The sequence below is a fragment of the Cibotium barometz genome, chromosome 20, assembly GCF_041138505.1.
Source record: "Cibotium barometz isolate CiBa-2024 chromosome 20, ASM4113850v1, whole genome shotgun sequence".
Taxonomy (NCBI): Eukaryota; Viridiplantae; Streptophyta; class Polypodiopsida; order Cyatheales; family Cibotiaceae; genus Cibotium; species Cibotium barometz.
Genome location: NC_141065.1, coordinates 3,488,393 through 3,612,703, shown reverse-complemented (window position 1 = coordinate 3,612,703; position 124,311 = coordinate 3,488,393). Strand labels below are relative to the sequence as shown.

General features: G+C 45.6%; 1 protein-coding gene across 5 annotated transcripts; it reads right to left on the bottom strand.

Annotated features, from left to right (window-relative positions):
• Window positions 1-10,825: 10,825 nt before the first annotated feature.
• LOC147627453 (malonyl-CoA decarboxylase family protein) lies at window positions 10,826-121,533 on the bottom strand. Of its 5 annotated transcripts, none has more exons than XR_015268238.1 (16): window positions 121,323-121,532; window positions 106,576-106,613; window positions 106,234-106,324; window positions 106,019-106,139; window positions 105,658-105,850; window positions 105,420-105,564; window positions 105,083-105,173; window positions 52,699-52,757; window positions 52,318-52,395; window positions 29,529-29,612; window positions 29,207-29,388; window positions 28,853-28,984; window positions 11,925-11,997; window positions 11,645-11,730; window positions 11,352-11,546; window positions 10,826-11,235 (listed from the first exon to the last, which is right to left on the bottom strand). XR_015268238.1 is itself a non-coding variant. In XM_086814348.1 (16 exons), exons 1-15 carry the CDS (start codon window positions 121,401-121,403, stop codon window positions 11,438-11,440), a joined length of 1,563 nt encoding a protein of 520 aa, XP_086670474.1. In that variant the 5' UTR covers window positions 121,404-121,533; the 3' UTR covers window positions 10,826-11,311; window positions 11,421-11,437. The 5 variants fall into 5 exon arrangements, 4 of the variants coding, with proteins under 4 accessions (XP_086670474.1, XP_086670473.1, XP_086670476.1 ...); XM_086814348.1 differs by having other exon boundaries at window positions 10,826-11,311; window positions 11,421-11,546; window positions 121,323-121,533; XM_086814347.1 differs by having other exon boundaries at window positions 10,826-11,546; window positions 121,323-121,531.
• Window positions 121,534-124,311: the final 2,778 nt, after the last annotated feature.

Sequence of the window (124,311 nt, the reverse complement as noted above, 5' to 3'; positions counted from 1 at the left end):
TAATGTTTTGTTTATTGGCTCCTCTTGCAAGACTATTTCTTGTAGGGGTGAGGTTAGGTTGTCCCAATGACACCCAAGTGTCTATTGTCACACGATGTTATGACTAGCTCGAGGGCTAATCAATGCGCGTTTGCGCTTAACATCATTGCCTATAAGGAAATCCAACCATACCATGATAGAATCTTCCAAAGGAACCATGGGTGTTTCGGTTATTGTTTCATCTTCAAATCCTATTTTTGTTTCATACTCCCATTTGCTTTCATCCTCATCTTGGCTTTCAGCTTTTTTAAGATACCCAATGCGTACACTGGCACACTTGGCCCTCTGTAATTCTTAATGACAGAGTATTTATGGCGATTGTCGCTTCTTCAAGAGCGTGTGGTAGCAAGATAGGATGAAGTCCTAAGTGATGCACTAAATGGATATATTATGAGAGTAGTCATTGTAATAGCATTAGGCCTCTTATGAGCCTAAAGTGCCCGGTCGGCCCCACAGTTTGTGAGTGCGAACACTTATGGCCATGTGCATAAGTGAATTTCTCTCATAATATAACAAACTCTCCCATTGTGCAATTGAGTCTTGCTCTTGCTAATCTCTCTCCCTAATGCATGCTAGTGAGTGTGTGTAAGTGAAGTGAGGTGAGAAGAGGTACGGGGACCTGTAGTGCAACGCGACGGTGTGATAACGCTCTGCGGCGGGAGACGCGGCAAAATTGCTTCTCAAGGAGTTGCAGAGCTTGGAGACCTCAAGGGTTACAAGCTCGGCCATTGGAAAGATCCTCACGATAGTTGCGGTCCACCAGGTAATCTCTTTTTGGATGTGTTTCAAGGAGGGTTAGGGTGAGCCATAACATTCATTTCCGTGTATTTCTAAGCAAAACAATCCTTGAACTCTTTGAGGAGAGCAATGAGTTCTTCTTCTTCAGTTGCAATTAAGTCTTTAGCAATGTAGACAGGTTTGGTATCCTCCCCTGGCTCTGCAATTTCTACCTCCTTAACTTTTGCTAGATCATGTAGGATGTGGATTAAAAATTTTCCTTCACTCTTTTGGTCATCAATTGGACCACTTTTTGTTCATCAATGGCGTAGGTTTTGAAATGGTCGGGTGTACTGTGAGAGTAGGCTTGGCTTGTCGTCCTCATCATCTTCTATCCTAGCCATCGCCTTCTTTGCCTCTCACTCGGCTTTAGCCAAAGTCTTATTTTGTTTTCTTCTTCCTGCCTTAGAGAGTTTTGGCTGCCTTAAAGAGTTTTGGCATATCCGGCTTTTGAGGTGTGACTTTCTCCTCTTGTTTACCTGTGAAGGTTATCTTACTCAATTCCTCACCTCAATTCTAAAAAAACTCCTCGTGCACCTTAATGACTTCGAGATATCTCAGCCCCCACTGGGCATCCCGTGGGTTTATTATGTAACAGGGCATTTCCTCAAACGATATACCTCTTTTGTTTTCGTCACTTCCTGAGGCATGGGTGCCGTTGTTTGCGACCTTGCGGTCCTAACCCTTCTATGTGCTGGAGGCTTCATCCTCTGTTTCCTCTTCTCTTGATTGCACATCTACCATGCGAACTGAGGTGGTAGGAACGATTCTTGATTCAACGTATTTGGCTCCTCTAGGGGGCAACACATCTATGGTGGGAGGTACATGCATCCAGCTTTCACTAAAGTTTGGAGGTGGAAATGATGCGTACATTTCGGCCTCTTCCTCTTCCTGTGAATTCTCCCTAACTGGTTCGCAGACTTTTAAGGATGTGGTTCGTTCTGTGGTGACCGAATCATCTCCAAATAATTTTCCTTCCATGGGGTGTGCCTTTTCATGTATGGAGATCCATTTTCAAAATTTATGAATCCTTTCAAATATACACTTGGTCTAACCTCCAATCATGCACCACCTTGGCTTCCCTCATGTAGGGTCTACCCAAGAAAATGTCATATGAATCTGGCTGGTGCAGAAAGTCCATTACAACAAATGTATGATGGTAACGGAATGAAAAGACCTTAAGCCAAATGTTTTTCAATAGCCATAGGTCTTGAGGATGTTCCATGCGCCATTTTGACGATTAGATCCACCCTTTCTAATTTCGATTTTCCCCAGTTTTCCTAAAATTTCTTTGTGATGATGCTCACAACCGGCACCTCCATTCATAGCAAGTGCTTGGTACCCGTTGTGGTGGATTGGGATTGTGGCATTTGTGTCATCACTCTCATAATACCAGCCTAATTGGTTGATAGGCATTTTGATGAATTTGGGTGCTCCCCCTTCCTCAGGTGCTAGGTTTTTCTCTGCTAGAGGTGACTGGCTCTCCTCTGTATATTGGACATTAGGCTCATTCGTCCTTCTACCCAGTCCTTGAAATCTGCCCACAATGTTGACGCGTTGCTTATTAATGGTCCCAGTGGCATTTTAACAGTTGTGGACATTATTGTTGAGAGACTACCTATGTCTCTAGGTTCTCTGGCAAGTGAGGGCTCCTTCCACGTGTTTGTCGCATATTCAACCCTAGGGAACGAATGGATTGACAAATCTTGATCTGCCTCCTCAAACATTCTTGCCATGAGGTCACTATGAGTCCCTTCTGAAATTGGATTAGGCATATCCAACTTTCTTTCTTTTAATAGCTCATTTTGTGGATACATTGTATCCTTAGCCTTGTTAGCCCTCAATTTGGCTTCATGGCTGTTTTGACATTCCTCACAACAAGGGCCTTAGCTTCCTCAAGCTTCCTTATTTCTTCTTCAGCATTAAGATATTATCCAACACCTTTGGGGGTTTTTGGTCTCTCTTTTGGTCGCTCATCTCATTTCATCATTTGGTCATCTCCTTCCTTTGATTGTGTGGATCCGGTGTGTCAATGGTATCTTCCTTTGATCCATCCTGAATTATGACCATTGTATCATCCTTGCCTATCTTTTTCACTCTTCTCCTTCTTCCAGTCTTAGAGGTTGTAACACCTCCTAGATGTTTCCCTTTATCCACTTGCTTCTCTTGTGCATGTGTCAGGACATTCAATGGCGTGATGTTTCCAGGCTGCACACTTATAGTCCTGATGGTGGCATGGTTAGAAGTAGAAGCAGAGCCATTAACGCGATATGGCAATCGTTGATCAAATGATCAACACCACACTTAACACATAAAAGTGTTGGCATGACGTTGGTTTTTTGCACTATGATTGGTTGGGTTTTGGCCAGCATTAGCCACATTCTTTAGAGGACACTCCGCTACTCGATGAGGTCCATTACAATGGAAACACTGTATGGGTCCCCTTCTCATATAGTTGAGTTTACATCTTTTCCTTTCCACTGTACCGTGGTTTGAAACACTGGTATTGGCGTGCTGTTTTGTAAGACATAGTACTTGGGTGTGATCTCCATAGGTTTCTTATAGAAGTCATTATTGACTTCTACCTCGCGCATGTCTTCTCCTTCTTCGAAGGGCTCCTCAATCTCAACACCTAGTTGATCTTGGCCTATGGAGGATGTGGTGGTAGGACAGGTGGCGACAATGGTGACACATCCTGCATTCTGAACATCCCCCTTGGCAAGTAGGAGGTATTCGGCTATCCTGTAGCCGCATTGGTCTGCATTGGAGGGGCTGGTAAGGCTAGTGGCACTCTAGATACTTGCAATTGTGCTAGAGGTTGGATACTCGGATATATGCACATGGCAGTATCATGGTTCCCTAGTCTCTGACAGTGAGCACAATAGAGTAATTAGGTGAGGGCATTTAATGCTCGTATGATTTTGTCTACAGGATAAAGAACCAAATCAACTCTCTCTGGGGGTAGAGATGGGCATTCCCTAATGCTTCTCTCCCATCTTTGACCTATAACTTCTCCAAGATGGCATTACTAAGTTCCTCGACTGTCATGTTGCCAACTTGTTCTTGGATCCTACGTCCTGATGACTGGATACTCGTGATGCTACCACTACTGAAGTTGCCTTGGCATCTTCTGCTTGCAGCAAGTCGAGCATGTTATCCTCATTTTCAATCGCCAACTTACAATACATATCTAGAGTGGTCGGTCGGGCTAATACCAGATAATCATGCATCTTATGATCTCGGACTCCTCTCCGGAAGAAGCAGGGCAATAATTGATCTCATCAGTTAGCCTTTCCCTCACTTTGCATCTTGAGTTCAAGTGTTTGAGCCGAGAAACATTATCTTGTATAGACTCATTGTCTTTTTGTTTGATGTTGTGGAGCTGTGCCACATGACTCCATCTGTCACCACTTTGAGCAAAGCTCGGTATGAATACATTCTTAAGCCAAGTGAAATTGACTTTATCCTCAAGATTTAGTGTTCGATACCATTGGTAGGCTTTCCCTTCTAGGGTGAGAGAAAAAACATGTATCATGGTTACATCACTTACTCGCCCACATTTTTCACAAGTTGACTCAAAAATCTCTATGTTGGATTGGGTCCCCTGAGAATTTTTGCACCAGCTTCAAAATGATGCGTGGCTTCATCTGAGATGGTCTGGATTCTAGGGTAGTGCCTAGTTCCCTAACCATACCTCTGCCCATTTCTGCAGCCATATTCAACAGATCCACCCTTGTGACTGCATTTAGATTTGTGTTAGGATCCACAATTGGCCTTCGGTGTTTCACATCGTGAAGTAGAATGTGTTTCATGTCATGAACTATTTTGCTGCACTTTCATGAGATAAGATTTTTGGTGTTTCTTTGTGTCATACGTGTCAGGATTAGACGCCCTAATTTTAGTAATGCAATCTTGAAATTTTCTGGTGCTGATTACGGGATGTGTTTCACGTCGTGAAGTAGCAGGCTACGTTTTATGTCGTGAACTGTTTCCTACTCGTTCATGTATTAACAGCAGCTGAGTCAACAAAAATGATGTTTAGAGTGCAATTTCCCTATCCAAACGATCCAGAAAGGTTATGCCAATTGGAATGCAATGCAAGTTATCAACACAACCAATGTCTCTTTCTTTTTGTAAATCTTTGTGATTTTTTTTTAAAAAATAGAACAAGGCGTGTCACCAATTGCTAGCTCACGCTTTAGAAATTGGTGATAGAATAATAAAATTGAAAGTAAAACTAAGTGTAGATTTCCTCTAGGTACTACCAAGTACTCACCCACACTTCCAAACACATGATTTTCCACAACTACTCTAATTTCTTCTTCTCTCCACACAAACCTTATCTACACAGTTTTTTCACATTGCACCTTCAAATGCAAAGGCAATAGTGAATCTTGCATAGTGGGAGATAAAGCTTTAAGAGGATGGAAGAAACAATGGTGTTTCCTCGGCAGCCGACGCCAAAAATGTTATGGCCTACCGTACCTCCTAAGATAGAACTCTACCCATTCACAATCGAAAGAAGCAATAGACTACAACTATCGTTGGGTACTTACCAATGCTTCAAGCTCATGTCCCTTGAGGCTTTTGAAGATCTCTTTTGGAAGCTCCAGTCCTCCAATCTCCACCTCCACGTTGTCACCACGGAGTCGCTCACACCACAATGCAAGGCAATCTTCCTCTCTCTCCAATACACATGCATAGAAGAGGAACATGCGCTAGAGAACACACACTCTCTCTCTCTCACACACAAGACAAAGAAAGAGCTCTCATAGCACAAAAGGGGATTGTGTTCTTTCATTATAAGAAATTCCCTTTTATACATCTGGCCCTTATTCACACTAGAGCGCCTAAAATTTACTAACTAAGGCCTTGGGTGGCCAGTATCTCAAAATGTATAACTTTTATAGTGTCTTTACATAACACTTATTAATGTCCTCAATTGGAGGAGCATCTTTGTTAATCCAAAATGGGATTAACAAAATGTGATCCTGATGGTGCAGATAAAATGGTAATCCTCATCAAGGGCATGCAGATAAAATTGTGATCTGCCCCTCCTACTCTTCTCTTCGCGACCTATGTGTGTGTGGGTGTGTGTGTGTACAGTTGTGTGTGTGTCTGTGTTGGCTGGTCAGGCCTTTCTTCATGGAGCCAGTGAAAACTTTTCAAAGAGGCGACCTTAAGCGTCGCCAGGTTTGGGTTGATGATGTGCCTACTCGCTATGTGTATTTGAAATTACAGCCTTTTGCTGACACCTTGCGAGTTTTCTAAAATTCAGCAAGCTTGGGATGAGCCAAAGCCGACGTTTCGTGTTTCTATCTTGGAACAGGTCTTGTATGCTCTAGTAATGAGTTTGGCACAGAAAGCGGTTGTGCTGTTCTTTCCAAGTCGCATGCCTGAGCGGGGGATGTTGCACAATGGATTAATTCTTTGCTTAAAGGATGCTTTGTTGCAGGCTGTTACAAAGCTGCCCATGGTTTTTATGAGGTTATTTTTATTGAACCATAGTATAAGCAAATGCTTTTGGAGAAATCTCGCTTGTTTTATGGTTGCCAGTTTGGTGCATGTTTTTCCTTGGATGCCAACCAAGGACTATCAAAATCTTATCAGGTACAAATGCTTGGTTTGGGTGGAGGTGTTGGACTTGCCTTTGTACTGTAGACCTACATTACCGTTCTTAGCCAAGGCACTGGGGAAAGTTGTATGTCCTCCTCGTTCGAATGGCAATGTCAATCGTTTTTACGTGCTGTGGTGGGACACAGATAAACCCACTCCTCCCCATGTGGCATGATATGCCTGGTATGCTCTCTTAGGAGGTCTTTTTTAAACTCAAATGGGGAAATTTTCCAGCTCCCGCTTTGAGTGTGGGAAGTTTGGTCACATGCAATCTGGCTGTCCCCAAGTTTTATTAAAGCCTCCACCCGATGTCGTCCAACCGGCAGACCCTACTCTCTCCGGGCCCTCTCTTGCACCTAAGTCTCGTCCCTCGGGTGCCTCGCCACCCACAACAACTGAGAAAGGGAAAGCTAAAGTGTCTACCCCGCCAGTCATCAAGACTTGGGACAAGGGGAATGGTGCGGTTAAGGCTACCGCCTCGTCGGATTGGCAACTACCAAAGAAACCACTTAAAGCCAATCTAGTGGTTGGTCAATAGGAATTGGATCGAAACTTATCCTAGGGGTGGGGCGACTTTGGTCAGCAGTAGTTTGAGGAGGTGATTCATTACATCCATTATCAGGGACTCCTATTCCTGCTGATGCCCCTACTTCTGACCTTCTGGAGCTTGCTAATGTTGATGAGCCGTTAGTCATGGCCTAGCCTAGTGCAACCATGCAGATTGTTGAGAGTTGAGTGGTGGGACTTTATTGCAGTTTGTACATATGTATATACTGCTCAAATGCATTACGTACAATGGTCAGGGACTCTGCCATGTAAATAAATGGAGGCTAGTGTGGCACTACATTAATAGCAAAATAAGCCGCATATAGTGTGTTTGTAGAAGCACAATCAACACTCCTCAGTGGGCCGTGAAGGATATTATGCTGGGTTTCGGATTTTCTATGTTGGTTCTTCTGCTTTCTCAGGTGTTGCTCTGCTTATCATGAGTTGTAGCCACATGTTGTGTACAATGATCCGTAGGGCCGTTTCCTTGTCGTTCAACATATGCTTAATGGGGAGGTTTATGATTTTGCCTCGGTTTATGCCTCGCAAAACATCTTCTACGCGAGCTGAAATGTGGCACTGTTTGACAGCCTACCCTTGGATGGGACATGCTTTTCTTTGCGGGGGTTTTAATAATGCACCTAATCCGAGGGACAATAGTATGCATCGGTCTCATATGCTCTCAAGAGAACGACACGCTTGGGGTCATATGCTTGATTCCTTGCACGCTTGTGATTTATGGCTATATCTTATGCTAGGTCGCATTGGCTATACTTTCCATCACAATGCTCTCACTAGCTATTGGGCTTGATTGGACCGATGGTACATGTGAATGGAGTGAAGTTTGATGCTTTTACCTACGTAATGAGCTTGGATTTCTCGATGTGCTTGTCGAATCATTTCTCGGTCTGTATGACGTTACATTTTGGTCTCCCACCACAGGATGTGTCACTATCTTGCAAGAGACTCTTGCTGGTTTATAATAGTTATCTCAAGCATCAATGCTTCTAGTTCATGGTACATGGACTCATTGATCGCCTTGTTTTGCATGGTTCTGAGACGATGCCGACTGGGCATGGGATCGTTTTTCCATGGACATGCAAGATGTTATTCGAGACTATGGCAAATGCTACATGGGAGGCTTACGAACTTGGGTGGCCAATGCTAAGTCTCAACTACAGCAGCTTACAAATCTTAGTCCAGCAACGTGTCCTTTTTGCTGCTAAGCAATCTTGCCTTCAATCTGCACATCATTGCTTGGCTGACAATGATAAACGTAAACTCCACAAATGGCAAGTCCGTTCTCGTCATAAAGCATTGCAAGATAAGGGCTGCTCCTCTAAGGCTTTTTTCAAAAGCCCCCACACTTTCCTGACGTATGCATTTCCTTTATAGGGTGCAACGGCATGATGGAACTTGGACTGACAATAAGCAATAGCTTGATGGTGTTGTCCAACAGTATTTTGCTGATTTGTTTGCTACTCCTGGACCCTCCACCTCAGATGAATTTGCAACACGTGGTGTGTTCTTATGCCAAGTGCATCCTATTCTCTCCGCGAATGAGGCAAATTTGTTAGAGATGCCATTTACTGATGGAGGAGTTGACAGCTGCCTTGGCCCGATTGGGTCGCTCGAAATCCCTAGGATGTGATGGGCTTACAGTCGAGTTCTTTGCTGAGTTTTGGGATGATTTGAACCCTATTTTATTGCGCATGATTAATGATGCTTGAATTTCTGTTGTGATGCCTCTCATGGAAAAAGGGTTTGCTGCGTTTGCTCCCTAAAAAACCGTTGTGTGAACGTCTGTCGGATTGGGGTTCGATTGCTCTAATGCCAATGGTTTCTAAGTTGGTTTCTAAGATGTTGGTTCTCCCGGTTGTCCCACATTTTGTATGCTAGTTTGCACCTTGCCTAGTATGGTTTTGTGCCCCGCCGACAGATTCTTGATAATATTGCTAATACTTACATTGGGATAGAGTATGCTAAATACACTAGTCACAATGTTCTCATCATGTAGGTAGACATTGAGAAAGCTTTTGATACCATCATTCGATGGGATTTCATTGCAGCTATTCTCGCCCTCTTGGGCTTCCATCATCGCATGAAACATGTGGTGAATTGGCTCTATGCGGATGGCTCTGCTCGTTGCTTGTTGGCTCGTGCGCTCTCTTCCTCCTGGACATTGGGCCGCTCCGTCCGACAAGGCTGTCCTCTCAGTGCCTTGCTATATGCTATTGCCACTCATCCGTTACTGCTATACATGGATGCTTTGGTTTCGGAGCAACGGTTGCATGGCATTGCTATTCCTTGGGGGGACGCCTTTTGTTAGCCAAGCTTATGCTCATGACTCCTTTTTCTTCTTGCGCAATTCTCATTCAGATCTTCAGCAACTTATGAAAGCCCTTGATCTGTATGGTATGGCGGCGGGGTTAAAGTTAGCTTTGCAAAATCCAAACTCCTGCCTTTGCATAAGTGTGACTGGCACCGGGCCTCTTGCTCCCTCCTGATCACGTGGTGCAACATTTTAGGTACCCCATTGGTTGGCACATTTCCTTGGCAAAGGAGATAGTGGGTGCTTCAAAAGCTTTACCATAAGCTAGACTACTAGAAACTTTCCACTTGGCCACTTCATGTTCATTGTCCAGTCCTTCATTATGGCTTATGTGCAATTTCATCTGCCACTCATTCCTTGGACCTCTTCAGACATTCAACAGTTTATGTCCAGAGCGATAGAATGTCTTTGGCGTACCAAAACTGACCGTAAGGTGGTGCGTCTTCTCAAATGCAATGATGTTTGCATGTCAAAGATGCGTGGAGGCTTGAACATCCTCAACTTACATGTTCATGTGCTTTCTCGCAAGGCCATGCTCTTGCCTACTTTCTTGGAACAACATCAACCCTGGACACTCATGCTTTCTCACTTGTTTGCCTCTCACAGGACAACAACATTTAGGCACTGGACACCAACTATCCCAGATGTTATTTTCGGGCATTTTCAAGGCCGCATTCTTGGCTGTCCTTTTTCTACCCGTTTGCTTTTCAATTGGCAACAACTTTTGGCACATTAATCTTGGTCTGGCTACCCTCCGAATCCGGGCAACTCATTTTGCCACAGCAGAGGCTACACTAGAGTCGGGTCTTTGATTCCCCTTTGGCACTTTCTTAGCCTCGTAAGGCTTATTTTTTGCATCGCTTGGGCATTTCTTTGGTGGATGACAATAACTGCACACTGTTTTCCACAGGCCCGGACATGATTTCATCCGTGAATATGCATCACTGGCCCATATGGCATGCTATCACTGAGTTGCTACAACCTTTCCACCCGATGCCTCGCCTGTTTTCTCCTCTTCAACTGCTTGATTGGACATTTAATTGGCGACTGCCATTTTATTCCGCTTTCTCTTTTGTCGATATGTCTGGCAAAAAAGCCTACCATCTTCTTCTTCCGCAACCATGGATTCAAGAGCATGGCAATTGTTTTTGGCATTTGGATAGGCCGCTTGGGTGGTGGAAAATATGTCTTCATCGTATATGGAAAAGTAAGCTTCCCCGCAAGCAGCAGGGGTGCATCTATCAATCGGTCTTTGAAAGCTTACATATTCGCAATAATATCAAAGGCATACGATTAGTGCAATGGCATCACAAAAGATCCTCAGAAACTTCTCTGTTTGTGTGTAGCCATGCTTGCATGAGAAGCTTGTTAATGTAACTACTCTCTTGGAATCTCTGAGGTGTGGCTTGCTTGCATGTATCTAAATAAATTAAAACAACGCCATGGTACCAATCGAATTTTTTTAATAAAACAACAGTGCAAGACACAATGGCACGTGGGATGAAAACACAAAAGGAAAGTGCTAAACCATGGCATTCAACTTTGCAAACTTTTTGTTGCACAAGTTTCTCAAACCAGAAAACCTTATCATCACAACTACCGTTTGTATGCACTGTTTGTTCTCCTGCATGCATCTATTTTCCGACTGTTGCAAGCTTGAATTGGTCACATTGCAGTGGATGACTTTTTTACACTGATTGGTGAGCATCTTTGCTAGTGCAAGTATGCAAATTTCAGTCATAAGATGGGTGTAAATCATATAGAAGCCCCATGTGGAATGAGAAACAGCGATTGTGTAGTGAAACTACTATACAGGGATGTATGTCTTGGATTTGAAAGGGATAACTTATATGTGCCCATGCAACTGTATGCATGATTTTACATGATTGAGGACTTAGTGATGTGCGAAGGCATCCCTGCAGGTTTTTCTGGCGAAAGGTTTCAAATGGGACACATTTCAAGTGTGGACGCTTGAGATTATGGAAAGGCATCACTGCATCCCTGCAGAGTTTTCCAGCAAGAAACACAGTTCAAGTTTGTGGATAGATTAGAGTTTCACTAAAGATATTGGATTCTCTTTTGTCCACCACCTTATTTTGATGCCACAAACCTTGCAAATCAATTGATTCAACAAGGGACTCCACTCTGGGGTAATAAGATCTCTTCTACAACTGAGGAAGCTGACACGACACCTTTTTCAAGATATTGCTCAATATTTTTGTCTATTTTGTCCAACCTGGAATCAACCAAGGCCCGTGAGCTATAGCTTTTTATCTTTTGAAACAAACTAACTAGAAGAGAAATGAAAGTAACAGTCAGCATACTGCTACATGCCTGTAGACATAGTTAACCATAATGCCTGCACTTTGGTTGAGCCCATGCTCAGAACAATCCCCCATCCAATTCAATCTTTCGATACTCTGTAAAAACAAAGAAAGCTCATCAATCTTTAGACAAGAACATCTTACGAGTTTGCCAGCTCAATCTTGTCTCTATACTTGCTGGCCATAAGGTGAGTGAAATTGAATAGCTCTGCTTATGCAGGGACCAAATGATGGACATCTTATAGCTAGCCATTTCCCACAAAAACAAAACAATGGCATTCCCAACATACAGCTCCATTCTGTGCGTGAAAGTTGGTGACAGCGTCCAGTGCTTTTCCACGCTTCTTTTCTTTAATCAGGTATCTGGTTCCAGGGAAGAAATGTTAAAGACTTCTTGAATCATACACCATTAAAACACACTCTTCACTCTCTTACCTTGCATGAAATATAGATTTTATAAGCCTATAACAAGCATTCAAAGCAAGAGCTCAAGTACAGATACAAGCCAAGCAAACCACCACTGCTTTATATTACTACTGCCATTGGATGAACAGCCATGGTGGTGTGGGTACTTTGTGTTTTAAGAATGGGAATGACTGTGTTGACTATCTAGCCATGAAGGAGAGAATGAAAAACTTGCTCTAGTAGACGGCTTTGCAATGATGGATACAAGGGTCATGCAGCCATGCTTCAAGCTCATGTAATCTGGTGATCTTTGAGTCTCCCTGCCAAAGAGTATGTTGAATCCAGTGTCAGCCATGCCATCATAGTTGCAGAGAAATGCCGTCCCATCCACAGTGATGGAGACGGTCTACCAATGGTCCCTCGCTGTTGGTATGGGGGACACGAGGGCTTATTCGGTATGGTCTATATGGGTCCCAGGCTCGCAAGTGGCTTGCCGCAAATCAGTCTGAGCTCGGGCCATGGGTCCTCATCTCTATGAAGATCCATCTTGGGCTCGGGGACCAAGGGACTGCCAAGAACTGGAGTGCGGGCGAAGATGCGGGCCATGAGAAAGTCCTTCCAGGGCTCCCCACTCGCGAGGAGTCCTCTGATGATCAGCTTGCCCAGAAGGGCTCTGTTCTGCATAGAAAGATCGATAATGCCCAGGCCGCCTCTGGTGAGGCTGAACGATGACTCTCCACACCACCTTAGCCTTTGCTGGTCTGCCATCGCTGCCTGCCCAAAGGAAGTTGCAGATCAACCGTTGTCCCTGACCAGTACACACCCTGGAGAAGGCCCAGAAGGAGGTGATGTACCACATGGTACTGGAGAAGGACCTGGTTTTCTACCACTACTCGACCAACGAGTGAGAGCCTGGTCGTGCTCCAGTAAAGAGGTTTCTTCCGAATGCTCAGGAGGAGGGGGGCAGGCTGCTGTTCTGAGGTCATGTCAATCCCGACCTGGCAGCAGCCAAGATAACGCACTGGCATACTCCTCCGAAGGAGGGGGGCAAGCTGCTGCTCTGAGGTGATGTCAATCCCGACCTGGCAGCAGCCAAGATAACACACTGGCATACTCTTCGGAATCCACTGGAAGGACTCAACAAGTTGCCAAGCCGGGGTAGGCGATGAGTTAACCCAAAATCCACATGACTTGTGCCAGTTGATCTGTACGTCTGAGGATGGCAAAAGATCTCAACTGCATCCGCAAACCTTTGGTGATTCTCCACATCTCCGGCGGGGGGGTGTCGGCTGCATAAAACCGGTCTAATCTGGAAAGGTTGGGGCCTATACTCCTGTCAGATCTCAAGAAGCAAGTCATGTGGACTCTAGATTGGCCGCCCCAATTGGAGGCTAGTTGAGGCTTTTCAGTGGATCCCTAGTGGCACTCCAGTTTGTTATTTTAGGGACAAGTACACAGTGCAAGAAAGAGTACTATCTCCTAAAGGAACCCATCTTGGAAGCTTATTCACCACCGAACCACCTCTCATTATATGAGATAGCCTTTCCTCCTAGAGCGGCTAGCCAAAGGAGAAGAGCATCCTCCCCTTTTTTTTTGTTTCTTGATTCTCAATTCCCTATTTGTACTTAGCCAAGTAACTAATAGAAGGATCTCTTTCCCGAAAAAAAAAAACACTCAAGTTACATAATTATAGAACAATGATGTATTACTAATGCGAGACACATTTAAGGTAGGGTCTTTTGTTGAGATTTGTGGTGCCATTGAGGGCAAGGTATGAGTAGAGGACCAGGATCATATGAGTAGAGGACCAAGATCAAGGATCACGAGCATGCAGCCACATCACACTTGGACATTATCTCACATGAGCACATTTGTAAGAGGTGTACCCTCCTAAAATAAAAAGGGTCATTTTCAAGCAATGAAAATAAGCTGCTCTCAAGTCTTTCTATGAGTAAAAAGGGTCATTTTCAAGCAATGAAAATAAGCTGCTCTCAAGTCTTTTTATGAGTACAAGTTTCCATCTTGTAACCTAACTGAACTTGAGTCAAGCTTGATTGGCTTAACTAGTTCATCATTATGTTTGTAATTGGATTGCACCCACCATAGGATTAGGGTCTCTTAATCACCATAGGTAAGGACTTCGTTAGGCAACTTCCATAGCCATCATCTAGGGCACCATGATTCTCAACATGGTATCGGAGCCTTCTCTCTCCTCCTTGAGCTTCTCCAAATCATTTACTTTAGCTCATAATCTTATCCTCATTCTCTCTTTGTGGCCAAAACTTCATTTGCTTGGTTCTCCTTGTACTCACAAACATTGGAGAAACCCTTTTAGCCACACATTATCCATCTCTAAGTGAACTTACACGTCGACGTCAACTGGACATATGTGGTCATAATGGTAAGCACTCTACACTTTGCACCCATGCTAAAGGTTTTACAAATCCATTTGATACTTTCATGATCAATCAAGACTTCAAATTTGCCACCATACAAATAATGACGCCACTTCTTTAATGAATGAATTACAAGATAAAGTTCCATGTCGAGTACTCCATGCTTGAAACTGTGATTGTGCCTCCTCTGAGTCTGTCCTCTGTTGTCTCTAATATGTTGAAATCACCACCCATGCACCAAAAATTGGCTTGTGGGAGAGAGTGATGGACCGTGCTCCAAAATATGGCTCTGCCTGTTGCAGTGTTCAGTGCATAGAGTTCAGGAAGTGGACTCTGTCCTCTCGAAATGATCACCCACTAAGCTCTCCTAGTGACAATGGTGCTTGAATCGATCATTGTAGAACTACTCGCTGACGGAAATGCATACCCCACCTTGGACCTAGGAGGGGCCAAAAGCATGGGACCAAAAGATGTGACTTTTGCCCTGAAGAATCTTCCCGCAACGACGGGTGTGACCCTCGGATGGATGATGCTCTTGGCGGAAGAGAATGTCAATGGGTCTGCCAACTATGTCTCTGTGAAGCTCCTCTTTGAGGATCCCGCGCCTCTGCAAACACTGTGGTCCTCCCAAACCCTGAATGTTCCATGAGACAATCCAAATAACTAAGAGTGGTGGGAGGCAGAACTGTTGAAATTGCCCTCCACTCGAAGAGTCCTGGGCATGGGTTTGGATGGAGAGTAATCACTATTTGTCCTAGAGTGAAGCCTCGCCAGGTGGGCATGAATCATGCCCTCCATGTGGAGCCACTATGTCCGGCCCTTGGAATATTCATACTTTGGGCTCCATCTGTCACAATGAAGATATCTATAGGAGGGAGAGAGTGGTAATACCACCGAATCATGAAGAAATACAAAGAGAAGCACCTTGAGACCGGACGACACTAGCTCCCCTGCCGGGTTCTTGTGGCCCAAACCACCCATCACCATCTGTGCCAACAACCAAAAGTGATTGAGCATGTCAATGATACGCAAGTCCTGCAGATGATGTGATAACTCTATTGCCTGCCCGTGAATGGCGGCAGAGACAGACTCTGTGCTCCATTCCGTTCTCGGCACTGCACTTAGAGGGAAGGAGAAGATCATTGCACACCTCTCAGGGGTGGAAGGCCAGAGTGATGCAAAACCACGCAGATACAAATGGGAGCCACTGTCTCCTTGAAGGTGCTCGCTCCCTCGTTGGGGAGGCATCGAAAGAGGCTATACGTCCAATAATTCGGTAAGAAAGCAGTAAAAAAGCAAATGAAGGTTATTGTATAATAATCCATGCTTAAGAATGGGAAACGATGTAGTCTACTAGCTGCCGGAGTGAGAGGGGGGGGGGGGGGGGGAGGGGGGAGAGAGAGAGAGAGAGAGAGAGAGCGCCTAGCGACTTGAGAGAGAGAGAGAGAGAGAGCATGCACTGGAGAGGCAGCAATGGTCATCGCTATAGGCTTTGAGAAACGGTGGATCAAGTGGCGAACAGAACTAGTCTGCTGCCTCCTCTTTGGTTTAGGCCCGGGCATGCTCAGGTGAGGCGGATGGGGAGGAACCGGGGGGGGGGGGGGGGGGGATTCCGATGGAGCCAAGGAGCCGAAGAGGGGGAAGCCGGGGCAGAGTTGGGGGAGGGGGGGGGGGTGCTGAGGCTTAGAGGTTGGCCCCACCAGGGACTCTGATGGGTCAGAGGGCCTCATAGGAACCTGGAGAGGGATCACGACGAGGTAACGGTCTCCAGAAAGAGAGCAGGCGTCGGGTCCTATGATGTGACTTGGGAGGAGGGAGGTTTGTTGTGTAAGTGCTCATAACCGTTCTCTGACATGACCCTCCTAAAGCCCGCCACGCTGTTGCACCTAACGGCTCCACTCTGCCTTGGAAATATGACGACCGTTCCGCCTCTCTCCTACACTGGGATCCTCATGGGCTGGAGCCTGGTGCTCTAAATCCCGCGGGTCGGGATTAGTGTTCGAAAAAAACCCGAGTTTAGTGTAGTTTGCACCTGCATATTTTGAAAAATACCTTCAAATTTAAAACTTAAAGGTACACATACTTGTAGATTTTGGGAAGTTATAGAACAAAAACCTTCAGATTTCAAGATTTTCCTTTATAAATAATTTCACAATTTTTTTATAAAGGTTTTCCACTTTTTTGGGAAAATACTTTACATTGGTTGGGATCCCTCCCCCCCCCCCTTTGAGGAGGAGCTCGGGGGGGGGGGGGGGATCACCGGGGGCACTCTACTAGACTCACGGCGGCGGGGACAAGCTCTAGCAAGGCATCACACCAGACAGCAAATCAACCATTGTCCAAGGAGGCCAGAGTACTCAACTCTCTACAAAATAGGGGCTCCACGGAGGCAAGGAAGCAATAAGACATGAGGAACTGTCTCCAGAGAGGCTATGCAGCTGCGAAGAGATTGAATCCTTGCCGTCCGAGCTAGAACCGAAACGGCGCTTTGGAGGGGGGCGGATTCCATCACTCTCCCGATAACTCCACCTATCACGAGGAGAAGGGGAAGATATTCCTTCATAAGGCTAGGAAAGAAAATTGTAATAACAGGAAAGGCTGAGATGCCAGCCAGGGCATTGGATGCTTAGGTCGAAGCCATGCTGCCGCCTCGCAAAGAAGGCCCGGGCCATACGCAATGCGATGGGGCTCAGCTACATGACTCTGTCCAATCCCACCTGCACCCTCCGTGGAACTATGGTGCCAGAGTCCACCACTGCCGGAAGAAGCTGCTTACTAATTGAGATACATACTCTGCTTGGATCCCAGACGGGGCAAAGGTGGGTGACCAAAAGGTGTGGCTCTTGCCCTACAAAATCTTCCCGCATTTGCGGGTATGACCAACTGACAAGTGATGCTCATGAAGAAAGAGAATGTTGATATAGCCTTGTGAGGGCAAAAGGACGAAGGACCAAATGTACGAGAGATCAGAGCAAAACAACACAGCATGAAATATGTGAGTGAGTCTATATATAATGGTGAGTGAACATATGTACAAGAGCCCTCTGATGTGAGGTGACTCTGAGTAGAAAGACCAGTGCAAAAGCAGAGATGATGTCGGAGCTGAAGCACGGTCAATGACGAAGGCTCGCGTCGATGTGAGGCAAAGCACTCCCAGAGGTGGTTGGTGTCGAAGGCTCGCGTAGGTGGATGTAGAGGCACTCCGAGGTGGTAGTGGCAATGGAAGATGAGGTGATGCAGGCTCTAGTGACAAGGGTGCTGCTGTACCTGAGGTGGTAGATGAAGAGCAGAGAGGGCTGCTGTCCCGAGTGTTGGTGGTGGTGGTGCAAGCTCTGATTAAAAGGGTGCTGGAAGACCGAAAGAGTGCAGGCTCTGATGACAAGGGTGTTGCATACCTCAGGGTGCAAGCTTTGGTGACAAGGGTGCTGCATACCCGAGGGGTGATGAGCAAAGAGGGCTACCGTCCCCAGTGGTGCAAGCTCTGGTGACATGGGTGCTGCATACCTGAAGTGGTAAGGAGCAGAGAGGGTTGCCGTCCTGAGTAGTGCAAGCTCTGGTGACACGGGTGTTGTGTACCTGATGTGGTAAGGAGCAGAGAGGGCTGCCGTCCCAAGTGGTGCAAACTTTGCTGACACGGGTGCTGCGTACCTAAGGTGATATTGATGGTGAAGATGAGCAGAGAGTGGGCTGCCGTCCCGATGGTATGATGTCACAGAGAGTGGGCTGCTGTCCCGATGGTGAGAGCTGAGGCAAAAAACGCTGAAGTGCTGTATGTATAGCAGAGGGGGCTGCTGTCCCATGAGCTGTGATAAAACGTTGATATGCTGATGTAAGCGCTGATGATGTGCTGATGTAAAACGCTGATGAATGCTGAAGTAAAACGCTGGTGTATGCTTATGTAAGCTGATGTAAAACGCTGATATGTAAGCAGAGAGGTCTGCTGTCCCACTGTGTGGCCTGTAGCAGAGCGTGGGCTGTTGTCCCATGAAGTGGCCAGATGAGAAACGCTGATGTGCTGAATGTCAGGCAAGGATGATGAAGTTGTGTTGTGTAGAGCCTGGCAGAAGCAGCAGCAACAGCAACATATGGTACCAGATATGTGCAATGAAGTGGTACACTGGGTGAAGTGATGAGGCAAGGCTATATATACCAAGGGGGTCGGTCAGCCTAAAGGCTGTAGGCCAGCAGTCAAGACAAAAATCCCCAAATAAGACCAAAAATACCCAGAAAATCCCCTTTTTAGGGCTGGGAAAAATACTGTTTTCACACAAGCTCCCCACTGCAAGTCCTCTCACGCAGGACTCCCTGCTGAGAGCGGCACTACGGCCGCCCAATCCCTATGAATGTTCCAAGAGACAGAGGGGTCTAGTGGAGTGAGACTTGGGGGAGGGTTTAGATGGTGAGTAGTCACAGTCTGTCCTTGTGCGTAGACATTTGAGGTGTTCCCCAATCCTATGCTCCATGTGGGCCAACTCTGCTTTGGATCGGCTGTATGCATAAACTAGGCTCTAGCTATCATAGTAGAGGTATCTGTACGAGGGGGGGAGGGGGACCGCCAACGATACATGAAGGTAGACGAAGAGGATCACCTCCAAACACGAGCTCTCCAGCTCGCAACTTCCCGTGGCCTGATCCTCCAAGCTCCATGGGGGACAAGGGCCAAAAGTAAGACAATGTCTGTGAGGCGCGAGTGCCCCGGGTGGTGTGGAGACAAACTCCGGACTCCACTCATGCTCTGCCGCTACACTCAGTGGGAAGGAGAAGATCACTGCTCCACTCTCCGGAGTGGCTGGTTTGGATTGGTGAAAGATGATGCAGACTCAAAGAGGGGCTGAAGTCTCTGCAAAAGCACCAGCATCAACTGGTAGGCATCTGAAGAAGATGTAGTCCACTGGGTGTCCCACGACTAGTGAGGGGGAGGGGGGGGGGGGGGGGCGCGCACCTCGAGACTCTGGGGGAAGGGAGCATGCCGGAAAGCTCCAACCGTCATCGCTACAGGCTTCGAGAAGTGATGGATCAGTCTCCGGACGGAACCAGCATCGCAGCTCCACCCAGGGTCAAGGGCTGTTGGCAGGAGTGCTCAGGAGAGGCCAGGGGGGGGGGGCTTTGGGGGGGAGCGGAGGAGGCTCTGGAGGGCAGGATGGGGGAGAGGCTAAGGGTGAGGGTGGAGGGGGGATCAAAGGAGGGAAGCACCGGGGGAGGAGAGAGAAGGGGAGGGCGGGGGGTGGGGGGGGGGGTGGGGGGTGTTGTTCAAAAATGTGGAAGACTCATACTGAACCACTTCGTGGGACCGGTCTCCAGGCTGGACCTGACACCATGACCCTCTGGCGGGCGGGTGGGACCTCCATTCCATACGGACGAACTGAGATAAATACTCAAAAACGGTTCTTTGACACAACCGTGTCCATCAAGGTACCTTTGGACTGTCTTGCCTGGCGGCCGCATGCTGCTCTGGCTGGAGCGTCGGCCATGCCTCGAGCCAATCGTCTACCACCTACCCCCATCCTCGTCGTCCTCAGGGATAGGGTGCTGGGGCTCTGTCTCGTTGGAGGGGGAGGGGGAGGGGGAGGTGGCATTGTGGCACTCAGTCTGCTCTCTCCACTCTAGGGAGGGGAGGGGATGGACCAGCGTGCGGAGCTCGCCTAGACTGGCAATGAGGGCAAGCTATGGTGAGGTGATCCATCTGACGGCAAATGAAACACTGGCCAAGAAGGCTCGAGTAATCCACCCACTAAAGGATGGGGTTGCCCGGTAGGCATTGAAGAGAGAAGGGGGGGTGGGGGGGGGGAAGGGGGGGGGGGGGTGTTGTTCAAAAATGTGGAAGACTCATACTGAACCACTTCATGGGACCGGTCTCCAGGCTGGACCTGACACCATGACCCTCTGGCGGGCGGGTGGGACCTCCATTCCATACGGACGATCCTGAGATAAATACTAAAAAACGGTTCTTTGACACAACCGTGTCCATCAAGGTACGTTTGGACTGTCTTGCCTGGCGGCCGCATGCTGCTCTGGCTGGAGCGTCGGCCATGCCTCGAGCCAGTCGTCTACCACCTACCCCCATCCTCGTCCTCAGGGATAGGGTGCTGGGGCTCTGTCTCGTTGGAGGGGGAGGGGGAGGTGGCATTGTGGCACTCAGTCTGCTCTCTCCACTCTAGGGAGGGGAGGGGATGGACCAGCGTGCGGAGCTCGCCTAGACTGGCAACGAGGGCAAGCTATGGTGAGGTGATCCATCTGACGGCAAATGAAACACTGGCCAAGAAGGCTCGAGTAATCCACCCACTAAAGGATGGGGTTGCCCGGTAGGCATCGAGAAGAGAGATGGCGTGCAGTATGAGGAAAAGATTTGGAGTGAAGGAATCCCAGCCACACATGCCAGCATCGAGGCAGCTATCACTGGGGATTCCATCACTTTCCTTATCATTCTCCCAATGATGGGGAGAAGTGGAAGGTACTCGTTCCTAAGGCTTGGTATTTTCTTGAAGAGCCTACCCCAGGAGGAGTTTAGTGACATCATTACTGCACTCACAAAGCTGGCTGCACCCTGGACGGCTACCTACAATCCTGCAAACCAATGTTGAGGCTTCGAGGGAGGCTACTGTTGATGCTAGGAACTGGAGGTCCACTTCGGAGAAGAGGTAGGGGGCCGCGGCCTCAGTTGGGGATGAAAAAAGCCATCATTTTCTGCATGCTAGAGGGAGGCCAAGATAGCCATTTTATACCTCTTCATTGCAAGAAACGTTTCTGAGAGGTAAGAAACATACAAAATGTTTTTGAAACACTTTTTATACAAGCAGTTTCAGAAAAGCCATGCCATGTACTTAACGTTGTAAACCAACTCTTTAATTATGTTGTGGTGCAGTTACGTGTCAAAGTGCTACCCTGTCCTTGTCGTTGAAGATATAGATGGCCATTTGTGACTTACACTTGAGGAAATAGACCTATATTGTCCTAATCAGTATCATGGACTATAAAGTACTGTCAAGAGTTTAAAATTTCTTCTTACATGCTGAACTGAGTGTACAAGATGTAGTGGACTATTGGGCCTTGACTTAATTTTTTTTTTTTCCGAGAAAAGATCCTTTCATTAGTTATGTAAAAAACGCCCGTAGGGCTACAAAAGAGATCTCTCCTGCTCCTAACAGAGAGAAGAGCAGTGAATACATCATGGCAGCCCGGGAGACTCTCCCTAGGTGCTGCAAAATACAAGCATCAGTCTAAAGGACTGAGCGGCTAAATCATACAATGGGGGGGGGAAAGAGCCAAACAGGTGGCCTGTAGTGCCAACGGGGGGATCCCGTGTGTAGGGTGTAGAACGGGCCTGGCGCCAAGTGGTATGAAAGGCCTGGCGCCGTAAGATCGCCTCATCCAAGTCTCCCCGGATGCGGTCGTACTGTCCTCGCAGGGTGTGGATCAACTCCTGCCAAATCCCCCGAACAGTCTCTGCTGGTGGCTCTAATCTCCCCTCAAAGGCCGTAAAGCACCGGGCCCTCCAGGTGAACCAGATGGTGAGGCTGCTGAGGAGCTCCCATCGTAAATCCCTCTCCTGTGTCCAGCTGGCGGACGAGAAATCCGGTGCCGGAACCAGGCGAGGCTGGCCCCTAATAAATCTGATGGCCTGACTGCCCTGCTCCATCTCATAGCCCATAGCAGGCCCTGACGAAGTCGACCAAGCAGCGGCACCCCACGTAAACATACCCTCTGGAGAGAGGGGGGCTAGAATACGCAGCATCCGCAGCCAAATCTGCTGTGCCTGAGGGCAGTCCCAAAGGCAATGTCTCTGTGTCTCCATAGGGTGGCCGCATCTAACGCAGGCCGCCGGAAGACCGCTGTAAACAAGCCAAGTGCCAACTGCTGAGCCCCTGTGGGCGACCAGCCACTGAAAAGCCGAGATCCTGCGGGCCTGTCGACTAGCCCAGAGCCGAGCCCAGAAATCCTCCAGGAACTCCTGTGATAGTCCCTGCAATCGCCAATGCCCCGCTGCCGCTGGAGAAACCGTCCTCCTCGCCGTCAAAATATGCCATCCCAGCCGAACAGTATACTGGAAAAATGTGATCTCTGTGGCCTCAAGGGATGCATAAGGATCATGCCACTCGTACTCTCCGGGGTCCCACTGTAGCCGGGCCAAGGGGCGCGCTGCATATGCCCATATGCGCCAATCCGGGAGCACGTCAGCAGGGTCGGGGTCAATATGCCACTTCCGAGAAGCGGCAGCCACTACCCGAATCCTCTGAAAGGTGCACTCTGCAACCAAAGGCGACTCCACCTCCACTCTCTGGAGTCTGCCCTCATCCTGAATCTCATAATAGAGGCATCTGCCATCCTCAGTGCTAGCTCTGACAGCAATCAGGATCTCCAACTGTGTAAAGGCTCCCATCCACCGTGGGGCCACTGGCTCGAGAGGTGTGAACCACTCCTCTGTAAGTGCCTCCTGAATATCATCCCTCATAATCAACCCCCCTCTGAAGTGACTCAGCCTCTCCACCTGGGTCTCCTCTGGTAGACTGCAGAAAGCCTGCCAGTCTCCAAAACTACGAGCTGGGCCTGCCGCTAAAGGTCCCCAGGCTAGACGAGGCCGAGAACCCAGCATATGACCCTGCTCTGTACGAACCGCTGGGCTCCAGATGAGCGGCTGCCTGGCCCGCTCCTCAACACAAGAAGGAGGCCGCTGAGAGAGCCCCGGTCTCAGCAGCTCCCAAGCTCTCAGGATACTCAAAGCAAATCTGTCCTCCCATCCTCTACTGAGGCCTGTCCTCCTCATCTCTATGAAGATCCAGCGAATCTCTGGTGCCCAAGTACCCCCTGCAGGAGGCGCCCGGGCCTGCAGTCGCTGCAAGAGGAGCTCTTTCCAAGGCTCAGCGCCTGGAAGCAACCCCCGAACAATAAGCTTCCCCAATAAGGCTCTACTCTGATCGACTGGATCTATAATGTCCAAACCGCCCTGAGCCAGCGGAAGTGTAATAACTGCCCATGCAACCTTTGCCCGAGCTGGCTGACCGTCCCGCCCAGACCACAGAAAGTTCCTGATCAGCCTCTGTACCTGGCTGATGCAAGAGCTCGAGAAAATCCAGCAAGACGTAATGTACCACATAGTCGCTAACAGCACTTGATTTGCCACCACCACCCTCCCAGCCAAGGATAGTCGAGCTGTACTCCAATACAATAGCTTCTTCCGAATGCTCAGAAGAAGCGGGGCAATCTGCTGCTCAGGTGACAAATCGAGGCCAATCTGGCATCCCAAATACCGCACTGCTGTGCCGGGAGGAATCCATCTAAAACCGGGGTCCGGACTCCATGCCGGAGTGGGAGCACTACTGATCCAAAAGGCCACTGTCTTGCGCCAATTGATCAATGCTCCCGAAGCTGCACTAAAAACCTGGAGCGACTGCTCTGCCCGAATAAGATTGGCCTCTTGGCCATGCAAAAATAAGCCCGTGTCGTCTGCAAACTCAGCATCAAGCAAATCCTCCCCCCGGACTGGGAGCTGAAGTCCTCTCAAACCAACCTCCTCTGCCGTCAAATACATACTCATAGCCTCCGCAAAGAAGAGAAAAAGGAAAGGGGCGAGAGGACACCCCTGACGGACTGATCTGGTCAGCTCAAAACTCGGCCCCCGACCTCCTGCAATCAGCACCTGGCTGCGAGCTGTGGAATACAAAGCTGCCACCCCTCTGATCCATCCTGGCTCAAAGCCCAGGCGTAGCATAGTGCCCTCTAAGAATCCCCAATCAACTCTATCGTATGCCTTCTCAAAATCGAGAAGCATCACGACCAAGTCCTCGCCAAGAAACCTAGCTCGGGCCGTCGCCTCCCAGAAAGTAAAGATGTTGTCAAGGATACTGCGCTCCTTGACAAATCCTGTCTGAGTAGCATGAATCAACTCCCCCAGGAAGGGCTGGATCCTCAAACTCAAGGCCTTTGCCAAGACCTTGTAGACAGTATTGAGGATTGTAATAGGCCTCCAATGCCGAATATCATCTGATACTCCCTCTCCCTTGGGGATAAGATAGATCAAGCCCTCTGAAAAGCTCTGCGGCATCACCCCAGTGTCCAAAACATGCTGAAAGCCCCTGCGGAGGCCTGGCCCCAAAAGGTCCCAATAGCGCATAAAAAAGGCCGGCGTCAGTCCGTCCTCCCCTGGGCAACTATGTCGCGGCAGGACCCTCAACGCCTCGGCAAGCTCAATCTCTGACAGAGGCGCACCTAGAACTGTGCGCATATGGTCTGTGACCCTCCTCTGCACATGGGCCCACACAGTCTGTCTGCATACATCTCGATCCTCAGTGGCTGGCTCCGCTGAAAGCAAGTCACTATAAAAAGCAGTGGCAATGGCTCTGATCTCCCCGAGCTCAGTAGCTATCGATCCATCCGGTCTACCAAGCTGGCGAACCCCTGCTCGCGCATGACGGGGTCCAGTGATCTCAAAAAAACTCCCCAGTCACTCTATCACCAAGCTGCGTCCACTGAGAGGCCTGATGACGATAGTAAAACTCATGTCTCTGCTCCTCTGCCTCTCTAACCTCCTGGCGTGCCTGGCTCAGCTGGGACGCCACCCACTCACATGCAGGCTGCTGCTCCTGAAGGCGCTGTAGCGAAGCAAGGCTGCGTCTCAGCCGTTGCTCCCGCTCGCGAATCTCTCCCAGTCGTGTCAAAGCTGCAGCGTGTAGAAAAGAGCTAAGATCAATGAGTCCCTGGGCACACTGGCCCGCTGCATCCTGGTCAGAGCACTGACTATCATGCCAGATCCTCTCAATGTCCTCAGCGAGACTGGGGTCTGCAAGTACCCTCTCTGGGATCCTCAACTGCAAGCTGGGCTCCCGTGTCCCCTCCTCCAAAGTCAATATGACTGGCGCATGATCTGAAAATGAGGTGCCAGCAAGAATGCCGACGGAGCCCCCTCGCTCCCCCAACCAATCGCCCACATAAAAGCGATCAATCCGAGATAGATTAGTCCCTCCCTGCCGGCGATCCGACCGAGAGAAACTAAGACTGTCCTGAGACCGGAAGAAAGCCCCATGCTGGCATGCATCAGTGATCCTCAGTGACATACAAAACCGGTCCCAAGCTGCAAGCTCCGTGCCGTGCACTGTAACATGACTGCCTCCCACCCTATCTGCCGGGTCCTCAAGCATGTTGAAGTCTCCCCCAACACACCAATGTGCGGCCTCTGGCAATGCATCTGTAACCTGAGTCCAGAACTCTGCTCTGGCACTAGCATGATTGGGCGCATAGATGTTGAGCACACCCAATAGCTCATCATGCATCCTCAGAATGACATACTGTGCTCTACCAGGCACAATGATCCCTCGATCCACAATGGCCTGCCGCCATGCATCTGCAATAACCATGCATACTCCTCCCTGTCCACCCAAAGGACCAAACCCTGCAGACCAGAAAGTGTCCCATCTACCAGGCATCACCGAACCATATCTCCGGATCCTGCTCTCACCCAAGTGGTGCTCCTGCATCATCAGAATGTCAATGCTGCCACCAACCAGGCATCTCTGTAGCTCCTGCCTCAAGCAGCCTCGATAGCGTATAAAGTGTGCTCCGCCAAGGCCCTGTACATTCCATGAGATGATCCTCATGGATGTCCTACTGAGGTGGATGCTGTCTCAGCCGTGCGGCGGGCCTTCGCAAGCGGCTTGGATGGAGAGTAGTCCCCATCCGAACGGCTGCAAGTCTGCCCACCCGGTGTACTGCAAGAATCCCGGATCAGGCGCCAGTGGCTGTGACCCATGGCGACTGCCTCCTGCTCTGACATAGTAACCTCGTGTATACTCACATATCCTGGGTCGCGTGCCAAATCTGCAACTATGCGCACGACCAAATGCCGAATCCCGGATGTATCCACACTCCCGGGATCCAAGAAAAAATGAGCCAACTCCCAAAGTCGGCCTATCACATCTGTAACCTCCAAATCGCTCATGTGATGAGAAAACTCAACTGCCTGAGTCTTCAACGTGCTGAGAGCGAGCTCTAGAGTCCACTCCCGGTCACAAGGTCCACATAGAGGGAACGAGAAGGCCACCGCTGAGTCTAGTGCCTCCTCCCCGCGGGCCGGAGGTATCACTACATGCACTCGGATGGGTGCTGGCTCGTGGGGGCCCTCTGCTCCAAAAAGCCGTGTGAAGGTATAATCAAACGCCTCCGAGCGCTGTCGAATGCCGAGGCGACTCAGCCGACTGCGGATAGATGAAATCCGTGAGGCCCTAATCGGCGTAGGTCTCCTCTGTGATGCTCGAGCGAGGTCAGTGCTCAGCGCCCTCCGGACTGCAGGTGAGCGCCAGGGAACTGCCAGGACCTCCCGGGAAGGCGAGGCGGGCGGAGGGGGAGGAGGGGGAGGCGAGGGAGGAGGAGAGGGAGCCGCTGCCGAGACCGGAGCGGGGGCGGGAGGAGGCGATGGTGGAAGCGAGGCGGTGGGAGGGGATGGGTGTGGGGGAGGTGAAGGAGGGGGAGCTGGCATCTCCTGGTCCTCGGTCGCTGCAGGGGTCTCCTCCTGAAGGGGAGCAAATCTGTTCCTCACGGGAACCCAGTGAGGCTGAGACTGTGGCTGCTGCTGCAGCGGTATCTGGGCGTGCTGCTGTGGCTGTCTCCCTCGACGGCGCCCCTGTCCAGGCTGCCACTCCGAGGTCTCTGTGGCCTGAGCAGGTGTCCCTGAGGCAGCCTGCCGAGCCGAATCTGTGGGCGGGCCATCCGTGGCCTGCTGCTGTGGTGAGGGCCGAGGTCTCCTGCGAGGGCAGGCCTTGGCCAAATGACCGACCTGCCTGCAAATGAAGCACTGGTTCGGGAGCCCCGAGAACTCCACTCTCTGATCTATCCACCCCCCCCCCTATCCTAGGTAGCTGAATGACCTTAGGAAGGGAGGAGATGTCAGATACCAACACTCTGACCGAAGGTAGCCCAGCTGCTCTGGCCACCACTGAAGCTGCTGAGGGGCCCGTCTCAAGAACCGAGCCCACCAATGCTCCGAGCCTGGAGAGGAGCGGAAGATACTCCCGGCGGAGACCAGGGAAACAAACTGTAATATGGAAGAGGCGCTCTCCCTGCTCCGCCGCAGCTGGGTCAAATCCATGCTGCCAAGGCCTGAAGAAAGCCCGAGCACCCCTGATATCCAGAGGACTCATGGCAAGGACCTTGGCAACGCTCTGGGCGGCCTCGAACTCGATCTGATAATGTCCCCGGCCCAGAGCTGTACATCCAGGATCTTGCCCACATCTGCAAGAAGGCGAGCCTGAAGTAGATCCCTGATCTCCCCTCTGCTGGGGCGAGTGCCGACTATACGGCAGATGGTGGAGTGAGCCTGAAGGCGTTCCACCTCTGCGGTGAGGCTCGCTTCCTCTTCCGGCGAAAGAGAAAGCCTGATGGGGATGACCTCAGGGGCGGGCGAGGGGGCTGCGGAAGAGTCCCTCTGAGGCGAGGCGGGAGGAGTCTCCATCAGAGTCTGAAGCTCAAGCGAAGGCGAGGCGAAAGCGGAAAACCTGCAAGAAGCGGGCTGCACACCAAGAGGCGGAAGGACGGATGACAATGAGGAAAAAAAACAAAAACCCCCAAGGGGTGAAAAGCAGCACGACAGAGGAGGGAGGGGGGGGGCGAAAAACGGAGGAGAGGCCCAGAGGGGGGGGCGGCGACAACGCGAGAAGGAGGGGGGCGGGGCGCTGCTGAAGGGAGGCGGGCGTGAAGAGGCAAGGAGGCGGGGGGGCGAACTGGCGGCAGCGGGGAGGGAGGGCGAACAGGCGGCAGCGGGGAGGGAGGGCGAACTGGCGAAGAGGGAAGAGGGGAGGGGGGCGAACTGGCGAAGAGGGGGGGGAGGCGCAGCAGCGAGGAAGGAGGGGGGGGCGGCGCAGCAGCGAGGAAGGAGGGGGGGGGGGCGCAGCGGCGAGCAGAGGGGAGCAAGCGGGGGGCGGAGGAAAGAAAAGGCCGCGAGGAGGGGGGGGGAGCGATGGCGCGCAGAGCAGGGTGGAGGCGGGAGCTTCAGCGAGCGAGGGATCTGAAACACCGGCCTTGACTTAAATTACAAGGGAGCTCAATCACTAAGTCTTTTCATTGCATCTCACAAAGAGGTATGATCCTTAGATGCCCCAAGATTCTCATGGCAGAGTCTGAATTCATATGGATTATCCAGTGTGACTGATAAGCACAAGTTTCTCATGGCAAAACCAGCTTGTTGCAGAACCTCAGTTCATATGGATTATCCAGTGTGGCTTGGGATTTTCAGTGCCAGCATGGGTGTGAATGGCCAGCTTGGCTTGAAGCCACCATCCAGTTTAGGCATGAAGGCACAATCTTGCTAAACATCAAAGGTAGACTTGAATCCTTTCTCTATTTAGATATGTCCATCCATGAGAAACTGCTCTAGAATTACATTACTGATTTTAAACAAACATCATGGGAACTGAAAGACCATTGATGCATACCTTACACATAAACGTAGTAAAATAGACTTAATGGCATTCTGTAGCGGCTCTGATCTAGTCCACTCCTGCCTTGGAGACATGAGAATATTCCACAGCAACACCACGGCATTATTGCCATCTTGAGCCATATCTCTGAATTTGCAAAAACTTTTACGGTCATTGTAAATGGTCTTCGAGTGTGCCCCACACCCCCCCCACCCCGCCACCCCCCTTTTCACACACACACAGACACACAAACACCAAAACGGCTTTTCCCTTCTACTCCAGAGAATTTTTATTTATTTTTGCATAAATTAAGAAAAAAGCAAGCAAATAACGTCAAGGACATTAATGTGTGGAGTATTTAACCCTTACCCAGATGCTGCCAACAGCGACTTCTCTTCCCATGGATAGAGCATGTCTTCTTTGAACGTGCTTGCATACCCACCATCTCCCTCATCTAGTACAGTGCAAGACGAATCAAAATGAGCTTGTGCTGCTAGTTTAGGCAAAAGCCATGCCATGAAGCCAGGGATTGGACTGAGGGTTGCAAAAGTCTGTAATAAACACATGCAATTTTCAATTAGAGGTCATCCTAGTCCATGAAAAGAAAATACAAGTTCCTCCTAACTAGAGTGACACACACTAATAGCCTATAACACAGCATTCATAAGAGACAAAACAAAAAAATCTTCACCTGTATTCCTGGCATCTCTTGTTGTAGTAGTCTGACTACACGCTTGATGAGAAACTTTCCCAAATTGATCCCTGCAAGACCTGGCTGAGCGTCTGAAGGTTTTTACGATGGGGTACAGTGTCTTCAAATATACATTAATTTGAACCAAAGAGGGAAAAAACTTTACATGTAATTAATAAACCAACTATTTAATTTTTTGCACCATAAGGATTAGACAATTATAGCACTTAATACCTCTAGTGACTTGTAATCTCAAGCACGCCACAGGTGTGCCACATCTATTTCTAGCACCTGGCTCAGGACATCTGTTATGTTTTTTTTTTCTTTTCGGAGAAGAGACTTCTAGTAAGTATGAAAAAATATACAAAAGGGAGATTTCAAACCAAACTAGGTGGAGATCTCAACCAATCGGGTGTCGTGTGTTGCCAACAAGGTCCCATATGAGTGGAAATGAAGAATATACCATGATCCCACTCTCTCATAAACTGGCCGCGCATTCTCTCTGCAGCCCTTGAAGATCCCTAGATTCTGGCCCAAGTTTCCATAAGGGTATGGATAATATCACTCCAAATCCTGCAAAGGCACTGTGTGTCCAAGACAATAGTGCCCTCTACAATATTTTGGCCTTAGTGCATCTAGCCTTATAGATGTGCCAGGCTGTAATACTAGCAATAATCTCCCATGCACTGTCCAATCTCTGTGCCATCGGGGCTGAATCTGGCAAATCCTGGATTTGCCGGCGGGGCGTATCCTGAAGGCAACCCCGCTGAGCAACTCCTTGCCTTATCAAAATGATGTGACTCCTATTGTCCCCCTCTCGTACCCAACTTGGGGGCCCGACTAAGTCAACCAAATGATAGCACCAAAAGATATGTAGGGATCCTGTAACATGCGGAAGCTTCGGGGGAGATCGGTAACTTCAATGCTCAGAAATCAGCACACTTGTCGGCGACGAAAATTAACGCACAAAACTGAATGTAGATGTGCAGAAAAATAGAGAGAGATAGAGGGAGAAGCGGACACAGTATTGGGTCCCGAATACCCTCTGTAGGGCCCCCACCACGAATGGTGTAATTGCTTTATTAGAATGATGCAAATCTGAAAAGAAAATACAGAAAACTTGACCTTTCTTGGTTGAGATAACTCTGCCCTTGACCTGCAATCCTTCACCCCTTCTGCGTTAGCTTATCCTTGGCTGTCCTGGCCCTTTGATCAGCAGCTTTAGCTCTTGGTGAAATATGAGATGAAAAAATGGATTGTGGGCCTTGGTATTTATAGTACTCCAGGATGACCAGTCGGCTGCCTTTAATGCAGTCGGCTGCCCCAGAATGGCTCCACGACTGAATATTACAGCATTAAATTATATTAAATGTTGCGCATGACTTAATCCATGGCTGGGCATTTATGCGCATGGGAGATAGGGGCTGGGCACTTAGGCGCCTGCTGTTCTGGAGGCTGGGCAGCCTGTATGGGACTTGCCCTACAGCCATCACAAGGCTGGTTGACCTGTCGGCTGCTCCTGGCATGCCCCTAGGGCTGTCCTACAGCCCTCCATGGCCTACCCATGGCTGGTGGGTACGCCAGGACCTTCCTGGCCCTCATGGGGGTGGTTTTACATTGTCCCCATGCCCACACAAGTACTTGGGGTAGCCCTATGGGCTGGCCCTTTTCCTTTATGCAAACCCTAACTATCTACACAATGATCTGGCATCCAGTACCATACCAGATACACAGAATCATTGACATCATTCCAGAGGGAGACTCACAGCGCAGACTAGCACTATTTCATGTGCAGGACAATGCACACCTGACCTTGGACTCATGTGTAGAACAATGCACACCTGACCTCGGAAAACTAGAACGGAACCCTGGTTGACTCGTCCCGGACTGGGCTCACATGGCACTAGTTTACCATCCTAGGTCCTGCACCTTCTATACAGATATGTCTACGTGGCATCCAAGTGTGGGATGCACGTGACATCCCCTTCTGCTTAACTTGACGCAAGTTGCATAGCCTCCAAATAATCCGTCAATAACGCTGGATAGTCCTCGAAAAACTCTTTGTCAAGCCATACCGCTTCGTGGGTCCCTTGGTCCCGAAACTTCGTGAGGAACCGTCTGTGTCTTCGGCCTGAGCCATGCTTGAAACAGTGCAAAAGGATCTGTTCTCGAACCATAACTTCAGCTTCATCAACAATATCTGGTTCCGCCTCGTCTTTAACTTCTGAAGGGATCGGACCCGTATATGGCTTTAACCAACTGACGTGAAACACATCGTGCATGGTCCAACTCGGAGGTAGCTTCAACTGCATGGAAACCTCATTAATCTTTTTCTGGATGGGAAAAGATCCGAAGCTCCTGAAAGACAACTTTGAGCATCGCTTGCCCACGTGCTTCAACCTTTGCTTCATAATCCGAAGATAAACCCAATCCCCTTCCAAAAACTTCATATCCCTTCGGTCTTTATTGGCCTGTCGAGTGTAGGCCTCTTGCGCTTTAGCCAACTTGTCTTTTACTGACTCTAAAATCTCCTGGTAAGACTCCGTCACTCTGTTCGCTTCGGGTACTGAAGACGAGGTCCTGGTCAGAAACAACTGGAAAGGTCTTCCAAACGCTGCCTTATATGGAGTCCTACCAATAGCTGAATAAAAAGAATCATTCAAAACAGCTTGAACTAAAGGCAAATATGATTCCCACTTAACTTGCTAATCGTGGACATAACACTCCAGCACATCAAAGGCCAACTAGTTGTATATCTCTGTCTGGCCATCCGTCTGTGGGTGGAATGCACTGGAAAAATTCAATTTAATACCAAAGTTATCAAACAATGCCCTCCAAAAATGACTAGTAAACTTGGCATCTCGGTCTGACACTATGGTCCTAGGAATCCCGTCAATCAGGTACCAATGCCGAATGAACAACTAAGCAACATCCTCGGCAGTCACATTGGCCTTGCAAGGAATAAGCATAACAAATTTTGCTAAATCTATCAACAATAGTGAAGCACTGAGTATTACGCTTACTCGGACTGGGAGGCAGATTCGTGACAGTCCATTGAAATATCTTGAAAAGGACCCTCAGGAATTGGCAAGGGCTATAATAACCCTATCTTCTTTTCACGAGGAGCTTTCACCTTTTGACAAATATCACAGCATTTTACATATGTAAACACATCTCGCCTCATCTTTGGCCGATAATATTGTCGTTCCAATTTCTCCATAGTCGAATTCATGCCCCTATGACCACCAGTAATGGCGTCATGGGCATCATGGAGAAGAGTTGCCTTGAACGACTTCATGACACACAGTCAGCCTTTGTAGAAAAGCCAACCATCGCGTATCAGAAAGTAGCATGGTCCTGTGGCATCCAATGCCTGTTCCCACTATGTACCGAATTACTCGGAATCCGCGCACGTGTGTTTCATGTCATCTAGTCCTGTACCAACAAGGTCGAGTCTAGTAGTCTGAATCGAAGTCACTTGTCCCTTCCTGCTCAAAGCATTGGCCACTGGATTGGCCTTTCCTGGAAGGTACTCAATCATACCACCGAATTGCTGGAATATCTGGCTCCAGCGGTGTTGTCGATCACTCCACTGTGCACTTGGCATTGTCTGAATCCAGTGTAATGCCTGATGGTCAGTGCGAACCTCAAAGTCACGGCCATAAAGAAAATGTTTTCAATGTTTCAAGGCTTGTATAACTGCAAGGAGTTCACGATCGTAGATTGAGTAATTTTTCTCTGCGGGCAGTAACTTACAAGACATGTAAGCTACTGGATGACCATTCTGTTGTAACACACCGCCAATTGCGATGTTACTCGCATCGGTGATCACCTGAAATGGCTCGTCCCACGAGGCAAGTGCTAAACAAGGCGCTTCTGATAAAGCCACCTGGAAATTCTTGAATGCCTCCAACGCTCGTGGAGTCATACGAATCCGTTGCCTTCGTGTCTTCACACCCTTTAGCAGATCGGTGAGATCCGCCGAGAGGTCAGAAAACTTGTCTATGTGGGTGGCGTATGCCTGGCATATACCCACAAAGGATCTGATGTCATATGCTGTCTAAGGTACTTCCCAATTGACCATCAATGTCATGCTGCTCAACCGTAGCTGAAAATACCAGTATGTCGTCCAAAAATATGAACACACTTTCCAATTAAATCCCAGAAAACACGCATCATCATGCGGTTCAATGTAGCTGGGGCGTTCGTCAAGCCAAATGGCATGACCACAAATTCATAGTGGGCCCGCTCCTTACGGAAGGCTATCCCCCTCCACAATCCTCACCTGGTGGTACCCACTCTTTAAATCGAGTTTCGAGAACATCTTCGCTCCATTCAATCTCTCGAGAATATAATCTATTCAAGACATCGGGAATCTACTCTTGATAGTCTGAATGTAGATGTGCAGAAAAATAGAGAGAGAGAGGGGGAGAAACGGACACAGTATTGGGTCCCAAATACCCTCTGTAGGGCCCCCACCACGAATAGTGTATTTGCTTTATTAGAATGATGCAAATCTGAAAAGAAAATACAGAAAACTTGACCTTTCTTGGCTGAGATAACTCTGCCCTTGACTTGCAATCCTTCACCCCACCCCTTCTACGTTAGCTTATCCTTGGCTGTCCTGGCCCTTTGATCAGCAGCTTTAGCTCTTGGTGAAATATGAGATGAAAGAATGGATTGTGGGCCTTGGTATAGTACTCCACGGTGACCAGTCGGCTGTCCCAGAATGGCTCCACGACTGAATATTACAGCATTAAATTATATTAAATGCTGCGCATGACTTAATCCATGGCTGGGCATTTATGTGCATGGGAGATAGGGGCTGGGCACTTAGGCGCCTGCTGTTCTGGAGGCTGGGCAGCCTGTATAGGCTGCCCCATACTTGCCCTACAGCCATCACAAGGCTGGTTGACCTATTGGCTGCCCCTGGCATGCCCCTAGGGCTGTCCTACAGCCCTCCATGGCCTACCCCTAGCTGGTGGGTACAGCCAGGACCTTCCTGGCCTTCATGGGGGTGGTTTTACACTGTCCCCATGCCCACACAAGTACTTGGGGTAGCCCTATGGGCTGGCCCCTTTCCTTTATGCAAACCCTAACTATCTACACAATGATCTGGCATCCAGTACCATACCAGATACACAAAATCATTGACATCATTCCAGAGGGAGACTCACAATGCGGACTCGCACTGTTTCATGTGCAGGACAATTATACCTGACCTCGGATGACTGGGATGGAACCCTGGCTGACTCATCCCGGACTGGGCTCACATGGGACCACCTTACCATCCTAGGTCCTGCACCTTTTGTACAGATATGTCTACGTGGCATCCAAGTGCGGGATGCACGTGACACATCCTTACTAAACCTGCCAAATAGGTGTGCTATCACGGTCCAAATCCTCTGTGCTTCCCTACATTCCCATAGGTAGTGATAAACTCTCTCTGAAGCTCCTGCGCATCTCGGGCAAGTTGGGCTAACACCAACAACTGATCTCCACTGGTAGTCCACCATGTAGTGAAATCCAAAAGAATGAAGAGATTTGTGCCTTCCTGTAAGAGTGCCACAGCCTCCGCCAAAAACCATAGTTGTCTGCAGGACGCGTACTGCAGAGCACAGGCACGAAAAGTACGGGACGGTGCGAAACTTTTCCGAAACGGATTTGACGCCGGCGGACGTTTCGGTCCAGCAAAACGGCCGTACCGCCGTACCGTACGTCAGCGAAACGGTCCTGAAAAAAACCGCCCATTTTTTACCAATTTGTTTTGCCCGTTTTTTATTGTTTTTTTTTTGCCCGTTTCTGATCGTTTTTTTTTGCCCGTTTTTCCGCACGTGTCTCCCGTTTGTTGTAGCCGTTTTTTCGTGTGCCATGGATGATGGGCCACATGGCCTTGGCCCTTGGATCCCTTTAGGGCCTAGGCTTTCACCTCCATGCTAGTCTCTAGAGTCTTGAGGCTTGGCCCTTGTATAAGAGCTCTCAAGCTCTCTCTCTCTCTCTCTCTCATCAAGGCTCTATCTACCCGAGATATCAGTTTACATGTGAGACAGTTGGGGTTTATCGAGATGCAGTATCTGATGGCTTGTTCGCTTTAGACCCGCATAGCCCTCTGGACGAGATCACGAGAGGATTGGCAGGTGTACTACATGCATCCGCCTCATATGCGTTTCCCTGCGGTATTATCCCTTCCACCCACCCCCGCAGCACTGTCCCACAGAACAGTTGGTATGATGATGAGTGTCGTGAGACACGAGCACAGCTACATCGTGAGATTGCCATTGGGTCTCACACGCATAGATAGGCTAGGATGATCTTTCGGCGCCTTGGGTGGAGGAAGAAACGAGCCTATCTGGCTAAGCTAGAGGAGGAGATCTACCAACTCTTCCTGGCGAAGGACACCAAGAGGGTATGGAAGATGTTTCAGGAGAGACAGCCTGGTACTCCGATTACTGCACCTGAGGCATGGCATACTTATGCTAGAGAGCTATATGATGCACCAGGACAGCCCCCCACCCCCCCTCCACTGGGAGCTAGACCGGCTAGCAGCACCTTTTTTACTATGCGGATGGTGCTAGATGCGATAGACAAGAATGGAAAGGCACAAGATCATGATGGTCTAGTTGGAGAGCACTTCTCATATGCACGAGACACTTTGGCTCCGCTCATCGTACATGTGTTTAATCGTGCCATTTGTGAGGGTTTCCCGACAAGCTGGACAGAGCATATCATTGTACCACTCTTTAAGAGTGGGGACCCCATGGTACCAGGCAACTACAGGACGATCATGATTGGTCATTACTTGGCCAAATTATATGGCTCTATATTGGAGTCGGAGCTGAGCCGATGGGCAAAGAGGCATGGTCATCGAGCACATGGATAGGCTAGCTTCAGGCAAGGATTTACTACCTTGGATCACATATTGACACTTCGCGCACTTATTGAAGAGGGCAAGGCACAGAAGAGAAGGATATACTGCTGCTTTGTGGACTTCTGCAAAGCCTTCGATACCGTACAACGTGTCAGGCTTATGCACAGATTGCATGACATTGAGGTACCCGAGGATATGCAGTGGGGGATATATGCTTTGTATGAGTCTCATGCACAGATTGCATGACCTTGAGGTACCCGAGGATATGCAGTGGGGGATATATGCTTTGTATGAGTCTATGACAGGCAGAGTCCGAGCTCCAGGCGGACTATCTGATAGGGTGACCAGCACGATAGGGGTGAAGCAGGGATGCCCACTATCGCCCACCCTCTTTGGACTATACATTGATGCGGTCTCTGATTATGTAGACAGATTGGGAGGCCCAGAGGCATGCCTGGCAGGGGTGTTGATACCCATCTTGTTATATGCTGATGATATTGTTCTAATCTCAGACTCTCCGGAGGGATTACAGAAACACCTGCATGCATTACACGCTTTCTGTGCGGATAGAGATCTGACAGTGTACCTTGGGAAAACCAAGGTTATGGTGTTTAACACCACACAGGCATGGGTAACGAGATCAGAGCCTCATTCACTTTCCGAGGGGAGCCGGTAGAGTACGTCAAGTCATATGTCTACTTGGGAGTTACTTTCACAGGACCGCGTTTCTCCCTGAAGGAGGCAGCAGCAGCAGCTAGATTAGCTCGAGGGCATGCAGCCTTAGGGGCACTTGAGAGGCAGTGTGCACACATACAGTTTCAGGAGCCACGCACCAAATTGTGGCTATTTGAAATGCTTGTCACACCGACCCTCCTGTACACGGAGCTCCAATTTGGGGACCCAGTATACATCACAGATCTCAGAGAGGGACAGACGAGGGATGGAGGCAAATGGAGAGACCACTGATTATGATGATTGCCCGCATGATTCAGAGCAAATCATCAGTACCACATGAGATTGTTCGAGCTGAGCTGGGTGCCCCACCAGTAGTAATCAAGGCCCTATTCCAGGTAGTTACCTTTTTACAGCGGCTATGGGAGCTCCCTCAACAGAGGTACTCCTGATTGGCATTGACCTCATCCATACAGTTGGCAGAGGATGGAGATACTCATTGTTGGTACGCTCAGATGAGATCATGGTTTGACCTACATGGTTTGCGGATAGAGGCACTACCACCCTTTCAGTACAGTCTCGATTGTCCATTTTTGGATCTCACCCGCTCAGAGCAAAACCGCGTGATCAGGATGGATATCATCAGAGTGGACACAGAGAGGACATGGACTAGCCCCCTTGAGCCCTTGGGCACGAAAATGGCTCATTACAAGAGCCATTTTCAACACCTCTCACCGAATGATTTTATCACCCGCCCGGCATACATGGATGTACACCTATCACATGGGATACGTTGTGCCATTGGACAGATCCGACCTCATCACACCAACTGCGGATTGAGACAGGGCGATATGTGCATCAGATCGTGGATGACTGCATTTGTCAGCTATGCTACCAGGAGGCAGAGACAGAGGAACACTACATTTGCCGATGTACAGGCTATTATGAGATCCAAGGGAGATATCATTGCCTCTTCCGAGAGGGTTTTGGGCCGTTACGCAGGGTCATGGAGTTTGAGGATCCGAGATGCCTGGGATTGTTTCTACTTGAGCTCAGGCGACACAAAGAGACCATCTTGGCACACAGGAGGCTGAGCCATGATGTACCTAGACAGAGGACCCTGACAGATTTCTTCGGCACCAGCACCAGCAACCCAGCCCACACACCTCCTAATACCTCCTCCATTGTGCCATCGGGGCACCGACCACGCTCCCAAGGAGTCACCACTGATAGAGCAGTTATCTTATGTCGTGCTTGTCGGCCACGCCCACCAGGATCCCGACCACGGCATCCTTACCATCGCCAAATCAAAGCTATTATTGCTCGGCATCGGAGGCGCCTACCTCGCTTCTACGACCTCTCCATTCTAGACAGCCCCATGGCGGAGATACTTGATCTAAGGAGAGGGCAACACTTCAACTGATCAGTATACATGGATCTACCTGATATACATTTTTCAGTATTTTCCAATATTTTCTACTCAGTATCATCTCGGAGTCTTATAGTTCTGTTCTTATAACTGTAGGACAATCAGTTTATTGTACTTTTTAGTCTCATTTAGTTGTTCTCTTTGATGAGACGCCAACTTCAGATGTACTCTCAGTTTTGGTCTCATAGGCCACTATGGCCTCTTAGAGACGTTAATATATCATTTCATTTCTCTCTCTCAAGGCTCTATCTATCTCCCAAGCTCTCAAGCTCTCTCAAGCTCTCTCTCTCTCTCTCTCAAGGCTCTATCTATCTCCCAAGCTCTCTCTCTCTCTCTGAAGCTCTCTCAAGCTCTCTCTCTCTCTCTCTCTCTCTCTCTCTCTCTCTCTCTCTCTCTCTCAAGGCCTACTACCTAGTACCTAGAGCTGAGGCTCTAGCCTCTCCCTCTAGGCTCTATCTGTGGGCAAAAAAAGCGGAGGCAACGGGGAAACATCAAAGGAAAGAGCTCTCATACTTCGCTTCCCTTCTATTGAGGCGAAGAAGGAGTTCTTGAAGAGACGACCCACTTTAAAGAATACAGGCATTTTTCTTGGTGATGATCTTACTCTTTCACAGCTTGCACATATGAAGGAAGTCATGCCAGAGATTAGAGCAGCAAGAGAAAAGGGTAAGATAGCATTTTATAGAGAAGGGAGGGTGGTCATCGTGGAGCGACGCTCTACATGACGGTGCGAGACCTATGGGACCAAATTAAAGCTGGCAGCCTGGAACTGCAATGGATCCCTCAGACTTGATGTAGGTGCCTTTGAGGACAGCTTTAGAGATAGAGATATAGTCTTCTACTCGGAGACTCACCAGGCCCCTGGTCAGATGATGCCACAGGTGACAGGATACAGATGGGAGACAGCTTGCAGAGTAGGGACGAGATCGGTACACAGTAGTAGAGGATCAGGAGGGGTGGCAGTTCTTTTCAGGGAGGAGCTGCAACCGCTTATACACATAGTTCGGAGAGATGATCAGGCCAGATATATGTGGGTGAGACTGAGGGCCGACACAGGCAGATTCCTGTATATTGCCATATGCTATTTTGCTCCTAGTACATCGACATATGCAGCACCTAGAGGGCAGTCTCCTTTCTCTGTGCTAGATGATGACATATGGGAGTTCTCTAGGGATGGAGACATCATCCTGTTAGGGGACTTTAATGCCCGGACGGGCAACCGCCAGACAGCCTTTTATGATACCTCGGAGGAGATGCTGAGAGAGTTGGACACTCTGGATATGGGATTAGACAGAAGCTCACAGGATGTGGAGTGCACAGAGTATGGGAGATATTTGGTAGATATGGGGACTGCGCATGGGTTGGCCATACTTAATGGCTTGCAGAGGTTTCCGTCAGCAGCTGGATTTACTTGCTTTCCACATAGACATGGTGCTAGCACAGTGGATTATGTTATGGCTATGCCCAGCTTTGTTTCATGCATTGAGGACTTCACAGTTGGATCTCGGCCCATTGGGGTAGTAGTGGATCATGCATTGTTGACATTGACTATCTCTTTTCACTTTACCACAGCTCAGAGGACACGAGGGGCAGATCACACTCGATATACTTTTACCTCAGAGACTGATGCTGTCTACACAGATGGGATTTATAGACGTCTGTACACAGAGGAGCCAGGGAGACCTTTGGAGGAGTTGACCCATATACTGACAGAGACTTTACATGATGCAGCGAGAGAGGCATATCCACATACTCAGCCTGGACAGAGACAGCATTCTAGATGTATGCCCCAGAACAGCTGGTATGATGAGGAGTGCAGAGAGACCAGAGCCCGACTGCAGCGGGAGGTTGCTTTGGGAGTCACTACTTACCGACAGTCACGTATTGCCTTCCGACGCCTTGTGCGAAGGAAGAAGCGGGCCTTCCTTGCTCAGCTAGAGCAGGAATTATACCAGCTGTTCTTGAGCCAGGATTCGAGGGAGGCTTGGCGTCTGTTTCATGAGTCCTCCCCTGCTTTGGCCATCACTTCTACAGAGGTCTGGGGTAGTTATGCAGCATCTCTATATACAGTTCCTGGACAGACACCTTTTCCTGACCCGCCAGCACCATGCCCACAGACATGTACTTTCTTTACCGCAGAGATGGTAAGGAAGGCCATTGATAGGATGAAGACTGGGAGAGCATATGATCACGATGGATTGGTTGCTGAGCACTTTATTCATGCGAGAGACATGCTGGCAGAGCTTCTAGCAGTGATGTTCAATCGTGCTATGTGCGAAGGCTTACCCGAGACTTGGAGTAGGTCCACCATCGTGCCTATCTTCAAGTCAGGGGACCCTATGCAGCCAGGGAATTATCGCACTATTATGATTGGTCACACACTAGCACGATTGTATGCATCCATTCTTGAGCAGCAGTTGAGTAGATGGGCAGAGAGAGTTGGCATTCGAGCAGAGGGACAGGCAGGGTTTAGGAGAGGTTTCTCTACTCTTGACCACATCTTGACTCTCCGGGCCATTATTGAGGAGGGCAGGTCGCATGGGCGACGGATTTATTGTAGCTTTGTAGACTTCCGCAAAGCATTTGATACAGTGCCCAGAGCCAGATTGATGAGGCGATTACAGGAGATGGGGGTACCCACAGAGCTCATATGGGGAATTATGGCTTTATACAGATCAGTTGCAGGACAGGTACGCACCCCAGAGGGGGTCTCTACTTTGGTTCACTCCACTATAGGAGTGAAGCAAGGTTGCCCGTTATCTCCTTCACTGTTTGGTATGTATGTGGATGAGGCTTCTGACTACATTGAGAGATTGGGGGACAGAGGAGCCCAGCTAGCAGGTACATGGATCCCACTATTGTTATATGCTGATGATATTGTGTTGATCTCTGACTCTCCTGAGGGTATGCAGCGTCATCTGGATGCTTTACATGAGTTTGCACATGATAGTGGATTGTCTGTCAACCTTGGCAAAACCAAGGTTATGGTGTTTAACACCACGCCACAGTGGGTTCGGCGATCAGCTTCCACATTTACATATGGGCAGGAGGTTGTGGAGTATACAGATGCATATACATATCTTGGGGTAGTATTCAGTGGGCCAGTGTTTTCGATGAGGAGAGCAGCAGAGACTAGATTGACTAGAGCACATGCAGCCCTGGGTGGTTTGGAGAGGATGTGTTCGCAGGTTCAGTTTCAGGAACCTCGAACAAAACTCTGGCTTTTTGACACTCTAGTGACATCAGCTATGCTTTATGGAGTGCAGATATGGGGACCTTCAGTGGGCCATCACAGCGCATGCGGGTGGAGAGGTATGGAGAGGCCTTTGGTATCTATGATTGCTAGGCTTATTAGAGCCAAGGCTGTGGTACCTCATGAGATTATTCGAGCAGAGCTGGCGGCTGCCCCTCTGGTGATTGAGGCTCTTACGAGATCAGTCTCCTACATACATGGCTTGTGGGATCTCCCCCGAGACAGATATGCACGCCTCGCCCTGGAGTCCTCCCGACAGTTAGCTTTACAGGGAGACACGGCTTGTTGGTATGGGCAGATGACATCTTGGTTCCAGGCACATGGTTTTAGCATGGACAGATTGCCTCCCTTCCAGTATTCTCTGGAGGCACCCTCTCTCACTCTTACACGGACAGAGATTACCAGACTCATCCGTCAGGATTTAGTTCAGCTGGACATTAGGAGGACATGGATACAGCCGACTGAGGAGCTGGGCACGAAGATGGCTTTCTACAGAGAACATTTTCTTCAGCTCACAGCAGATGGTTTTGTGATCAGACCCAGTTACATGGATGTACACTTGTCTCATGCAGTACGATGTGCTATTGGTCAGATTCGCACATCCTCACACCAGCTTGAGATTGAGATTGGCCGATATAGAGGTATACCAGCTGAGGCCAGGATATGCCGAGTATGCCATGGGGAGCCAGAGACAGAGCTGCATTATATATGCCATTGTACTGCATACTATGAGATACGTGGTCGTTTCCACTGTTTATTCAGAGAGGGTTTTGGACCACTTTCCAGAGTCATGGGGTACCAGGACCAGAGGTGTTTGGGATTGTTCTTGCTTGAGCTGCGGAGACATAGAGATAGCCTGCTTAGGCGCACAGAGAGCCAGACTCAGAGGCACATTACAGACTTCTTTAGTCCGGTCATCACTGCGCCAGATGGACCACAGCAGCAGCAGGACATGGATACCGCCCACACCAGAGGTACACTGATTGATCGTGCGATTGAGCTTGGGTGGTCCAGACGCCCACGACCACGGAGGAGGGCATCCCAGCATAGACGGATGTTGCAGCGGCAGATTCGGATTATTCTTGCGAGGCATGCGAGACACCCAGTCAGGGTGCTGACCACACAGGATATTGAGGAGATCCGCCAGTGTCCGATGCGGCACATATTATGAGATGGAGGTACCTCCATAGTGTACCTTCCAGTTCCAGTTTCATTTTTTAGGTGCCAGTAGTATCATCTTTATTTTTTCATTTTCTGGGTTTTTTTATCCAGACATTGTATCAGATCCACCATGATGTAACTTTTGGTCTCATAGGTCATTATGGCCTTTTGAAGACGTTAATATAACATTTCATTTCATTTCATTTCTCAAGCTCTCTTTCCCTCTCTCAAGCTCTCTCTCTCTTTAGACTTTGCTACTTTGGCAATGAGGTCCGGAGGAAAGGAAAAGCATGAGGCATGGTGGAGAAGATGCATGACATGGAGATCTCCAAACAGGTAGAGATATCCAGAGTTCAAAGGTCAACTCATTAATAATGATTTATAAATGCATGTGCCATGACTACAATCTAATAATTTATAAATGTTTGAACTTTGCTTTCAGGTGAATGTCGACGAGTTCAAGTTGACAGTGGACACTCTTAAGAGTGTCCACAAGGAGCGAGATCTAGATGAGGAGGCCATATATGCTGATCTCTATAGGAGCTAGAGGAGATTGACCGTCGAGTTTCCCGTACTCATAGAGGTCGCGTAGCTAGAGGTGGCACACAGGTAGGAGCTCACGGATGCACTGTTCGGCGCCCTACTTCGACCCCGGTGGCTACATATGTGAGGTGTGGCTCCGGCTGTGGCTCCGGCTCGACTTCGAGGAGCACTTTAGCACTTGTTGCTGAAGAAGAGGATGCTCCTATTGCAGGCATCAGAGAGCTCGAGTACGATGATGAGGGCAATGTCCTTAGCGAGGGCAGTTTTGGGTTGGCCTCTGATGATGGAAACACCTCTAGCGAGGGCATTCCTTCCCTTAGTGATTTCTCTGAGGAGGAGGACTAGAGTCTAGACTCTAGTCTCTAGAGTCTAGACTTTAGACATTTTTGTACTTAGTGTTGTGACTAGTCAGTGTCACAACACACTTTTTTATATTTCCTATTGTAGGCCGTGGGCCACGACTCTTATTTATGGCATGTTCAGTGTTCATTGTTCATGACTCTTGAGTTTTTGTACTAGTTTATGTCATATGACAAATTACAACTTCTCTAGACTTTGCATCTCTAAATGTGTACAAATATCTTTTTTTCAAGTGTTTTTTAAAGTGGATCGTACCTCAATCGAGCTTATTTTTCAAAATTTAAAAGTTTCGTACCGGTACCGTTTTTTCATACCTTCGTTTCGTACCGACAACTATGCCAGAAACTCCTCTGAATGTCAAGAGGTAATACCATAGGACTCCCAATGAGGTCTAAGGGTAGGGACTTGCTGAATCTGTCCCAAGACAAGCTGTCTGGCATTCCTCGCAGGGTAGCTATAGAAAGGCAAACTTTTCAACGAATTTGTGGCATCCTTAATCGCAAAATCGAAGCTCATTGGTACACAGATTTTTGGGGCTTTTGTCAATTATGTGCAATTGACACATAAATTAGCCCATTGGTGCTCAAAAATTTGGGGATTTTCAGCATTGCAACCTGAAATTTGGGACAAAACATTTGCATAGAGGACATTGTGGTTGCCTGGCATTGCACTCCGGTGCATTTTGGATTTTGCCTGCAGGTGCTCTTTACAGCATATTTGGTTGCACGTGTTTGCATATCTCTTGGTGAAGAGATTTGAGCAAATGGCTGGAAATATATTGGGGTTTTGTCCCAAGAGGACAAATTGGATGGGAGTAATTACTCCCTATGGAGTTTCATGGTCCGAAATCTACTTATGGCCAAAGGATTATGGGGTTATGTGTCAGGTGAAGATGTACGCCTTGTTGACATAGCACCTAGCACGCCTCGCCGTGGTGCTCAACAAGCAGCAATACCCATTGCTACGTCACAGGAGCAGAAAAGATGGGATACTCAAGATGCCCAAGCGATGGCTTTGATTGCTTTGTCAGTAAAGCGATCAATCATACCGCATATTCGGTCTTGCAGGACCTCACGCGGCGAGCTTGGGATGTACTTGAAAGCATGTATCAGGCAAAGAATGAGGCCAAGGTTACATTTCTTAAGAAAGAGCTTGAGAACTTGGACATGAATGAAGGTGATAGTATGGCTGATCATCTTACGAAGATCTAGGATCTTTGGGAGCAGCTGCTCAACATTGATGAGGTCATTTCCGAAAAGGAGTTGGTTTCCAGGACACTATCATCTTTGCCAAAAACCTACTTGAATTTCCACACATCGCCCCTGAACCAATCTTGTTTGAAGAGTTAGTTGGTTTGTTGCTACAAGAGGAGCAGAATCGAAAGAACAAATCTTCCAGCATGTGTGGTGATGGGGCTTTTGCTATCCAAGACAAGGGCAAGGGAAAAGCCAAACACAGTTTTCAGCCAAAGGCTGATTCGGGACAGCCTTCACAAAAGGCTAAAAATAATGCAGGCAAGTTTAAAAAGAAGGGCAAATGTCACTACTGCAAGAAGCCAAGTCATTACTTGAAAGAGTGCAGAAAGAGGCTTGCAAAGGAGAAGAAAAAGGAAAGCGACATGGCTGTAGATTCTTCTTCATCACCTGTAGGGAAAGATGATGCATCAGTAAATCTTGTGTAGGATAAGTGGACTTTCATCACTTGCAGTTATGATGCATCTTTGGGGCATATGTCTGTCAGTGTCAATGAAACACACGACACATGGTATTTTGAGAGTGGTGCTTCTAAGCACATCACCTCACGGAGGGATTTGTTTAAGAAGCTTATGGCTGCCCCAGAAGGCAAGCGCGTAACATGTGCAAACAATTCTTCTTATCCAGTTCAGAGTGTTGGTGAGGTGATCATCACAACAGCAAATGGTGCAGACTTATGTCTTCAGATGTATTGTATGTGCCAGGAATTAAGAACTTGTTGTCCATCTCCTCTTTTGCTAAAAGAGGATATGCAGTGAACTTTGAGGATGACAGATGCACAGTGAAAGACCGTGAAGGTGGCTATGCATTGGTCACTTCCGGCACATTGTACCATGGGTTATATCAGCTTAACAGGTTTGACAGGAGAGCATGATGCTCATGTGGCTACCACTCTTACACCAGCCATGCATAAGGCAGAATTGTGGCATGCCAGGTTTGGGCATGTGAATTATGGCAGTTTGATGCTATTGCAAAGGCATAATATGGTACAAGATATGCCTCATGTAGAGTTGCCACCAAAACATGTATGTGAAGGGTGCATATTGGGTAAGATGCATAGAAATGCATTCCAAGAAGATGGATCAACAAGGGCTGTCCGGAAATTACAGCTTAGATCGAGGGGGGGAATACATGTGCATTGCTTTCAAAGAATTTATGGGAAAAAAAGGCATAAAGCATCAATGCACGATGCCACATTCTCCTCAGCAAAATGGTGTTGCTGAGAGAAAGAACAGATCTTTGATGGAAATGGCTAGATGCATGGTTAAAGGCAAAGGATTGCCTCACAAATTCTGGATGGAGGCAATAATGTGTGCTACACGTGTTGAATAGATGCCCTACCAAAGCATTGAAAACCATCACGCCATATGAGGCCTGGCACACGAAAGGAAACCTAAAGTTGATCACTTTAGAGTTTTTGGATGTATAGCATATGCACATGTACCTCAGTAGTTGAGAGGTAAGCTTGATGACAAAGCTACTAGGTGCATATTTGTGGGTTATACCAGTGGCAGTAAAGGCTACCGTCTCTTTAATCCTTCCACACAAAGGATTTTGGATAGCAAAGATGTTGTATTTGTTGAAAATTCAGACCAGCCATTGGCTGAATTTTTTGGACAGCCACCTTCGGGCCTACATAACATGTTTGAAGGACTTCTCCCGTTGGGAATTGATGGCTCTATAGATAAGTCATCAACTTTACCCAATGGACAGCATTTGGGTGCTCGAATCAGCCCATGAATGAGCTCATTACACCTCAAAATGTGGAGGAAGCAGTGGAGCAAGGGCAGACAGCAATGGAGGAGGCTAGAGTTGTGCCTCGTTGGCTACTCCGCACTTTACAGGAGAGCAAACTTTCAGCTCCATTTAGTAGCAGGACACGGGCTGGTTCACGTAATGCAAGAGAACACGCAGACGTTGCTTGCATGAGTACACTTTGTGCTGCAGATGAGCCAGATTCATTTGAAGAGGCTCATGAGGATGAGCATTGGATGCAAGCCATGTAAAATGAGATGGATTCTATCCATAAAAACAATACTTGGGACTTGGTAGACTTGCCTGCTGGCAAGAAGCCCATTGGTACAAAGTGGGTTTACAAGTAAAAAAGAAAGTCTGATGGTACCAATGACCATTGACAGGTACAAGGCAAGGCTAGTGGCCAAAAGATATGCCCAGCAAAAAGGCATTGATTATGATGAGACTTTCGCACCCACTTCTCGTATGGCCACAGTTAGATGTGTTGTTGCATTGGCTGCCCATCATGGATGGAAAGTGCATCAATTGGACATAAAATCAGCTTTTCTCAATGGGGATTTGCAGGAAGAAGTGTATGTAAATCAGTCCATTGGTTTTGTGATGCATGGTCACGAAAACAAAGTATGCAAGCTTCAAAAAGCACTTTATGTATATACCTTCATAAGCTCCTCGAGCTTGTTATGAGAAGATACATACTTATTTGACCATGCAAGGGTTTTGCAATAGTCCAACAAAGAGCACTCTCTATGTGAAAAAGGATCATGGCACTTTGATTATGCTCATTCTTTATATGGATAACATGTTGCTAACTGGGAATGATATGGATAAAATTTCAACAACTGGAAATGATATGGATAAAATTTCAACATTCAAAGCTGAATTGCAATCGTCATTTGAGATGACAGATTTGGGATTGTTGCATTATTAACTTGTGCAGACAGATGTTGGGATTTTTGTGCACCAATCAAAGTACATTCAAAAGCTGTTGCACAAATTCGGGTTTCAAGATTGTAAGCCCATCTCTACTCCGATGGAGCCAAGGCTAAAATTGAGCATGTATGATGTTGGAGAGTCTTTTGATATGAGTGTTTACAGCCAAGCAGTGGACTGCCTCAGTTTGGGGTTTCCCAGTGTAGCAAATTTATGCAAAGCCCAGGAACAAAGCATTGGCAAGTAGTGAAACGGATCTTCCGCTATCTTCAGGGCTCCCTGGATCTTGCGTTGGTATATCCCAGGGGGGACAGCTTGTAGTTACATGCATACAGTGATTCAGATTGGGTTGGTGACTATGATACACGGTAGTCCACCAGTGAGAATTGTTTCTTTTTGGGGCATTCATGCATATCATGGCTGAGTAAAAAGCAGCCCACTGTTGCCACATCTACTTGTGAGGCTGAGTACAGGGCAGCCTTTACAGCCATAGTAGATTGTGTATGTGTCATGTGCATAGTGTGTATCTACCGTGTGCTACATGCACACAAGACTAGCTTTGAGGTTTGGGGAAGCTTGGAGCTAGGCAGGCTGATTGGCGAGCTGAGTTAGGGATAGACTAACGGGCGGGCATTGTTGCCCGCCTGTTAGTCATAGTGCCCAACAGTGCCCGCCCATTACTCTATCCCTAACTCAGCTCGCCAATCAGCCTGCCTAGCTCCAAGCTTCCCCAAACCTTGAAGCTAATCTTGTGTGCGTGTAGCACACGGTAGCTACACACTGTGCACATGACAATATGGCTGAGGAGATTGATGTCTGATCTTCTTGAGTGTCAGCAAACACCCACCACCATACTCACTGTCAACAATCCACACCAGTGGGAATTGTTTCTTTTTGGGGCATTCATGCATATCATGGATGAGTAAAAAGCAGCCCACTGTTGCCACATCTACTTGTGAGGCTGAGTACAGGGCAACCTTTACAGCCACAGTAGATTGTGTATGGCTAAGGAGATTGATGTCTGATCTCTTTAGTGTCAGCAGACACCCACCACCATACTCACTGACAGTCAAAGTGCTATAGCCGTGGCACAAAACCCAGTGTTTCATGCACGCACTAAGCACATAGAGATTCATTATCACTATGTCAGAGAGAGGATTCATGCAGGGGAGATCATATTATCTTACTCCTCTACACAGGACGATGTTCAATGTTGCAAATCTATTCACGAAGGCGTTGCCTCGAGAGAAGTTTGAAGCTTTCTGCAAAGCTTTAGGCTCCTATAAAGAGTGATCTGCTACCGACCTTGTACAGGTTCACATTGCCACTAAAGGGGGTTTATTGGCATATATGCTATGAGTTATGCCACATATGCTACAAGTAGTGCCACATGTGAACATGGGCTAACCAAGGGCACTTTTCTCCCTTTGGGTTTTTCCCCTTGGATATAAGATGTGAAAGGACACCACACTTATTGTATTATGATATTGTGGAGTCAACTCCCTAGCTCCACACATCTTTGTATTCTAGCTACTTGGTGTAGCAATCACTCTCTCTCTCACACTCTTGAGAGCTTGCTGTTGTGTACCATCTTTGTGTGTGTGTTCTCTATTTCTCTGAAACCCTAACATCCAACAGGAAGGAGGGCTGAATATTATGAATCCCGATATTTAGTGCAGGGCCTTGCTTTGCAAGTTAGTGGTCAGAGGCTTTCTTCCAAGATTGAGCCATGGAAGAACTTTTCTCTGTGATATCTCCACATGTATGCCTCGTGGAGGTGAAGACTGGATGCCTAGAGTACAATGCCCTAAATACGTTACAGAGGTAGATTGTAGAGCACCAAGATTGGAGCAAGATGAGACACTTCTTGAGACAAAGGATCCCAATATCAAAGGATGAGGCAAACAGACTTCCCATTATGTGGAATGATTATGGCCGTCCTTTGTGTGCCTCTAGTAATATGCAGTGGCCAGGCTGGGAGTGATGCGCACCAACATTAGGCATTGGAAGACTCTTCGAAGTCTTCAAGATGCATCCACCCCAGCACTAGATGGATCGAGTAGATTGATACAGCTATCCCCCATAAGTGGCTCACTGTCACATTCCATGATGAGTATCACACCTGATGGCTAGGTGCTTTTTCTAGGACAAGTGTACCCCTGCAGCAATTAGCCATGCCACACCAAGACTAGGAGGGAAACTATACTATCCTGGCTGGAAGGAGATTGATGAGATGTGACACTGAGGACTTCATCCCCGGAACTGTATCCTCCACCCTGTGTGAGAGTTGTGGGTCGCTCAGGGAGGCAATTGTCTATTGACCCTCCCCATGGGTCGCTCAAGGAGGCACTTGTCTTCCCTCTGAGTCTCTAACTCAAGGTTCTTGGTGCCTATGGCTTTATGCTGGATTTCCCATTAAACATCTCCCATGGGATCCCGGTGAGTGGTGGGGATGGATTAATGCAACCAGTCCCTTCAAGAGTTTGCCTTTCTTCAGTTACACTATGAGGAATGCTAAACTATTACTACTTGGACAGATTCAGAAGCTCTATTGTGTGGCTCACTCATTAGTCTGGACCACAGGCTGTCTTTGAGGGCAAGGATCGTGACTCCGCCATCATGATCCATAGAGGGATGGCCCAGAGCTGCACACATCAGGATATTCTTGATCACATGTCACACCATCTCTTGGGAGACCTGATACCACCTAGGAGATTATTGCCAGCATCCCTGCTTGGCAGATATGGAGGGCTAGATGTAACAAGGCCATGAAGGGCACCAAGATTTATGACACTCATTGCATTTGTACCATTTGGGGAGATATTATTCATACCCTCTGGCCACTTGGGCCCATATACAGGGACCTTCTAGATCAGCGCAACCAAAGCACATTTTCTTCATGAGGGAGTGGGATCATGGGATCCATAGACACATGGAATGGGAACGGACAGATGCAACGGGGGTCTGTTCTGGAACGGGAACGGGAACGGGAACGGGAACCTGAAAAGAAAATGGGAACGACACGTCATCACCATATGGCTACCATTTGCAAGCTAAGGAGATGCAAGGGCATATATTGCCAAGCCTTTTAGATGCAAGGTCATACACCACTCTCATATGATATGATGTGATCATAGAAAAATACAAAATTCTCATTTACTAAAAAATTAGACCCAAAATGCCTTAAGCCAAGGATACACATTTGTGGAACAGGAACGGGAACGACACAAGTTATGGAACGCGTTCCCTCGTTCCCAAGGCTCTGGAACAGCGTTCCATGTTACTATGATGGGATCTTCTTCTTTTTGACTCCCACTAGAATCTCTTGGCATTTTCTCCCTGACTAGCTGCGATTACCTTACACTTTGTGATGAAGATTTCCAGCTTCTAGCCATGGTTTTGTATTGATTCTTTCCTACTTCATAGAAGTGTCTTTCTCACAAAAAAAAAAACTGTAATGTACTCTATCAACTTCATACTTAGCAAATACACCGAAAGGTGGGGGCCCTTTAATGGGTTTTGGGACCAATCAGTGTCTAGTGTATCTCCCTCTCTTCTCTTCTCTTAAGACTTTGCACCACAGTAATTGCAGAGTTAACTAATTTTGTGTCGATTGAGGCAGAGCAAAGGTCACCTAAGAGCCATAGTTGCTTTAAGTAGTTCTGAACTAAGGCTTGTTTAAAGTCAGGAGCTTCACAGGACAGATGAGAGCACATGAAGACCAACATCCATGCACTCCACATGTGACATTGGTATCAGAATGAAGGTTCTTTCCAAGGTAGAACACAGCTAAGGATATTCATCAGCAGGCCCACAAATTGGTTGTGTGAAAATGGTATCTCTTGGGAGCGAAGGTATAGGGATAGTCGAAAACAAATGATATCATGGAGCTGTGTGCAAGCAGGTATAGAGAAGAAGGAAGCTCCCCAGCACCAACGAGGAGCAAGACAACACGTCCACGTTGGACACCAGATGTTGCAGATGGAGGAAGGTACAGAAGACACAACTTTGCCTACAACATATATGCAGAAACAGTGGCAATGAATATTTTCGGAGTACTCAGTGGTGTTGGCAGGTTACTCAGAAGCAGCTCCACTCCCATCAACAGCTCTGCAGGAGGGGATGTAACGTGCAACCCGCACTTGATGCCTTGTGGACGTATGGGCATGATTAAGTGCAAATATTGGGTTGGTGATGTGCATAGTGCTCGGCTGTAAGCCCTAGTCCATGGACATGTCAGGCATCTGCCATCAAGGTGGGCTTGGGCAAGTCCAAGCAATCACACGTGCATGAAGGACCTCGTCCAGTTTTTTAACCCACATGAAGTTGACATTTGTACGGATGTCCTGTCAGCTTAGTAGACCTAGTGCCAAGCACTAGACATGAATGTAGATCAGCCCATAAACAATGTCTAGTGCCAAGCACTGGACATGAATGTAGATCAGCCTATAAGCAATGTGCCCATGTCAGGTAGTTAAGCAGCCCATCTAGAAAGGTTTGGACATGAATCATGATCTCATCACAACAACTTCAAAGCAGAAACATTGAAGACAGGATACATGTACCTGGGTGGAAGATATAGAATAGAATAGAGCAGTTGTAGCCTCGTGTTCAGGTACTGGTGGCTCATTCCATAGCACGTCCTATAATAGAATTACCAAAAGAATATTCCACATCAAAATGAACATCTTACCAACAATTAGTGGTGTTTACATCATACTTTTGTCCACAGGCATTCTAACCTGGTGAAGGGTTTCACCTCCCCAAGGAAAGAACCTGGGTTCGATACCCATCAGCCTACACTTGCTGGATGTGCTATAACTAAATAATATATATCTTACACAAAAGAAAAACATCAAAGTTTAACGGTCTACACTTGCTGGATGTGCTATAACTAAATAATATATATCTTACACAAAAGAAAAACATCAAAGTTTAACGGTTACCTGTATTGACTCAAGCATAGCTTTAGTTAGAGCCACTTCGATGAAATTGAGAGGCTCTCCTGTATAAAGAACAAGCCTAATAAGGACAAAAGTGGATTGCAATATTCATAAACCTTTGTTTTTTACTTATATTGATTTTTCTGTCTACTTGCTCTTGTGAGAGAAACATATGAACATAGTCCCCTTTCTAGGTCCCAAACAAAACAACATATGATGTGAACACAAACAAGCAAACTGGCTCAACTGATGCAGACAAATGACAAAAAAAAGGCTAAACAACTAGCTGTAAGATGTGCAACCCCATGAACTCATCCATATCAAAGTCTTGCATCAACTCAATCCACTGTGCCTTCCTCCCCCTCAACTCACATCTATCACATTTGTACTTAATCGGCTCGTGGTCGGTCAACACAGCAAACTTGGTTCCATAAAGATAATGTCGCCAAGTTTTCAAAGCATGTATAACCGCATGAGTGTGACATATTTAATGTGTGTATCGTCAAGCTTCTTGCTTTCAAATGCCACGAGTCAACCATCCTGGAACAATGCTACGTCTGTTGCGAAATCACTAGCATCTGTCTCGACCACAAATGGTCTGCTAGGATTTGGCAGCAAGGCCAATACAGGTGCTTCCTTGACCTTAAGCTTGAGAGCCTTAAAAGCCTCATATAGAACTTCTCATTCCAAGAAATCGGGCTGTTGGACTTATGCCCTCTTCCTCGAAGAGTGTTAATTGTGAATAATCCCTCACCAACTTCTTGAGAAAGACATTGAATCCTAAAAACGACTGAAGTTGCCTTACGGTATGAGGAATTGGTCAATCTAAAGCCTTTTGTATCCACTCAAGATCTATGCTCATCCCATTTCGAGAAGTCCGATGTCCTAGATACATGAGTTCCCGTTTGAAGAAGTCACACTTTGCATACAACTTCACCCGCCTCAAAATCTTCAAGACGATCAGGAGATGTTCGATGTGCTCCTCCAGAGTATGACTGTATATCAAGATATCATCTAGAAACACCACCATGAATATCCCTACATAATCTCTTAAGAGATCATTCACCATCCGCTGATGAAAAGTAGCAAGAGCATTTGTGAGCCCAAAAGGTAATACAAGAAACCATAGTTTTTAACATACTTCAAGCATACGCATATGCATACGAGTATGAAAGTATGTTTCAAGTATGTTTGGCTCACTCCAGCTGAAACATACGTGGCCCTAATTACATTATATTTTATAGGCAATAAATTATAATTCCACCACATTATTGGCAATGAGAAATGAGAAATGAGACGAGAACTTTATAATCCATTTCATATGTCATAATATGTCTATAAAAAACAAAGGAAAGTAAACTTGCACACAATTTACATTTGCAAAACTAGAAGTCCAGTACAACTTAGAGAAGACTCGAGAGTCAAGAAGACCAAGAGGGCCACTGTGTATGTGTGTGTGTGTGTGTGTGTGTGTGTGTGTGTGTGTGTGTGTCTGTACATCGGCAAATGTAGTGTTCCTCTGTCTCTACCTCCTGGTAGCATAGCTGACAAATGCAGTCATCCAAGATCTAATGCACATATCGCCCTGTCTCAATCCGTAGCTGGTGTGATGAGGTCGGATCTGTCCAATGGCACAACGTATCCCATGTGATAGGTGTACATCCATGTATGCCGGGCGGGTGATAAAATCATCCGGTGAGAGGTGTAGAAAATGGCTCTTGTAATGAGCCATTTTCGTGCCCAAGGGCTCAAGGGGGCTAGTCCATGTTGTCTCTCTGTCCACTCTGATGATATCCATCCTGATCACACAGTTTTGCTTTGAGCGGGTGAGATTCAAAAATGGACAATCTAGACTGTACTGAAAGGGTGGTAGTGCTCTATCCGCAGACCATGTAGGTCAAACCATGATCTCATCTGAGCGTACCAACAATGAGTATCTCCATCCTCTGCCAACTGTATGGATGAGGTCAATGCCAATCGGGAGTACCTCTGTTGAGGGAGCTCCCATAGCCACTGTAAAAAGGTAACTGCCTGGAATAGGGCCTCGGTTACTACTGGTGGGGCACCTAGCTCAGTCCGAACAATCTCATGTGGTACTGATGATTTGCTCCGAATCATGCGGGCAATCATCATAATCAGTGGTCTCTCCATTTGCCTCCATCCCTCATCTGTCCCTCTCTGAGATCTGTGATGTATACTGGGCCCCCAAATTGGAGCTCCGTACAGGAGGGTCGGTGTGACAAGAGAGAAAGAGAAATGAAATGAGTGGTCTCTCCATTTGCCTCCATCCCTCATCTGTCCCTCTCTGAGATCTGTGATGTATACTGGGCCCCCAAATTGGAGCTCCGTACAGGAGGGTCGGTGTTGAAACAGGCTGTTGAAGGCTGAAGCGACAGGCTAAGTCGAAACATGTGTCCCCGACTGCACACATGTCAAGTCACGACTTCAGGCTCACGACTTCCCACAAAAAAACAGGCTTTTTTTTAGGCCCGTAAATTTTTTTCCCCCAAAAAAAGGGTCACATATGTTTCATGTATAGCATACTTATATTTAACATACGTTTGCAAACGTTTGCTTGGGCAACCATACACGTATGTTAAAAACTATGCAAGAAACTCATCAATGACCATACCATCCCGTCTTAATGATGTCTTCCTCAGCTATCTGTATCTGGTGAGGGGTGGCTGTCCCCTTCAAGCCACACTTCCGAAATATACTATCAATGGTTAGAAAGGATGAGGAATCCATGTAAATGTGGCTGAGGCTGAGGAGAGGTCATGGTCATATAGTACACATAGCTGTATGCTACTTCACTCCCAACAAATCCAGGTTCTCCCCCACCGATGGGCAGTCCCCTTACTTGGCCTTATACGAAGACATTGTGGAATTTTCTACACAAGGGGAGATCCTCCTGTTAGGTGATTTAAATGCCCAGACCGGAGCTAACATGGCTATTGATTAACATAGGGCTAGGTTATTTGCAGTCGGGGATACTAGAACATTGCAACTGATCATTCGACTTTCCATGGTCTCTCTCAGGTGATTTAAATGCGCAGACCGGAGCTAACATGGCTATTGATTAACATAGGGCTAGGTTATTTGCAGTCGGGGATACTAGAACATTGCAACTGATCATTCGACTTTCCATGGTCTCTCTCAGGTGACTATATGGACCTTACATGGAGACGATGGAAAGGAACCACTAAGTGATATTTGTTGGCTAATTAAGGGGCAAACTAGGTGAGATTAGGCATTTAGGGTGCAAACTTTCTGGTTTTGTTTCTTGTGAAAGCCAAAAGTGAGAACCCTTAACTTGCAACCACCCATAAGTAGTATAGAATGAGATAATCTTGTGTGGTAATAAATGGTGACATGATGGGAGATCATGAAAAATAAATGAGCATTAAAAGTGTGTATTTACACGACACCATTATCATAAATGGGAAACATTGAATCAATAAACATTGTACTTACAACTCACATGGGAAAAGGCATTCCATTATTGCAAAAGGCATGCACTTCATACAAATAGAAATGGTGTATGGCCTCATTCATTAGGTATTGGGTACATTGCATGCTAGTAAAATAGTAATGCACAAAAAAAATTGAATTTTCTCTCTTGGCACATACTTTTTGAATACTAGCACAAGCTAGCTATGGATACTTTGAAAATAATAAAATGTCACTAAGGCCATCCATAAGCTTCAGCCTGGGAAATCCAGGGACCATGAGGACTTTTCATCTGAGCACATCACCCACTCTTGTGACACCATTGCCCCTCTTCTAGCTAAGCTATTTAATATGGCCCTCTGTCATGGTTTCCCACCCTCTCGGGCCACCAACACCATAGTGCCGATCCGTAAAGCCAGCGACCACATGAACCCCAACAACTACCACACTATCATGACACTTGCAATGCTATATGGTTCAGTTTTGGAGGTTGAAGCTAGCTCACATGGGGAACATCATGGCATGAGAGCAAAGGGGCAAGCAGGTTTCAAGACGCTCCTACTCAACATTGGATCACATCTTCACATTGAGGGCCATCATCGAGGAGGGGCGGTGGAGAGGCAAGAAGATCTTTTGTTGCTTTGTGGATTTCCACAAGGCATTTGACACTGTCCCACATGCTCGACTCTTCCATCAACTGCTGCAGGAGTTGGGTTTCATTGAGGAGATGATTTGGGGAGTGATGGCATTATATAAGTCGGCTGATGATGCACTCACGAATGATTGAAGCTTTGCCGACACAAAGATAGCTTGATGCATGCATCACAGAGACATGGAAACGATGCCCCCAGACCTCTACCTGCCATACCTCTATCATGAGCTTCTTTGCCCCTTGTAAAGAAAAGAAGTCTTAGACGACATAGGGAGACCACAGAGGGGGCCTCATCCACTGGACACTTCAAGCAGTGCCTTCCAATAGCAGCCCAGCTGCCCACACTAAGGTTCCCAAGAGTATCCATTGAGAGCGCATTCCAGATGCAGAGGGTCAGACGACCCAAACCGACGAGAGAGAGAGCACACTCCCCTTGTCAGTCTCAGATCCGAGAGATACTCCAGAGACACCACAATGTTTTCCCACGAGAGATGGATATTGAGGAGCTTTATAGGAGTCTAGGGTTTTTTCTTTTTCCAGAAAGGAGAAATTAAGTATGAAAAATTTTACAAAATGGAGATTTCACACCAAGCAAGGTGGAGATCTCAACCAATCAAGAACCCTATGCTACCAATAGGGTCCCGAATGAGAGGATGTGAAAAAGATACCAATGTCCCACTCTCTCATAAATTGGTCGCGCTTCCTCTCTGCAGCCCTCGAAGATCCCTGGATTTTGGCCCAGGTAGCCATAATGGTGTGAATAATATCACTCCAAATCCTACAAAGCCACTAAGAAACAAGAACGGGAGTACCCTCAATGGCCTCAATGCATCTAGCCTTCCAGATATTCCAGGCTGAGATGCTAGCAATAATCTCCCAAGAACTGTCTAACCTCTGTGCTGGAGGGACAAAGTGTGAAAGTGGCAAATCCTGAAGACAACACTGCCGAGAAACTCCTTACCTAACCATAATGGCCAAGCTCCTATCAGTCCCCTCGAACCTCAGTTGAGGCCCAGACTGTGTCAACCAAATGATAGAACCAAAAGAAATGATAGCATCCCTCTTAATCCTACCAAAGAGAGGTGTCATCACAGACCAAGCCCTCTGTGCTTCCCTGCATTCCCATAAACAATGGTAAATTGACTCCGAAACTCCTGCACATCTAGGGCATGCTCGGCAAGCACCATGAACAGACCTCCATTGATTGGTGGCCAGACCACCATGAAGGGAAACCCAGATAAAGGAGGAAATCTGTGGCTTCCTATAAGAATGCCACAATCTCCGCCAAAATACCCTCTGAATGTCAATCGAAATGCCGTAAGACTCCCAATGGGGTCTAAGAGTAGGGACACTCTGAATGTGTCCCAAGATAAGATGTTTGGCATTCCGCACCGTATAACTAAAAAAAGGCATGCTTTTCAAAGGGTTACAAGCATCCTTCCACTCCCACTCACCGGGGTCCCAATGCAAATGTCTGATAGGGCAGCCACCATACAACCAAAGAACTCTGACTGAACGAATCTGGGGGCCCTCAATAAGGTCCTGCACATCACATCTCTCCAGCTGCCATCCATCCTGTACAGAAAAAAAGACCGGTACATCATCCTCCCTAGGCAAGGAGAGACCCATAACCTGAAGAGGAACACCTGTCCCAGAAAAAACCCCAAACCAAGAATGATGACGACCTTCCAAAAAAGATCTAGTAATGTAGTGGTTGGAAATGGCTGCATCAATCTGTGCAATCCTCCGGCTAGAGCCTCTCAAGTGCTGCATGAAATCCAATCTCTACACCTCCGTGAGGCTCTGAAGCCTCTTCCAAGCTAGCATTGTGGGGCAAAGGGTCTCCTAGCCAGCCCAAAGAATATGCATAGCTGCCCCAAGAGGCCTACCATGCACATCTAATATCAAATCATTCCATAGAATGGACTACCGGTTAGCTTCCTCCGTTGAACGCGGGGGGATGTGTACCAAAAAACTCCTCAAGCGATCCCAAGTCCGTAGGAGGGACCTAACCACGGGGGACGAAGGGGAGCGGTGAACTGCATCCGAAAAAATAAAGCGTGAGCTAAGAGTCCAGTCACCTCTATGAACAGGGACGCACTTCGTGATCTGCTGCATGGGAAAGTCCTTCCACGGCTCAGTGCCTGGAAGAAAGCCCCTAACAACAAGCTTGCAAAGCAAAGCCTTACATTGCACCTCAGGGTCAATGATATTCAATCCCCCTTCCTGCTTAGGCCTGATAATGGTTTCCCAAGCAACTCTGGCCCTGGTGTGTGCATTTCCATCAAGCCCTGACCAAAGAAAGTTTCGAATAAGGCGACGAAGCTGGCCAATGCAGCCCTTATGAAAAATCCAACACAAAGCAATTAACCAAGCCGTGGCTAGCAAAACTTGGTTAACCACCAAAGCTCTAGAGGCCAAGTCGAGCTTCCTCCTACTCCAGTGATGAAGTTTGCTTTTAATGCTTAAGAGCACTGGAGCAAACTGTTGTGCAGGGGAGATGTCAACGCCCACCTAACAACCAAGGTATCTCGCAGAGCATCCTCTCTCAATCCAAGTAAAACCAACATCTGTACCCCAATCTGCAAGAGGAGAATCACTGATCCAAAAACCAACTGATTTATGCCAATTGATAGTAGCTCTTGCTGCCAAACAGAAGGCCTCCAAGGCTGTCCGGAAAGCACATAAACAACATGTGAAGCCTTGAGGAACAACGCTGTATCATCTGCTAACTCAAAGTCCAAAAACTCTTCCTCCGAGAATAAAGGCAACTTGAGACCCACAACACCAGGGGCAGCCCGAAGAAACCTGCTCATAGCCTCAGCTACAATGAGGTGCAGTAAAGGGGCAAGGGGACAGCCCTGCCTCACCGAACGGGAAATCTGAAAACGCTCGCCACGCTCCCCACAAGCTAAAACAGTGCTATGAGCCTCCCTGTATAGGCAGGACACCCCTCTGATCCAATTTTGGGAAAACCCCATGTGTGCCATAGTGCCCTCCGAAAAATCCCAATCCACTCTGTCATAAGCTTTTTCAAAATCAAGCAAAAGAATGGCAAGAGGCTGCTGACTAGACTTTGCCCACTCGACAACTTCCCAGAAAGAAAAGATGTTATCAAATATACTCCTTCCTTGGAGGAACCCATTATGTGTATCATGGATAGTCCTTTGGAGAATCGGCTGCAACCTTATACTCAAGGCTTTAGCTAAGATCTTATATGCAGATCCAAGGAGAGTGATGGGCCTCCATTGCTTGATGTCCGTCTTGTCCCCACTCTTGGGGATAAGGTGAATCAGCCCCTCCGTGAGGTATGGCAGCATCATACCCGACAGCCACATTTCCTAAAGAAAACAGTGATAGCATCTCCAATATGATCCCAAAAAAGAATAAAGAAGGCGGGAGAAAGACCATCATCCCCTGGGCATGAACCACTGGAAAGAGTTTGCAGTGAGTGAAGGAATTCATCCTTCGGCATCCAGGGAAGAACACATAGCATCTATAATGAGCCTAAGCATGCACTCCCAAACTTTCTGCCGTGCCACATCTCTCGGAGGAGAGGGCACCTCTGCAGTCAACAAAGACCGATAAAAATCTAAAACAATACCCCTTACCTTATCAGGCTCAATCTAAACCTCACCCTATGAATCCTACAAGTACCTCACAGAATCCCTACTATGGGAAGGCCTGTGTGCTGAAAAAAACTCTTCGTTGCATCTGCCACCCATCTGAGTCCAAAAAGCCTCGTTCGCATGAAACGCGAACTCAGCCCTCCTGTCCATGGCCAACTGCAGCTCTGCTCTAACTGTGGTCAAGAGGTCTGTAATCCAAGACGCATGTGGATGCTTTTCATGTTCCCTCTGAAGAGCAGCAATCCTCTCTTGAAGCCGCTACAAGGAGGCTAGGCTCTGACGGATGCTCCTCACCTACTCTTGGAAGCCAGCCAATTTGCTCTCTACTGCCTCCTGTAATAAACTGCTGATCTCTCCAAGTCATGCATCCAAAGCTCCTACGGGGCTGAACCAGGTGAAAATCTAGCCTCTGCAAGATCTCCTCTATCCGACTGCGTATCCTGAATGTGGCTATCTGGGATCTCAGTGCTCAAAAGTCTATCCAAGGATTATCCAAGGATAGAATGAAACGTGCATGATTGGAGAAAGTAGTGCTTGCCGGAATACCAATTATGCCGCCATGTCCACAAGCCCACTCATCTACATAAAACCGATCTAATCTCGATAGGTTAGGGCCTGTACTCCTACCGGATCTCGAGAAACATGAACTCCCGAGGCTGCATTTGAACTCTGGCAAATGCTAAGGCAACTGTCCCCTCAAATCGAGAATCAACTCCTCCCATGCCGAGTACTCTATGCTGGAAACTATAGCCATGCCACCTTTGAGTCTGTCCTCTGCCGACTTTAACATGTTGAAATCCCCATCAATGCACTGGAAATCCTCCTGTGGAAGGGCCTGGAAAACTATACTCCACAAAGTGGCTCTACCTGCTCCGACATTCGGCACATATGTATTCAAAAACCTCTCCAATCCTAATGGTCACCCATTGAGCTCTCTTGGTGACAATAGTGCCTCGGTCCACCAGTGCAGGTAATATGCTGAAGGAAATGCATACCCCACCCTAGGGTCCCGGAGTGGCCAAAAGCATGGGACCAAAAGGTGTGTCTCCACCCTGAAGGATCTTCCTACTACAACGGGGGTATGCCCCTCGGAAAGATGATCATCCTGGAGGAGGAGAATGTCAATGGGCACACCAACTACAGCTCTATGAAGCTCCTCTCCAAGGACCCTGCACCTCTGAAAGCACTGCGGTCCTCCCAAACCCTAATTGTTCCATGGGACAATCTGCATAACTACGGTGGGAGGTAGAACTCGTGGAACTGCCCTCCACTCAAAGAGTCTTGGGTGTGGGTTTGGGCGGAGAGTAATCACTATCTGTCATGGGGTGAAGTCACGTAGATGGGCACAAATCATGCCCTCCATGTGGAGCCACTCTGTCCAAGCCCTAGAATATGCATACTCTGGGCTCCACCTGTCACAATGAAGGTATCTGTAGGAGGGAGGAAGAGGTACTGCAATTGAAACATGAAACACAAAGAGGAGCACCTCCAAGCTAGAGGACACCATCTCCCCTCCTGGGTCTCTGTGGCTAGAGCCACCCACCTCCATCCGTGCCAATGGCCAGAAGTGAGTGAGCACATCGGTGATACACAAATCATGCAAATGATGTGAGAGCTCTATGGCCTGCCCGTGGATAGCGGCAAACACCAACTCCATCCTCGGCGCTGCACTCAAGGGGAAGGAGAAGATCATTGCGCCACTCTATGGGGTGGAAGGCCTGTGATGCAGAACCACACATATACGAATGAGAGCCACGATCTCCTCGAAAATACTGACTCCCTCAATGAGGAGGCATCGGAAGAAACTGTAGTCAACAAGCTGCCCCAACACTCCGGGGGAGAAGAGCACGCATTGGAGAGGCAGAGATGGTCATCGCGACCTCTAACCGGGCGCCAAGAGACTCTAGGTAGCGATGGTCATCGCTATTGGCTCCAAGAAACGGTGGATGAAGCAGCAAATTGAACTAGCATGTTGCCTCCTCTCCGGGTCAAGCGTGGCCAGCGGATGGCGGGCGACAGGAGTGCTCCAGTGAGACGGAAAAAAAGGGGGAGGGGGAGGGTGTTGAGGAGGGAGGCCGGAGGAAGAAGGGTTTGCTTGCAAGGGAGTGGGGGGTAGAGGCTGCAAGGTTGGGCCCGCCAAAGGCTTTGAAAAGTCAAAAGCCTCGTGGGAATCTGGATGCCTGGAGCAGGATCAGGACGAGGCAACGATCTCCAAAAAGGGGGGCCGGTGTAGGGTTCCTTGAAGGTACTTGGAGAGGAGAGAGAGGGAAGGGGGGGGGGGGGGGGCGCTGGGACAAGTGCTCATAACAATTCTTTGATAAAACCGTACCCACTTATGGCGTGCCAGACTGGCACGCCTGACGGCATTACTCTGCTCTAACGGTGGTTCTACCTCAAACTAGCGGTCTACCACTCTCTTGCAGTGGGATCCTCCAAGGCTGAGCCCTGGTGCTCTAATGCCTGGGGGCCGCTATCCCCCCCACCCCCGTCATGTGGAATTGAACTGGGAACACGAGTGGGTGGAGGCGCCCTCCTAAACTGAGGGCGAGGACAAGCTCTAGCAAGGTGTCCCATCTCTGCTGGCAAATGAAGCATTGTCTTGGGAGGTTAGAGTACTCAACTCTTTGGAGAATAGGAGCTCCCTAGAGGCAAGGAAGCGATATGACATGAGGAGCTAACTCTGGAGAGGCTATGCAGATATACGGAGAGATGGAATCCTCGCCATCCGAGCTAGAACTGAAGCGGCGGTTGGGGGAGGGGGGGGGGGGATTCCATCACTCTCTCGATAACACCACTATCACCGGGGGAGAAGTGGAAGGTATTCCTTCCTAAGACCAAGAAAGAAAATTGTCACAGGAAAGCCTGGGACGCTAGCCAAAGGGTCGGATGTTGGGTCAAAGCTGCACTGCCACCTCGCAAAGAAGGCTTGGGCTATACACAGTGGGACGGGGCTTAGTTGCGTGACTTTCTCCGATGCCGCAGGCGAATCAAACTCAACCTAGTAGTATCCATGCCCCAAAGGATGAATATCAATGATCTTTCCAAGCTCGCCGTGATAAGGTGTTACAGTACCGAGTATTTTACCTCTTTTCTTAAGCACTGTGATTATGTTTTAAGCATGTTTAACATTCACTGATCATGTTTTACTCTGTATGTGCATGTGTAAGTTTGTACACGTGTGTGGGTGCAGATACATGTTTAGTGTGTGTGAGTACATGTGTGTGCATGCTCATATGTTTGTACAAGTGTGTTTTTGGGTCTTTCTCTTACCTTGTTGCAGGTGCAGCAGCTGAGATCTTCTTCTTTTGTTAGGCACTCAAGGCAGCCTGTGGGGAAGCATAGGGGTGACCAAGGGGGCAGCCGGGTAGAAGCCCTATAGCCCATAGTTGTGTGAAGGGGTTGCAGCCAGTGCAGCAAAGGGCAGCCGGGTCGTAGTGTTGAGGTGGCCAAGCGCAGCCCGGTTAGCAGCCAGCGCAGCTACGCCAGCACACGTCCAGGTGATGAGGCGCTGCCACGTGGCAGAGGTGGCTGGACTGCGGGCGAGTTGGCGCACAGAACAGCTGCAAACCCTCAAACGCAAGAAAGAGAGTTGGCGAGCAGAAAAAACGCAAGGAGAAAGCCGTCGAGTAGCGAAACGCGAAGAGATTTTTTTTTTATTTTTATTTTTTTTAAAAAAAAGAGAAGAGAGAGAAGCATTCGAAGAGTTTTTTTTTAAGGGGGAAAAGCATAGGCTTTTCACCCCAAACCTCTATAAAAAGGGGGGCCAAGGCTCTTGTATGACACAACAGAAATCTGGGTGAAAGTTTCAAGAAGACTCCTCTCCGTGAAGCAAGGAGATTTCTTCTCAGAAGTTGTACAAGGGCTACGCTGACTTCAAGTGATAAATAAATACCTGCGGCGGGGCAGCCACGCTTTGGGGCCTATTGGTCTCTTGTGTAGGAGCGCTCTAGCTCCACCTCTTTTTCTTCTTCTTTCTCCAAGTTTAAGTTTTAAGTGTGATTAAGTTGTGCTCACCGCCCGTCAAGTTTCCGAAGGCCGGTTTCAAGGTTCCATTGCCGGGATTCCATCGTCAACTTTTTCAAGAAGGCGAGCCTATGGTCGACACATTTATGGCTGGAACTAGTGCGGAGATGAAGGATTTATCTTCAGAAGAGGATGACTACTTTGAAGAAGACGAGGAAAGTGAGCAAGAAATACCTCCCGATATACCAGAATTTGAAGATGATGATGCCACCTATGAAGCAAAGATGCAGAGCTTGATGGAGGGATTAATGAAACTCACGAAAGACTCACGTTTTCCACAAAACTTCAAAGCTGATTCTAAACCACGGAAGTAGGGGTCTGAGAAGAAAGCTAAGCCTCAACATTCGGCTCCCATCTACCCAAATTTTCAGCCATACCCTGATTCTTCTTCTTTTCTCCCACCTATGGAAACCCTGCTAATACTTCGCATCCTGGTTACTTTGGCGGAGGCTCTGTCTTTCATTCCATTATGGGTGTACCCAACATTGGCATGACTGGGAGCTATGGTATGCAGCCAGGTATGTATGGAGGTATGTATGGAGGTATGCCAGGAGGTATGTATGGAACTTATGGTGGTGGTGACGGAAGTGCTTTTGGTATGCCTGGTATGGGAGGTGGTATGATGGGCATGGGGTCTAATGCTGTGGGCAATTCTTTTCTCAAACCACATCGCTATGATAATCTTGTTCCAGGCAAGAAACGAAAAGATTATAAAGAGGGTGGTGCTGCAATAAAGTTTGATACTTTTAGTGGAGCAAAGGATCGTTTGAAGGCTCTTACCTTCATTCAAGAGTTTGATGCGGCATTTCTGGTGGTAACTTCAGAGGCATCTAAGGTACGGAAGGCAGCTTCTTTCCTAAAGGGAAATGCTCTTCAATGGTGATCGACACTTCTTCATCAGGGTATAGCACCAAGCACATGGGTGGAGTTCAAGCAAATCTTCTCTTCCTTATGGTTGACACCGACTTTTGAGGTGGATGTTATGACGGCTTGGCATCGATTAGATTCCAAAGACTATAGCAATCAGGAAGAATATAACAAGAAATTTTGGGATGCTTTGCTACCGGTGCTGATGCTTTTGTTCCTGATTGCATCATTTGTCAGAAGGTGAAGTATGACCGTCAAAAGACACCTGGGTTACTTCATCCTTTGCCTATTCCACATAGACCGTGGGAGAGTATTGCTATGGATTTTATCTTTGATCTTCCTAGGACAAAGAGTGGGAATGATGGCATCTGGACTATCATGGATCGTTTCAGCAAGCAGGCCCATTTCATTCCAGTCAAGAAGAAGATTAATGCAGAGCTAATGGTGAGGATATTTTTGACAACTATCTTCAAGTACCATGGGATGCCCACATCTATTGTTAGTGACCGAGATCCTCGAATGACGAGTTTATTTTGGAGAGCATTGTTCGAGAGCATGAAGACTTCGTTGAAGTTCTCATCGTCTTTTCATCCACAAACAGATGGGCAATCAGAAATTGCCAACTCAGTTGTATTGGATCTTCTAAAGTGTTATGTTTCAGATCATAAGGAGCAGTGGGAAAAGTATCTTCCTTTGGTAGAGTTTGCTTACAACAAGAGCATTCACACTTCGACAGGTAAGGCACCTTTCGAGATTGTGGAAAGCGGAAAGAAAGTACCTCCGATCCTGCATACAAAAGATAAGATCTTCGAGGCAGATCGTTTTGTGGAGAATATGGATGAGGCTTACAAGAAGGTCAAGTTGGCTCTTCAAAGGACTCAAGAGAAACAAAGGAAAGCAGCGAACCTTCACCGTCGATCATTGGTTTTTGATTTGGGCGATTGGGTGCTTTTGAGATTTGAGAAGGCTAGACTCAGGAAAATGAAGGGTAAACAGCACTTATATCCTAAACTGAGTATGCGGTACTATGGGCCTTTTCAGGTGATTGAGAAGATGAGTGATGTTTCTTATCGTCTTCAGTTACCGGATCATTGGAGGATTCATAATGCATTCCATGTGAGTCTTCTGTAACCTTTCAGAGGTGAGGTGCCTACAGATCAGGTTGATAAGACACAACCAAAAGTCATAGAACTAGATGAGATTCTTCAACCGGAACAGATTTTGGCACATAAGGAAAGAAAAATCAGAGGGAAAGTTTCACGTCGATATCTGGTGAAGTTTGTGAACTATTCACCTATGGATTCGAAGTGGATGGAGGAGGGTGACTTGGCAAATTCACCGAGGATACTAAAACTTTACCTCGAGGGTTTTGGTTTGGAGCCTACCTTAAAAAATGCTTCAACAGGTTCAGTTATGGATTCTGGAGTACTATCTGTTACTCAAGAGGGGGGTGACTCCGCTCCCTTGTCACAGAGTTCACTTGGATGAGATCTAGGAGTCGTTTGGTGTTCTTCTCAGCACACCCGAGATACTAAACTGACAGTATATCTGCCTATGGGACTTCTCTGATATATGTGTACTAGTCAAATGGTTTGATTCATGGATATACGGATCTTTTTGAGAGAATGGGGACGCCTATTCTAGACTTTCATTTGATATGCATGTATATAGATACTTGCCTTGATGCATCAGTGTTTATTCATGTTCATGATGTACTGCTGATTGTGGGTCCTATGGGATGGCCATGAGCGGAGCAGGTAAAGCATCCAGGGGGACATGACTATTCACGAGGTGGATGCTCTTGATTTATGTTATTCAGATGTTTTGTTTCAGTAGGCAGGACTTAGCTTTCTCATCGGTCTCTTAGGTTCTGTTTTAGTTTGGTAGATCCTTTGACTGAACAATCAAGGACGATTGCTTTGTTTTAAGAGGGGGGTATGCTACAGGACTGAGTATTTTACCTCTTTTCTTAAGCACTGTGATTATGTTTTAAGCATGTTTAACATTCACTGATCATGTTTTACTCTGTATGTGCATGTGTAAGTTTGTACACGTGTGGGTGCAGATACATGTTTAGTGTGTGAGTACATGTGTGTGCATGCTCATATGTTTGTACATGTGCATGTAAGTGTTTTTGGGTATTTCTCTTACCTTGTTGCAAGTGCAGCAGCTGAGATCTTCTTTTGTTAGGCACTCAAGGCAGCCTGTGGGGCAGCATAGGGGTGACCAAGGGGGCAGCTGGGTAGAAGCCCTGCAGCCCATAGTCGTGTGAAGGGGTTGCAGCCAGTGCAGCAAAGGGCAGTGGGGTCGCAATGTTGAGGTGGCCATGCGTAGCCCGGTTAGCAGCCAGCGCAGCTACGCCAGCACACGTCCACGTGACGTGGTGCTGCCACACTAGTCACAAGGGACAGGGGGACGGGGGACGGCCATATGTAGGGAACGGGGACGGGGGTAGGAATGGCACTTAAAAATTACTTTGTCAGTACCACCCACTCGCCTATACGGGCAAAGCTTGCATGTCCATGGCTGTGCACCACCTCCATGAGGGGATGGGGTGTGATTGACCTCATCCCACCATGTCCATCCCGTCGTCCTTCTACGGGTAGTTGGAACTTGAAGAGCAACTACCACGAGGAGGATGCCATGGATGATGGATGCCTCTTGTCACTTTATAGCTTGAGAGAGAGAGAGAGAGAGAGAGAGGGAGTGAGGCTTGAGCCTTGAAAGCTGAGGGAGAACTTGAGAAGTTGAGTGTGAGGGTGGGTGGGGGTGTGTGTGTGTGTGTGTGAAGCTTGAGAGAGTGTGTGAGGGAGAGAGAGTGTCTTGAGAGGCTACAGCTTGCTTGTGTGAGCTTGAAACTTGAGACCTTGGCCCTTGAGGCTTGCCGCTTGAGAGAGTGTGTGTGTGTGTGTGAAGCTAAAGCTTGAAGTGTGAGAGGGAGTGTGTGTGTGTGTGTGTCTTCTTATAGGGAGGGAGGCAAGAGAGGCCAAGGCCCAAAGCCTCAAAGGCTCAAGGCCTATGGGCCAAGGCTAAAGGCCCATGAAAAGCCCCTCCCAAACAGCCAAAAAAAAAAGTCAAAAATGTGACCATTGCCCAAACAGTAACCTGCGGCGTTCCCATGCAGCCGTCCCCCACAATCGTCCCCTCCTGGATCCATCCCCAGAACGTCGTCCCTTGTGAGGGACGCCCAGCTGGGGACAATCCCCGTCCGTCCCCGTCCCACAGTGTTCCCGGGACGGCGTCCCCCCGTTCCAAGCGTCCGTCCCCTATGACTATGGCTGCCACGTGGCAAAGGCGGCTGGAGTTGGCGCACAGAACAGCTGCGAACCCTCAAACACAAGAAAGAGAGTCGACGAGCAGCGAAAACGCAAGGAGAAAGCCGTCAAGAAGCGAAACGCGAAGAGAAGCTGCGCCGTGTAATTTTTTTTTATTTTTTATTTTTTAAAAATAAAGAGAAGAGAGAAAAGCATTCGAAGAGTTTTTTTTTAGGGGGAAAAGCTATGTCACCCCAAACTTGTATAAAAAGGGGGGCCAAGGCTCTTGTATGACACAACACAAATCTAGGTGAAAGTTTCAAGAAGACTCCTCTACGTGAAGCAAGGAGATTTCTTCTCGGAAATTGTACAAGGGCTACGCTGCCTGCAGGGGCACGACGCTTTTGGGCCTATTGGTCTCTTATGTAGGAGCGCTCTAGCTCCACCTCTTTTTCTTCTTCTTTCTCCAAGTTTATTATTCCAGTTCATAAAGAGTTTTAAGTGTGATTAAGTTGTGCTCACCGCCCATCAAGTTTCCGAAGGCCGGTTTCATAAGGCTTGCCTACAAAAGGTCCTTGAGTTGTCCACATGCCAGGTGGTGCCGGGTGGCTACCCACAATCCTCATAGTCACCGCACTGAGCCACTGAGCTCTCCCAATGACAATGGTGCCTAAGTCGACCATCGCAAGTAATAACTGCTCGTTGACGGAAGTGCATAACCCACCCTGGGTCCCGCAACAGCCAAAAGCATGGGACCAAAAGGTGTGACTCCTGCCCTGAAGGATCTTCCTACTGCAACGAAGTACGCCCCTCGGAAAGATGATGCTCTTGGAGGAGGAGAGTGTCAATAGGCCCACCAACTACAGCTCTATGAAGGTCCTCTCTAAGGACCCCGCACCTCTGAAAGCACTGCGATCCTCCCAAACCCTAAATGTTCCATGAGACAATCCGCATAATTAAGATCGGTGGGAAAGGCGAAACTTTCGGAACTACCCTCCACTCAAAGAGTCTTGGGTGTGGGTTTTAACGGATATTAATCCCTATCTGTCCTAGGGCAAAGCCGCACCAAACGGGCACAAATCATGCCCTCCATGTGGAGCCACTCTGTTTGAGCCCTGGAATATGCATACTCTGGCCTCCACCTATCACAATGAAGGTATCTGTAGGAGGGAGGAAGAGGTACTACAATTGAAACATGAAGAAACACAAAGAGGAGCACCTCTAGGTTGGAGGACACCATCTCCCCTCCTAGGTCTCTCTGGCGAGCCACCCACCTTCATCCGTGCCAATGGCCAGAAGTGAGTGAGCATGTCCGTGATACATAAATCATGTAAATGATGTGAAAGCTCTATGGCCTGCTGTGGATAGCGGCAAGACACCCATCCGTGCTGCAATCCGTCCTCGGTACTGCACTCAAAGGGAAGAAGAAGATCATCGTGCCACTCTCTTGGGTGGAAGGCCTAGAGTGATGCAAAACCACACATATACGAATGAGAGCCACTATCTCCTCAAAAATACCGGCTTCCTCATGCGGAATTGAACTGGGAACACGGGTGGGTGGAGGCGCCCTCCTGGGCTGAGGGCGAGAACAAGCTCTAGCAAGGTGTCCCATCTACCGGCAGCCAGAGTACTCAACCCACTCCAAAATAGGAGCTCCCCAAAGGCAAAGAAGCGATATGACATGAGGAACCAACTCCGGAGAGGCTATGCAGATACGAAGAGATGGAATCCCGGCCATCCAAGCTAGAACTGAAGCAGCGGTTTTTTTGGGAGGTGGGAGATTCCATCACTCTCCTGATAACACCACCTATCACCGTGGGAGGAGTGGAAGGTATTCCTTCTTGAGACCAGGAAAGAAAACTGTCGCACTGCCTGTGATTTGCCATGTCGGCATCAAGGGGGGGTTAGTGCCAAAGTAGCACATTTGTATCTTGGGTCAACGCAACCCTAGCACATAGAAATGAAATGAAATGAAATGATATATTAACGTCTTCAAAAGGCCAAAATGACCTATGAGACCAAAAAGGTTACAACAATTGGTGGATCTGATACAATGTCTAGAGAGAGTTAGGAAGAGTGACAGCTTATTTGTATGACTCGCATCCAACCACCTTGAAGTAGCCCAAAGATTTGGCACCAAGGGGGGGTTGTTGAGAATTGTGGTGCCAAAGTGCACTAGACAAGAGGTATGGAGTGAGAAATGCCATATGGCAAGTAGAATTTATCCCAAATGCAAGGGAAGCCCCATGAGATTTGTACCTCCACCCTATAAAAGGGGTCATTTTTCAAGCAATGAATCATCTCATGCACTTTGCACATCTCAAGTCTCTCTATGAGTCCAAGCTAATCTATCTTGGAACGTAATTGATTTGAGTCTATTGCACATACACATCATCATGTGTATAATTAGACACCATCCACCTTAGGTCTTTTTAATCATGTGTAAGTAGTAGGTGATTAGTGTGGGATTAGCATCATTGCCAAAATCTCAACAGATGGAAGGTAGACAGAGTACACTGAAGGTAAGAGTGAGAATCAGTGCAGGTGATGGAGACAACCATCCACATATATCCATCCATAATAATAATATGAAAGTGCAAAGCAATAGTTAGTGTCTTTTCACACTTGATATCCAAGGGGAAAAACCACATAAAGTGTCCTTGATTAGGTCCTGTTCACACAACAAGTGTGCATTTGCCTTCAAATCCCCCTTGTAGTGTAATTGTGAACCTGTACAAGGTAGCAGATCACTCTTTGTTCAAGAGCAAGCCTAAAGCTTTTTGGAAAGGTTTGTCATGCATACATTTGCACCATTGACTTCAACAACAAGCATGACCTTGCCTATCCCTTTCACTAGATAAGTAGAATGATCTGCACATGTTACAGTGCGGCCATTATAGAAGCATAAACCAAGTGCTGAAATACATCTTTGCAAGAGATGATATGGCTCGAAGCACCACTATCAAAATACCAAATCACGTCCTTACTGTGGGATGCAATCAAAGACACATCCTGTTTTGTAGTACTTGGTGTGTCACTATTGCATGTGACCAAAAATGTCCACTCCTCATGGACTGACTGCTTTGCTTTGTCATTAGAACTGTCAGCTACTCCATTACCTATGTCTTTCTTCTTCTCTTTTTCCATCCGCTTTCTACATTCATTTATGTAGTGGCCATGCTTATGACATTTGCCCTTCTTTTTGGGCTTGTTGGCATCCCCTTTTTCAAGCATATCACCTCCAAAAGAGGGCTGTCCATGACCAGCCTTATTGGACTAGTGTCCTCTATGCTTAAAGCCCTTTGTTTTCCCCTTGTCCTTGGCTGAAAAACACTTACGTGCACTACGAGGCAACCCAATGTTCTTGTGTAAACTTGCTGCCTGCAAAAATTCCGACCTCAAGCAAGAGTATTCTTGTAGATTCTCTGTAATGTCCAGAAAAACACTCAATGTGTGTACATGTGTCAAATCTCTTCCCTACATGCTCCAAACAAAAAAGCCCCAAATTTTGCATACAATATTGGCTTCAATTTGTGCTGAATTACATGAATTTCAGAAAAATCCCAAAAGTTGTATACAAATTTGGCTTCAATTTGCACTGAATTGCATGGATTTGAGAAAAGCCCCAGAACTTCACTCTGTATCATAGTACCTACAAGCTTTGAAATTCAGAGGTAGAAGGGTTGCCGACCTATACACCTTCGATGGAGGCGTGCTGGTCAGACTAGACGAAAGGCATGCTGGTCAGAGAGATAGCAGCTGGTCGGTATAGTCTCATCAGCGACGGCACAGCACAGCAGGCGCACGGCACAACATGACGGATAGAAGGATGGAACGATGACACAAGCACACGCCGACGGGACAACGGCTGCGACAGCGATGAAATGAAGGAGTCGACAGCGACCTCAGACAGCAGCTGTGCAGCAATGGAATGGCTTGAGACGGACAACAGCGACAAAGAGGAGACCCCAAAACAACAAGCAAATGGGGCTGAACGCCACCCACTGGCTGGGCGGTGGTGGGGAGAGTAGCAATGCTTTTGCCTTGGATAGGCTCTTCAAAGACCCTAACAACTCACACAATGTATCCACAACTTATAGAACGGTATCCACATTGTTCTCAGTATAGTCACTAATGCTACTATTAACATCAACAAAAACCTGAGTTGCCTGGTGGCTGAGGCCGTGTGTTCTTGGACTTCCCCACACTAGTGCCGCCCAATTAGCTGGCGGAAATGGGCAGCAGCGGCGGTTCACTGCACAGTAGCGCCACCAAGGGGGGGCTGAGCGGAGGGCAGGATTTCGCAGGCGCACAGAGGTCCGGCCACAACAGTTTTCGCGGGCACACAGAGGTCAATTCACGGTTTTCACGGGCAGGTCCAGGTAGTCCAGCAGGAAGCTCCCTTAGCTCTGATACCAAATGTTGGACAACCACAGCAAAAGAAAGAAAGAAAGAAAGAAAGTTGTATTAACGTCTTCAAAAGGCAAAAATGACCTATGAGACCAAAAGGTTACATCATATCCATGAGGTACATCATCCTTGTCAAATCCCCATAGGATTACCTCGTAGAACGCTCCTGGTACAAGACTCGAAACCTGCAAACAAACCAAGCAAACATGAAGGGGGTGCAGGCCTGACTTACCTCGCAACCTTGACAGCCGTGGGCAAGCCCACAAGTCTTCGTTGTCCCCACAAGATGGATGTACCAACCAATCTCTACCTCGTGACGTCCCATACCGCCACAAAGCTACCCTCACGGGCCTCGAGACTACTGCCGGCCTCGGCTGCATAAAGCAGGTGCACGTCTGCACTAGATCCAAGCACCTGACCATAGAGCTCTCACAAAGACACGCGAGACTCTATGAACTAATGACTAACCTTGGCTACCCTTTTATAGGCTCTTGGCCGGTCATCGGGCGTCCACACTTGGGCGCCCGCCCGTCCATACTTGGGTGCCCGCCCGTTAGTCTATCCCTAAATTAGCTCGCCAATCAGTTTGCCTAGCTCCAAGCTTCCCTAAACCTCGAAGCTAGTCTTGTGTGCGTGTAGCACACGGTAGATACACACTGTGCACATGACATACTCCCCTTCCTCTAAGAGCTCACTCCTGAGCTCACTAAAAAGCCAGGGTAATCCCTCTCAAGGGTAGTCAATGTCTCCCATGAAGGGTAGTCAATGTCTCCCATGTAGCGTCCTCCTCAACACGATCCTTCCACTTGATCTTGTATTCCATGATAAGAGTATTACGCAATCGTCTTTCACGAAATCCAAGAATCTTTTCCGGTTCGTATGAAACAAATGTCATATCCTTGACATCTATGATTTCTTGAGGAGTAACCAACTGGTCTGTTCCACCCAATACTTCCTTAAGTCTACTGACATGAAATATAGGATGAACTTTCACATGAGAAGACAAATCTAATTCATATGCGAGTGAACCAATCCGTCGTATAATACGAAATGGTCCACAGTATCTAGAGGATAATTTCGGAGATTGACCTGTCCGCAAAGTCTCGGAATCTTTCGGAACTCGTAAATACACCATTGTTCCTTCAGAGAACTCTCTGGGTGAACGATGTCTATTAGAATAAAATTCATCCCTGTCTTGAGCACTTCTAATAGATTCTTTCGCAACTTGTAACATTTCTTGCATATCTTGCAAAAAATTACGTGCTACATCATGCTGAAGTCTTGAAAATCCCATTGTAACAAGTGATCTAGGTTGAAAACCATACATAAGCATGAAAGGACTAAAACTTGTACTCGTACGCTTCGTACTATTATATGCAAATTATACCATAGGAAGATAATCCTCCCATGAACTCTGTCTTTTGGAGACATATGCTCGAAGCATATCCTCTAAAATTTGATTCACTCTTTCAGTCTGGCCATCAGATTGAGGATGATATGAGGAACTCAAATTCAAAGTTGTTTCCAACTTCTCAAAAACAAGTCTCCAAAAGTCACTTGTAAACTTGTAAGATTCCTCTCCCAACCCCTTTTTGATGTCTAGTATCTTCCCCTGTAAGTATCAATCCCTCTTCAGAAATATAAAGACCTTGTTTCTAACTGTTTTAGCTTAGAGAGAGAAAAATATTCTAGAGAGAGAATATTCAGATTTTGAATATTTTTGGATGGAAAAATATCTCTTATAATTCAGATGAGTTCCCCTGAAACAGAAATTTAAAAAGAATTTTCCAATGTGCAATTGGAATTAATTGGAAATAGGTATAAAGAACCTTAGTCTAAGGGCCTAGATTTTCAGAAATCTTTAGACTATGGTCCAATTAAGGTTTCTATGGGCCAATAGCATCAATCCATGTGTAGGGAGGAGATAAATCCAAATTGTAAAAGAAGATACCCAAAAATGAGTAAATGCTCACATAAGATGAAGAGTTGAAAATGTACAAGGTTTATTAGTAAATAAACTCATATGTAAGGAAGAGGAGTTCTTTAAAGGAGGTGCATATTTCACATAAGATGAAGAGTTGAAAATGTACAAGGTTTATTAGTAAATAAACTCATATGTAAGGAAGAGGAGTTCTTTAAAGGAGGTGCATATTTCACATAAGATGAAGAGTTGAAAATGTACAAGGTTTATTAGTAAATAAACACATATGTAAGGAAGGGGAGTTCTTTAAAGGAGGTGCATATTTCACATAAGATGAAGAGTTGAAAATGTACAAGGCTTATTAGTAAAAAAACTATGACACATATGTAAGGAAGAGGAGTTCTTTAAAGGAGGTGCATATTTCACATAAGATGAAGAGTTGAAAATGTACAAGGGTTATTAGTAAAAAACTATGAGCAATACAATTTTGACACATATGTAAGGAAGGGGAATTCTTTAAAGGAGGTGCATATTTCACATGCTTGAATGAGTTTTAAACTCATAAAAATTGAGATATTTTATCTCTCCTCTCTCCTAATTCAAGTCTAGTTCCAAAAAGTTAGCTTAATTGACCTTAAAATGGTCAAAAAGTGACCAAACCGACTTGGAAAATTCTAGAATCAGTTTGTTTGGTTAGGAGCTCAAATTTTCCTATAAATAGAAGCCTCCCCTTGTTGAAAAAAAATATAGTCTCTTATGCTTTGTTACTCTACTCCACCTAAGCCAAAATATATAGTCTCTTATGCTTTGTTACTCTACTACAAAATATATAGTCTCTTATGCTTTGTTACTCTACTCCACCTAAGCCAAATTAGATAGAGTCTTATGCTTTGTTACTCTACTCTACCTAAGCCAAGAACTGTGAATTCTTTAATAATTCACTAGTTTTTGATACCTCTCTCTTTCTTCAATCTCCATTGGTGGCTCCATCAACATACTAAACCAATTGATTGGTTGGGGGCCTCTACCGTGAATAAAGAATCAAGCAAATCATAAGGTAAGTATATTGAATTTCGATCTTTTCTATGATTTCTCAATGATTCTCTCTTCTCAACCCCTCTCAAGCTTGAGAAGTTTAATTGGTATGGTTTTTTTTTATGCTAATGAAGTTAATTGGTGAATAGTAGTGAAGAGTTACGTAATTTAATAAATGCTATAGAAGTTAATTTCCACTTATATTTAAATTCTAATGGTTTTTATAATTTCTCTCTCTCACTCAAGAAATGGTCATACTCATGACCCATTCTCAATCCAAATGAAGCTTTTCATAAAGCTTTTCCTTAATCCAAGATTAAGCTATTCTTGAGGCCAAATTAATGGCTTTTTGCTATGCTTTTAGTTTATGCACATTGATGATTCAATCCATTATGGATTGATGACCCAATTAGAGACCATTCTAATTGTTTTCTTAATGATCCAATTAGAGACCATTATGGATTGATGATCCAATTAGAGACCATTCTAATTGTTTTCTTAATGATCCAATTAGAGACCATTATGGATTGATGATCCAATTAGAGACCATTCTAATTATTTCTTTAATAATGAGCTTTATCCCTTAGGAAAAAAAAAATTGAGATTTATCAGTCATAGTAGCGGAGCTATGGCAAAATTTTTATAGAAATTACGCATAAAATAAATTCATTCAAAGCATAAAAAGAGGACTTTCTACCATATTCTAGGAACTATCATCCTAGATTAATTAAAAGAATTTTATTATGCATGGAGATGTGGATGTTTGCATGTAGATGTAGATGTATAGATGTAGATGTGGATGTGGAGGTGGATGGATCCATGTAGATGTAGATGTATAGATGTAGATGTGAATGGAGATGTGGATGTATGCATGTAGATGTAGATGTATAGATGTGGATGTGGATGTATACATGTAGATGTAGATGTATAGATACGGATGTGGATGTGGAGGTGGATGTATACATGTAGATGTAGATGTATAGATGTAGATGTGGATGTGGAGGTAGAAGGATGCATGTAGAAGTAGATGTATAGATGTAGATGGGAATGGAGATATGGATGTATGCATGTAGATGTAGATGTATAGATGTAGATGTGGATGTGGAGGTGGATGGATGCATGTAGATGTAGATGTATAGATGTAGATGTGAATGGAGATGTGGATGTATGCATGTAGATGTAGATGTATGGAGGTGAATGTGAATGTGGATGTGGATGTATGCATAGAGATGTAGATGTATGCATGTAGATGTGAATGTACGCATATAGATGTGGATGTATGGATGTGAATATACGATATGCGATGTGAGGGAATCTGAAGTGATGAGATAGAAATGATGTGATGGGATGAGTATACATATAAATGGAATATGGAATAAGTAATGTAGATTGATAAAGGATAATGTGGAAAAATGAAAGTTAAAATAGAAATTGTGTTGTAAACTGTTTGTAAATACTGTTTGTAAATGCTGTTTGTAAATGATTGTTTTATGTCAAGAATGCTGGGGGGAGCATTTTGACCGTCTTGTGATTAAAGTCGTGATGGTAAAGTTGCAACTGCTGACGGGGAGTCAATGAAGGACGTCTCGCGTAGCAAGGTCGGCCGAGGTCTTGACCAGCCTCGGTGCGATTAAAATGGTGAGCTTCCGGTACGGTGGATGAGGGGCCAAGGAAGCGGCCTATGCGTGAAGCGCTAGGTTACCTGCGAAGGATCCTAGAGGGTGCTGACCATACGGTGCTCGGGCTCTGGGTTGCCTAGGATACCCACGCGTGCGTCGAGGAAGATATTGGAACAGAGTTGGAGTTGTTTTCTGAATCGGGCATGGATCTGGTTGATTGACCTTGCTGGTCTTCAATGGATGAGTCCATGGCCCCTTATATGGATCTGTTGGTTGATCTTGCTGATCTTCAACGAGAGTCCATCTTGATAAGTGATTATATTGCCAAGTATTAAAGGCTAGGAACTATCGAAACGGCCCCTGAGCGTTCTAGTTGCCAATGATGCCATATATACTCTGATGAAGGAATGATGGAAAATTATTAAAGGCTAGGAACTATCGAAACGGCCCCTGAGCGTTCTAGTTGCCAATGATGCCATATATACTCTGATGAAGGAATGATGGAAAATTATTAAAGGCTAGGAACTATCGAAACGGCCCCTGAGCGTTCTAGTTGCCAATGATGCCATATATACTCTGATAAAGGAATGATGGAAAATTAAGAATCAATGGGATAAATTGGAAGATGGTGATCAATGATACTATGGTTTTATTAAAGGATTGTTTTAAACTGGTTGAATCTGGTTGGAAAAAAGGCAATTTCATATTGGGTGTGTGAGTGGTGTGACTAGTTTTATTTTGCATGAACATCCGGCTAGGGGGCCTTGGAACTCTTTTCCTTGGTACCCGGGACAAAACCTAACCAAATTTTTTAATTGGATCCCATCACTACAGTGGTTGGGCGGTTGGCTAACCCATGGGATTGGATGGGGTTAGGCTGGACTGATGGATCCGTAAACCGAGACTCAAACTTTTGTTTTTACGATAGGAAAAAAAATATAATAAATCCCGGACAGTAACTGTTCTATGGATAGGAATCAACGGCTGTGCCTCTTGAATAGGGAAAAAAGCGTTGATCCCAATGATCCAAGTGCAAGTTTCTTCCTTGAACTGACTAAGTATCTTATAGATGTAATCGGATCATCTCGATCAGAAATGATCTTGACTACGTTAGAGTAAAAAGTTATCCTGGTGGAATCGCCCGTGCTTTCCGGTAAAGGAAGTTTTTTCGGGTTCGGTTTTGGAACAACCGACGGATTAGTCTCTTATCCGGATATCCGTGGGCGAGGCCCCGAGTGTGGGACCCCTGTCCCACGCGAGAAGCGCTACTTCCGCTGCCAGTACCCCGAATCCGTTGCTCGGTGGGAACAGGGATCTTACAGTTGGTATCAGAGCCAGGTTAATAAAGATCAACTGAGAAGATAAATATGTCAAAAATTTATCAAGAAACTCAAAAAGGTTATAATTGTGTGATATAACTCATACAATTTGATATTCAAACTGAAATTCATAATTTGGTAATTGGTTCTTCAGATGGAAGTACCGCAATTATATAGAAACCCTGACTTGCTTGAGGCCTAGACATGATAGTATTTACCTTATAATTCCAAGGGCCGTGACTACCCGTATATACCGAGAGTATACTGCAGCTCTTTACTGACAGTATATACGAGTAAATCTAAGACTTGAAATTATAAGCGTTAATGCTATCTAGATGATGATTTCGAATGTGATTGATATGATTTTTAATTCTGTTTGAGAATGAATGAATTGATTTGGATTCTGATTGAAAATGCTGATTGAAAAATGTTGATTTTTAAAAATTAGTTGAAATATAATGAAACCACAATGAGGGGGAATGGGACGAGTCCCTGTGATGATATTCATAACTAGAATGATGATAACGAATTCAGCAAATCACTATGAGATTAGTGGATTGTGCTGTCAGATTGCTACTGTTAATACTTGACCGGTAGATCAAGTTAAGGGATGTCAAATTGAGAACTTGCTTGACTGAAATTTCCGTGGGGAGGAATGTTCCGAAGGAAACTTTTCGGTCTAATGGACCTTTATCATGTTAAAGATAGGAATGATATGATCTGAATGAATTGTTATTTAATGATGAGTTCTATATAAGGGATATTTATCCCAGTGTTCTGTTGGGTTGACCAGAATATAAGGAACCCAGAATAAAATTGGATCTTAAGAAAAAGAGCTGTCCTCTACCTTGCGAGATGAGGACATCTCGCACTTTTTAAGTGGGGTAGAATGTAAGATTCCTCCCCAACCTTCGAGGTATACTGGAGTACGAATCTTCCTTTCTGATCTTATAATTATTCCCTCTCTAAAATAAAAGAAAATTTCTGTTTAAAAAAGGAAGACCCTTTTCCTAGAATACTTCTCAGGAGTCACGCTTGTTTTAAGGATTTAGAACAATGAGTTTAGAAGTGAGAATCGGTGTTTTGGATACCAAGGTTTTGGTTTTCATTCGAGTACGGCCCAAAAGAAGTTCTTTATCTCTTGGGGAGTATAAGAAGTTATCCCCCAGATATTGTGATCCTTATATCTGAATTCAATGAAAGTAGGTGACTTAGCCTACAAGTTTCTTTTATCTCCTCATCTCAAAATTCTTAATGCCTTCTATAGAAAAATGTGTCAAACTCAAATCATGGAAAGACGGTAAAACTTCAGTGGTAAGTTACCGTTGGCTTCTAGGTTACGCTAGCTCCTTCCTTTATATAAGTCGTAACTTTTACTTGTCGCTCACAGTAATCTTACTCCCATCAATCTCCTTTCTTTCTTAATCTCCTTCATGGCTTGGCAACAGGAATTAGTTTTATCCCTGATGATTTCTCACCTTCAAGACGCAAGAGAGTCTGTGAAGAAAGACTTTATAGAACAGTATGAGCGCTCACTTTTTCCTCACCTAGGAACTTCTGTAGCGCAGACCAAATGGCGGACCTATCAAAACATAACTAGGGTAACACCCTGGGGTCAGCAACACTTTCGTAACAATGTCCGCTTGGCCATGGTTATTGAAGCTTTGGGTTTGGGTCCCCGATACTACTGTGTCATGAGATCAAGGCATCTTGGGTTTTCTGAGCGGGTCTTTTTACTGGCATGTTTTCTTCCTCATGAGAAGATATGCCTTTACCCCATTTTTGGCTTGCCTCTCAGAGGTCCTTTTGTTAGATCACCTCATACCACTGAGATAGGTGCGGCAATAACCAGCAGAATCATTCCCATAGATGAGTTACCCTATACTTGTGCAGCTTGTGAGGACTGCTTTTGTGACCATATGATGGATGGGCTTATGGAAGTGTAAAGAGTTCTTCTATCTTTACTGTATAAGTCCCGTGAATGAATAAAGTTTAAATCTTGTTCTTATTTTGAATCTTGCTCTCTTTAAGATTTTTCTTGGTGGTTAATCTTGATTAAAAATTTTCTCTAAGTCTCATATTCGTGCATCTTGCGAAATTATTCCAAGTTGCGAGATGAGGACATCTCGCGTTTTTTAAGTGGGGTAGAATGTAAGATTCCTCTCCCAACCCCTTTTTGATGTCTAGTATCTTCCCCTGTAAGTATCAATCCCTCTTCAGAAATATAAAGACCTTGTTTCTAACTGTTTTAGCTTAGAGAGAGAAAAATATTCTAGAGAGAGAATATTCAGATTTTGAATATTTTTGGATGGAAAAATATCTCTTATAATTCAGATGAGTTCCCCTGAAACAGAAATTTAAAAAGAATTTTCCAATGTGCAATTGGAATTAATTGGAAATAGGTATAAAGAACCTTAGTCTAAGGGCCTAGATTTTCAGAAATCTTTAGACTATGGTCCAATTAAGGTTTCTATGGGCCAATAGCATCAATCCATGTGTAGGGAGGAGATAAATCCAAATTGTAAAAGAAGATACCCAAAAATGAGTAAATGCTCACATAAGATGAAGAGTTGAAAATGTACAAGGTTTATTAGTAAATAAACTCATATGTAAGGAAGAGGAGTTCTTTAAAGGAGGTGCATATTTCACATAAGATGAAGAGTTGAAAATGTACAAGGTTTATTAGTAAATAAACTCATATGTAAGGAAGAGGAGTTCTTTAAAGGAGGTGCATATTTCACATAAGATGAAGAGTTGAAAATGTACAAGGTTTATTAGTAAATAAACACATATGTAAGGAAGGGGAGTTCTTTAAAGGAGGTGCATATTTCACATAAGATGAAGAGTTGAAAATGTACAAGGCTTATTAGTAAAAAAACTATGACACATATGTAAGGAAGAGGAGTTCTTTAAAGGAGGTGCATATTTCACATAAGATGAAGAGTTGAAAATGTACAAGGGTTATTAGTAAAAAACTATGAGCAATACAATTTTGACACATATGTAAGGAAGGGGAATTCTTTAAAGGAGGTGCATATTTCACATGCTTGAATGAGTTTTAAACTCATAAAAATTGAGATATTTTATCTCTCCTCTCTCCTAATTCAAGTCTAGTTCCAAAAAGTTAGCTTAATTGACCTTAAAATGGTCAAAAAGTGACCAAACCGACTTGGAAAATTCTAGAATCAGTTTGTTTGGTTAGGAGCTCAAATTTTCCTATAAATAGAAGCCTCCCCTTGTTGAAAAAAAATATAGTCTCTTATGCTTTGTTACTCTACTCCACCTAAGCCAAAATATATAGTCTCTTATGCTTTGTTACTCTACTACAAAATATATAGTCTCTTATGCTTTGTTACTCTACTCCACCTAAGCCAAATTAGATAGAGTCTTATGCTTTGTTACTCTACTCTACCTAAGCCAAGAACTGTGAATTCTTTAATAATTCACTAGTTTTTGATACCTCTCTCTTTCTTCAATCTCCATTGGTGGCTCCATCAACATACTAAACCAATTGATTGGTTGGGGGCCTCTACCGTGAATAAAGAATCAAGCAAATCATAAGGTAAGTATATTGAATTTCGATCTTTTCTATGATTTCTCAATGATTCTCTCTTCTCAACCCCTCTCAAGCTTGAGAAGTTTAATTGGTATGGTTTTTTTTTATGCTAATGAAGTTAATTGGTGAATAGTAGTGAAGAGTTACGTAATTTAATAAATGCTATAGAAGTTAATTTCCACTTATATTTAAATTCTAATGGTTTTTATAATTTCTCTCTCTCACTCAAGAAATGGTCATACTCATGACCCATTCTCAATCCAAATGAAGCTTTTCATAAAGCTTTTCCTTAATCCAAGATTAAGCTATTCTTGAGGCCAAATTAATGGCTTTTTGCTATGCTTTTAGTTTATGCACATTGATGATTCAATCCATTATGGATTGATGACCCAATTAGAGACCATTCTAATTGTTTTCTTAATGATCCAATTAGAGACCATTATGGATTGATGATCCAATTAGAGACCATTCTAATTGTTTTCTTAATGATCCAATTAGAGACCATTATGGATTGATGATCCAATTAGAGACCATTCTAATTATTTCTTTAATAATGAGCTTTATCCCTTAGGAAAAAAAAAATTGAGATTTATCAGTCATAGTAGCGGAGCTATGGCAAAATTTTTATAGAAATTACGCATAAAATAAATTCATTCAAAGCATAAAAAGAGGACTTTCTACCATATTCTAGGAACTATCATCCTAGATTAATTAAAAGAATTTTATTATGCATGGAGATGTGGATGTTTGCATGTAGATGTAGATGTATAGATGTAGATGTGGATGTGGAGGTGGATGGATCCATGTAGATGTAGATGTATAGATGTAGATGTGAATGGAGATGTGGATGTATGCATGTAGATGTAGATGTATAGATGTGGATGTGGATGTATACATGTAGATGTAGATGTATAGATACGGATGTGGATGTGGAGGTGGATGTATACATGTAGATGTAGATGTATAGATGTAGATGTGGATGTGGAGGTAGAAGGATGCATGTAGAAGTAGATGTATAGATGTAGATGGGAATGGAGATATGGATGTATGCATGTAGATGTAGATGTATAGATGTAGATGTGGATGTGGAGGTGGATGGATGCATGTAGATGTAGATGTATAGATGTAGATGTGAATGGAGATGTGGATGTATGCATGTAGATGTAGATGTATGGAGGTGAATGTGAATGTGGATGTGGATGTATGCATAGAGATGTAGATGTATGCATGTAGATGTGAATGTACGCATATAGATTGGAATATGGAATAAGTAATGTAGATTGATAAAGGATAATGTGGAAAAATGAAAGTTAAAATAGAAATTGTGTTGTAAACTGTTTGTAAATACTGTTTGTAAATGCTGTTTGTAAATGATTGTTTTATGTCAAGAATGCTGGGGGGAGCATTTTGACCGTCTTGTGATTAAAGTCGTGATGGTAAAGTTGCAACTGCTGACGGGGAGTCAATGAAGGACGTCTCGCGTAGCAAGGTCGGCCGAGGTCTTGACCAGCCTCGGTGCGATTAAAATGGTGAGCTTCCGGTACGGTGGATGAGGGGCCAAGGAAGCGGCCTATGCGTGAAGCGCTAGGTTACCTGCGAAGGATCCTAGAGGGTGCTGACCATACGGTGCTCGGGCTCTGGGTTGCCTAGGATACCCACGCGTGCGTCGAGGAAGATATTGGAACAGAGTTGGAGTTGTTTTCTGAATCGGGCATGGATCTGGTTGATTGACCTTGCTGGTCTTCAATGGATGAGTCCATGGCCCCTTATATGGATCTGTTGGTTGATCTTGCTGATCTTCAACGAGAGTCCATCTTGATAAGTGATTATATTGCCAAGTATTAAAGGCTAGGAACTATCGAAACGGCCCCTGAGCGTTCTAGTTGCCAATGATGCCATATATACTCTGATGAAGGAATGATGGAAAATTATTAAAGGCTAGGAACTATCGAAACGGCCCCTGAGCGTTCTAGTTGCCAATGATGCCATATATACTCTGATGAAGGAATGATGGAAAATTATTAAAGGCTAGGAACTATCGAAACGGCCCCTGAGCGTTCTAGTTGCCAATGATGCCATATATACTCTGATAAAGGAATGATGGAAAATTAAGAATCAATGGGATAAATTGGAAGATGGTGATCAATGATACTATGGTTTTATTAAAGGATTGTTTTAAACTGGTTGAATCTGGTTGGAAAAAAGGCAATTTCATATTGGGTGTGTGAGTGGTGTGACTAGTTTTATTTTGCATGAACATCCGGCTAGGGGGCCTTGGAACTCTTTTCCTTGGTACCCGGGACAAAACCTAACCAAATTTTTTAATTGGATCCCATCACTACAGTGGTTGGGCGGTTGGCTAACCCATGGGATTGGATGGGGTTAGGCTGGACTGATGGATCCGTAAACCGAGACTCAAACTTTTGTTTTTACGATAGGAAAAAAAATATAATAAATCCCGGACAGTAACTGTTCTATGGATAGGAATCAACGGCTGTGCCTCTTGAATGGGGAAAAAAGCGTTGATCCCAATGATCCAAGTGCAAGTTTCTTCCTTGAACTGACTAAGTATCTTATAGATGTAATCGGATCATCTCGATCAGAAATGATCTTGACTACGTTAGAGTAAAAAGTTATCCTGGTGGAATCGCCCGTGCTTTCCGGTAAAGGAAGTTTTTTCGGGTTCGGTTTTGGAACAACCGACGGATTAGTCTCTTATCCGGATATCCGTGGGCGAGGCCCCGAGTGTGGGACCCCTGTCCCACGCGAGAAGCGCTACTTCCGCTGCCAGTACCCCGAATCCGTTGCTCGGTGGGAACAGGGATCTTACAAAACTTAAGAGTCCCTATCACTGACTATTTCCTGCGGTAACCGTACAGTCTAAACAATTGCTCGATAAACTGCCTTGCTAATTGCGTAGCTGTAATGGTCTTCCAAGTTGCTAAAAATCTAGCCATTTTTGTCAAGCGATCCACGACAACCCAAATAGAATCGCGGCCTTGACGTGTTCTTGGCAATCCAGTAATAAAATCCATGGAAATACTTTCCCATTTATTACCTGGAATTTGCAAAGGATACAACAGCCCAGCCTGTCTAAAGCGTTCAGCTTTATTTGCTTAACAAACTTGACACTTGAGGATATAATTTTCTACATACCCTTTCATCTTTGGCCAATAAAAAGTGTGTTTCACTAACGATAATGTCCTGTGTACCCCAGGGTGTCCAGCAAAAGGGGCGTCGTGACACTCCTTAAGAATCTTGGACCTAATGTCCGGGATCTGTGGTACACAAATTTTGTCATTACAGAATAGTAAACCATTCCGAATCATCCACTGACCTCCTGCAGCCTGAATGGTAGGCTGCTCAGTCATTGAGTCTTGGTCAATCAATGGACTCCCGTCCTGGATCTTCTACCAGAATGGACCAAAATAACTATCAGTCCTGCAAAGCTCTCTCAATCATTGAAATAAGTGAGTAGAAATCTCGGTAAACGACAACGTATTCACCTCTCTAATCCGACTAAGCGTATCTGCGACACTATTCATTGACCCCTTTCGATAACGAATCTCAAAATCAAAATCTTGTATTCATTCAGTCCATCGAGCTTTCCTTCCTCTTAAATCATCTGCATCACACACATACTTGATTGATTGATGATCAGTCAATACCACAAACTTGGAGCCATATAAATAATGTCTCCAAACCTTGAGAGCATGAATGACAGCATAAAGCTCCTTCTCAAGGGTTGGCCAACGAAATTGAGTGTCGTCCAACTTTTTACTCTTAAAAGCAACAAATCTACCATCTTGAAATAGACCAGCCCTGATTGCATAGTCACTGGCATCAGTTTCAAGAACATAAGGCCAACTAGGATCGGGTAATGCTAAGATAGGTGCTTCCTTGACTTTATCTTTCAAAAGTCTGAAGGCCATATCTAGATCGTTATTCCAAGTGATAGGCTAATTCGACTACTCCACGACCTTTCACTAAGTCAGTCATCGGTAGTGTGAGCTGAGAGTACTTCCGCACAGATTTCCGAAGAAAAACAACAAAACCGAGAAAAGAACGAAGTTGTTTCACTGTCTGCGGTATAGGCCAGCCCAAAACCTTCTGAACTCAGTCATATTCAATGCTCAACCCGTCTCTAGTGATCTCCCCATATGTTCACGAAAAAGATCGTTCATCATTTGCTGGAAAGTGGCTGGAGCATTGGTTAACCCAAAAGGTAATATGAGAAACTCATAATGGCCATACCTAGTCGGAAAGGCGGTTCTTTCGACATGCCTTTCATGAATACGTATCTGGTGATAGCCCGTACGTAAATCTATCTTTGTGAAATACTTCACTCCGGCTAACCGGTCAATCAGGTCATCCGATCTAGGGAGAGGATAACGGTTCTTAATTGTCAGCTTTTTCAATCTCTTGTAATCTATACACATTCTCCAGGTGTTGTCCTTCTTTCTCCTGAGTAACACAGGTGCACCCCAAGGTGATTTACTTGGACGGATCTGGCCCATCCTCAAATAATCTATGAAATGTTTGGCCAACTCATCTTTCTCAGCTTGGCTCATCCTGTAAGGTGGAATACTAACAGGGTGAGCACCAGGGACCAGGTCAATACGATGATCAACTACCCTTTCAGGTGGTAAGCCTGATGACAGTTCCTTAGGAAATACATCTTGAAACAAATCAAGTATCTTTTTTAATTCGTTGCTTTCAAACACACTTAATTCATTAACATCCATTGTAGGTATGAGAAATGAAGAAAGTGCAATCAAGACACAATAGGGAGCAGTATACAAGGAAGAATCCATTATATTCCCAAAATCAACTGTATGTACAAGAGGCCCCTGAGAGAGATGTATACAATCACCTAAGATACTATACTGGGTGTTCCTATGTTCAAAAGAAAAAATATGACTAGACCAATCTATCTGGACTTGAAGAGTCTTAAACCACTCAATCCCCAATAAGAAGTCTATATACTCTAGATGCATAATATAGCACTCCAGAGTATCTTCGTAGTCCTGAATCCGGATCGGTAGCGTCTCCACCTTTCAATCCCATACTTGCCGACCCGCAAGTAGGCGTACCTCATAGGTATGATCGCTGGGTATTGTGTCAAGACCCAATTTCTGCACAAGTTTATAATTAACAAAGTTGTGTGAGCTGCCAGGGTCTAGAAGAATGGATTCTATGGCCATTCACTTCTCAATAAACTCGGAGAAGATCATGCACGCCAAAAACTTTAGAGTTGAATAGACAATCAGAACATGAACTAGGGCGAGAAAGTACGGTAACTAGCGTACTTATCAAAGACAATTGGTTAGCTGCCTTTGGCTTGTGAAACCGGCCCCTGATAGAAAACCAGAGTGCGGTAGGAGCAACCACCCGTCCACTTGTAGTCTAGATGATAAACAAAACACAGATTGGAGCTAGAGTGCCCAAATCTGAAAACACAACGACACCTGTTGGCCCCAAAGCTTGGCGCCCCTTGCGGTATTTCTTTATTCCATTAAAATAATATGTATGGCTGAGTACAACACAAAAACCAGCCGAGAGTTTACACCTGTAAGTCCAATCTGGCTGCCCACAAATCCTTCTCAGCACAGAGGATCTATGCACACAGATCTGTGTCCTCAAGCAACACACTGTGCCTCCCTCTGATCAGCCAAGTTCACAAAGCAGGCCAGCCATGGGCATACATCTGGCATAACTCAAGAGCATGATACATCTTCTCAGCTCAACATACATACGCTGTCCAATCCCTGTCTTAATCCCTTGTCAATCTGCCATACTCCTCCTCTCACAAGGAGCCAGATAACACATACCTGTAGCAGACATCAAGCAATAGAAAGAGAGATAGATGAACAGAGTCAAGGCTTACCAAGTTCAGCTCGTGAAACAACTCTGGAGGAAGCAACAGCACTAATCTGTGCCTGCAGGCACTTGAATCCACGATCCTGCTTCACACATGTGCTTGCACTTGCCTGTATCTTCCTCCTGATGCTCACTCCTATGCTGTCCTTGTAAAGTACAGATCTGAAAATCAGCACAGTACCGTCTGTACCGCCTCGGGATACGTGCCAGGCGTTGTACTTGCATAAACAGCCTGCTGTCCACTTCTGTACCAGCCTGAATCAGCATGCACAGGTCTGTCCAGCACCCAGAAAAGCGCCGTCTGCACCTGTATGTGCTGTATCTGACTGTCCGTACACTGTACGGCAGTCGTACAGGGTGTACTTGCTGGAAAACACACTACACAGCCTGAACAGAGCTTCTGCGCAGCCACCAGCAGCTGTCCTGTGCGCCGCCAGCAACAGAGGAGAAAGAGAGAGAGTGAGAGAGTGTTCAGTACTGGCCGTACAGTGCTGTACGGCTGGTTCCACTCAGAAAAACAGCAGCACAACTTCTCTTCAGCAGTCGCCTCCCCTTCCTGTGCTTTTCCACGCTAGTACATCATGCGCATGAGGGAAAGCTCCCCTTTTACTACACGATTCCCAAAAAGGGAAGAGAGAGAGAGAAGAGAGAGAAAACCTCCTTCCCAATTTAATCCCTAGGGCCCCAACTTAATAAGTTCCCTAGGGCCACTAAGGCCTAGGGGCAAACTTCAATAAACATTCAAACTTAATGTTTTAATGTTCCCCCTTCACACCTAGGGTTGTCCACACATCTTAAACACTGTCCGGGCACCCCCCATGTGAATCTTAAAATATTCTGACTCTGCAACCACCATGCCCACACTTGTCCTGCTCCATTTTCACAGGGCCATGACATACCCCCCTCTTGAAAGATGGCAAGCGTCCTCGATTGCATTCTGGTGTTGCATCAAAATATCCAAAGTGAAATATACAATATGGCAAGATCAGCGTCCCAATCTCTCTGAGCCATACACATGTATCAACATTCACTGCAAACCAATGGCATAGTAATAGTCCAAGTTGTATACCACTGTGAACCATACATAGCCACAAAAATCTCCATGTGACTAGTACACATATATCATAGAAGTCCCATAAACAGATGTACTGTCAGCCTCAGTACCTTCGGATGAGATAAAATCTGCACCAAGCGACCTCTAGATGTCATCTGAGCCTGTCTGTATCAAGGGAGTGGAGGTGCTACCCCCCTCTTGAGCATCAGGTAATGCTCCAGACCCATGCTCTGCTGAACCTGAATGAGCCACAATAAGAGTCGGCTCTAACTCAAAGGCATCGAGATAAAGCTGCAAAACCTGAGGTGAATCTGTTAAGTCACCTTCCTCCATCCACTTCGCATCCATCGGTGAATAGTTCTTGAACTTCACAAGATAACGACGGGAAACTTTACCTCGTACCTTCCTTTCTTTATGTGCCAGTATCTGCTCTGGAATCAGAACCTCATCAAGTTCCTCAACTTCCGGCTGAGCCTCATCTGATACATCCTCAGGCACATCCCCACGGAAAGGTCTAAGAAGACTCACGTGAAAAGCATTGTGAATCCTCCAGTGATCTGGCAACTTCAAACGATAGGTTACCTCACCAATCTTTTCCAAAACCTGAAAAGGCCCATAATATCGCATACTCAACTTAGGGAATAAGCGCTCTTTACCCTTCATCTTCTTGAGTCTAGCCTTTTCAAAACGCAAAAGAACCCAATCACCCAATGCAAACTGTAAATCACGTCTGTGACGGTCTGCGGCTTTCTTTTGCTTCTGCTGAGTTTTCTGGAGGGCCAACTTAACTCTCCGATAAGCTTCATCCAAGCTCTCCACATACTGATCAGCCTCAAAGATCTTATCCTTTGTATGCAAAATGGGCGGTACCTTCTTCCCTCCTTCGACAATCTCAAAAGGCGCCTTGCCTGTCGAGCTATGTACAGTGTTGTTATATGCAAACTCCACCAAAGGAAGATACTTTTCCCATTGTTGCTTGTGCTCTGACACATAACACTTGAGAAGATCCAACACTGTAGAGTTAGCCTCTTCTGACTGACCATCTGTCTGTGGATGAAATGACGATGAAAACTTGAGAGTTGTACCCATGTTGTCAAACAACCCTCTCCAAAACAAACTCGTCATCCGTGGATCACGGTCACTAATGATAGACGTAGGCAAGCCATGATACTTGAAGATGTTCGCCATGAACAACTTCACCATATGATCCACTTTAATTGTCTTCCTCACGGGAATGAAATGTGCCTGCTTACTGAACCTGCATATGATTGTCCAGATGCCATCATTTCCCGTTTGTGTCCGTGGAAGATCAAATACAAAATCCATGGCAATGCTCTCCCAAGGTCTATCGGGAATAGGTAAAGGCTGTAATAACCCTGGTGTCTTCTGACGGTCAAACTTTACCTTCTGACATACAATGCATTGCCTCACAAAGGCATCAACATCTCTTCTCAAGGTTGGCCAATAAAAGAAAGTCTCCACTGCTTTGACCGTGGCGTCAATTCCTCTATGACCTGCATACGGTGGAGCATGACTTTCAATCATAACCTTGAGTCGCAATGGCCTGGTAACACACAGTCTGCCATGCATCAATAAAAACCCATCTCTGAGAGTGTAATGCTCATGCCGCTGACCCTCAGACATCTGATCATATAACCTTTCAAAATCCTCATCATGGGCATACTGCTCTTTCATTTCATCAAGCTCATGATGATAAGCAAGTGAAACTGCAGAAACCTGTGGCTTGCGTGACAAAGCATCTGCCACTACATTCTTTTTGCCTTCCACATGCACAATCTGGAAGTGAAACATTGACAAAAAGTTTGCCCAACGCATATGCTTCTCTGAAAGCTTAGTCTGCGTGAGGAAATATCGCAAAGTCTGATGATCTGTCTGCACAGTGAAATCAGCCCCAAGCAAGTAGTGTTTCCATGTAGAAAGAGCGTGAATTACAGCCAACATCTCTTTCTCATACACCTGCAAATGCTTCTCGGCATCTTGCAAAACTCGACTCTCATAGGCTATCACATGTCCCTCTTGCATGAGAACTGCACCAATGCTACTTCCACATGCATCACACTGGACAACAAAAGCCTTTCGGAGATCCGGTAACACCAATACTGGGTCCGAAGTAAGCTTTTCTTTGAGCTTTTTGAATGCTGTAATTCCCCGATCAGCCCATCTAAACGGAGTTGCTTTCTTCGTCAAAGCATGAAGAGGCGAAGCAATTTCAGCAAAGTGCCGTATGTAACGCCTGTAATAGGAACACAATCCTAAAAAACTGCGTACATCATGCACGGTCCTCAAAGCTGGCCAATTAAGTATTGCTTCCACCTTTGCTGGATCCATACGGACTCTATGACCAACATTTTCCCTCCTTGGCATATTGCTCTCTTTGCTCCGGGGTTAAGCCGAATTTGTTCTTCCTTGGGCCCTGATCTTTAGATGTGGTATTTTCAGCTCTACCAGGGTCTCCCGGAAGTTCTTTTTAGGTGGCTGTCCACCCTTTTGCAGATTTGGGACAGCCTTGTCTTTCCCCTTTGAACCGCCTTGATCCTTTGAACCGCCTTGATCCTGCATAATTTTGAGCACCAATTGCTCCGTAGCAAGAGCAGAAGCTGTGAGTTGTTGCAAAGTATGTTTCGGGTGCAATTCAATGCCCGAACGATATGCTGGTTGCAGTCCAGAGCAAAACTTCCTCTTTCTTTCATCCTCAGTGATTTGCATAAAGGGAGTTACTTCCAGCAACACTTTCCCCAAAACTTGTTAACATACTGTTGCACGCTTTCATTATCTCTTTGCTCCAGCCTGTCCCACTTTTGAGTGAAAGTTTGCTCCGCATTTGGTGGCAAAAACTGAGCATAGAATCTATCCTTAAATTCCTTCCAGGTGCAAATAGGATCCTTAGTGATCTTTTCGGTGATCCACCAATGAGCAACGGTCCCTTTCAAAAACATGCTAGCATGGCGTACTTTTGACTTCTCAGTGAAGTCCTCATCGCTAAAGGCAATGTCAAACTGTGCCACAAATGCTAACACTTTAGAAGCATCATGCTCCCCATGAAAAACATCAAACTTGACAGATTTGTCACCTGCTTTAAATTCCTTGAGCTTTCTGGCATGAGGCTCATGGTCTTCTCTTTTTCTTTTCCCCTTATCCAACGGGGCAGCCCTATCTGCATGGGCTCCATGGGCCGTCATAGAAGTTTCATGAGGCACGGTGGCATGTGCTCCATGAACTTGAAACTCAGATGCATGTGACTTTTCTGCATATGGCAATGTCTCTCCATGAGACAACTCAGAAGGCAAAATTTTTCTAGCAACAGACCTGTCACCCTTACCATGAGATACATGTCTTGAATGCATGTGACTTTCATGTCCTCCATGAGCACTAGCATACATATATCTGTCAGGCTTTGTGTCTTGTGGAGAAGACGCATGTCTAGAGGTGACTGTCACCTCTTCCTTTTGCATAAAAGACTTCAGCCTTTGAGATGCAGGATCTCCATGCTTCAAACGAGGTGGATTTCTGAATTTCAGCTCTCCCTTGTCCCCCTCTTTGATGTCACCTTTGCGGAGGAGGTAGGCAAGTGCTAACTCCCTTGGCTTCTTGTCCACTTCCCGTGCCATGGACTCAAAAGTTACATCTACCATTGCATCAGCTTTCCTAGCTTCAATAGCACTTTGCACATGGGGATCTTCATGCAGAAATTTTAACTCTTGCTCTTGTGCCTGCAAGAGTTTTCTCATATGTTCCATTTCAGCCCTCATTGCATCAGGCCCTTGTTCAAGCATGACTGTCTTTCCTCGAGACAGTTGTTCCTTTGATTCACTATCATTAACCCTTTCAAGGGGCTTGTGCCTTCTTCGCAGAGCATCAGAACCACGAGAGGCACTAGATGGACCCCTCGAATTAGGCACTTCCAAAGGGTTGCCTTGGCTGTCCACTGTGTTTAGGTGTGCTAAAAGTGGGATGTCCAGTACACAGGTTCGTTTAGGAAGAGGGAAACAACCGTGCTCTGATACCAATGAAACCGATCCCGTCAAGTGGGAATAGACTCCGTTGGACACCCACACGCGTAATAGCACAACTTAATACCACAATTTGAAATGGACAGCTTAATTACAACTTGAAATTGAAATGAAATGACATGAGATAATTGGACACCAGCACTGGGACCGGAACGGGCCGACCCCCCCCCTCAATATATGATATATTTATTGGGAGTATTTAACAAATACAATGCTCCATGGGTTCCAAGAACCAGATGATGTCCATGTACAAATGAATACAGTACCAAACAATAGGCTCGAAGTAGATATTCGAAGCAGAACAAGTGGCAGGTCCATTTTCAGTTTCATCCATATGACCATGGCAAAAAGATCGAGTTGGCAGCACGTTTCCTCTCAAACAAAGCTTTGCTTTGGTGGAAAGAACTCAATCCTAAACCAACGCCTTGGGCACAGTTCGAAGAAGTCTTCAAGAAAGAATTCCTCAAGAAAGAGGATGACTATGATATTGTTGCCAACCACTCTTTTGGGTTTCTTCGTAGCCGGTTTACCCTACTTGTACCGTTTACAGGTTAAAAACAACAAATGCAAAACTTTGGACAAGGCCATTCATTCCGCTCGTATCTATGATGATACAATGGTCTCTTCCAAGTCTAAACCCGTGACCGAGCAGGGGAACAAGCACAAAAGGAAGTTCTCTGTCACCAATTGGCCGACCATTTGGTCCATCTCCAGTTTTTGTGTCTCGTTCACTTGAGGCCAGGCCAGTGTCTCATGTGAAGAGGCCAGTATTTTTGCTGACATGGACGGGAGCCAGACTGGTGCCACCCGTGTATGACCTGGACTGTGTTCTATCCATGGGATTGTCACGCCATGGAAGAGCCAGTATTCGTGCCGTGTCTTGCCTATGGGACTGTCACTCCATAGGGAGGCTCGTGCCTGGAACTGTGTCTTACCTATGGGACTGTCACTCCATAGGAAGACCAGGATTTATGTTGTACGTCGTGTCATTTTTGTGTCGACAGATATTTTGTACTTGTTCCATGAATGGGAGATATGTCCATGATACTATTTGCACATGCATTCATGTTCTGCATGTTTGAAACTGTTTTCGCATGACTTGTATTTTTGTGTTTGCCTGCTTGACGTGTTACTTACTGAGCAGGGACGCCTGCCAGTGTGTCGTGAAGTCTGCTCTGTCTTCTGACGAGTTTTGGTGCATGTGAACAGGTGGTAAGTATATTGCACATGTTAGTTTAATACTTTAATCTCTAACCTTTTGATTTATAAGGTTGTATGTTCACATACACTTAAAAGTGGGCACCCACTTATTAGGGGCCAAGGTGGGGAGCCACACTTAAGTTGTGTGTGTGTGGGGGTGGGTGCATGGTCACCTACCCACACCCCCATAGAACTGGCCGCCCACATGCAAACGTGGGTAGCCAGTCACAACACAATTTTGTAAAAAAAATAAGCCACCACCTCCAACGAACACACAACCGGCGATCGTTTCTACAGGCTGCGCATGCTCCTCCGCTTCAGGCTGTTCCTTCAGCCTGCTACTCCTCGTGGCATCCAGGCGGTTACTGAACTCCTGCGCATGTTTTCCCAGGCTGTGTTCCTGTATAACCTGGCGGCCATCTTCTCAAGCTACGCCGCCTACCACAGCAGGCGGCTGTGCGTTCATCACTAGCAGCTGTACTTTTATAGTCAGGCGGCTGTGCACTGCTACCTGATGGCTGCAGCTCCTACAGTTGGTGGCTGCGCATGTCCTCCCCAACAACCTGCGTTTCTGCCTCACAGGCGGCTGTCCCTCTCATTCCGGCAGCGTTCCAGCTTCAACAGGCGGCTGCCCACTGTGTGTCCACTTCCGCTAACTGAGCACTACAGGCCAACGGCTGCAGGCTGCCATCCCTTTTCCACTATAGCCTAGCAACCATACAGGCTGTGTGTGTGTCACCACCATACAGGTTGCACTGCCTTCACAGCAGGCCCCTGTGTATCTATCTACAGCGGCTGCTCCTCTTCTCCTTTGTAGGCGGTTATACCTCCTTTCCATAGGCGGTGTTTTCCTTCTTCAAGTGGCTACATCTGGTGTCCCACTCAAGTAACTACGCACAGATTCCTCAAGAATTGGATCTCCATCTGCCATCTTCAAGTAAGTGAATTTTCAGATTTAAGTAAAGTATTTTGTGATAAATCTGATAAGGGACTCTCACTACGGCAACACCTGTTCGGTGCCGGATAGTCCAAGCTATTGGAGAACCTCGGTCCAAAGGTGCTGAGATCGGGAGAGCCAGGCGTTAGTACGAGAGCGCCTGTTTGTGCGTGGTCTTGGAACACCAGTGGGGCGCTCTCCGCGGAGTCTAGTGAAAGCACAGGACCGTAGAGATTGGACCACGGTAGTGAAGTATCCACTATCTCTTTGGTACGTTGCTTTTGCTCGCCCCCAAACTGGGGGCCTAAAGCAGATGCCAAAGTATCCATACCCCCGAAAGTGTAGATAGGGTAGTGTTCAACAAAGAGATGGAGTTCTATAAAGCCTGCATCTACGCGGCGACTTGTGCTTGAGGAAGAAGCTTCGAGAGCAACTTTAAACCCTTGGAAATCTGATTTGGAAACAAAATCGTCGAAAAGATCGCCATCTGTGGCTTCCGTAGCCGGCAGGTCCTCATGAATGGGCTCAATTTGTCTCGGTCTTAAGCACTTCTAATAGATTCCTTCGCAACTTGTAACATTTCTTGCATATCTTGCAAAAATTACGTGTTGCATCATGCTGAAGTCCTGAGAATCCCACTGTAACAGGTAATCTAGGTTGAAAACCATACATAAGCATGAAAGGACTAAAACCTGTACTCGTATGCTTAGTACTGTTATATGCAAATTCTAACATAGGAAGATAATCCTCCCATGAACTCTGTCTTTTGGATACATATGCTCAAAGCATATCCTCCAAAATCTGATTCACTCTTTCAGTCTGGCCATCAGATTGAGGATGATCCGAGGAACTCAAATTCAAAGTTGTTTCCAACTTCTCAAAAACAAGTTTTCAAAAATCACTCGTAAACTTAGAGTCCCTATCACTGACTATGTCCTGCGGCGGTAACCCGTACAGTCTAAACAATTGCTCGATAAACTGTCGTGCTAATTGCATAGCTGTAATAGTCTTCCGGGTTGGTAAAAATCTAGCCATTTTTGTCAAGCGATCTACCACAACCCAAATAGAATCGTGGCCTTGATGTGTTCTTGGCAATCGGATAATAAAATCCATGGAAATACTTTCCCATTTATTACTTGGGATTTGCAAAGGATGCAACAACCCAGCCTGTCTAAAGCGTTCAGCTTTATTTGCTTGACAAACTTGACACTTGAGAACATAATCTTCTACATACCCTTTCATCTTTGGCCAATAAAAAGTGTGTTTCACTAACGATAATATCCTCTGTACCCCAGGGTGTCCGGCAGAAGGGACGTCGTGACACTCCTTAAGAATCTTGGACCGAATGTCCGGGATCTATGGTACACAAATTTTGTCATTACGGAATAGTAAACCATTCCGAATCATCCAACCACTGACCTCCTGCAGCCTGAATAGTAGGCTATTCCGTCATTAAGTCTTGGTCAATCAATGAGCTCCCGTCCTGGATCTTCTGCCAATATGGACCAAAATAACTATCAGTCCTGCAAAGCCCTCTCAATGACTGAAATAAGTCAGTAGAAATCTCGGTGAACGACAAAGTATTCACCTCTCTAATCCGACGAAGCGCATCTGCAACACTATTCATGGACCCTTTTCGATAACGAATCTCAAAATCAAAATCTTGCATTAACTCAACCCAACGAGCTTTCCTTCCTCTCAAATCATCCGCATCACACACATACTTGATTGACTGATGATCAGTCAATACCACAAACTTGGAGCCATATAAATAATGTCTCCAAACCTTGAGAGCGTGAATCACAGCATAAAGCTCCTTCTCAAGGGTTGGCCAACGAGATTGAGTGTCGTCTAGCTTTTTACTTTCAAAAGCAACAGGTCTACCATCTTGAAATAAAGCAGCCCCGATGGCATAGTCACTGGCATCAGTTTCAAGAACATAAGGCCGACTAGGATCGGGTAATGCTAAGATAGGTGCTTCCTTGACTTTATCTTTCAAAAGTCTGAAGGCCATATCCAGATCGTTATTCCAAGTGATAGGCTGATTTGACTTACGTCCACGACCTTTCAACAAGTCGGTCATCGGTACTGTGAGCTGAGAGTACTCCCGCACAGATTTCCGAAGAAAAACAACAAAACCGAGAAAAGAACGAAGTTGTTTCACTGTTCGTGGTATAGGCCACTCAAGAACCTTATGAACTCAGTCATAGTCAATGCTCAACCCATCTCTAGTAATCTTGTGTCACAAGTAAATGATGTCTGTCATGAAAAACTCACATTTACTTAACTTAGCATATAGTCGATTCTGTCTTAAAATAGATAAGACAATCGTGAGGTGTCTAACATGATCCTCAAGAGTATGACTATATATCAAAATATCATCCAGGAACACAACCACAAATTTTTTCAAATAGATCGTTCATCATTTGCTGGAAAGTGGCTGGAGCATTGGTTAACCCAAAAGGTAATACGAGAAACTCGTAATGGCCATACCTAGTCCGAAAGGCGGTTTGTTCGACATGCCTTTCATAAATACGTATCTGGTGATAGCCAGTACTACGTAAATCTATCTTCGTGAAAAATTTCGCTCCTGCTAACCGGTCAATCAGGTTATCTGATCTAGGGAGAGGATAACGGTTCTTAAATGTCAACTTGTTCAATCTCTTGTAATCTACACACATTCTCCAGGTGTTGTCCTTCTTTCTCCTAAGTAACATAGGTGCACCCCAAGGTGATTTTACTTGGATGGATCTGGCATATCCTCAAATAATCTTCGAGTTGTTTAGCCAACTCATCTTTCTCAGCTTGGCTCATCCTATAAGGTGGAATACTGACAAGATGAGCACCAGGAATCAAGTCGATACGATGATCTACTGCTCTTTCAGGTGGTAAACCCGATGGCAGTTCCTTAGGAAATACATCTTGAAACGAATCAAGTATCTTCTGTGATTCTTTGCTTTCAAATACGTTTAATTCATTGACATCCATAGAAGGTATGAGAAATGAAGAAAGTGGAATCAATACACAATGGAAAGCGGTATACAAAGAAGAATTCATTATATTTTCAAAATCAACTGTATTTACAAGAGGTCCCTGAGAGGGATGTATATAATCACCTAAGATACTATACTAGGTGTTCCTATGTTGAAAAGAAAAAATATGACTAGACCAATCTATTTGGACTTGAAGAGTCTTAAACCACTCAATCCCTAATAACAAGTCTACATGTTCTAGGTGCATAATATAGCATTCCAGAGTATCTTTGTAGTCCTCAATCCGGATTGGTAGCATCTCCATCTTTCGATCCCATACTTACCGACCTCGCACGTAGGCGTACCTCATAGGTATGATCGCTGGGTGTCGTATCAAGACTCAATTTCTACACAAGTTTGTAGTTAACAAAGTTGTGTGAGCTGCCAGGGTCTAGAAGAATGTGGATTCTATGGCCATTTACTTCTCCATAAACTCCGAGAAGATCAGGCAAGCCCAAAACTTTAGAGTTGAATAAACAATTAGAACATGTACTAGGGTGAGAAAGTACAGTAACTGACGTACCTGTCAAAGACAACTAGTTAGCTGCCTTTGGCTTGGGTCCTGCGTTGGTCTTTGCACCCTTTTGCTTCGGGCACTCGTTACGCATGTGTCCTTTTTCTTCGCAGATGAAGCAACATCCCTCCTTCTTGAGCTTCAAAGCTCTAAGGAGACGTTTCTTCTTCGCTGGTGTCGAACTTGAATTCTTCGAAGGTTAGTCCGAAGACTTGCATTTGTTATTTTTAACCTGTAAATGATATAAGTCGGGTAAACCGGCTACAAAGAACCCCAAAAGAGTTGTGGGATCCATCTTCGTAGCTTTCATCTGCAAGTCCCTAAATTTTTGGAGGTAGACCTCATAAGTGAGGTGCTGCGAGGTCATGGTCAAAGCTGTAAATCGAGCAACAACATCATAATCATCCTCTTTCTTGAGGAATTCTTTCTTGAAGACATCTTCAAATTGTGCCCAAGTCGTTGGCTTAGGGTTGAGTTCCTTCCACCAAAGCAAAGCTTTGCCTCTGAGAGGAAACCTGCTGCTAATTGGACCTTTTTCCCATCGTCATATGGATGGAACTGAAAATGGACGTGCCACTTATGTAGCCAAGTGTCCACTATCTCCTTGTTGGTACGCTGCTTTTGCTCGCCCCCGAACTATTCCGGAGTAATGATGGGGCCTTAAGCAGAGGCCAAGGTATCCATACCCAAAAGAGTAGATAGAGTAGTGGTCAAAAGAGAGATGGAGTTCTGCAAAGCCTGCATCTGCGTGGCAATTTGTGCTTGACGTTCCGAAGAAGAAGCTTCGAGAGCAACTTTAAACTCTTGGAAATCTGATTTTGACACGTAATCGTCGAAAAGATCGACATCGGTATCTTCCATAGCGGCAGGCCTTCACGTTCGATAAGGAGCTCAAACTCGAATTCTTGAGTCGACATCTTGAAGAGGGCAAGGAGAGAGAAAATTCGATCTTGCACAAGAAAAGTGCTAGAGAACTTGAGAGCTTGAGAGCTTGAAAACTTGAGAGATGTGTGGCAAGAAGCCCGCTTAAGGGGTTTGTATAAGCTTTCCCCAAAAGCAATCTTGAGTTTGCTTTTGTGTTTATATATATATATATATATATTCTGTTTTCTTTTTCTTTTTTTTTACACCTTTAAGCTTTAAATGGGACTTTAAACCCTTTAATAAGGTTTAATCCCCAAAAAAAAAAAAAAAAAAAGCTAATATCGAAGCTGGTATGCTCTTACGTTTTTTTTTTTTTCTTCGCCCACATGAATTCAGCGCCACTCGTCGCCTGCGCGCCTGCACATGTGCTTTCCGCCTGCGCATAGGCATTGCCACCTGTGCACGGCTGCCTGCCTGCATAGGCCTTGCTACCTGTCTGCTTGGCTTCCTGCCTGCGTACGCTTGGCCGCCTACCTGCCTGCGCACAGGTGATGCCAGCCTATTCGCCTGCACCCACAGCACGTGTGCAAGCCCTGGCCAGCAGCACCCGACTGCACATATCATAGTCGGCGAACTTCTCTCTCTCTCTCTCTCTCTCTTCAACAAAAAGCCATGCTTTTTGTTTTCTCTCTCTCTCAACAGTTCATACGACTGCAAAAACGCATCCAGCCTTCTTCTTGCTAACAAATCAACCCTGCTAAACCACCTACACCCTCATCACGGTTTCTTCGATGAAAAAGCAACATACTAATCTGAAAAACAGAAGTATGCATAGACAAAAAACACCAAGCTTCTTGAACTCGTACCTTTTCTTCGACCTCATCTTCTCTACCTACCGACTTGCTCATTCACGAGGCATGCTCTGATACCACTGTCAAATCCCCATTGGATCTCCTCGTGGAACTCTCCTGGTACATGACTCGAAACCTGCAAACAAACCAAACAAACAAGAACGGGGTGCAGGCCTGACTCACCTCCCAACCACGTCAGCCGTGGGCAAGCCCACAAGACTTGGCTATCCCCACCGAGCCACGAGCTGAGCTAACTAGATGGACGTACCGACCAATCTCTACCTCGTGACGTCCCATACCGCCACGAAGCTACCCTCGACGCGGGCCTCGAGACTGCTGCCGGCCTCAGCTGCATGAAGCAGGTGCACGTCTGCACTAGATCCAGGCTCCTGACCATAGAGCTCTCACAAAGTCACGCGAGACTCTATATGACTAATGACTAACCTTGGCCACCCTTTTATAGGCTCTTGGCCGGTCATCGGGCGTCCACACTTAAGCGCCCGCCCGTCCATACTTGGGTGCCCGCCCGTTAGTCTATCCCTAACTCAGCTCGTCAATCAGCCTGCCTAGCTCCAAGCTTCCCCAAACCTCGAAGCTAGTCTTGTGTGCGTGTAGCACACGATAGATACACACTGTGCACATGACACTTTTGTTTGCAGAGGGGGTTATCAGTTAACCTTGGGAAGACCAAGGTCATGTTCTTCTATACTTCCCCTAGTGTGAGGGAACATACAGAGATCACCTACATGGGCAAGCAAACTCGTATGTCTACTTGGGGTCACTTTCACGAGCTCTGGCGGACGCTTCTCCATGAGAAAGGCATCACAGGACAGACCGACTAGGGAATACGCTGCACTTGCCCTCCTAGAGAGACAGTGCCACCAGACACTTCCGAGAACCCAGGACGAAGGGCTGGCTTTGTGACACACTAGTGACTTCAGCGATGATGTATGAAAGGCTTATCAGCGGCAGATTGGCAGTGCATAGAGCGTCCACATATTTTGATGCTATCCAGATTTATACGCAGCAAACCACCTGTCCCTCACCATATTATTCAAGCAACTACAGCACCTATGGTGGTGGAGGCCTTTTTCCAAACTGTCACGTACATACAGAGGATACTAGCCATGGAATCGTCATGTTTACTATACCTGGCACTACAGTCTTCTCAAGCGTCTTCTCAGGCGATAGCAGCAAGAGGGGTGCATCCATCCTGGTATGCTTCTGTCCTCACATGGTTTACCACACACGAACTACAGATGAGCCGACTACCCCCATTTCAGTATGACCCTGAATACCCCTACACCAGGCTCACACATGTGGACAGAAACCGGGTAATTCGATATGACTTGCTACAGTTACACATTCGAGATGCGTGGATTACCCCAGGGAAGCCCCTACCACCAAAGATGCAGTACTACAGTGACCATTTTTTGAGGCTTATAGAGGATGGATTCATACATAAGCCAGGATACCTGGAAGTTTTCATGTCACATGCCATGAGGATAGCACTTGGTCAGCTCAGGGTCTCATCCCATAGGCTCGAGATTGAGGTTGGGAGAGTAGCAGGGATCCCTACAGAGAGCAAACTCTGTAGATTGTGCCATGGAGGAGTAGAGTCTTATGAGCATTATATTTGTCAGTGCTGTGCCCAGTGTATTATGAAATCAGGGGGAGATTCCACTGCCTATTTAGAGAGGGCTTTGGGCTATTATCTCGGGTTATGGAGTATCCGGATCAGCGTTGTCTTGGACTCTTCCTGTTGGACATCCGACGACACAGAGAGTTACTATTCAGAGATCCTCGACGCTGGCACCCATCTCAATCTACCATCACCAAATTTTTCCACCCAGAGGAGGACACTGAGATGGATGAGGCCACCACAATACCACCGAGGGGCCCACCATCGCGCCCCTCGGCTGGAGTTACCCTGCCTCGTGCCACCGTACTTCGGAGAGCTAGATGGCCTCACCCTCCTCTTCCAGAGGAGGAGGACACAGAGACGGATGAAGCCACCAACCGACCCCCAAAGTGATGAGATCCTCGCCCACCACCGAGCTGTAGCTGCTACCTCGTCCCAGCTTCTCCTCGGCCCTGCACATCTAGGGGCCCTCCTCACCCCCTCGTCGTTGCTGGAAATCCTTTATGGTCCCCTACCACACATCGATGGATAGCTCCCTCTCCACACTCACACCCCCATATCCTCTATACCCACTTTGTATCCACGATGATGAGGATGGTGATCATCCATGATGAGGATGACAATGATGATAGGGATTAGTGTTAGTTCTTTTTGTTATGTTGTCTTTTTTTTTCATGATGAGATTCCATGGACAGATTGTACACCTTTTGTCTCGTAGACCCGTTGGGTCTTTTGCAAGACGTAAACATATCTTCTTCTTCTTCTTCTCGCAGCCTGCTCTCCTGTACCATGCAATCCAACAGCATTTCCTCTTCTAGAATCAAAAATGTCCAGTCATTGCAGGGAAAGAGTGAACCATTCATATGGTTCTATGCAAAAGTCTCCTCGACTCTACCAGCAACACTCGTTCCAAAAAGTACTAAGTGAAGAGTAAAGTCTACATGACTCTACCAGCAACACTCAGTCTAAAAGTACCAAGTGAAGAGTTGTTGTATCACACACATGATCTCTTCAAGAGTCCGATCAATGAGCTCGTGTAATTTTGTGAATCGAACCACTTGACCATAGGATCGTACTACTTGATCCTAATGTTGAAATCTCTTAAAAGCTTCGGGAATCGTACTACTTGACTAAGGGACCGAGAATCATACCACTTGATCCTCTACTTGGCATAGATCCAGGGATCATACCAACTTGATCTATTTTGCTAGGTCAGGCTCCAAGAATAGTACCACTTGAGCTAACTCACATAGACTCCGGGGATCGTATGACTTAATCTAGTGCCAATCCAAATCCAAAACTCTACCGCTTGTAAACCAAGTTGGCCAAAAGTACCTTGGTGGAGAGGTGGGCTCAAGTTTTAGATGCTCATCACATTTTGCAAGAAGATATTCCGCATTCTCCTTGCAAAGTTGCAAGAGTAAGGTATGCACATAACTCATGCAACAATATTACAAACTACCGAAGAAAAATAAAATAACAAACACAGCAATCCTGCAAAGCTCAAAATATACTTAGCTTTTTATGTTTGTCGGAGTCGAATTTTCTATGTCCTTGACTATGAAGACGAGGTCCTCTTGTCGAAGCCATACATTCTGAGATCCAAAGCTAGATTTCTTCCATGGCTGGTCCTCTCTCACGAGCAAGCAACAGTATGGTTCTCAAACTGGGTTTGTGCAAAACTTGCACAAAATCTTCGATTGAAATTTTCCAAAATCTGGTAGATGCTGGCTAGAGGACTAGTAGTCCTTTGGATTACCCACACTAATAGCCTTGTGAATTGGCCTGGCCACGACTGTTTTCCTTAGTTTAAAGGAAGCTAAGCTTTGATACCAATGTAACTAATCGAGGGGTTCAAACTTCACAAACGACTCCACTTAAGAGAAAGGCACTCACTTTATCCCCTTAAAACCACCAGCACACTTAAACGCTTGACGGCCCTTTAGAGGCTTAATTTGGACCCAATACGGTTTACTCTCTACTGTCTCTCTCTCTCTTTCACTTCTTCATGTGCAAATCATCAACTTTATGGATGCTGAATTATGCTCTAATCAAATTAACATTTCTATCTCCTAGCTTCCACTTGCAACACCCCCCCCTCCAAATGGCAGTAAGCTTTGGCATTCAAGTGAAATAGAGAGTGCTTACACCCCCACCAAATGTTTACTTTTTCATTGCTAGCACAGTGAAAAAACTGTTTCCCTTTATTAAACTGTTTTAACATTCCAGATGAAGAGAAAGTTTGACTTTTTATCCAGCCCCAAAAACAACAGTGGCGTAAGGTCGCCCTTTTACAGGCTATCCCCTTTGCTGGACCATCCTGCTTTTTCACATCAAGAGACATTGTGCTCTTTCCATCTTATATCATGGAGATAGTGCCATGCAAATGATATGCTAATTACAGCATGTATTTAAGGGTATCTAATCTGACGGTCAAAAAGATGATGGTGTGTGTATTTCATGAGTTTCTGAAGAGTACTTGGGCTACATCAAAACCTTGGAGATGTTAAGCGTGTGTATTTGAGCTTATTAATGCTTCATTGCTTCATCATGGGATATGTACATTGTACATAAATGACATGTAGGGTTAACAACATGAAAACAGAATTCTTTTCAAAACATTATGCTCAAGATTTTTTTTTCAAACCTGGCATTGAAGGATGGAAATACCCAAAGCAGCGCCGTCCTGATCCAAGCCTGCGCTTTAAGTCAAAAAGATTGCTTATGGGATGAACAGCCTGTTAAAAGAACAAAACCCAGCATAAGATGTTGCTTGAAGCATGCAGTTCCCGCCCTTGATTGCATGTAGACTGTTAAAGTAACTCCCAAATCAAAAAGATTACAATAAGGAATCGTAGTTTTAAGGTCTCTAATCTATTATTATAAGCATCACATAGCCACCCATGCACATGGTTGGTTGTGATCATCCATATGCCCTCTGTGTACAAAAATAATCAAGGGAATGCTCAGGTCATGGGTTTCACCTCATATGCTACTATCTTTTCCAGAAGTGAAGCAGGATCATTCCACGTGAATTGATGGAGCTTTAAGCCTGCAGGGCTTAATGCAGTCTCCAGCACCTCCTTCAACACGACATCCAAGGAACGAAAGGATGCTAGATTCTGCTCCCTGTCACAATTTTAGGTTGCATGAGAAAGGAAAGTGGTTGGAGTCTCAAAAAAGGAACATTACGACACTTGGCAGGTACAATGCAATGCGTGCCTATTTGGAACATACTCAATTACTGCCCTCAAATCACCACGTAGATCAACCAAAAACTTTAAGCCACCGGGTTGACAATTTATCCGTTTGAAAAGCTGCATAGATAGTGGTGTGAGAGCAGATCGCAAAGTCTGTTCTGTTCGATACAGGGCTGGCAAGTTTTCCCCTTGGTTTGTTACCTTGTCATCCTTACCTGCGAAATGGATGATAAAAACCCAATTGCAAGAAGGGTGGAGACGCTCTCATCAACAGGCTTCTAGTTCTCAATAAAGCTTATGTGGTCACTCTTTCAGGCAAAAAGCTGCACACACAACGCTCACACACACACAAAAAAGGTCACACCAAGGGTCAAATGCAATACCATGCTGAAGACCCAAGTAGTGTCGAAGAAGGCTTTGAATGTTAGCTCTGTCAACCCCATACTGTGTGGCAAGCAGATTAAGAGCATGACGCCTGTTGATCAAATCAAGTTTGTAGTATTCCTATGCAATCACATTATAAAAAAGAGATGTGACCATGTGAGGATACAACAAGGCGGATGATTATTTACACAATGCTTGCAGTGAACAATGGTACCTCTGAAAACTGGCTTATTGCAGAATCAGAGCTGGCACTAGCCTTAGCATGTAAAACTTCGCGAATTAATCTCTGCACTGTTTCAAACAGCCTGCACATGCAAATCAAAGCTGCTTGGTATTGGGTGATTGATGTATCATTTATAGCATAGATATGTGCTTTAAAACAGCCACTGTCGCTAGTCTCTCTTTCGACTTAAAAGTGTTAAGGTCAAGGAAGCCTATGAAGAAAAGTTTTACTTCTGGAGATAACAATTCAAATAAAATGCATGCTGATAACCACTCCCGGCACATGTGCGTCATACAAACACATTAGATGACCTCACTGTACAGGAATCTGTACCTTGATGAACCTTCATCATTTGAACTTATCTTAATACCCTGCTCACATAAACAATTCAGAGCATTCAATTTTCAGCCAAAAGTATGGTAGACTACAGTTGTATAAAAGAATTAAACCAAACGGGCTACACAAGCTTGTGACAAACTAAGCCATAAGACAATCATAAAAGCAATTGCTACAAAGACCATGCAGCTTATGTCACATGCACTCTGCACTCAGTGCATGGTGACAAACTGGCTCATCATCAGCAGTGCAACATTTGTACATTATTAGAACCCAGTAGGATGATATTTGTCGTACGCCGTGACCCCATTGTACATCCTCTGTCTAGGATAAGTCAAGCACAAGCTACGTAGGTCATTCCTCAGCCTTAGCGGGTCAGTCAGTCAGTCAAGTCCCTTAACCCACTTGGAGAGAATCATTCATGCATGTAGAGTCAGTAGAAGCCTTAGGGTTTGCATCAGAAAGCACTTTGCATCCTGCATAATATGCATTCATATGCCTGTGCATCAATCAGAACATCCCAAAAACCTTAGGGAATTTACTAGGATTTATCTAGTATTTTTCCTATATTTTATGGTATTTATTTAGCATTTAATGTCATTTATAATTATAAACTTTATTAAATAAATGACCAGCCAACTTGAACAGCCCCTAGTTAGTATAAATAAATAGGCTTGCATAGGGCTTCGTTCTTCATTCAGTCTTCAGTGTGCCCTTGCCTTCAGCCCTAGACTAATCCAACAGCCTTGGAGCTTCTGCGTTTGCTTCTCCAGCCTTGGGAACCTGCGTTTTTGCTTCCATCAGCCCTACCAGTCCAACGCAGCAGTTCAGTAGACCATTCAGTAGTTCTGCAGTCCCTACAAACCATAGGCGCAGCCATACAGTACATCCACAGGCCCAAAACAGTAAGCACCTCTGCGTTTTCTGCATAGATCACAGCCCCCCTGTGTTCAGTTCACTGCAACCCTGCGTTTATAGTTCTACAGCAGACCAGCCTTGCGTTTTCAGTTCTACAACAGTATTCAGCCCTACAGACCTGCGTTTGCAGATTCCAAGCAGTTTCAGCCTTGATTCATCAGTATACATCAGTATCCAGCATTCAGTGCATCATCCAGGCATACACCAGTCATCTGCTAAAGGTATTCTATCATTCATAAGCATTTACAGCATTCTAACATAGCTTAGAACAGTCCACCGCCTTCTTTTCTCAACCTCAGGTGTGCAGCCCTTCCTCATGCCCTTGGGAAGAGTGCATAGGCTCGAGATCAGTTCATTGAGGCGTTTCTACAGCCGTGTACAGTTCAGCCAGGCTTCCGATCCTCCGAGATCTTGCATTTGGCTTATCTACAGTCCAGACTCATTCTCTCTAGAGTAATAAAGCAAATACTATCTCGTTATCGGGATAGGGGGCCTTTCAGTGGGTAATTTGGGACCCAATCTGGTGTACAGTTCTCATATCTCTCTCTCTCATCTCTTTAAAGTTTGAAGTATTAAAGTGGATTGCTAAACTCACGAAACTCAGGATACAGAAGACGGTGTGAGCATTTGTGTGACAGGATCTTCCAATACAAAGACTTCCGCTGCATATCACATTGGTATCAGATTCAGATTGTCCACACACACCGTATCCTAGCATGGGGGCATCCTTGGATAGTTAGATTGCGTTCCGGCACGACCACCGACTTCAGCATCATGTCTACAGAAAAGAGTACTCATCAGCCCCGGAAGACGTCTCCCCCGAAGGAGACCATGTTCTTCCGCCTACAGCAGACACCATAGCTCTTCTAAGAGCTCAGAACCAGCTGCTCATGGAGCGTCTCCAACTCTTGGAGGCAGCAACAGCACGTCCTTCTCCGCCTCCAGCAGCACCCGACTACATCTCCCTCTTCTTTCAGATGGAACAACAAAGGAGAGAGGATGAGGCCGGAAGGAAAGAAGAAAAAGCAAAAAGATGGGACTATGAGGAAGCCCAACGCAGGATCAACGAAGACCGGCGTCAGGATCAACGAAGACCGGCGTCAGGCTGAACTCGCCGCTCGGGAACATCAACGTGAGCTTGATCGAGAGCGTATGTTACTCGAGCACCAACGGGAAAAGGAGGCCATACACTTGAGGTATCAGCAGCTCTCCTCAGTCTCCCCAGTCATAGGTGTCACCAGCCCGCAGTCCGCAGCAACATCCACCACCGTCATTCGCAGTCAACCAAACTTCAGTAAGTATGATGGTAAGTGTGATCATTCATCAGTTAATCAATTTATTCATCAGTTTAATGCTCATTTTCCATTAGCTAGGATCACAGACGCACAAGATAAAGTCCACTTAGCGGCTCCCCATCTCACTGGTGAGGCAGTCACTTGGTGGCAGCATTGGTCTAGTATTCATACAGACCAGGCCACAGGTGTCACAGCCTTTGACTGGGACATCTTTGTCCATGACCTAAAGACCAGATTTCTCTCGCCCCAGTACATGACCGGTCTAAAAGATGAGTTCTATGGACTCAGACAGAACGGATCCCCAGTGCTTCAGTTTTCCGGTAAGGTTATTACTTTAGCACAGCAGTTAGGGTTATCTGCGCACGCTAAGATGGAGCAATTCATTTGTGGATTGGACTCTAACATTCGGTTCACAGTTCATAACTTTGAACCAAGTACATATCACCGGGCTCTGACTGTCGCTCAGAATGAAGAAATGAAGCTGAACGGGGGCAAGCCCAAGAATGAAGAAATGAAGCTGAACGGGGGCAAGCCCAAGCAGTCATCTCAGTCCAGTACCAAACCCCAACAGCAGCAATCAGCTGCACAGACAGGGAAAGGTAACGCTTCTTCTAAAGATGCTAAGAAGGACGGTAGTAATAGCTCCAGTTCAGGGGGTAAGAAAGATAAAGAATCTAAACCTAAGAAAACCCCTGATGAAAAGGCTAAAGCAAGCATTACTGGAGGTTATCTTCCTCCAAAGGAGCAAAGGAAGTACCAGTCAGAAAATAGATGTTTTTTCTGTCATATTATAGGGCATGGTAAGAAGGATTGCCACAAATGGCAAGCGGCACAAGCCGCCAACGCTCCTTTTGCCACAGTTGCCACAACCTCCCCAGCTCCTCTAGCCTCGCCTACTACCTCAAATGCAGTTCAACTTTTACCTTCTATGCATCCTATGCCATCCGTGGTATTTGATGCTAAGCAGGAGGGTGAGAGCGATGCTGCTCAGAAGAGCCTCATCCGAGCTTATGGCTCTCCCCAGGACACTAGTGCTCGCAAGTCTCAGTTAGGACACTAGTGCTCGCAAGTCTCAACTGAGACTTGCGAGCACTAGTGTCTGTATCAAACAGCTTTACCAATGTATCCCATGCATCCTTGGGATTCTCAGCATCATGTATATGTATGAGTATAGCATCCGAGATACATATAGACAGGTAATGCAAAACTTTGTATGCTCTTTTTGACCATTGCTTATGAGCTTCAACCTGTTGCTGTGTAGGTTGTCAGTGTAGTTCCAATATGGGTAGTTCTGAAGACGCCATCTCTCCCCAGTTGGCTAATAAATTGAACTGCACATTAGTCCCATATCATCTGGATGTGGACGGGTTTACACCTGGTCTTCGCACCCACATTTCCCAGAAGGCACAGCAATTTGCCTTTGAAGTTCAGAAGGCCTCATTTCAACGAGATTTCATCGTCTCACCTCTGTTGGTGTGTGACATGATCTTAGGAATACAGTGGTTCCGTCAGTATGAGCCTATTCTCGTTTGGGGGCGGGACATTTTTACTATTTGTAAAGGTTTTCCTCAGCCTGTCATGATTCGTGGGGATAGAAGCATTCTTGGCATCCCATTGATTTCGCATCTCCAGGCCAGACGAGCTATCCGCAAGGGAGCAGAAGGAGCACTCCTTTATGTTCGTGCTCAAACAATCCCTCCCTCATTAGTAGCATCCGTTACATCTTCAATCCCTCAGTTAGCAAACCTCCTATCCAGACATCAGGATATTATGCTTAGGGACGATCTCCCGCCCAGTCTCCCACCCTCTCGCCCTGAGGACCATCACATTGATTTGCTCCCTGGATCAGATCCTCCTAGTAGGTTTCCCTATCGTCTTTCCAAGACTTTAGAGGGCGAGTTAGAAAAGCAGTTATCTGAGCTTCTCCGAGCCGGATTCATTCGGCCTTCTTCCTCCCCATTTGCTACACCTATCCTATTTGTCCAAAAGAAGGACAAGTTTGCACACCTTTGCGTAGACTACAGGGCATTAAACAAACTCACTATCAAGAATAAGTTTCCAATGCCAAGGATAGAGTACATTTTGGAGCGTTTAGACGGTGCTAAGTTTTTCACTAAGATCGACCTCAAGAGTGGTTACCATCAGGTCCACATTTTTGAAGCTGACATTCCAAAAACAGCTTTTCGGACAGAGCGTGGTCACTACAAGTTCGTAGTCATGCCTTTTAGGCTTACAAATGTACCCGCAACCTTCAATAAGATGATGTCTAGGATTTTTGCAGTCCACATTGGGAAGTGTGTTTTCATATTCCTTGATGACATACTAGTCTTCTCAGCCACTGCGGAGCAGCATGAGAAAGATGTGGAGAAAGTCTTGCAACTTTTGCGAGATAATCAGCTCTACATAAACGCCAAAAAGTCTGTCTTTGGTGTTAAGGAAGTTCAGTATTTGGGCTACATCATCGGTTCCGATGGGATTAGACTAGATCCATCAAAGGTTCAGGAGATCTTAGATTGGGACATTCCTAAGACCGCCCAAAAAATCCGCTCATTCGTAGGTCTTTGTCAGGCCTATAGTACCCATGTCCATCAGTTTTCCAACCTTGCAGCACCTCTTACCGACTTGCTCAAGTTAGCATCATGGGACGAACCTTTCGAGGTCATCACCGATGCCAGCAATGTAGCCATAGGTGCAGTCCTCCAACAGGACAATAGACCCGTGGCATATTACAGTAGAAAGTTGGATGTCGCCGAAAAGAATTATTCGGTATATGACAAAGAGCTTTTGGGTGTGATCACAACGCTCAAGCATTGGAAGCCTTTTCTTTATGGATAGGCTTTCACATTAAAAACAGGCCACCAAGCACTTAAGTGGCTTCAGACTATGCCAAGTGCCCAGTGGAGTGATCGACAGGCCAGGTGGAGTCAAATCTTCCAACAGTTTGGAGGTATGATTGAATACATCCGTGGTAAGCATAACCCAGTAGCAGATGCTCTTAGTCGAAAGTCCGGGATGCAGGCAGTCCAAGAATCTACCATTCTCGAAATCACAGGGAAGGACTTAGATAGTATGAAAGACCAATATGTCGACTCCCCTGAGTTTGGTACTCAGTACAGTTTGGCCCTCAATTCTGAGCCTGGCCACTATTCAGTACAGAACGGTTGGTTGTTCTACAAGAACCGTCTCTGTGTTACTCGGGAAAAGCGTTCTGCTCTTCTCCACGATGCCCATGACTCCTTAGTTGGAGGACATAGAGGTATCAACAGTACCCTCGAGGAATTAGAACGGTCCTTTTATTGGCCAAAGATGAGGCGTGATGTCTATGCACATGTACAAGCCTGTAAGATTTGTCAAAAAGTCAAGGTTCCCCATACAAAGAAGGTAGGTTTACTTCAACCTTTGCCTATCCCCGACGGACCTTTCATCGACATATCTATGGACTTTGTAGGGCCTCTACCAGCATCCACCGGATCCTGTAACACTCAGTGTTTTACCATTGTGGATCACTTTAGTAAATTCTGCATGCTCATCCCATGCAAGCATACGGCCACAGCCGAGGACGTAGCCCATCTGTTTCTCAAGCATTGGTATCCAGTTTGTGGTTTGCCTAGCACCATAACATCAGATAGAGATTCCAAGTTTACCTCGCATTTCTAGAGGGCATTATTTGAAAACTTCGGAACTAAGTTGCAGTTGTCTGGTGCATTCCATCCTCAGACAGATGGCCAAACAGAAATTTAAAACCAGTTGGCCTTTGATGTTCTCAAGTCATACTGTTATGACCAGCAGTCCAAATGGGAACATTATCTTCCATTGGTCCAAGCTATCTTGAACGACACTCATTCATCCAGTGTCGGACGGACTCCATATGAAGCAGCCTTTGGTCGTCGTTTTTCTTCTCTTTTGACGAGAATAGTGTCTCCATCTTTAGAGGCTAATAAAACCACGGAAGCATTTTCCGAGATCATTGAGTCAGTCAAGGACCACTTGACCAAAGCTCAGGAAGCATATAGCAGACAGGCAAATAAGTCTAGACGAGATGTCCACTTCAAGGAAGGGGATTGGGTCTATCTGCGTATCATGAAACAGAGATTGAAACAAGTAGGCAAACGTTGTCCCAAGCTTTCATTCCGTAGTTTTGGCCCTTTTCCAATAGTTAAGAAGTTAAGTGATGTCTCCATGAAGTTAAAGTTGCCTACCAGTTGCACAATGCATGATGTTTTCCATGTTCCTTGGCTAAAACCATATGTTGGTCCAGAAGTGTTTAATGTTTCAGATGAACAGCAGCCAGACGTGGTAGACGAAGCAGAAGTTATTGAGCCCGAGCAGATCCTTCTTCATCGATGGAAGCATGGTTCCGGTCGACGAATACGTCAGTTCTATACGAAATTCCGACATCGAGGTACCCACTAAGCCGTATGGCTAGACGAGGAGTTCTTCCAGGAGTACCCCCAGTTGTTGGCGGACTCCTTGGAAGCCATGAACGTGCCGCCAAGCTAAGCAGGAGGGAATGTCACATGCACTCTGCACTCAGTGCATGGTGACAGACTGGCTCATCATCAGCAGCGCAACATTTGTACATTATTAGAACCCAGTAGGATGATATTTGTCGTACGCCGTGACCCCATTGTACATCCTCAATCCAAGATAAGCCAGGCACGAGCTACGTAGGTCATTCCTCAGCCTTAACAGGTCAGTCAGTCAGTCAAGTCCCTTAACCCACTTGGAGAGAATCATTCATGCATGTAGAGTCAGTAGAAGCCTTAGGGTTTGCATCAGAAAGCACTCTGCATCCTGCATAATATGTATTCATATGCCTGTGCATCAGTTAGAACATCCCAAAAACCTTGGGATTTATCTGGTATTTTTTCCATATTTTATGGTATTTATTTAGCATTTAATGTCGTTTATAATTATAAACTTTATTAAATAAATGACCAGCCAACTTGACCAACCCCTAGTTAGTATAAATAGGCTTGCATAGGGCTTAGTTCTTCATTCAGTCTTCAGTGTGCTAAGAGCTTTCCTCCTCAGTCCTAGGAGTACCCTTGCCTTCAACCCTAGACTAATCCAACAGCCTTGGAGCTTCTGCGTTTGCTTCTCCAGCCTTGAGAACCTGCGTTTTTGCTTCCATCAGCCCTACCAATCCAACACAGCAGTTCAGTAGACCATTCAGTAGTTCTGCAGTCCCTACAGACCATAGGCGCAGCCATACAGTACATCCACAGGCCCAAAACAGCAAGCACCTCTGCGTTTTTTGCATAGATCACAGCCCGCCTGTGTTCAGTTCACTGCAACCCTGCGTTTACAGTTCTACAGCGCAGACCAGCCTTGCGTTTTCAGTTCTACAATAGTATTCAACCCTACATACCTGCGTTTGCAGATTCCCAGCAGTTTCAGCCTTGATTCATCAGTATACATATCCAGCATTCAGTGCATCATCCACCAGTCATCTGGTAAAGGTATTCTATCATTCATAAGCATTTACAGCATTCTAACATAGCTTAGAACAGTCCACCGCCTTCTTTTCTCAGCCTCAAGTGTGCAGCCCTTCCTCATGCCCTTGGGAAGAGTGCATAGGCTCGAGATCAGTTCATTGAGGCGTTTCTACAGCCGTGTACAGTTCAGCCAGGCTTCCGATCCTCCGAGATCTTGCGTTTGGCTTATCTACAGTCCAGAGTCATTCTCTCTAAAGTAATAAAGCAAATACTATCTCGTTATCGGGATAGGGGACCCTTCAGTGGGTAATTTGGGACCCAATCTGGTGTACAGTTCTCATATCTCTCTCTCTCATCTCTTTAAAGTTTGAAGTATTAAAGTGGATTGCTAAACTCACGAAACTCAGGATACAGAAGACGGTGTGAGCATTTGTGTGACAGGATCTTCCAATACAAAGACTTCCGCTGCATATCACAGCTTACAACATGGCAGATAAGCCCCCATGCGAGGCAATTGACATAGCTGCCACATATGGCTTTCTGGACGATGCATCTGCCACCACATTCTTCTTTCATGGAGTGTGCATAATCTGAAAATGAAACATACACAATCTCCGAAAGCTTTGTTTGCATCAGAAAGTACCTCAAGCTTTGCTGATCTGTCTTGACCATAAAATCAACCCCAAGAAGGTAGTGTTTCCAATTAGTCAAGACATGAATTACAACCAACTCCTCATAGATGCCCAAAGAAAGTTTGGCATCATGCAAACAACGGCTTTCATAAGCTACAGCATGTCCCTCCTGATTTAGGACAACCCCAATGCCACTTCCTGATGCATCACACTCCACTGAGAAAGGTTTCTACAAGTCTAGAATGACTAATGCTGGCCCACTCATAATGGCATCCTTGAGGCGAAAGAAAGCCTCTTTCTCATCAATGGTCCATTTAAAGACTGCCTTATTCTTAGTTAGCTTAAGCAATGGCGAAGCAATCCATGCAAAGTGCCTAATAAATCACCTGTAGTACGAACATAAACCCAAAAAGCTTCGTACTTGATGTATGGAAGATAACTCTAGCCAATTCTGAATGGCTTCTATCTTTGCAAGATCCATCCTAATGCCATCCTTTTTCCTTTTTTATTCCCAAGAAAAAGATCCTTCTATTAGTTAATAAGAAAATAGCCACCCCCTCCTGTACTGGGGCGCTGCCGGCGCCCCTCTCCCCACCCCCCCCCCCCCCCCCGTTTTGCACTTGTGCCCACCCCCTGTCCTACCTGACTGCAGCAACCCCCCCCCCTTCCATTCGTCGCCTATGCCCCCTCCCCCTTTTCCTTCTGCACCGCCCCCCCTACCTTCGCAGCCTATCTGAAAAGCGTACTTTTGTTGAGAGAGAAATATCCCCTGTGGGCACATGCCAAGAAAGTAGTGAAGTAGACCAAGATTAGTCATCTCAAAGGTATGACTCAAAAGATCCATAATCATAGCAATGCAGTAGGGGTCGGATCCAGTGAGAATAAGATCATCAACATACAAAATGATAATCACAATGTGATCCTCCTCCATCAAAACATAAAGGTTACTGTCCGCAGGAGTTCTCTCAAAGGAATGAGAGAGAAAGAAAGCATCAATCTTTTGGTACCATGCCCTGGGAGCCTATTTAAGACCATAAAGAGCTTTCTACAGTAGATAAACATGGTCCTTAAAACCATCACGGATGAAGCCAAGGGGTTGTTCAACATACATTTCCTCCCGAATGTCCCCATTGAGAAAGGCGGACTTGACATCCATCTGAAAGATGGGCCAAGAAAAGTGAGCAGCAATGGCAAGTATAGTGCAGATAGTGGTATACCTCGCGCTTGGAGAAAGTCTCCGAGAAGTCCTCGCCTTCCTTCTGGGCATAGCCCTTAGCCACCAAGCGGGCTTTATATTTGTCGAGTGAACCATCGGCAAGAAACTTCACTTTATAAGTCCATTTGACGCCAATAACCTTCCTATGAGAAGGGCGGGGAACAAGTTCCCATGTCTAATTTCTGTTAATGGCATCCATTTCCCCCTCCAATGCAAGCCACCACTCAAGAATTTGTAAGACCTCCTCTAGTGTAGAAGGCTACGCATGATGCATCAAGGAAGTCATCAATGCAAAATTAATTGTAAGCATTCCAAAACTCTGAGGTTGTAATCTTGAAGTTCTACTCAATCTGGATGGAGCAATCCCAGACTGATAAATGGTCAAAGAAGGGACTTGAGAATCCTACAATGTAGGGTGAAGCCACCGTGGAGGGAGAAAGGGACTCGACGGAGGCGCAGGCACAGGCGGAGGAGAGGTAATGACCAATGGTGAGGGTGGAACCAAGGAAGGAGTTGATAAAGTTGCCGGTGATTCCGAGGATCTAGTAGTCTCCAGGGTTTCATCAAAGTGCATGTCCCGAGATAATATAACTTTCTCCTTGTTGGGATCCCAAAGCCAAAAGGCTTTGGAGTGTTCGCTATAGTCAACGAAGATCATTTTGGTGGATTTGGGGTCAAACTTCATCCAATGAGAAACGGGAACATGAACATGAGCATCACATCCAAAGACATGGAAATGAGAAACTGATGGCTTTCTCCTAGAATATGCCTCCTCTGGAGTCTTCCCATCGACCGCCTTTGTGGGGGAACGGTTGATGATGTACACAGCAGTGTTAACTGCTTCAGCCCAAGACTTTTGAGGAAGCTGAGAATGAGAAAGAAGAGATCGAGCCATCTCAACCCTGGTCCTGTTCTTCCATTCTACTACCCCGTTCTACTGAGGTGTGGTGTGGGGAGAAGAAAACTGTCTCTGTATGCCATGAGAAGTGCAAAAGTCATTGAATGCTCGAGAAGTAAACTCGCCACCATTGTCGGAGCACACTTTGACTACTTTGAGGCTAGTGTTGGCCTCCACCATAGCTACCCATTCTTTGAACTTTGTAAATGTCTGTGATTTCTGGGACTGGAAAAAGACCCAAATCTTCCTAGAAAAATCATCCACCAATAAGAAAAAATATATGGCTCCTCCAAGTGTGACCGTAGTCATAGGTCCACTCAAATCCATATGGACAAGCTGAAAAGCGGTGGAAGCCCTAAAAGGGGCATGTTGTGGAAATGAATCCCGATGTTGCTTACCTTGAAGATAAGCTGAGCAGATGCTAGACATCCAAGGTAGTCGAGGCAAGCCTTCCACCATGTGGTGGGAGACAAGAAGCTCTAGTGAAGAGAAGGGAAGATGCGCATTCCAAAGAGTAGTATCCCCCTCTGTAAGAAGAGCCTGATGAGAGACTAGAAGTTGGAACAGATGAGAATGATCAAGATTGGGTTCCTCCTGAAAACTGGTGATCTTGTAAAGACCACCCTCTTGAATGCCCCAAGCGATAATCCTGTGAGAATCTTTGTGAAAAAGAAAGTAGAAGAGGGTCTCCAGAAGAAAACGCAGCCCTTTTTAGATTGCCCAGGCTGGAAAAAACGCAGCAATCTCGTGCAAATGCAGCTCTTTGGAGAAAAACGCAGCCTGTAGATGAGTCCACAGCCCACCTCCTCTGTGAAGTAAAAGGTATAGGTGTTGTCCAACAAATCCTCAGTCCTGAACCCGCTCTGATACTTGAAGCAATACATCTTTCGGCCAAAAAGAACTGCCAACCGATAAAGCACAAAAACGAGGCATCTCCAGAAGAAGACTTTCTATTTGAGGGGTAATTTACTCTTCCGGATCTTCAAGAGAGCCACCCTCCACCACCCAAAAGGCTTGTTTCCATGAGCCTGTATCCAAGGAGGAGGAAGAAGCAATTTGTATGCACTGGCTACAATCAGATTACAAAGGGACACCACACGGCAGCCTTCATTTTGACCCACCAAAATCCAATCATTCAAGGTATGACTCAATTGTAGAGGAGGTACAGGCTGAAAATCATGCAATAAAGAAGCTATGATTAGCCATATCGTTCTATCATAGTTGTCAGGTACGATACCAAACGGTTCGTACGATACAATACCGTACAGGAAAATACGGTACGATATAAATTTTTTTCTTATCATACGATAAAATACGGTGTTTTAAAAAAATACTTATAAACTTAGGTAATTCCAATTCTAGATATGGAGTATTTTAAAACGAAGGGAAGCATCATAGTACAAAGGAAGCTCAAACAGCCATATATAAGCCAAAAAAAAAGACCATTGTCTCCCAAAAAAAAAGGATTTTCTTTTTTTAGCGGGAAAAAAAATTCTAAAAAAATCCATACGAGTCCGTACAGTATCGTACCATACAGTGTTCCGTACGATAAGCCGTCGTACGCCGTATGGAAACAACCTTGCGTTCTATGATGTAAACCTAGATTGTAAAGAGTCATAGCTTGTCGAAAAGAAAGAACATAGCCACTATCATTCAGTACATCCTCAACATATTTGACTACTTTGGTAAAAAGGTAATAAGCCTTTCTCGGTTGTAAAAGCAAGAGGCTCCTAAAATGCATGACTCCAATGAATGCTCTCTCTACGAAGGGAGTTGCCTTGATCAGGCAGTCTACCAAACCATTTTATTTAAGCCATCGGAGTCTACCAGTCCTAGTCCTGGATTAATTTTGTGAAAAACGGGCATCCAAGAATGTGCCCCTCTAAACATCCAAATATAACCTTAGCATGAGTAATCATCCAATGCCCAAAAGTTGAAGTTTTCATTGTTGCAACAAGTCTTGATAACATTAAAGTCCAGGGCTATTTTTGCTCCAAGAAACTCAGAAAAAGAGAAGCTTTCCTCGCAATAACATGCAAGTGTAAATTCAATATATTGAGGCCACCATGCAATTCTTGGAATGCTTTTTAAGTAGCCTAATGGGTTTTCTGTCCACCTTAGTACGCCACAAACATGCTAAGGCTGTAGACATGAAACTATCCAAATAGGCAAAAGACCAGGGAACAAGAGGCAAGTGAAACCGAATATAAGCCATTATAATGGATTGCACAATTCTCAATCTAACATGCAACGGCCACGGAGATAATTTCCAATATTAAAGTTTGAAATTCAGCTTGTTCAACACCCACTGTCATTCTCTCTTCAGAGAGACATTCTAGCCCAAAGGATACCCAAGATGTCTAACTATCTAATCTAGTGAAATTATCTGGCCTGGCCAAAGAATAGAGTGCCAATCACAATGCTTAAGCGAAAGAAGCTTGGACTTAGCAAAATTAATTTTCAAGCCTGCTGCAAGACCAAACAGGTCCAAAGTATCCATAATTATTTTAACATCATCTTTGGAAAGAAAAACAAGTCATCCGCATAAGCTTGGCTAATAAAGTGATTTAAATACATCCAAAATCTGTAAGCCATGTAGCTTGTTCTCTGCAAGCAGTTTGTCCAAAAATAAAAGCATGGAATGAGTGGCTATTGCATAGAGCAATGCACTAAGAGGGCAGCCTTATCACACTCATTTGCCTAGAGACCAGAAATCTGAAAGACCCTTGTGTAATATACATCGAGCAGTTCCTCCTTCATAGAGCCAATAAACAATATTTCTCATCCTAGGCCCAAAGCCCATATTTTCTAACATTGGCACTAAACTGCCATTGTACTGTATCAAATGCTTTTTCTATGTCAATTTGCATTATGAGTACATCCTATTGAGTATGTTTCACATATTCAATGCCAATGTAAGCATTGGCAATGTTATCCATTATCTGCTGTCAAGGCACAAAACCATATTGTGCAAGGTGTAGACCCTCACATAAAATGTTCTTCGAACGGTTAACCAACATTTTTGCAAGCAATTTGTAAACCACAGGCATAAGAGTTATTGGTCTCCAATCTGATAACTTTTCACAAAGATGTTTTTTTGGAAGTAAACGAACCAATCCCTCTTTCTAGGAAGAAGGGAGTCTACCCGAATGCCAACAACAATTAATTATGAAAAGTAGCTCAGATTTCAACATATCCAGAAGGCCAGAAAAAATTATACCATAAGGCCGTGAGGCCATCCTAGCCTGGGGATTTCCATTTGTCCAAATTGTGCACTGCATGTTGTAATTCATCCATAGTGAATTCAACCTCCAAATCAGATGCCTGCGCGGACAGGACAAAATTCTATTCACATTGCGAAGCAACAGGTGCCATGCATCCATAATTCTTCGAGTTGATTCATTGGGGGCAACAAAAAGGTCACTGAAGTAGCCATAAACTTCCATTTCTAATTGCTGCATATTGTCAATCCAACAATCTTCCTGATTCTTAACTCTATGAATGCATTATAAAGTCCTGGAAACATCATTGTAAAGTCCTTGAAAAATCCTTTGGACAAGCAACCAGGGTCTTTAAGAGGTTTTTGTACGGACCTAATCTGCCAATTTTGCAGCTTTCTTTCATCATTTTTCTCAAGACAAATGCTTACTTGCATCAATGCCTCTTGCTCTGAATCATCAAGACTTTTTTTGATGACTGTATTCAATGAGTTACTCAGTCACTAGTTTTGCATCCTTCACTTTGTCTTTCTTCTCCCAAAAACCATTTACTATAATCCAAAATAACAACCTACAAGCGAGTGGTGAACCTGTGTGCCAAGCCATGTCAACGTCAACAAACATATGCATTTTCAAAGGCTGCATTGCATGAGCCACCAAATGAACAAAAAGTTAATGTTTTACATAGCTATTGTTGATCAACAGTAGCCTCTTTTGTGGGAGTAGTACATCCATTGTCGACATGCCAAAATACAACATCATCCACAATGGGTAATGATCTGAAAGACACATCGAGTAGTCTGTAGACATTTTGCGCGCACACGCACACCATTGTTTATACATACACACACTCTATATACTTACATCTGAATGTATGAATAATACACACACGTATGTCTACGCGCATGTGTGTTTGTGTATATCTATCTGTATGTATATATGCATGCATGCATGAATTTATAACAGACCTATTTCTATGAACATTACATGGATATTACCTAGAATTTGGATGGCCCATAGAAAAGAATTAATAATCAAACCGGTTTGATGTGGCAACACAAGAGTTCAAGATCTGAAATTAAAACAGGTAAAAATTACATCTTCAATGAATTGAAGCGAGCCAGCTTACAAGAGGTGATGGAAGAGCTTCGCCCACTCTACCACGTCTGATCTTCATCCGCATGAATCTAGCGAGCCCATCAAACTTCATCGTGATGGTAGCATATGATCGCCTAAACGCTCGAGCGGACGGACAGAGTGCTTTTGAGTTGGCACGTAAGGGAGGTCACCAAATTGGTGGCGGTTGTCCGTCCTCAATGTGAAACGCAGGAGCTGCCCATTATCAACAAGGAGATGGTTTTTTATGAGAGGTATTTGTTGATCCTGCCTTCGCATGATTAAGTGAGGGCTTAGGCACTCAAAGCCATTTTGTCAACAGTACAATTGATCCAATTGTTTTCCAAGTTGACAAGTTGTTTAAATGCATTATTTTATTTTATTCATCTATTCAACACATTTATTCTTCACTAATGGAGTGTGAAATCCCGTTTGGACCTACACCTCCCAGTGGAAACAATCAACCCAAAAAGAAGTGTCCGGCATCTCCATGGATAACCCCATTCATCACACACCCAATCATGCACAGTGCACAGGTGGTCTTCCACATAATCTTGCTTGGGGCATCAGTAATATGGCATTATTCCCACTCTCATGAAAAGGCCATGATAAGACGGTGTGTCTGCGAATGATATTCAGATCAACCACATTTCAGTTATAAATCACCTTCAATTCCACTAGATTTATCTCACAACTTACATGCAACTCATGTACCATGCTAATCTCGGTTGTGCAACACATTTGCTTCTACATGCATACTAGATTCCACCCCAACTGGTGACTCATACTAGAATATATATATATATACACAACATTGTCCTTTTATCTTCCACCATCCTAGATGCGATATCAAAAAAATACTTGTCTTATCCGAATGCTATTGTGTTCCATGGGGGGGTTTGTGGACCATATATACTTAACCTCCATTAGAAATCCAAATAAGCAACCATCCATTTACATGCACTTTTTGACTCCTCTCCATCAATAAAGAATCTTGCATCCCTTCAGCATAGTCCCTCAATGACTTTAACCATGCGGTTGTAATGGAAGGAGGCAAAATACCGATCCTTAGTGATGTCCACTTGGTCCCCTACAAGCACCACGATCTTGCATGTAGTCATTGTATTGTGAAAGTTAGGCATTCATACAAATGAGATCTTAAAGTGAGAAAATAGAGACTCTTACCAATGGTTGTCAGATGCTCTCTTCTTAAATCCCCCTCTTTGCTCAACAGTCATGTTTGCCTACATATTTGCCCGCTCACAGAGTTTAGTGATTATTGGGACATATCTTTTGTCTATGAAAAGGTTCTATTAGTAATGAGCATATGACTTACGCTTTTGTGAGGATTTTTTTAAATTTTGTCCCTTCTCGTATGGGCCTACCACAACATGCACTCTTGATTTAGATTAAGCACATATGCATATTGAGGTTATGGAGGATTATCTATAGCGTTGGCATGTGTGCAGCGTAGAGAGAGTTTGCACAACTCAATGATGATTCACAAGTACATGCTTTTATATACCTTTTGACTTAGTCTCACACGCTATAATAATGGCACATGGTATAACCTATGACATCATTTCTTACTACACACACATATAATATCTAGCCTTAAGAGGTTATTCACACACACATATACATAGACAAGAACTCGATCCCAACAAACCCTCCTCGAGGGATTACCTCATACTGTGTCAAGGATAAATGTAGGTACATTGGCTCTAGTTTCTCATACCAGATATGGGTTCCTAGGGGTAGAGACAAACAAAGGATTAGGATACACACCAAATAAACAATATAGAACTTGGACAAAGAAGCCCAGTCATCATCACAAAAGTTGGCTTTCGTCTTGGAAAGCTCCTTTTCTTCGGCAAAATTGGTAGTGTTCTTCTTGGAATAACAATTTTTTTTCATGATGATTATTCTTTCCACAATACCACATGGTTTAAGGCTAAAACAACCCTTTTCCAAATGATTGCTTTTACCACACAATCTACAAAGGGTTATTATCTTTGGCTCCCTTGAACTTTGTAGCAAAGCCTTATTCAATGAGACAACTTCAATTAACCCCTTTGCTTCTTCTTTCTTTCTTCTTCCTACTAAGTACTAATGATTCCTTATGGGTTGTATCAAGTACATTCTTTAAGGTTATGACCAAGTTGTCATACTCTTCAAGCATGCTTTTGAGAAGCACTGCCATGGCATCATCATCCGTCACTCGAAATTTAGCATCATCATCCGTCACTCGAAATTTAGCATCATCATCCGTCACTCGAGATTTAACTACAGCTTGTTCACATGTGCAATAAGAGATTCTCCTGTTTTTAATTGTAACTCAAAAAAAGTAATCTTCAATGAAAGCTTAGAGTTTTTAGCTTCAAGTTTAGCCCAAGCTTCAGCAAGAGATTCAAGATAAAAAATATGATGCAAATAGTCATCATCCAAGCCAAGAGCAATAATGGCATATGCTCTTGATTCTCTAGAAAGATCCGCGTGTGTTCATACTTCTCCTTTATTTCTTGTGCCAACATTAGAGGAAAAAGAAGAGGCTGCACCATTAGTGTTTTTCACTAAACCCCATAAATTTTCTCTTATCAAATGAAACTTGTTTTTCATTTGCATGTATGAAAACCTTACCTTACCCATTGAATTTTTAGTGAACATGTGAGAGGCCATGATGGACAATGAGAAGGTCTTATCACTTGGTTATGCACCCAAGGGTAGTGTGTAATCTTAGTTTACAAAATGATTAGCATAAATAATCATGTGAATATAGCCTTAAAATCCCAAGAATGAAGTATGTCCAAAACAACTTGCATGTGTAGAAAACAAAAACCCAAAGGATTCTCATTGTGTGGAACCAAACATGTGCGCGATAGTATCTGAAGGTTTATAGAAACGTGTTTAAGTGAGGATATGACCAACATCACCTCAGCCTTGTCTTCTTGCTCACACTCTCTAGAGAATAGAACCTCAACACATGGGTGTTAAACCACGTC

Bases quoted from the DNA above. Each gene is read 5' to 3' on its own strand.
- LOC147627453 (XM_086814348.1), bottom strand. From the start codon at position 121,403: ATGAAGTTTGATGGGCTCGCTAGATTCATGCGGATGAAGATCAGACGT. The intron at 52,758-105,082 runs GTTTGAAAAAAA...TTCTTTATACAG, and splicing joins TTTCCATCCTTCAATGCCAG to GAGAGCCTCTCAATTTCATC. The intron at 52,396-52,698 runs GTAACCGTTAAA...ATTCTATTATAG, and splicing joins CTATGCTTGAGTCAATACAG to GACGTGCTATGGAATGAGCC.